Genomic DNA, 142,769 nt, shown 5'->3' with positions numbered 1-142,769 from the left:
TGGTAGAATTGTAAAGGATGTTTATAAAAGAATTTTGGGAAAATTGGTATTATAATTGATTAGTAGTATTAAATTTTAAGTTGGAAATTGATTATTTAATTTAATTGTGTGTTAGGACTAAATTGGAAATTTATTTTGGAATAAGGATTGAAAGTATAATGTTATTTTTATGGGGTTTTAATGGAAATTTGTGAGCTTGGTATTTTTGTAAATAAATATGTCGGTCAGGGGTATTTGTGTAATTGTGTATTTTCAATAATTCTAATTTGGCCCAAATTAAATAGTTAGGGGCTTAATTGAAAGGCTAAAAAGGAAAGTTTAGGGGTTAAATTGGAATTCTGCAGGATGAAATTGTAAGTAATTAAGGAAGTTGAGGGACCAAATTGTAATAAGGAAAAGTTCGGGGGCCTAATGTCGATATTGAAAGGAAAGAAAATCGGGGAAGAAGAGAGAGGGAGAGAGAGTGGGCGTCGTGCGTGAAGAAGAAGGAGGAGGGTCTTTGCGTCGGCCCGATCCGGGCGATGGCAGATGAGGTGGCGAATCGCGAAAGAGTGAGGCAAGAGGTTCCAGTGTCGCTCCGTACCGATCTTGGTGGCGATCGGCTCCCCTCGAAGAGAGCTTTCTTTTGGCAGTAGCGGCAACGCCTGTGGTGGCCGGAGACGGAAGATCCGGTGGAGAAAGAAAGTAGGGGGCAGCTGCATTTTTCAGCTTTTCCGGCGAGCTCCTCAGCTCAAGCTATGGAAGATCGGAGGACATATCCCGACGCTCTCACCAAGCTCGAAATGGCACCGGTTTGCGAATCGACGGCCGAGATCGTCCGTAAATCTCTCTGGACGATCGGGTGTCAGATCGAAAAATCGGAAGCGGGGATCATCGTCAGCGCGTCGTTGTGAGTCTGATGGTTTGTCCGGATCGTCGATCGAACTCCGGCGGCCGGAGGCGAGTCGACCGAGCGATCGAGTGTCTCGGTAATTATCTCTAGCCCGTTAATTTTAGAAATTCTTTGATTTAATTTGTGTGTCTATTGATTGTGTTGAGTATTTGATGATATTTGTGAGTCATAAATAATTGTCAGTTTGCCTACCATAGTCGTGTTTTTGTGCTGTGTGGCGGAGTCGGGAAATAGTGAAGTTTGGGGACCCGACTCCCGTTGTTTAAATTGTTGGATATTTGCAGTGTTTTTCTGGCAGGTCCTGGACCCGTTTTTACGGGGGGGTAATGTCCATGTTGTAGGGGAGGTTTTGCCGGATTTTCGGTAGAATTCTCCTGAGTCGAGATTCTTAGACAGTCAGTCCTAGGAGTCTAGACCTAGGATTAATGATCGATTGTTTCAGCGTTTTGATAAATTATTTTCCGTGATTAGATTGTCCGTTTGTTCGGCTTGCTCCAACTGAGGCACCAGAGCAGAGCTAGGAGGTCGCCCAATTCTGTGAGTTAAAGTCATTTAATCATTGCACTATTGCTAAGTCTGATTTTAATATGCTATTTTGGAAGTTTATGCTTAATATGGTTATTAGTATCGCAACGTAAATAATTTTACTGGATTATTAATTATTGAAGATAATATAAGTATTATTATAGTAATGTTATAATAATACCAAATATAATCAGTTTTCCATATGAGTTGCCTGATGTCTTACTCTTAATTGTTAATCGTTATTTTGATATGGTTGAATGATTTCATTATACAATGATATTTATTAAATGGATGATTGCGTTTTGGGAGATGTGGCTTTCGTAGAACATGCCACCTGGTGGGTTGCATCAGGACCACGTGCGCACCGGTAATGATCAAAGACAGGTAATAAGGTTATTATGGATTTGTTTGCCCTGATCGAGCATTGCACTCTAGGCTGAGTTCAGTTGATTGCCGGAGTTAAGGTCCCTGATCGAGCAACGCTCTCTGGGCGCCGGCTTATTTGGAATTCAAGTGTTCAGGCTGGAGGTAAGGACCCTGATCGAGCTTGCTCTCTGGGCGCCAGACCTGTTGGATTAAGAGAGCCGAAAGGCTACTAGAATTTGGGGTTAGGGTTCTACTGAGCCACTCGTCCCGTAAAAGTAAATATATATTTTTATTTATTTATTTATTATGGTATTTGATTATAATGTGATTTGTATTTACGTGCATGGTTTGATATACTGATTTGAATAATCTATATTTTCTGAGAAGAATGCAATAGTCCCCAAATTATTTGATTTTAACTCACTCTCGAGACTGACAGTCTCATTTTTACTGTTTTTCAGATTCGTGACTGTTAGTCCTCTCGCGACTCTTATTCAGTAACCCGACTCCTTCATCATCGGGTGATGTATTTGATTTGGTATGTAAATTGGTAAATCTTAGATTCTCCGTAGTAGTAATTAGTAGATGTATCAGTTATAAATTTTATGAGTTTCGGGTCTCGCCTAATTTTTCTGGCAGACCGAAGTATTTATGTAGAATGTAGCTATTAAGATAATTTGTGGCTTTAATAATATAAATTTGAGATGAGATTTGTTTAAGTCAGTGAATGTCAGGCTTACTACGGGTTTCGGTGGCCTTACGCCTACCCATTCCCTAGTGCCGGTCACGGGCCCACGGGTGGGGTCGTGACATTTATGGTCCTCATAAAAAAAAAGTGTTGACACTGAAATCTGTTTTAACTCACTCTCGAGACTGACAGTCTCATTTTTACTGTTTTTCAGATTCGTGACTGTTAGTCCTTTCGCGACTCTTATTCAGTAACCCGACTCCTTCGTCATCGGGTGATGTATTTGATTTGGTATGTAAATTGGTAAATCTTAGATTCTCCGTAGTAGTAATTAGTAGATGTATCAGTTGTAAATTTTATGAGTTTCGGGTCTCGCCTAATTTTTCTGGCAGACCGAAGTATTTATGTAGAATGTAGCTATTAAGATAATTTATGGCTTTAATAATATAAATTTGAGATGAGATTTGTTTAAGTCAGTGAATATCAGGCTTACTACGGGTTTCGGTGGCCTTACGCCTACCCATTCCCTAGTGCCGGTCACGGGCCCACGGGTGGGGTCGTGACATTTATGGTCCTCATAAAAAAAAGTGTTGACACTGAGCACAATAAACAAGCATGTGAAATCTGTCTTATGGACCACAAAAGCACCATCTGTCCTAAAAGCAAAAAACAAAAGTTCCTACATATAAACAAGTTCCTAATGTATTAAACAATCATAATGCCTAGCTAAGGCTTGTTGTTGTCTCCAAGACCAGCAGGCATCCAAGGCTTCTTCTTCTTTGAGGTTGCAGTCTTAACATTTTCTTTCCTCCGAGTCTTCTTAGTTGTTGCTTGCACCTTATCTTTCCCCTTTCCGAAACTTTCATATGGAGTAGGATTAGATCCATAAGCTTTCTTTGATGCTGTTGAAAGATATGCGGATCTAGGAGCCAGAAATGGCTTGTTGCCCTTGTTCTTCACTGTCTTGCCCTTGTTCTTCATTGTCTTGCCCTTGCCATTCTTCTTACTCGGCTGGGAGTCTTCATTCACTCCACTTGATTGAGTTGGAATATCACTTAGCAACTCATTGATGCTTTTTGTATTTTGATGAGGTCTTTGTGTTCCTGCAACAGTTTGGGACAAACTTGTCCAATGAAGATTAAAATCATCTAGATCTACTAGATGAACAGGTATGTCAAACTCAGTTTGGATTGACAGTGAAGGAGTTACATTTTGCACCTGCATAAGTTAAAGTAAATATACATTAGGTTATTACAAATATATTTAGTTAAGTAAATGAACTTATTACCTGTGCGGTCCCAATTGGATTATTTTCTAAGTACTGGGCATTGGGGAGTTAGTCAGTAGGGTCTATCTGGTTTGCTCTTCTTTGTACGTAGTAAAATAAAAAAAAATAAAAATTTCATTATATTTTAAAGAAACCTAATATACAAAAGCTTGAATTGAAATTGCGCTTACTTGTAATTTTTTCATCTTAGGCTGTTTTAATGTAGATTTGGCATGACCATGGTATCTCTTATTGTGGCCTTTAGCTCTATAAATGGTCCAAGTCATCACTGAGCCTTTTTTGGTTACTTTGCCCTTCTGTAGTATAGCAGTCATCTCATCTTCTTCTAATCTCCTCTTTGTAACAGATATGCCTCTCTGTTTTGGTTGAACTGGAGCAGGAGGTAGCACAGGTGGTGCTGTGGCTCTTGGCCAAAATTCATAGCTAGTAGTAGGGTTTAGCAAGTGGCTGTATGTTTTTAAATAAGTACTGACCTTGTAATAATCATCTAGATAATTCTTAGGATTATCATGCTTATACCATATTGCACACACTGCATGGCAGCATGGTATGCCAGTTAAATCAGATCTCCTACAAGTACATGTTTTATCCTTAATGTCAACCACAAACTGCCCCCCTGGACCAACCACCTGAAACCTATCCCCCCCTGACCACTCAGTTCTGAACATCCAGCAGAATTCTTTAGACTTCTCTAACTTAGCTATAATCTTAGGACAATATTGACTGACAGTTCTTTTCATAGCATCTCTCTTTTTGTGAATTCTTTTCATTAACTTTGTCCTAATGATCTCATTCATTATTATAACTCCCTTAGTCCTTGACTCTAGAATGAAGCTATTAAAACATTCACAAAGATTGTTTAATAACAAGTCACATTTAGGGGTTGTCCTAAAATGTGACCTAGACCAATGGTGAGGGGGTATATTGTTCATGTAGTTATGGCAATCTGTACAAATTTCTGCAATTTTATCCATGATTTTCTGGAACATTGGCACATAACTAGCCCTAGCAGCCCCCCAAACTAACTCTTTTAGTCCTAATGTATTAAAATTTTTCTTCAAATTATTGTGGACATGTCTAACACAAAATCTGTGTTCTGCATTGGAAAACATCTCTTCAATTGCAGGAATTAAACCCTAATTAAGTATAAAAAAAAATAAATCGTAATTAAAAAATTAGTTCACATATATACTAAAAAAATATTAAAATAAAAGGATTAGAAGCTTGTACCTTCTGTCTGTCACTCACAAAGGTCCAGTGGTGACTGTTGTTGAGTTCCAAGTCAGCTGCTAGTAGGTCTAGGAACCATTTCCAGTTATCCTTGTTCTCATTTTGAACAACTGCCCAAGCAACTGGATATATACAGTCGTTGGCATCAATCGCCACGTTAGTAGTCACCACCATAAATCCCTTCAACCAAAGAACCATCAATTGATATTAAAGGTCCGCAAAACTTGAATCCATCTTTTAGGGCAAAGAAATGTATATATAAACCCTTGAACACTTGTTCCTCCAAATGTAGCACAATTGTGGACCCAGGATTACTCCTTAGCAACTCAAGTTTGTAATCATGCAGTCTACCCAATTGCTCTCTTTCATTACCATCAATGAACTTCAGAGCAATGTTCCTAGCTCTCCAAGCCTTTAGCCTAGAGACATCAACTGCCATATCCTCCTTAACAGTTTGAATAATACATTGAATTGCCCAACTTGGATCAGCCCTAAACCTTTCCACATACTTCATGGCAATGTACGTAGCATTAACATGTCTGTTATTGTGCTATTTAGTGCAACTATGATCAAACTTTGCAGACTTGATTTGCACAGTGTTCTTATCATCTATCTTCAAGTAAGCCCAAATAAAAAATCCACATCCCTTTTTGCACTTTGCTTTACATTTTATTTTTGTATTTGGACCAAAAATTACTTGATTCCTGCTCCTTATTGAGTAGTTCTTTACTGCATCTTTAAACTGCCTAAAAGTACTAAACAACATGCCTATCTTCAAATTAGGGTGGGCCATATCTATCTCCTCATTAAAAATTGGTCATTTTGTCTTCCTCGAATCAATATCATTTTCATCATATGAAGAGCATGACCTAAGCTCATCACTTGGTGCATAAACAGTCTCATCTGAACCCTCACCTCCAATTATTTCTTCATTAACCCTTGTTCTATCGCTTTCTAACTCCATATCAACAAATTTTTCAAATAAATCATCATCATCTTCATCATGCAAGTCATAGTCAGAATCAACAAATTCAGGGTCCTCCTCATCAGCCTCACTGTCAAACTCCTCACTATCATCATTCCCATGACCATCTTGTTCAATTTGAACCTCTTCTAAGCTAGTGCCATCACTACTTAGCATTCTCACTTCCTCATATGATTCAATATTATCAGCATGCACAACATTCTCAGTTGGTTCTAAATTATCTTGTTGCATATTTACCTTATCCCTAGCATAAACATGAATCACTCTTGACTCATCAACACTTAAAGACATGTCAATACTATCACTGTCATTATCTAACTTTCTCAAACCATCTGTGTCACTTTTCTTTGGATGCTTCCAAAACATAGAAAATGATGCAGGTATCAGACCCAATTCTCTGGCCATTGCATCTATCTCTAATCTTGACATCATATCAGCAAAACAAAAATCTATGCTCCCAACATCTCTAATTTCTGGCCTACCCCTACCATCCACTCTAAAACAATGCCATTCTATACTGAAATACTCTGTATCAGGCACTGCATATGGTAAAATGGATAAAACAAATCAATGTCATTCTTTATATTACAATCACTCAATACAATGAAAATCAATAAGGAAAAGGGTTTCAAATCACCAAACACCAACCACCATAATAAAACACATAACAGAAGATCATCCTTTGCAATTTACCAAAAACCAAGCACAACCATTACATACAGAGCACAAGTTACAAAATGCAAGTTATATGACTTACAGTACACGGGCTGCCTTTCGCTTTCTTCTCTTCGCCTCCATTCAAGAGACATTGTGCGACGGGAACAATGCTGTAAAACACACACTCTATAATGTGAAAATATTGTGACAGTTGGGGTAACAATGCTGTAAAACGCACAGTGGGGGCGGGGAAGAAGAGAGGGAACCGTGGAAGAAGAGAGGGAAGCGGGGAAGAAGAGGGGAGAGGGAAATAGAATTAGAGATTTTGGGAAGCGGGAAAGAAGAGGGGAGAGGGAAATTCTTTTTGTGGGTGAGAAAGTAGTCGGCCGAAACGAGTGACAGTATGGGCATGAGAAAGCTCAACACCGACCGTGTTCCCAACACGGCCATAAACACGGCCGTGTTGGATGCATCAAACATCAACGAAAAAAAGCTTTTAGGGAGCACGTCCACAGAGAGTAACACGGGCATGAACACAAGCCCGTGTTGGGAACACAGCCATCAACACGGCCGTGTTGGGAACACAGGCATAACACGGCCGTGTTGGGGGCAAAACACCCGAAAAATTCCTACTCAGCATGCCACGTCAGCTCCGGACGTCGGAATTTGACTGTTGGTACTAAATTGATATATTTTTACGTACGTTTGTTATCAAATCGATTCAAATTAAAGTCTTGGTACCAAATTGATATATAGTGCCTAGTATTGGTACCAGCTGGGATAATTACCCTATTTTGGTCTGAAAAAAAAAATAGAACATGAAATAAATAAATAAAAAAATTAATTGATTTTATATCAAATGGAAACATAGAGTATAAATTTAGTACTAATGGGACTATCTAACCTCTACTCTTTTTCTTCTGCACCAAGGGCAATCCCCAAGTGTAAAGTATAAGGCACAAGAAGTTTGGACATTTTACATTTTTTGAAGAGTAGAAAGAAGACATATAGAATCTTGACCATTGTCGGATCTAATGACATTGACTTCAGAATAAAATTGAGTTTCGAGAACGGTAGAAAAGTTTTGGGTTAATTATCTGGCGTCGGTTTTGGTTTTCATATAATGTACCTCTACTATAATCATCCACAGTTGTGAGGAAGTAACAATAACTATGTAGGCATGGAGTGGAAATAATACCCAGATATCTATGTGTAAGAAATCAAAATATGCAGCAGGGATTGTAACACTAATTGGAAAAGACAATGTCATCCCTTCTGTAAAGTGAAAATTGTAACAAGTTACATTAGGTCTATCAATACTAGAGTCTCTATAATTTCAAAGTTTCATTCTTGAAACAGAAACATGACGTAGTCTATAATGCCATAATTCCGGAAAACTACTTATAGAGATAACCGAAACATTTGCTGAGGAATGGCAGAACGTATTGCAATGGAGATGCAAAGATGCATGTGAAAAATATCGTTCGGTCAGTTGATATAAGCCATTTTGATCTTTAGTTAAACCAGTCAGCTTCTAGGTGTGAAGATCCTTAATGAAGCAAGATTCAAATTTGAATGTCCAATCGGCAGGAGGTTTTGGTTTATGTGGTGACTGAAATGATGTCAAAGAGAAATAAGGAATAAGTAAGCATTTTTTCAGCATAGAAGTGGATGAAAATCTAACATCACCAACCTGAGTAACATAGATTTAATTATTAGGTATTTTTACAAATTTGTCTTTGGCAGGCTTGTAAGATTCAAAGGATTGAGCTAAGCATATGATATGGTTAGTAGCACCATTGTCAAGAATCCGAAAGGTGCAGAGTACTCACAAACAGAATGGCAATATGAAAGGTATGGAAAAGAAAAGACACCTTGCTGGTCTGGAGTTGGTGTAAAATGAGAAGGTTAAAGCATTGAACTGAGTGTTGGTATTGAGACTGTTGTGTGCAGGTACATTTCATGATGACTGTAAGAGTGATAGCACCTTGGAGCATTGATCCTGAGTGAATGGGAAAACCAGTGTTCTATAACAGGCAGAGAAGAATTTCCAGATTTTGATGTATGCTTAAAACATGGACTAGCACAAATTATCAGCTCCAATGAAGTTTTCATTTTCTTCATTTGAGAAGTAGGAACTTTCAATTTGATTAGCAAACACTTATTACCAAGTTTACAACCAAGTGGATAGGCATACTCTTTATAGCATCTGTCAATAGTATGACCAAAAAAGCCATAACATGAGCATACAGATTGTCTTGCAATAAAATAAGTTAAACTATAATTATTCCCATTATAACCATTGGATTTATTACATCTGCCATAGTTAGGTTCAGGCGTGGCGTTGTTATTACCATAGTAATTGTTGTGATTGCCACTGGAACTAGCATTAGGACAGTAGTCAGAATTATACTTCCTTTGTGGATTTCTTGAAATAAACTTTTGCCATAGAAGGCATTGCTCACTACAGATTGTTGAGCACAAACGATATTCAACTGTCTCCCATGTTATGAAATTTTTTCATCAAGTCCTCTAAGAAACCTCGACACTTAAATCATACTGTTGATATGACTTAGCAGTTGAAAGTGCTTCACAAGAACATTGTGGTTGGCAAGTCAGTGGCCTGAGATTCATTAATTCATCCCAAAGAATCTCAAACTAAGTAAAATAATCAGATCCTTGCATAAAAGAGTGTATGTCGTCTAAAATAAAATTAAAAATTCTATCAGAGTCAGTCCTCTTGCAAGAAAACGGTCATGCAGATCATTCCATACATCTACAGATTATCAATGCAAAATTATACTCTGTTTAGTGTAAGCAGTAATATTTTGAAAGATCCATGATAATACCATTATGCTACATCATTCCCAAGCAGCAAAAAGAGGATTGTCATTGCCAGGTAAAGGTATCGATCTATCAGCAAACTTCAACTTGTTCCTTATCTGAAGTGCCATCTTCATTGACCTTGACCAGGAATAGTATTTAGTTCCTCATAAAGTTGGAATAACTAGAATCAAAGAGGGATGCTCACTTGGATGTAATGGACTGCAAAGATGATCTTGTCTAAGAAGCCCATTAACATTCACAGTTTCCCGTCTGACAGGTGCATTATCATTTACAGGAATTTCCATGGCTAGCAAACAGGATGAGAAAAGAAATTAAAATTAATATGAGATTGTGGAAAGAAAAGAATGAGACTAGATTCATGATTGCAACAACAAGATGATTCTGACTATGTAATTTCTTATTGTAAATGATAACAGAATATAACGGGCATTCTTATTTTAGCAAGCTAGAAACATGATAAAAGAGCATTCAAAAACCGCTCTGATACTATAAGCTAATATATTCATTATCAGATTAGCTTGTGGTCAAGTCTTGATCATCGTGATCTTATACCAAAACCTGGACTTTCACTCTGCATTACCCTCTATTAACAATTACAGAAAGAAAACTTGAGTAACATAGATTTCATACCATCTGCGAGTTTAAGAAACCAAAAGAGCGGATCACAGTGCCCTTTGCCCTTTTGAAAGGAAAATAAAAAATAATCTAACTGAAATTTAAATCTGAGATGTTAAGGCTAAAGTGGTAATTTACCTCCTAGGCTTTCAAGTAAGGTCCAAATCACTCAAAAATTAGCTCTCTGCCCATTCTACCAATTTCTTCTTTTTGTGTTTATAGCTAATTTCTCCCTCAAGCTCTCGCTTCTTATAAAATTAGCTGGTCTCATATTCCCCGTTAGTCAAAAAATTAAACTGATAATTTAATATTATAGTTTAATTTTTAAATTTATTTTCAAATATTAAATTCGTCTAAAACTGATTTTATTATTAAATGATAGTAAAATTTTATTTTTAGCGCAAATTAGTTTTAGTGTCTAATTAAAAAAATAAATTTAATATTCTTTTACTTGTTTAAATTTTTTATTTTTTTAGCATAATTTAATCATAGAAAAATTTAAAAATATTAAAAACACTTATTTTTTATTTAATATTATTAATTACTATATAGTTTAATTTTAAGTTTTTAAATATAATAAATAGTTAAAAGTTATTATTTTAGACACTAAAATTAAACTATATTAGAAATAAAAATTTCACTCATATTAATCTCATTTGAATGGTTGATAAAAAGCTTCATTTTAACATACAAGATTATTATGATCTTCTTCATTGATAGGACTTGTCAACTTTAACATTTTTTCTATGAAACTAATTAGTGTCTAAATTATTTTGCTAGATTAAGATATGATTATTTAATTTAATCTTTACTTTCAATATACATAGTTTAACTATAATGTATAATAAAAACAACAATAGAATGATATCTTCTAAATAGAAATATTTATTTTATATTAATACCTAAAATTAAATTATATAATAATTTAATAATTTTATTTGTAAATATAAATAATTTTAAAATGTTATAAAAAAATTTAAATTAAATTTTATTAAAAATAAAAAAAATTAAAGCAAGAAAGAAATATTAATTAATTATTTTAACATACGATATGTCTAGTGGTACGAGGTAGCTTGTTGTGACTTAACTCTACCTTTTGAATAACTATTAGATCTAAGGAATAGTCCTCCCAATTTATCTTCTAATAACAAAACAACATTAAAATCTCTTTTAAGATTCTTTTTTGGGAAAAGCAATTAGACTAATTTTTATAAATTCATGGAAAGATGGTTTCATCCAGAAATGAAGGTGTACGTACATATAAAGAGGTTGATTATGACCTTTACTTACCACATCAAGCCTTTTAACCGGGAGGCACTAGATACTAAAATTAACTTAAGTTTAAAATATAATTTTATTCTAAATTAATAATAGAATTATTTTTAAACGAGTTTAATACTTAATAATGAATTTAAAGATTAAATTATAATATTAAATTATTAATTTAGTTCTTTAACTGACACTAAAAGAATAATAGTTAGTTTCATTTATGTAAATAATGTATAAAATAAATATTTTATTTTCTATCAAGCGAGTTTATTTCACCCATGATAGCTGGAGGACAAATTAGTTATAAATAAAAAATTTAGGGTAAAATAGCTAGAAAGCTAGTTTTGAGATGATTTGAACCTTACCTTTTTTTTTTTTGGACAAAGATTTGAACCTTACTTGAAAGTATGGGAGGTGAATTGCCTTATTTCCAAGCATAACAATGGTTAGATGCTTACATGAGCTTATCTCAAGTGAAGTTTAACTAGTCATATTAACAAATTTTAGAGAACATAAAAATTAAAGAGAAAAAGAAATGAAAGAAAAATGGAATGCTTGTATTATTAAACACAACTTATTTCCACATATAATATTGCAAAATTAACTATATAGGTATCCCAGAAACTACCCTTCATGATATAGTCACAGAGACTTTCTAACTTCCCTTCCAATAATTGATGGATGTTTGTAATTTAGTAAATTGTTGGGTTTTTTTTTTCTTTCTTTGTTTTTTTTGACCCATGAGGAAAGCCCAACCATTGAGCATATTAAAGTCTTATTTAGACTTTCTATTTTGGGAGCATATTATTATAAAAACGTCTAGGGCTAGGGTTTTTTTTACCAAGACTTCATATATTAAAAGAAAAGAGAGAGGTGAAGAGAGGAGAATACACAGCAGTAGAAAAGTTCTGTTTCCCGTAGATTGAACCGTTGGATCGTCGTGATTTTTGGACAGCAGCTACACAGAATCTGGGCCAATATTTTGGACGGTGGAGATCGGTTTTTGAGGTCCGGATGTCGGGTTTCGTTGGTCTGGACAGTAGCTAATTTTCTGGTGATATATTTCTTATCTTGGCTCTATTTTGATTCCATACACCTTGATGTGCTTACTTCCAAGGATATGATGATTTTGTATGCCTCTAGTATTATCTAGAGAAGACTTTGTATTGCTCCTTTGATGATGATAGTGGATTTAAGCGGCCAAAATGGTCCCGTGATTTTTCCCTAGTTTATAGGTTTTCACGCTAAAATTTGGTGTCTTTGTGTTGTTGTGTGCTTACTCGCTTTAGCTCAATATCTTGGTGCATAGCAGTGATATTGTGTGTGTTCTAATTGCATTAAGAACATCCTATTTGTTTGCATCCTCGGGGTTCATTCAAGTTGGGAAAGTTTAGACAAACAGAGATTAATTCCGCATTTATTTGTTTACCGTTTGTGGTTGTTTTTCCCATCAAATTGGTATCAGAGCCTGGTTCTTCTATATTGGGTTAAACTTGTTTGAATGATGGAAGCTAACACAAGTAGGATGATTAATTTGAATGGTTCTAATTATCATATTTGGAAAGGCAAGATGGAAGACCTACTTTATGTGAAGGATTATTATTTGCCTGTGTTTAATACTGATAAACCTGAGAGTAAAACAGATGCAGAGTGGAATATTTTGCATAGATAGATTTGTGGGTATATTCGTCAATGGGTTGATGATAATGTTTTGAACCATATCAGCGGAGAGACTCATGCTCGCACTTTGTGGAACAAGCTTGAACAGTTGTATGCTAGAAAGACCGGAAACAATAAATTGTTCTTAATAAAACAGGATGATGAGCTTGAAATACCATGATGGAACTCCACATCGATCATTTGAATTCTTTTCAGGGAATCATAAATCAACTTGCAGGAATGGGTATCAAGTTTGAAGATGAGATACAAGGCTTGTGGCTCCTGGGCACTTTACCGGACTCATGGGAAACTTTTAGGACATCATTGTCCAACTCTGCAGCAGATGGTATTATCACCATGGAATTAGCTAAAGGCAGTGTTTTAAATGAAGAGATGAGAAGAAAGTCACAAGGTTCCTCTTCACATTCTGATGTCTTAGTTCTGAAAGCGGGGGAGAAGTCGGAGTAGAGGTCCGGTAACAAAGGGAAGCATCAAGTAAATCCAAAGGAAAGTTTGCTGATTTTGAATGCTATCATTGTGGTAGAAAAGGGCACACAATACTTGCCTGCGAGCAATTGAAAAGGAGAAGAAGAAGAGCGATTACAGCAATCAAAAGAACCATAAGAAAGATGAGGATGGTAATGGCAATGCTGAAGTTAACATTACTACCGATGAGTTCCTTATTTGTTCTGATCTTGATATGATCAATATTGCACATGATGATTCGAAATTTGGGTTGTTGATAGTGGTGCTACATGTCATGTAACATCACAGAGGGATTTTATTCATCTTATACTCCGGTAACTTTGGTAATGTTAGGATGGGTAATAATGGACTATCAAAGATTGCAGGCATCGGAGATATTTGTTTGAAGTTTGACATCAGGATAGAGTTGGTTTTACATAATGTAAAACATGTTCCGGATATGAGACTTAATTTGATCTCCGCGGGCCTACTTGATGACGATGGTTACAGCAACAACTTTAGTAATGGAATATGGAAACTCACTTGTGGTTCTTTGATCGTGGCTAGAGGTAAAAGATGCTCAAAGATGTACATGACACATCCGAAGATCTTCAAGGATAGGGTCAATCTTGTGGTGAATCGACATGACTGATTTATGGCATAAGAGACTTGGTCACATGAGTGAAAAGGGATGTCTCTTTTGTTGAAGAGAAATGTGTTACCGGGTGTGCATGATATTCATCTAAAGAAGTGTTCTCACTGTTTGGCGGGTAAATGTAAGGGGTTTCCTTTAAGAGCCATCCTCCTTCCAGGAAGGAGAGTATACTTGATCCGGTGCACTCGATGTTTGTGGTCCTATGAAGACTAGGACACTTGGTGGTTGCTCCTACTTTGTCACATTCATTGATGATCACTCCGGAAAGGTATGGGTTTATACCTTGAAATCTAAAGATCAAGTATTTGAAGTGTTTAAGCGTTTCATGCCTCGGTTGAGAGGTGGAAAGAAGCTTAAGTGTATTCGGACGGATAATGGAGGTGAATACATTGGCCTATTTGATGCTTATTGTAGAGATCATGGTATTCGACATCAAAAGAGTCCTCCCAAGACACCACAGTTGAACGGATTAGCAGAGCGGATGAACAGAACTTTGATGGAGCGTGTCAGATGTTTGTTGTCACATGCAGGGCTGCCAAGTTCATTCTGGGGAGAAGCTTTGAATCTGATGACATGTTATTAATCTAACTCCTTGTGTTCCTTTGTCTTTTGATGTACCTGACAGGGTTTGGAGTGGCAAAGATGTTTCTTACGGTCACTTAAGGGTCTTTGTGTAACACCCGGAATTTTTATATATTTAATAATGAGTTTTTATTTAAGTTAATTTTAGCCTCATTATTATTGGGTTTAATTTAAAATGATTATATTTTGGTTATTCAAATTTTTCCAAATGCATATTTATATAAGTAAAATTATATATTGGAAAATTATGGTAGAATTGTAAAGGATGTGTTTATAAAAGAATTTTGGAAAAATTGATTATTTAATTTAATTGTGTGTTAGGACTAAATTGGAAATTTATTTTGGAATAAGGATTGAAAGTATAATTTTATTTTTATGGGGTTTTAATGGAAATTTGTGAGTTTGGTATTTTCGTAAATAAATATGTCGGTCAGGGGTATTTTTGTAATTGTGTATTTTCAGTAATTCTAATTTGGCCCAAATTAAATAGTTAAGGGCTTAATTGATAGGCTAAAAAGAAGTTTGGGGGTCAAATTTAAATTCTGCAGGATGAAATTGTAAGTAATTAAGGAAGTTGAGGGACCAAATTGTAATAAGGAAAAGTTCGGGGGCCTAATGTCGATATTGAAAGGAAAGAAGTCGGGGAAGAAGAAAGGAGGAGAGAGAGAGAGAGTGCGGCGTCGGGAAGAGAGAGAAGGGGAAGTTGCAGGCGTCGGCGGCGACCGTCGAAGGCGTGGAGCGTTGGCCGACGGAGCGGCGTGCGCTGGCGAGCGCAGCGGCGATGGCAGCAGCAGCTCCAGCGGCGGCGGGAATCGCGCGTGTGGCAGCAGCTTCCAGGCGTGTTTCCGGCGTTGTTGGCGGCCGAGTTGGGTGGCGATCGGCTCCTCTCGACGAGAGCTTTCTTTTGGTAGCAGCGGCGACGCCAGTGGTGGCCGAAAACGGAAGATCCGGTGGAGAGAGAAAATGGTGGCAGCCGGCGTTTTTCAGCTTTTCCGGCGAGATCCGGCGGAGGAGGGACGATCGGAGGATGTATCCCGACTCTCCTCAGCTCAAGCTTCGCGATGGCACCGGTTTCGTGGCGATCGGGCTTCGTTTGTGAATCGACGGTCGAGATCGTCCGCAAATTTCTCCGGATGGTCGGGTGTCAGATCGGAAAATCGAAAGCGGGGATCGTCATCAGCGCGTCGTTGTGAGTCCGATGGTGTGTTCGGATCGTCGATCGGACTCCGGCGGCTGGAGGCGAGTCGACCGAGCGACCGAGCGTCTTGGTAATTTTCTTTAGCCCGTCATTTTTTAGAAATTCTTAGTTTAATTGTGTCTTTTGGTTTATATTGTGTATTTGATGGTATTTGTGGGTCAAAATAATTGTCCGCTGCCTTGTGTTTTGTCTTTGTGTGAGGTCGGAAATAGTGAAGTTTGGGGACCCGACTCCGTTGTTTTAATTGTAAGTATTTGGAGTGTTTTTCCGGCAGTCCTGGACCCGTTTTTACGGGGGGTAATGTTCGTGTTGTAGGGGAGGTTCTGAATTTTCGGTAGTTCAGTCGAGATTCTTAGACAGTCCTAGGAATCTAGACCTAGGATCTATTGTAATTGTTTCATCGTTTTGATAAATTGTTTTCCGTGATTAGATGATCTGTCTGTTCGGCTCGCTCCTACCGAGACACCTAAGCTGAGCTAGGAGGTCGCCCTAATTCGCGAGTTAAAGTCATATATCGTTTACGCGTGTCATGCATAAAATTTGATTTGCTACTGAGAATATTTATTTGCAATTTCAATTTTTCATTCAATTATTATTATTATCATTTGCATGATGCTTTTAGTTACTATTTAAATATGTTTTTCCTTTATTACCAATTTTAATATTGCATGATGACTCAGGATGGGACGGCAGTAGAACATAGGAGTTGGATGAGTGTCCAATATAATATGAGAGAGATAAGAAAAAGGTAAAGAGGTAAAAATTTTGAGAAAGAAAGATTAGGACCTGCCCTTGTCGAGCATCGCTCTCTGGGCTTAGTAGAGTGTGGTTGCCGGAGTAAAGGTCCCTGGTCGAGCATTGCTCTCGGGGCGCCGGCTTATTTGGATATTTAAGTGACCAGACTGGAGGTAAGGTCCCTGGTCGAGCTTTGCTCTCGGGGCGCCAGTCTTATTAGATTAAGAGAGTCGAATGGCTATTAGATTTCTTATTTGGATACTTAAGTGACCAGACTAGAGGTAAGGTCCCCGGTCGAGCTTTGCTCTCGGGGGCCAGTCTTATTGGATAAGAGAGCCAAAAGGCTAAGAGTTAAGTGACCGGAGGTAAGGTCCCTGGTCGAGCTTTGCTCTCTGGCCAGTCCTATTGGAATGAGAGGTTTGAGATGATAGAGTTGAGGTTAGTTGAGACATAAGTGTTGAAATAATCGAGATTTTAGAGTTGGGATTAGAGTTCACCAAGTAATCATCCCGTTGCATGTGGAATAAATTTTGTTTAAGCATGGCATGACACATATGTTTTAACATGACACGTATGGTTCGCGTGATTTATTAATTATTTTAAAATTAAATGAATGTGACATTGAGATATTTGAAACTGTTTTAGATGTATGATTTTAACTCACTCTAGACTCCATTTATTGTTTTCGGATTCGTGATCATAGTTCTCTCGCGACTCTTATTCAAACTCCTTCATCATCGGGTGAAGTATTTGATTTGGTATGTAAAATGGTAAATCTTAGATTCTCCGCAGTAGTAATTAGTATATGTATCAGTTGTAAATTTTCTGAGCTTCGGGTCTCGCCTAGTATTTTCTGGTAGACCGAAGTAATTTTGTAAAGTGTAACTATTAAGATAATTTATGGTTTTAATAATATAAATTTGAGTTGAGATTTGTTTAAATCAGTGAGTGTCAGGCTTACTACGGGTTTCGGTGGCCTTAAGCCTACCCATTCCCTAGTGCCGGTCACGGGCCCACGGGTGGGGTCGTGACAAAGTTGGTATCAGAGCTTAGGTTTAGATTTCCTTCGACCTAAGTTAAGATTTTTCCTGGTACTGCGGAGTTAGGATCAAGTTTGTCTTGTTGTTTCGATAGTGGGCACCGCAGTCTGTTTTAGTATAGAGCGTGGTTGCAGTCATGTCATGAGCTGCCTCGTCATCGCATCAGGCATCGTCTTATTGAGTAGCGCCGAAAGTAGTGCACGGGAAGTCGAGTAGATGTCAGAGCTCTATGGTTGAGTTTTGGTGATTGTAAGAAGCTTAAGAAAGGTGGCAGCAGTATTTTCGGACGCTCAGAATCCAGAGAAACTTAAGCGAACATTATTTATTTTTCTAAGTAGAACAAGTGTTTTAAAATACAATATTCGCCCGGTAAGAATGCATTATGGCATTTCAACGTTAGGCATGCATAAATTCATTTTAGGACATGCATCATACATTGTGCATTGCAACCCTTGGTGATAGGGGCATCATCACCTGGCAGCGATATTGTAGAATTTTATATAAAGAAAAATGGCTAGAGATTTTACGATTTTGTAAAAGTATTTTCAAGATAATAAAGTTTTTATCGTTGATGATTATAAAGTAAATAAATAAGTAAATTTTTCAAAGTAAATAGTGTTAGCTTGAGAATTCTCCTGGATGACGAGCTGAGTTGCCGTGAGAGTAAGTTTGTGGAGCTGTAGGCCCCATGTTAGATAATAAAGGACGCTTTTGGATTTCAGTCAAGGAGGAATCTTGTGTCAGGATGGCATGGTTGTGTCGGTTGATGCGATCAGATGGATGTTATGTCGAGGATGATGTGATGTAGATGTTAAGGATTTTCCACGCGTGCGGGGGCGCGTCATTAGGAAGGAAACTTGGTGAGTGGATTTTTGGCAGGATCAGAATTGGCCCTTCTTGTGTGGAGACCCTTGGTTTTGTCGGCAGGTTGGTGAGGTGGCATGTAAGTTGGACTTGCCGCCAAGTATTAGTAATGTTCTCTGAGGTTAAATCCAGTTGTTTGTAAGTTTGAGCTGAGGAAGTGTATTTTCGATCTTTGCTCGTGTTGGACCCTTAGTGTGTGGAAGCAAGTGAAGATTTGGTTTCCGAGGAGTAGTAAGTGAGGATCGCGGATTTTCAGGTTCGCCAGTTTTGTTTAAGGGTTTTGTCGATGAGTCTTGTGGTTTAGTTAGTTTCTGCCGAGGGAAAAGTTTCCGAGAAGCCGGGTTGGAGATGAGAGGTTCCTAATTAGTTTCAGTCTTAGAGTGTAGCCCCTTTTCTTTTAAAATTCGAGGTCGAATTTTTTTTTAAGGGGGAGAATGTAACACCCTTGAATTTTTATATATTTAATAATGAGTTTTTATTTAAGTTAATTTTAGCCTCATTATTACTGGGTTTAATTTAAAATGATTATATTTTGGTTATTCAAATTTTCCAAATGCATATTTATATAAGTAAAATTATATATTGGAAAATTATGGTAGAATTGTAAAGGATGTGTTTATAAAAGAATTTTGGAAAAATTGATTATTTAATTTAATTGTGTGTTAGGACTAAATTGGAAATTTATTTTGGAATAAGGATTGAAAGTATAATTTTATTTTTATGGGGTTTTAATGGAAATTTGTGAGTTTGGTATTTCGTAAATAAATATGTGGGGTATTTTTGTAATTGTGTATTTTCAGAATTCTAATTTGGCCCAAATTAAATAGTTAAGGGCTTAATTGATAGGCTAAAAAGAAGTTTGGGGGTCAAATTTAAATTCGCAGGATGAAATTGTAAGTAATTAAGGAAGTTGAGGGACCAAATTGTAATAAGGAAAAGTTCGGGGGCCTAATGTCGAGTATTGAAAGAAAAGAAGTCGGGGAAGAAGAAAGGAGGAGAGAGAGAGTGCGGCGTCGGGAAGAGAGAGAAGGGAAGTTGCGGTGACGGCGTGCAATGGCGATGGCAGCCTGGCGGGAATCGCCGCAGCCTTCCGGCGTTGTTGGCGGCCGAGTTGGGTGGCGATCGGCTCCTCTCGACGAGAGCTTTCTTTTAGTAGCGAAGCGACGCGTTGGTGGCCGAAAACGGAAGATCCGGTGGAGAGAGAAAATGGTGGCGGCCGTTTTTCAGCTTTTCCGAGATCCGGCCGGAGGAGGGACGATCGGAGGATGTATCCCGACTCTCCTCGGCTCAAGCTTCGCGATGGCACCGGTTTCGTGGGCGATCGGGCTTCGTTTGTGAATCGACGGTCGAGATCGTCCGTAAATTTCTCCCGGATGGTCGGGTGTCGGATCGGAAAATCGAAAGCGGGGATCGCCATCGGTAGCTGAGTCCGATGGTGTGTTCGGATCGTCGATCGGACTCGCCACGGAGGCGAGTCGGCCGAGCGTCTTGGTAATTTTCTTTAGCCCGTCATTTTTTAGAAATTCTTAGTTTAATTGTGTCTTTTGGTTTATATTGTGTATTTGATGGTATTTGTGGGTCAAAAATAATTGTCTGTCAGTTGCCTGCCTTGTGTTTTGAGTCGGGAAATAGTGAAGTTTGGGGACCCGACTCCCGTTGTTTTAATTGTAAGTATTTGGAGTGTTTTTTTGGCAGGTCCTGGACCCGTTTTTACGGGGGGTAATGTTCGTGTTGTAGGGGAGGTTCGAATTTTCAGTTCCCGAGTCGAGATTCTTAGACAGTCGATCCTAGGAATCTAGACCTAGGATCTATTGTAATTGTTTCATCGTTTTGATAAATTGTTTTCCGTGATTAGATGATCTCGCCCGGCTCGCTCCTACCGAGACACCTAAGCCGAGCTAGGAGGTCGCCCTAATTCCTGTGAGTTAAAGTCATATATCGTTTACGCACGTGTCATGCATAAAATTTGATTTGCTCGAGAATATTTATTTGCAATTTCAATTTTTCATTCAATTATTATTATTATCATTTGCATGATGCTTTTAGTTACTATTTAAATATGTTTTTCCTTTATTACCAATTTTAATATTGCATGATGACTCGGGATGGGACGGACGTTAGAACATAGGAGTTGGATGAGTGTCCAATATAATATGAGAGAGATAAGAAAAAGGTAAAGAGGTAAAAATTTTGAGAAAGAAAGATTAGGACTGCCTGGTCGAGCATCGCCTCTCGGGCTTAGTAGAGTGTGGTTGCCGGAGTAAAGGTCCCCGGTCGAGCATTGCTCTGGGCGGCTTATTTGGATATTTAAGTGACCGGAGGTAAGGTCCCCGGTCGAGCTTTGCTCTCGGCCACTTATTAGATTAAGAGAGTCGAATGGCTATTAGATTTCTTATTTGGATACTTAAGTGACTGACCAGAGGTAAGGTCCCTGGTCGAGCTTTGCTCTCAAGGCCTTATTGGATAAGAGAGCCAAAAGGCTAAGGCTGAGAGTTAAGTGACCGGACTGGAGGTAAGGTCCCTGGTCGAGCTTTGCTCTCTGGGCGCCAGTCCTATTGGAATGAGAGGTTTGAGATGATAGAGTTGAGGTTAGTTGAGACATAAGTGTTGAAATAATCGAGATTTTAGAGTTGGGATTAGAGTTCTACTGAAGTAATCTGTCCCGTTGCATGTGGAATAAATTTTGTTTAAGCATGGCATGACACATATGTTTTAACATGACACGTATGGTTCGCGTGATTTATTAATTATTTTAAAATTAAATGAATGTGACATTGAGATATTTGAAACTGTTTTAGATGTATGATTTTAACTCACTCTCGAGACTGACAGTCTCCATTTATTGTTTTTCAGATTCGTGACTGTTAGTTCTCTCGCGACTCTTATTCAGTAACCCGACTCCTTCATCATCGGGTGAAGTATTTGATTTGGTATGTAAAATGGTAAATCTTAGATTCTCCGCAGTAGTAATTAGTATATGTATCAGTTGTAAATTTTCTGAGCTTCGGGTCTCGCCTAGTATTTTCTGGTAGACCGAAGTAATTTTGTAAAGTGTAACTATTAAGATAATTTATGGTTTTAATAATATAAATTTGAGTTGAGATTTGTTTAAATCAGTGAGTGTCAGGCTTACTACGGGTTTCGGTGGCCTTAAGCCTACCCATTCCCTAGTGCCGGTCACGGGCCCACGGGTGGGGTCGTGACACTTTGGATGCAAAGCTTTTGTGCACATTCCTAAAGATGAAAGATCAAAGCTTGATGTGAAGTCAAAACCATGTATTTTCTTGGGTTATGGCCAAGATGAGTTTGGTTATGATTATATGATCCCTGTCCACAAGAAACTTATTCGGCCGAGATGTTGTGTTTGTCAAGATCGGACCTTGAAAGATGTTGAGAAGAAAGAGACAGTTCTCAACATAATGATGATATTACCGATTTGGATCCAGTGCCTCCTCAAAGCATGTAGAACCACCTCTTGACGATGATGTTCGGAATGATGAACAACATAATACCGATGATATTGATGCTCCGTAATGCAGAGGTGGATGAAGAATTTCATTCGGAGATACCGGTAGACGTGCCACCATTTGTCCCACTTAGGCGGTCTACAAGAGATCGTCATCCTTCCACTCGTTTTTCTAATGAGTATGTCTTACTCAACGATGGGGGAGAGCCCCGAGTGTTATGCAGAGGCCATGGAAGATGAGCACAAAAGAGAGTGGGTTGAAGCCATGCAAGATGAGATGAATTCCTTACATGAGAATAATACTTTGAGTTGGTGAAGTTGCCTAAAGGCAAGAGAGCTTTGAAGAACAAGTGGGTCTACAAAGTGAAGATCAAGAGCACACCGCACAACCTAGGTACAAGGCTAGATTGGTGGTCAAAGGGTTCGGTCAGGAGAAAGGGTATTGACTTTGATGAGATTTTCTCTCCCGGTCGTGAAGATGGGATCTATTCGTGTTGTTCTTGGTTTGGCGGCCACCTTGATCTCGAGGTTGAACAGATGGATGTCAAAGCGACTTTTCTTCATGGTGACTTGGATAAAGAAATCTACATGGAGCAACCTGAAGGTTTTCGAGTTAAGGGAAAAGAAGGCTATGTGTGTAGACTTGAAAAGAGTCTTTATGGGTTGAAGCAAGCACCAAGACAAAGGTACAAGAAGTTCGAGTCGGCCATGGGGAGCAAAATTACCGAAAGACTACTTTAGACCATTTGTGTTTTCTTCCAGAGGTTCGTGATGATGATTTCATCATTTTATTGTTATATGTTGATGACATGTTAATTGTTGGCAAGAATGCGGAAAGAATTACTCACCGAAGATACAATTGAGCAAGTCTTTTGCTATGAAAGACTTGGGGCCAGCAAAACATATTCTTGGCATTCGGGTCACTCGAGATAGAGCTTTGAAAAAGCTACACATGTCACAGGAGCAATACATCGAGAAGGTGCTTCGCAGATTCAACATGGATAAAGCTAAAGAGGTTAGTTCTCCTCTTACTACTAACTTCAGTTGACAGATAAAGATTATCCATCTTCTGAGAAGAAGATTGAAGAGATGGATAGAGTCCCTTATGCCTCAACTGTAGGGAGCTTGATGTATGCTATGGTGTGCACACGACCTGATATTGCTCATGCAGTAGGTGTCGTTAGTCGCTTTCCACAAATCCGTAAGAAGCATTGGGAAGCGTTGAAGTGGATTCTCGATATTCACGTGGTACTTCCAAATTAGGTATAACATTTGGAAATGGAAAGCCGATACTTGTTGGTTATACCGATTCCGATATGGCAGGAAATAAGGACAACATGAAACCCACTTGGATATTTGATGACTTTTGCGGGGGAGTCATGTCATGGCAATCGAGATCGCAAAAGTGTGTGGTTTTATCCACCACCGAGGCCGAGTACGTACGGGGAAGCGTGTAAGGAGCTATTATGGCTCAAAAGATTTATGCAAGAGATTGGCTTTGTGCAACAACGCTACGTGGTTTTTGTGATAATCAAAGTACTATTCACCTTGCTAAAAATTCTATGTTTCACAAACGAACCAAGCATATTGATGTGAGGTATCATTGGATTAGAGATGCACTTGAAGATAAACTATTTGAACTTGATAAAGTTCATACCGATGATAATGGTGCCGATATGTTGACAAAGGTTCTAGCAAGGGAAAAGTTGAAGGTATGTTGCTCCATCGCCGGTATGGCGAACTCTTCCCTCATAAGTCAAAAAGGGGGAGATTTGTTGGGTTTTTTTTCTTTCTTTGTTTTTTTTGACCCATGAGGAAAGCCCAACCATTGAGCATATTAAAGTCTTATTTAGACTTTCTATTTTGGGAGCATATTATTATAAAAACGTCTAGGGCTAGGGTTTTTTTACCAAGACTTCATATATTAAAAGAAAAGAGAGAGGTGAAGAGAGGAGAATACACAGCAGGAAAAGTTCCGTTTCCCGTAGATTGAACCGTTGGATCGTCGTGATTTTTGGACAGCAGCTACACACATCCGGGCCAATATTTTGGACGGTGGAGATCGGTTTTGAGGTCCGGAGGTCGGGTTTCGTTGGTCCTGGACAGTAGCTAATTTTCCGGTGATATATTTCTTATCTTGGCTCTATTTTGATTCCATACACCTTGATGTGCTTACTTCCAAGGATATGATGATTTTGTATGCCTCTAGTATTATCTAGAGAAGACTTTGTATTGCTCCTTTGATGATGATAGTGGATTTAAGCGGCCAAAATGGTCTCGTGGTTTTTCCCTAGTTTATAGGTTTTCCACGCTAAAATTTCGGTGTCTTTGTGTTGTTGTGTGCTTTAGCTCAATATCTTGGTGCATAGCAGTGATATTGTGTGTGTTCTAATTGCATTAAGAACATCCTATTTGTTTGCATCCTCGGGGTTCATTCAAGTTGGGAAAGTTTAGACAAACAGAGATTAATTCCGCATTTATTTGTTTACCGTTTGTGGTTGTTTTTCCCATCATAAATATCAGATGGCTGCAGAAAGCATATAACAGCAGTAACTAACAACTGCAAATTTAAAATGATCAGCTAATGCGGCGGCACAGAGTAATCCCATCACCAATAGGTAGCTGGCAAATCTCGACCCTTGGATCAGCAGCTATGGCCTTGTTGAACTCCATCACATAATCCCTATAGAACCTGACATATTTCCTCATTGGCGCATCAGGTGGTGCCGCAACAGAACCATTCCATAGGGTGTTATCGTAGCCGATGACTCCTCCGACCTTAACAAGCTCAATTGTCCGCTTGTGATAATTCAGGTAATTGTCTTTGTCAGCATCAACAAAGATAAAATCAAATGTCCCATGGTGTTTTCCCTGCAAATATTTTTAATTTTAGTTACTGTTGAATGAAGTGAGTTTTCCTTTTTTTTTTTTCCATTGTTAATATAGATGGAACATATATGTATATATTGAAGAGAAGACTTACATCCTGAATCAATTGATCAAGAACAGGAAGTGCAGGTCCTTCTCTGAAGTCAATCTTGTGAGCAACACCAGCTTTTTTAATGACTGGAAGACCCAATTCATAGTTTTCACGATTAATGTCCATGGCCAATATCTGAAACATTCAACGACATATATATATATATTATTATCCATAAATTGCACACGTCATACAACAAATAATCAGAATTTTCAACTCATGATCATGCATGGCACGTAATGTCATCTTTATGTTATGATTAAATTATTTTTTAAGCTTGTTTTTATTTGTGCACTCTATTAAATTTATTCTTTAATCCGATTAAAGGGAATTCTCATCAATTTCAGATGTATGGATTATGAGATGCGGCCAATCAATTCATGCAGGCTAATTGTTCTTATTTGTAGGTGACCTGACACCAAATTAGCTCTGATTTCTATTTCTATGTGACTTGTTAGTGAAGAATTGTTTTAGCATAATCATGTCCTTTCCCCCTGATTTTCTGTTATAATAATTACCTTGCCATCTTCAGGAAGAGCAAGAGCAGTGGCAAGAAGAGAGTAACCAGTGTAAACACCAATTTCCATAGTGTTTTTGGCATTGATAAGCTTAAGCAGCATGCTCAAGAATTGCCCTTCATCAGCTGAAGTTGTCATGATATTCCTATTCATTTATTGAAGATCAATAACCATATGGCACCAGAATAGAAAAGAGAAGTATATGTAAATGGAGAGAGATTAGACTACCATTTATGAGTTGCTGTCAGTTCCCGTAGTTCTTTCATTGGTTCAGGCTCCCCAGGATAAACACTAGTTTGAAGTATATACTGCAAAATTATAGAACCAAAAAGGCAGAGTTTTAGACTTAATAATTTCAGAAGTGTATGCAATATGAGTTTTATTGTAATTAGTTGGCTAATTAAGAAATAGGCAATTCTTGCCTGAAAAAGAGCATCACTCTGTAAAAGACTCTTGTGTCCAATTTCTTGATGTCTACCAACTTGGTTTTCTTGCTCTTGTGCTGGTTCAGGCTCCTTAGTTTCAAGTATATCCTGCAAGAAATGAAAGAAGTGCAGGATGTTAGACTAAAGCTAAAACAACCAATATAGTTACTTAAAGCTAAAAACGGAATATTGGAAAATATGTAATATATGCTTGCCTTGTAAATAGCAAGACTCTGTGTAATATTTGTATGGCCACCTTCCTGGTTTTGCTTCTCCTCCAATCCTGGAGCCATCTTTTGCTAATTGCTGAATGATAAGTCTTACTTTTCTGATTTATTCTTTTGTGTTGCGCTGTGCTGTGGGCATTAATATTAGAGTATCTAGATTTATAGATGGTGTACATAGCCGGTGCTGAGCAGGTGCAAGTCATCTATTAAAGAAATAAGGAAAATAAAAAGTAAAAGGTGAAGTTTGAAAAAGAAAAAGAAAAGCAAGTAAAGAAGATATCAAATCTCAACCACTAAGGGGACACAGTTTGGTGGCCGTCTTTGCCTCTGATGTTATGATACAAAAGAACTTGAAACCTGAAAGGGACGCGCAACTATTTGACCAACTCCCTAAATTTTTTTTTAACAGAACCTAATCTACCAGACTTTTAGTAGCTGCAAGCTGTGATTACAAGAAATTAACATTATTATCTTTGTCTGTTTTAACCACCATGGTCCCAGTAAGCAATCATTAAGCCAATTCACAGTAAATTATCTACTCTTAAGAAACAACTACTTTACTTCATCACAAATATCTACTTGGAAGTTTCCCAGTGCAATAATGGTTTAGAATCTCAATCCAGAAACTGTAAACTAAAGTTTACTGAAACTAGAGTATGATATGAAACAACAGGAAGATCCTCTTAGACTGTTGCAACTTAATCTGATGAGAACCTTAGAGAAAATATGTCCTAGCATACTTTTTGTATTACTTAACTCTGACTTAAGTTCAAATTCAAGATATCACAGCTTTAAAAATAATTTTGGTATCTATTAAGTGTAAATTTCAGTATCAATTGAGTTATATCTAACTTAAGTTATATCTGACTTAAGTATCATCTTATTACTTGTAGCCATAGAAAGCACCAGAAGAAGGCTTAAGTTCAATCTAACTTCTCTCATGTTACATTTGGTTAAAACTTGCTTTCAGACCTATATTACTGTAGTAATGTCTAGAATTCATTTTATTTGTTATATTAATCAAAATCATTAATGAAAATCAATAGGATAGGATCATAAAGCACGTGTCAAATCTCGACTTTTAACTTAAATGAGAGATTAGGATTGCGTCTCGTCTTGGTTCTGAGGTCTCCTAGACCATATATTGTAACTTTTCTAACCACTACTCTCTTTAGTCAGGGATATTACTTTTATCTTTCAAGATGAGGTTTTACTGTTTATATTACATTATTCTGCTAAAATTATTTCAGATCACTGGTTTAATCATTTGAAGCCAGCGTTCATTGGCTCTTTTTTGATATTATCTTTTCTTTTTTGTAATTAACAGAACCTGGGAACAATTAGATTAAAACTGACTTCGCAGGGGACCATCAGAAATTAAGAGAACCAACATGCCACTTGGTTAAATTCAGTCACACTTTTCTTGGCTAATTGTAATTTAATCTGGCTGAAAGGGCTCCTTTCACCAACTACTGACATTGACAAATAAATCTAATCCTAAATCTTAATCTTCTATGACACAGTTTCAATCTCAAAATGTCATAAACAGCCTAAGAAAAAACAACATTCTTCAAGGGAAGACTCGGCCAATTGCAATATATGTATGTATTTTAATGAAAATAACCATCTTGACCTACACTTGGTCAATGCACTATATATATATTTAAATACCAATCTATAGTGTAGATCATAACGTCCGAGCTTATGGCTTCACATTTTTTATATATAAATAAATAAATAAAAAGAACTTTTACGATTTATGTAATTCATTATCTCTTAATTTCCATAATTCACTTATAAAATTCATTTTAGATAATAAGAAATTTGGAAATGTTTCTTCTATGATACAAAAGGTAAATACTTATAATTATGGGTACCCATTTTGATGTATAACGGAAATATAAAATAAGAGCGAATGAGTAAGTAGGATTGTAATTATGTGAGCTTTTGGAACTTGAAAGCCTATTGATTTTATTCAACGAAACATATTTAATAAATAAGTCGAGCTCAGATTAATGAAAATTTGACTGATCATGCTCATAAATCAGCTTATTTATAGACCATTAAGCTAGCTCGTAAATTAAAATACTAATGACTTGAATTTACTTATTTATACTCATAGTAGTTATAGAAATACCTAATTAAACTTATTTATTAAATAATTATTAAAGACTCAATTTAAGCTCGATTAAGCTCATGAGACATAGAAAAAAAGAAAAAAGAGTATGTATTAACAAAGGAGCTCATATCAATAACAAACCAGCACCAAATTAAATCTAAGCTAGCCAAAGTGTAGGTTGACACGATTCGATTGTAGCCATCCAAATAAGTAGTCCCCCACAAAAATAAGTAGGGCATGAACCAATCGTACTAATAACTTGTGGTAAGAATGCTACTCCAGGCTTTTCTGGTATTCAAAGTAAGAGATTCTACTGCCTATAATAGAAAATTATTTGGTGGGCATTGTATTCAACATTTTAGAAATAATTAAGTTTATTAATAGTCAAAATCATGGATAATTTTCTGCAACTTAATAAATCAACTAGTCAAGGATTATAAACAAATCAGACGCAGATGTCTCTCTGAGTAAGCAAAGTATAATAGTGGAACTATCCTATGAAACAGTGATTACATTCTGTAACTACTCCATTATGACAATTCAAACCCTATTCTCCCAAGTCAATTGTGTCAACAAAGGCTGCCTATAGCAAGTGACATAATTAACAAACGAGTAAAAGATCTTCAATGTGTATATGACAATATTCAAGTAGAAGAAAACGGCGATTGATGGTAAAATCTAGAAGCGACCATATGCAAGTAAAATGGCAAAGTACTATGCAAGTTTCAAATAATTGGCAGCACATTTAACAAAGATTCAACTGAGATGTTGATTTCCCCCCGCTACAATGACAAAGACTCTTGTGGAATCTCTAGAAGTGATAGCATTAGCTAAAAGGCCAGAAACAAAAAAATGGCATCTTCTATTCTTTTTTCCTTTTTTTCTACTTGCAATTGATACTTTGTTTATATTTTTACTAGATGTCAAATAAAATGGCCTGATTGTCAAATTAATGGGTCCTTAGGACAATATCGTCTATGAAATCAACTACTCAACCCAGAATTGGTGAAATCAAAAAGTAGAAGGGATAAAGTCCAATATCACGGACACCTTTATTGCTCGAGCTTAATAGTCTTTATTTTTTAAATTTATAAATATTTTAATTTTAATTGTTATATATTTAACTTAAATTAATTTTATTCTTTTATACAAATGAAATGATGAATTAACATTTAAATAAATCACAATTAAAAATAAATATTATTCAGTATTTCTACTGTTAGAAAAATTTGTCCTAGCCATTATTTTTCCTAACGATGATAAAAAGTATGGTTACAGCTGTGGTAGTGCCAAGGCCTTGGCGCAAATAATAGCAATAATGCTTGGTTATATTAATAATACTAACATTATAAAATAATTTTTAAATATTTTATAAATTTTTAATTATTTTTTATTTTAAAATAATTGATTCTTACAATCTCTTTTTTAAAAATAAATATTAATTTAAATAAAATATATTAAAACCTAAATTAAAAATTTATAAATGTAAAAAATGATTAAATTGAATCCAAGTCCAAAGGACAAAATCAGTGGTTAGTGGAGCTTTATTCCAAAGTAAAACGTGTGGCAACTAGATGTTCAACTGCAGGTAGGGTAGGGATACAGGTTACAGGGCACCCGGAACCTCGATTCAAATAAGCACAGCAATTTAGCGACTATGCGCAAATTCCCAAAAAGAAAAGAAGTGCACCGTGAACCCAGGTGCTCATGTCCTGACAATAATCCTCTACATGACACACAGCAGAACGCAGTTCATTTCACACGAAGGGCAACTTAAATATTAAGAGCATCTGAGTTCACCCTATACCACTAAGGGTACTCCTATAAGTTACATCCTACAGTATGAAGGAACGTGCACTGATTAAAAAATACATTAGAACTAGAAACTGATCAGTCAAGAAGAACCAAACTAGTGTATTTTACGAAACATGTTCTTCATCCATTTACAAGGAATAATAAGCAAGAGGACATTAAAGATGTGCTACAAGCATTATGCAACAACAAAGTAAAATTAAAATGACAGCGTTCTTTTATCACCTAATGCCATTGATGAACTGCAACACGAGTACCAAGAGCAGAGCAGAAAGACACTGTTTTGTGTCTCTAGGTGGGTCTTCCAATTTTAAAAGCATTTTATTTGAGAAAAAGTAAAATGGAAATGATAAAATCAGAAAAACTATTTAAATGTTATGGAATACTTTGACAAACTAATTTAAAATTCATTTGAAAATTCTACCTATTTTGGTAGAATTTAATTTAGTGATAATCAATTCCACACAAATTTTAATATTTAGAATTCTAAATTAACTTTTACTTCATCTAACAGAAATTTAAGATTTACAAATGAATTCCATAAATTTTATGAATTTTAACGAATCACAATGTTAGAATTAAATGAAAAGCCTGCTTATCTAATCATATGAAATCATGAATATGACTAGATTATGTGTTCAAGTAGAAACATGAGGGTTGAATACATATTCATGTGATGTGATGCCTAAGGAAAAACCAAAGCATGTGAAAGAGATATAAGCACACCTACGTAGGCAATAAAAGGCAATAAAAGATCTTCCATCAAGAAGAATGTGACTTCATAAAAGGATGATGAAAAGTTATTTATCAAGCAAAGAGTGATTTCATCAAAGGTAGTGAAAAATCATTCCTCAAGCAGAGTGCTCAGGAATTATGACACAAAGATGTGTAGACAATTGTACAAGATTGGATGAAGAAAAAGAGAAGTCTAGAATTTATTAGCTTTAGAACCTCCACAACATGTACCCTAAACTGAGCTAAATGGAGGAAGAGGATTCACAGACTTAGTTAAGTTTGTTTATATGCTCTAAACAATCAAATTTGAAATGTTATACAACCAGAAAGAAATTATCCCAGCTGACAGTTTAATTTATTAAACTTCCCCCAGATACATAACATAACAGCTTGCGTAGGTACCATCAAGTACTCAATACTGATTCAACAATTGTTCTCCTATTTGGAATAATCAATAGTAGTTAATAGAGACAAACCAAATATTATGATCTATAAAGCCAAAATAAAAGAAATGACTTGATCTCAACATGACAATTCAACAAACACAACCAAGAGATCAAATCTAAGAGCATACATCCAGTAACAACCAATTTCACAACTCATCAAATTGCTTTAAGTAAACAAAAAGCATATAGCATAAACCTTGATACAGTAATCAAATCTTCTCTGCAAATCCAAATCAAATAATCAACCAATTGAATACGCAATTATTTTATATTATGGAACAGATTATTCGTAAACCATAGAAAAGATTCGAGCTTTTCACATATTATACTAATAAATTCATCAATCATCTCAACAACTTACATAACATCCATAAACCTTCGATAAACAAGAAATTACACCTAAGCCAATCCATGTTGATTCGACAAGTAGGCAACGATCCAAAAGAGAAAACGCAAACCACGATGTGGGTAGTAACCAAATTGATGAGATCATACAGGAGTTAGAAGCTGATAGAGTTGTGGCTTAGGTTCAGAATTCATGCCGATAATGACAACAAGAGGAATGAATCCATAATGAGTGATCACTTTAGCTTTCTTCAAAGTCCAAGTGCTCCATTCTTTCAAACACTGTATTGTTGATTTCTCCTCCATAGCTTTTGATCCTTTGGCACCGCCGCTGCTTTTTCCTTTGCTTTTTAGTGAAACCCTAGACGCCATTGATTTAGTCTCTGAGCGAGAAAAAAAAAAACTACAGGTGGAGATCTATAAAAACCTTAAACCCTAATTAGTAAATCCTTTTGATTGAATGGGGTTAACACTACTGAAAGGTTGAGTCAAATGACAAGGCCCAAATTGAGTAAGGCTAAGGTCCACAATCAAATTTCTGTCCTAGCTTTCACGAATACACTTAGCTCTCTATGGTTAGTGAATTACAAAATTATTATGGGAAATTTTATGCTTATATTATTTTAAAATAAAGTTACTGTACTCTATTTTAAATAAGTAATAGAATAATGAAAAATAATTTTTTATATAATTTTTAAAATATTAATTATCTGTAATTGCAGGTTATTACTTGCAATAAAATTACGTAAGATAGTTTTAAGTGTGCATGAATTATACTAATTAAGGGTGCATGAATTAGTATAATTAATGAAAAATATAAATAATATTATTATTTTTGTAATTAAGTAATAAATTTCACAATTATAAAAAAATCTAACTTTTTTCATATATTTGTCAAATTTTTTCATAAATTATTAAATTTTACAAAAATATCATTTTTCGTAATACCGTTTATTTTTTTGAAATTAGTTACACTTGCGAAAAATTAATATAATCTTTAAAATATTTAAAAAATATTTTCATTTTTATGACTTAGCAATAAATTTTGTAATTACGAGCAAAATTAGTATTTTTTATAAAGCATTAAATTTTGTAAAAGTAATCATTTTCTCATAATATCATTCATTTTTTCACAACTAGTAGCACTTACAAAAAATTAGTATAATTTGTGAAAAAATAAAAAGATTATCATTTTTCATAATTTAATAAAAAATTTACAATTGCCAAAAGGTTATTATTTTTTTCAAATCTTTAAATTTCGCAAAAATAATCATTTTTTCGTAATTTTATTTATTTATTTATTTATAATTAATAACACTTACGAAAAAGTAGCATAATTTTTTAAAAAATATGAAGCAGATTGTCATTTTTTGTAATTTAGTAATATATTTCACTACTATGAGAAAATTTTATATTTTTCATAGATCATTAAACTGTAGTGGTTTAGTAAAATTAAAATTATGGAAGAATTCAGCAGATTGCCAATTACATTACTATAAAATTTAATGGACAAGATTTATTATAACTATAGATTTATGGTGTTTAAAAAAATTATTTTATTTTATTTTAAATAAAATAACCATAAAAGTCACCGGTGATTAAATATTATAAGCAGTAAAAATTTAAAAAAATAAAAAAATTATAAATTAGTAGAGACTAATACAATCAAAGAAATTATGTATAAATTTCATAAATTACTATATAAAACTATTATTAAAATACTAGTCAAATGTTTAATTGACCAATAAAAGATTGTTAGTAAGAAAAAGAATATTTTAAAATAACTCCACAACAAATACACTTCTTATAAGGATAATTTTGATTACAAATAATGTAGAAAGTGATAGAAATGAGGCTATTAATTTGGTTAATAGTCAAAACTCAATCTTTCATTGTTAATAATATCTATTGTCTTGCTACGGAAGTTGGTCTGATTAGTTTTCGATTAGTTAGCAAATTTGGTATTTCTTATCTTATTAAATTCTGTGTAATTATCTCTTAAATATATGCTTATTGGATTTTACCATATTTTGATTGCATTATTTTTTTTCTTTGTATAGTTTTATCCCACGGAGTTTTCTTCTCAATTTTTTTTATACGAGATAATATTATAGTAAAAATTATAACCATTTATTTTTCTAATAAAATCATTTTTCTCTAAAAAAGAAAAGACATTTCTATAATTTCAAAGAAAGACTTTGAACAATATTTATTGTACTATGTTGAGGCAATCCAAATTCAAAAAATTCTAAAATATATATGATTAACTTAAAATTTATATTTTTATAATCACGTTCAAAATGAGAATATATATTAATAGATATCTTTTCTATTCAGATTGAGATTAATTGAAAAATTCGCAAACTAAACTTGAATTAGAAGTGAAGATCTTAAATTTGGTTAGAAAATGGTCCAGCCTAAAATATAATCATGTCTAATTACACATAAAGAATAGACATCTTAATTATTTGTGAAACATAGTGATAAAGTGTAAACGTTCAATTTTAAATTTTCCTTTTTATAATACAAATGGAAACCAAAAGTTTTTATTTTTATTTTTATTTTTTAATAGAAAAAGCAATGTAAGTCTAAAAATGGGATGTTATCTATTAACTTTTCCATTTCAAGGTATTTGAATTGGATTATTTTGGATTTTCTCTCTTTAGTTGGTATTTACTTAAGAATTACTTGGCAATAATATGTATGAACAATAATTATATATTATTTAGCAAATAACATGTACAACGAACATGGAAACAATGTCTAAGAATTGTCACATTATCATGAAAATATTGGGTAGACATAGTTCAGACTCACACAACATTATAGACTTAGGTCATTTTATATATGGAGCTTTGTTTGGTTGTTTTTATAATTGTATATAATTTCTTTTTTTTAATATAGTCTATTGGATAGTAAAATAGTCGTGTTACAAATTAGTTAATTTTAAAGTTTAGAATATGATATTTATATTTGATATTTGGTAAATTAATAATTTTATTAAATATTAAATTTTAAACATAATTTTATTTTTTATTAAATATTAATTATTTTCTTATTTAAAATTTTATTAATAGTTACTCCCTTAATTCCATACTAATTAGTAGTTTTTTAGTATTTTATTTAAATTAAAAAAATATTTAATAATCTTAATTACAAGGAACAAATAGCTAATTGAGACTAAATGAATCTTCTATCTTAATATGTATACTATATTAAATGAATTTCAATTGTACATTTGATATACTTGTAGTTTATAGAAAAAGAACTTGTTATCTTTTAATCTATAAATACTAATTTGTTTTATGTACGGGCAGTATATTCGTTGTTTATAAAGTGTATATTCATTTATTACTAGTGTCAAGTTCATTAAATATGACAAAATATACATTCATTTGTTACTAGTGTAAAATTAATTAAACATAAACTTTTGGTTCATTTCTTAACATGTGAATTTGTTATTTATTAATTATAAAATATATATTTATTTAGTGTCAAGTTCATTAAACATAAACTTTATATTCATTACTTATATATTGTATATTCAAATATATTTAGTGCTAGGTCTATTAAATAAATTTTAGATTTATTACTTATAAATTGTATATTTATCTATTATTAGTGTAACATTCATTAAATATATTTATTAGTTTTTATCGGTAAACTTGTTCTTAACATATGAATCTATTTTTTAATTTATGATTTTTTAGACTATAACTTATAAATCTTGGGTATACATGTGATAAATCTCAATTTACAACATGTGAACCTACAGTGCATTTTATAAAATTTAAACTATAATTATGATATTTGAAGAAGAAAAATTTTAAAATTATTTTTATTATTTTAAAAATATAAAATTATTTTTTATGTTTACTAGTTAATTATGTTGATTAAAACTTTTATAATATATAGTATATTAATATATTCTTAAAAAATAAATTTAGTGTTGTAGTAAAAAAGACATATAAAATAGAATAAATAATAAAAATTCAAATAAAAATATAGTACTTTTTTTTAATAATAATATAATATAAAATTAAGGGATGAGATATAATAAAAAAATTATAGTATATTGATTTATCTACTTTGTAATAGATTTACATTTGTAGTCTTGATTTATTTTTATTTTTTAATCTATTAGTCATTTAATGACGTAAAATATTAATTAATGTCTAACCAAACAAACTAGGACTTCATAATTTATTAAATCACACACCTATTACTCCAAAAACTAGCTACTAACTAATTCAGAATGCTTTGTGGTCACTTGTTCAACATATTAAAAATTACTCCATCATTCAATAATGTAGCATACATAATATACATAACGAAAATCATGCCTTTGGTTGTTAAGAATATCACCGCCTTCATTTTTAACTTATAATCGGACGAATGATGAAATAATTAAGAAAATACAAAGCATATTACAATCAATTATGTTATATATTATGTAAATCAAATGAATGCGCCTTCTCAAGTACATTGTACTACGTTGGTCCAATTAAAGAAAAATTCTCCGCTCAATATTTTATCAGAATGTAGAAAAAAAAATAGTTATCCCAATTTAGATATTCAAGTGCTCTCAACGTTTTTAATATGCGTAAATTGTAAATCATGATAATTTAATTTGCCGTGATTAAAATAAAAATATTTTCTAATGCAATATAAAAAGATAAAAAAAATTTACTAATTACTATTCACAAAATTTCATATATATTAAAAAATAAATAAAAGTCATATTGTAACAAAATTTTAAAATAAACTCGAGTATATGTCAGAAAAACTGCTCATAGTTAGTAATAAAATCTACAACTTTAGATAGCACACTATTAAATATTTCATCAACAATTCAATATACTTAAAGAAACAATTAATGAAATAACGACAATTTAACAGCTGAATAATGAATCAATAAAATAACGAACAATTTAACAACTGGATAACAAATAACGAACGACGAATAATTAGTAACTGAAATAACGGACAACCGCCGCTAAATATATAACTACCAAAGATAGATACATGAATAAATCTTCTCATAGATTTTCCACACTTTACAGACTAACCAGAATTATACATACCAAATGATCAAATTATCTTAAAATAGAAAAGTGAAATCCTCAATGAGTCAATAATATGTGATATAATAAATAACTTAAGAATAAAAAAGAAGAAGCAATAAATACATAATCTAAGAAAAAACTAAAATAAGGAAAGTTTGAATGTACAGATACAGTGAGAGGAGGGAAACAAAAAGAAGGAGAGAAAGACAAAAGGCCAACAAAAGAAATGGTTGTCTTTCAAAAATGAGTAAGTCTGTTTCCATAAAAAACCTGATACAGAGAGAGAGTGAGAAAGAAACAAAAGGTAGAGAAACTGAAAGTTTTGAAATGTTGGTTTTAGAGAGAGAAAGAGTCATGCAAAGAGGGGTGACACGAGGCTATCAGAGTGAGGTGGTGTGAACAAGTTACAATCCAATTGGTCAGCAGCCAACTATGACACCTTACTACCATACTTGTCTCTTCTTATTCTTATTATTCTATAATTTATGTCTCCCTTTTCTTTCTAACATTGGAAATTTCGCTCTTTCTTTAAACAAAGTTTTTAATCTTTCACTAGATTTATTTCACTTATATATACATATACCCATTTGCACACTCATACAGTCACTTGATATAGAATTAGATTTTGAGAGAGAAGTTTTGTTTGTGGCAGTAAACCACTCCATTTTCAGTGCTTTATCTGTTCTTGGCCATTGGGTGTAATCCTCTTACCTCTTTTAATATTTTGTTTAAGTACTGTTTGTTTGTGCTATCAATTGATCATGTGCAATTTTGTATCTTTTGTTGATAACTTAATTTGTGTGAAGTTGTTTGCTTTGAATTTTGGTTTGATAGCATGAAAATTTACCTTTAAATTCATTAGTGAGGACTGTTTCAAATGTTTCTTTGATTTTTTTTTGAGCGATTTTACTTACTTTGCTAATAGCTTTAACACTGAATGATTTTGTTGTGGCCATTTTTTTTCTCATTGATATTTCTTCTTTTTGTTATTTTAGAAAATCCTTTATGTTTAATGGTTTTGATTGATAGGCATAATTTAATTTTCTGATGATTTGTGGGTTTGCTTTTGCATTTCATATGATCGGAAGTATTTTTTTTCTTATGATTTGTGGGTTTACTTTTGCATTTTATGTGATCAGAAGTATTTTTTGTTCCTTTCTTGGTTGATGGTTTTTAAAACGTAAAATAAAATGATAAATTGATTGATGAAAATCTGAACGGTCAATATGTAAAGTTGAAAATGGATTTCAATTCCATTACCTTGGTGGTTTTTAGCCCTTATAATTTCATCAAGCATTTTGATTCTTGCAAAGACTTGATCTTTCTTAGATTTAGCTCTGAATTTCTGAGCGATTTAGGGTAATTCTTTATAACTAATTGTATGATGTCTTTTCCTTAAAGAGTTATAAAATAATATGGTCTAGGGGATTTTTTTTTTTTTTGTGTTCCTTTATTTTTGCATAAATTATATAATGAAAATGCATTATCAATTTTACATGTAAATAGAAAATTGTTCCCTGATTTTATGTACATCGACGAGGTATATTCCACTAGTAAAATTGAACGGTTTGGTTTCAATAATTCTTTTTTTTTTTTTTTTTTTAAGATCGATGGTTCAGGGCTTCTTACTTTGTAGCTAATCATTTGGTAGCTTTTAGTTTAATGGTTTAGGGATTCGTTTTACATTTTTGCATGTATATGTGTGTGTCTGTCTGTCGTGGGGATTCATGATCCATCATTATATGCTTCGTTAATTTTATATGTCAATTGCAAATTGTTCTCTAATCCTGAATTTTAATAATTTATAGTCTATTTAAACATATTAATAATTTGTTTCAATTTTCTTGTGATTAAATATTTGATGATTTAAATTGTCATGTCATAACTAATCGCTTGAATTTTCATCGCATTTCCATTTCATTGTCTTGTCTCATTTTTCTGTTTAATTCTTGTAGGGTGTGTTTGTAAATTATGATATTTATAAATAATTGCAAATAATTTCTTTTTTCTTTTTTTCTTTTCAGAGAAGCTCTATTTCCAAGGGGACTTCTTTGGGTAATCGACATCCAACGAAAATCTTTTTCTCCATGATGCAAGGTCAAGATGAAAATGCCTTCCCGAGAACCTTTTATTTGGACTATGGGTCCAATGGGATCAATCTTCGAAGGGAACAGAACACTGTAGTGCCACTGCCAGCTGATGCTTTACTTCATGATGGCCATCCTGTTATGGACTGGATGGGTCAATCTAGTTTGAGTGTGAACAGCCAAGCTCCTGTTCAATTTCAGGAATTATTAGTTGAAGATGGGTTGCTATATAACAGGGTTCCTACTTCTAGTATGAACACCCAAAGTCCAGTTCGATTTCAGGATTTATTAGCTGAAGATGGCGTACTTTCTATTCCTGTTACTGGTGCTGTAATTGATCAAAGCTTGGTAGAAAGGCCTTCTGAGCCAGTAGTTGCTCCTTCTCAGCCTAGTGCTAACATGGGCTTTGGAAATGGTAATTTTACAAATAGACCATTGTCTTTGCAGCAGGACAGTTCTAGCGCTTTTCCTCAAAATATAGACTTAAATGCAGTATGTGAGAGTCCTGGCATTGATGCATATGTGGGTACTGGGACAGCTTTGCATCTAAATCCATTTAAACCAGGAATACCAGATGCTGATCAAAATCCAATTGTCATCAATTCTTCAAATTCTGATCCACTGGTTATCTCTTCCGGAATTGCGGGGTATGTGGTGGAAGAAAATGACAATAGAGAAGGTCGCTCTTCAGATGATAGGCGTCTGTCCTGTAAAAGAAGGACACCTGAAGATGGTCTCAGACATTTTTCATTAGGTGAAAGCTCAAGATCCAGTCACCTAGCTGTTATTCAAGAAAATGATAGTAGAAGATCGAATCCATCAGCTCCTATAAATAATCACTCACATGAGCAATATTCAGCGCAACTGGGTACTGGATATGTGGCTGGATTAGGGACAACTCCAGCCGTACATCAACCTTCAAGTGCTGTAATAAATGGACTTGGAATTGGTGCTGAAGGAAGCTCTGATGTCCGTCAAATACTAAGGGTAGCAGGAGAATTCGAAAACTCCCAAAGAAATATCCGTATGAGAAGAACCGTGAATCACCAAGACTTTACGCCAGCTGACTTGGCTCTGTGGACCACAAGAAATTCCTATTCACAATTACCGGGTCAACCAGCTGTCCTTTTTCCACTTGATTGTGTTCCAAACACAAGCTCAGTGACAGGAATAGTTCCCTCAACTCCTGCGGTGCAGTCTGGCCGTGCTCCTAATTCCTTTGAAGTTTTGCAGCCTTTCCAGTGGAATGCAGTCACCAGGTCAAGAAATAGTCTGCGATCGACTACTTATGCTTTAAACGGAGGAGAGGCTTTACTTCTAGACGAGAACCCAAGCCATAATGCAAGTTATGACGTGCTTCCTCTTGAAATTCAAAGGCGAAATTTGGAACGCATGTTAACAAATATAAACTTTGTTCCCGGAACAAACTATCCTGGAAATATTCCTTCCAGTTCTCGAACTAGCTCTACTCCATGTACTCATCCAACATTAGCTCCCGTTTGGTTTCCCCAGGGAAACATGGCTCTGCAGTATGTCCAGAGAATCTCAGACATTGGCAGTAGCACCGAGTCTCAAGGGCAACGTAGATACTGCCCATTACACTCGGGTGTCTCTTTTGCTCCAAGAGAGAGGGAATTATTAGCAAGAGGTGGTAATGCAAGGCCTACTCAAATGCCTTCTAGGTCAAGATTGATAGCACGAGCTGAGAGACAACCTGCTGCTTATCCTGAAGTGGCACTGCGCTCTTTGACTGCTGCTCAGAGAAGAAGCAGGCTAGTATCTGAGGTACGTGTTCTTAAGCTTTACTAAATTTCTACTTTGTTGTTTTAAGGCTGGAAAAGTTTGTATTTTGACGAGACTGGCCAGGCTAAGTACATCTTTTATTTTTCAAATTTCTGATAAATATAATTTGATACTCTCACGAGTCATCTAGAGTTTGATATGAAAGCAACTTATTTATAGGAAAATCTCTCATTACAACCATTAATTTGCGTCCTATATTGTAAGTTACTTTGTGAGATTATGTGGAACGGTGCCAAAGAGCTCAAAGTCAAAGAAATATCGTGAACATGCAATGCAATAACTTAGATTTATGAGCCGAATTTCGATAGGTTTAGCCAGGTTAGTTATTTTGACCAAAGAGGCCTTACCCATAAATATTTCAATATTTTTTTGATAACTTTTTAAAAATATTCTAAAATCAATAAAAATATTATAAAATTAATAAAAATATTATTTTTACTGTATAACTTTTTTTAAAAGATACTGTTTTCTAAAAATACGTTGTTGTTATTTTTTAATTTTTTATTGTCTTTTGAATTTTATTGTTTTATCAAAAAAATTAAAGAAAAACAAAAAAAAATTAAAACAGTATTTTAAAAAAAATTAAGAAATTGTATTTTTAATATTTTCATACAGTAAAAATAAAAAAATATCATACTATATTTTTAATAAAAAACAAAAAAAAATATATGAATATTTTAATTATTTTTCCTATTTCTTTCCGTTTTATTTAAAACGGAAAAGTGGGAACTTTTGGAATAAGTTGGGTCTAACTAAATTTGAACAGGTGAAGGGGAAAATTCTTGACCCAAGGACTAACCTTGTTACAATCAACATGCATTTGGTATTAATTCTGTTTTATTTATCTATATATTGTTCTTGCCTTGTTATTTAGTCCATACAGTTTTTGGTTTTAACCTCAAATGTGCAAGTTTTAACCTCAATGGCTCATTTTTTGTCATTTCACTTTCTTCATTAATACTAGTAAATTTCTATTCTTTTATGGTTTGCTTGTTGACATTGTCAGGTTCGCAATGCTCTGGCACTTGTTCGTAGAGGGGGCTCCTTACAGTTTGAGGTAAGGTCTAGGTCTATTCATGCTTGTTTTTATCTCAACCATCTGTCAACTAAAGTTGTTACGTAATTACTTTTTCGTTTTCAAAAGAAAGCAAATCATTGGTGACAACAAGTGGATAAATATGATGACCAAAATCTTCAAATTCCATTTCGTTAGTTAGCAGCGTATCTTGCTTAAATAGCATGAGCAACTTTGATTCTTAAAATGGTTCAAATGTTTTTATATTGATTCCAATCAAAAATAATGATGCTCAGTTTTCTTGGAATTGATTTACAGTCAATTATTCTTCAATGCATTGTTGTTATACCAGGATGTGATGGTGATTGATCGTTCAATGTTGTATGGTGTGCCTGAAGAGCCTGATTTACATGAAGAGATGCGCCTTGATGTGGATAATATGTCCTATGAGGTAACACCGTAACAATAAGAAGCTTCATGGCTGTCATTATTTGTGTTTTCTTTTAAAAGCTAAATTTTGTGTAACTCTAATAATTCTGCTATTTAGGAACTACTGGCCCTAGAGGATCACATTGGAAATGTTTGCACTGGAATAAGTGAGGAAGCCATTCAGACACGTATGAAGAGGCAAAAGTATCGAGCAATTAAAAGTGGGTCTACCCAGGAAGATGAACCGTGCTGCATCTGTCAGGTAAGCAAGCAGCTTAATTCTTGTTCCTTCTGAGTAATGTTATGGAGATCAATTACCAGTGCCATTTGGGTGCTGGTCTTTTTTTGGTTACACCCAACGGGATACTGTTTTATTAGTTTTCATACCCAACCATTTGCAGGAAGAATATGCCGATGGCCAAGATCTTGGAAAGCTGGACTGTGGGCATTACTTTCACTTCAACTGCATTAAACAGTGGCTCGTCCAGAAGAATAACTGCCCTATCTGCAAAACGACAGCGTTGCAAGTTTGAGATTTCCCAAACTAGAGATATAACAGTGGCAAGTGTGGAGTTTCTTGTCTGCCCATGTATCATTGGTACTGGCATCTTTTCTAAGAATTGAATAATTAATAATTATGGTGGACAAAAGACCTATCAGATGCCTTAATGCATCATGCGCTTGCTACTATTCTTAGTTTCTTCTGTACTGTAGGACTGGCATCCTACAGTTTGAGGGTGCTCTTATGTGGAAAGACTTTCCAATTCTATTCCGTCTTTAATATCCTGTTTTTTCTTTTTCCTTCTTTTGATAATGCAACCCCTAACGTCATAGTCCGATATGGATTAGATTGACAAGCCGACATATGATTGTAGAGTCTCTATGTCTCTCACATATGAAAGTTGCCTGTCTGTCTGTACCCTCTCTCTCGCCTGGAGAGCTTTTTTACTGTTTTCATCTTGCCTAAACATCACCAACAGCAAACCAACTACTGAATAACTGAAACCCCTTCCTTTTTAGCATCTATAACTACCATCACGTATCTACCTTTATAGGAGTTCCCTCATCTTTTGCACCCATATCCTATTTTTTATCCCTAGTGTCTTTACATCAATTCATGCATATATTATATTAACCTTGCATTGCCAACTACCTATATATATTTATCTACCCTTTTCAGCCATCATGGAACCCACACTGGAAGCCATAAATGAGATTATAGTTATAACCATGCAGCTCAAACTGCATAGAATACTAACTAGAGCTAAATGCTAGTCCAGAACAAGGCCAGATGCTATTAAGAAACAAACTTGCAGGTAAAAGTTTGTATGAATAAAAGCTAGTCAATTGGCCATGTTGAGATCTGAGGGAGTCAAGGGACACAACCATGATAAACATTAGATAAACTACTGATTTTAACACTTCTAGTTCAAGTTCAGTAATTCGTTTTAAATAATGGAAATATCATGGGTAATAGGGATAATTGACTAAATTCAAGTCAACTTCCATAGCATGAAAGTTTGCAAAGATTTACAAAAGTCAAAGGCAATTTTGAGGTATTTTATGTATATTAAGTGATGTTCAATTATAGTTGGTTAAGAATAATTATTTATGGATGGATGTAAATTCACACTTTATTATAAACAATAATTATAACAATAAGTTTATAATATTTTAATACTAATTTTCAAAAAACATTGGGCTTGGGCCTTGTTACACCATCTTCTATCCTATATGAACACACTGCTGCTGTAACTAACTAATGCATGACCAATAATATTTTATTGGAAATTCTAGTTATGGAAATTCTTTAATATCTTTATGCATTTATGTTATAAAGTTTTATATTAATTTATATAAAAAATATTTTCTGTAAATTTGACTAAATTATATAAGTTTTTTAGTTAAATATATATAAAGTATTATAAGTTATTCTAGAATTCATCTATTTTATATAATATACATATTTCCTATTTTTACGTCTCTTTCTATCTACTTCTTTCAATACTGTATCTATAAACAGTCCTTTCAGCTTCGTTTATTTTCCTCCAAATAAAATCCAGTGTTGAATCGGTGCATTAATTGAATTTTGTTGAAGTCTTAACTTTGGTGCTGCAAATTGCAGAGTCATAATATTGGACCTTACATGATTCAATCTATGCACTAATATCAATTATTATATCTTAGGCTTCAAAAAAGTCTAGCTTGGTGATCATCAAGATCATGCATGTATCTTGTTCTTGCGTTAAGAAAATGTATTCAGCATGCCATATCATTACATTAAACTTTTTCATTTTGGTAAATAACTGAGTCATATAATTATTATTATTTTAAATGCAAATTCTTGTATGTTTACCAATCGAATTGCTGAAGCAAGAATTGATTTACCAGTCCAGAGGAAAATGAGAAAGTAAAATTTAGCCACATTTCTACATTTTGAATATCTTGGATTAATGGACAAATTAGTAGAAGACGCACAATATATATTAGCAATTCACAGTTATCTCTGTCGTGCAATGACATAATTGTTCGATGGGATGCCTTGTTAGATTGAGTCATTAATAATCACTGACAACATTTCTTCATAGTAAATATATATTCAATTAAAAATATTAAGAAACAAAATCAAAAATGAAAATGGCACTAAATTGAAATTATAAAGCCTCCCATAAGTAAGAAGGGGAGGTCAATTCTTTAGTTTACATATCGTATAAATCCATTTGTAAGTCTTTAATAATAAGATTGAATTTGTATTCTAAATTTTATTTTACAATGAAAGTGTTAATGTCTATTTATATACATATTTTTAGCTAATATCATCATCTCCCTTCAAACTCAAGATGAATGAGAATCAAAAAGCTTGAGTTTGAAAATAAGATCACGAAACAAGCTCAAACAGTCGTCCAACTTTACGCCTATCCCAAGAACCTTCTCCTTTTGTGTATCCTGGAGTAATAGACAAGATAAGAGAAGTTGAAATACTAGAGTTAGGCTAAAGTTGTTGTAGCAAACCTTGTATCTCCTTTAAAGAGTAACGAAAAGAAATATCCTCAAAAGAAGAACTCTCGGTTACAGCAGCAGTGACAAAAGTATGAAATGACTTGGAGGTGTGAGATTTAACTAAAGTCCCTTGACCAGAATTCTTACGTTTGGACAAGCATAAATATGATGCCCAGATAATTTGCAGTATTTGCAAGATCCCTTTTTGGATGATTTATCTGAGATAGCAAGAACAATATCTGTGGAAAGGATAGATTGTTCAGCACGAATGGTATTAATTCGAGTTTCTTCAGAAAGTACCTCTCGAATGACTGTATCAAGTTTTGGGAGTGGACTCCGATATAGAAAAAAGGCAGAAACAGACTCAAACTTAATACGAAAAGTCATAAGAAAATGCCATACACGTTGACGATCACGAAGAGCATCATAAATCGCTGCAGAAGCTATATCGGGCCAAACATGATCGCAAGCTGCCAATTGATCCCATACAATCTGTAACTGTGAATAGTCTGACCAGGTTGTCGGTGCATCCGATGAAGACGACGATAAAGCTGGAATTGATGAACATCATCAGGAATCGCATAGCGATTTCTTAAAAAATCCCAAACATCTTTAGCACTATCAAAATGATGAAATTCCAATTTAATACCAGGCTGACAAGTATTACGAAACCAAGTGAGAATTTGATGGTTTTTGCTTTCCAATTGGTCTAATCTCTCAATAAATTTGGTGTTAGTTTCATCAACCTATTTAGTAGGTTTGACATTATCACCAGTGATGATACGCCAAAGGAGGCGTCCCTTTAAAAAGCTACACATTTCTTGAGCCCATAAATCATAATTAGAACCATAAGAAATCACAGTTGTAACACCCAGAATTTTTATATATTTAATAAATGAGTTATTTTATATACCCAATTAGTTTGAAATTTTAAAAAATTATTCAAGTAAATTATTTAAGGAATAAATTATATTTTTTATTTTTTATTTTGGTTATTCAAATTTTCCCAAGAGCATATTTATATAAGTAAAATTATATATCGGAAAATTTTGGAAGAAATTATAAAGGATGTTTTAATAAAAGAATTTTGAAAAAATTGGTATTATAATTGATTAGTAGCATTAAATTTTAAGTTGGAAATTGATTATTTAATTTAATTATGTGTTAGGACTAAATTGGAAATTTATTTTGGAATAAGGATTGAAAGTATAATGTTATTTTTATGGGGTTTTAATGGAAATTTGTGAGCTTGGTATTTTTGTAAATAAATATGTCGGTCAGGGGTATTTTTGTAATTGTGTATTTTCAATAATTCGGATTTGGCCCAAATTAAATAGTTAGGGGCTTAATTGAAAGGCTAAAAAGAAGTTTGGGGGTCAAATTGGAATTCTGCAGGATGAAATTGTAAGTAATTAAGAAAGTTGAGGGACCAAATTGTAGTAAGGAAAAGTTCGGGGGCCTAATGTCGATATTGAAAGAAATGGAATCGGGGAGAGAGGAAGTAGAGAGAGAGAGGAAGAGAGATGTCGGGGAGAGAGAGAGGCAGCGGAGGAAGGAGGTCGGGCCGTCTGTCCGGCGCTGGTCCGGCGGCGCGGCGGCAGGCAAGGCACCACGGCGACAGCGAGGAGGAAGATGGCCAAGCTTCCTCGTCAGCGCTTCCAGACGGTGGTCACGATCTGTGCCGATCGACTCCTCTCGCCTTGGCTTTGTTTTGGCGGTGTCGACAGTGGTGGCCGGGAGACGGAAGATCCGGTGGAGAGAGATAATGGTGGCGGTACCGGAGTTTTTGGGCTTTTCCCGTGAGCTCCGGTGGAGGATGGATGATCGGAGGACATATCCCGACTCTCCTCACCAAGCTTCGCGATGGCACTGGTTTCGTGGCGATCGGGCTTCGTTTGCGAATCGACGGTCTAGATCGTCCGTAAATTTCTCCCGGACGATCGGGTGTCGGGATCGGAAAATCGGAAGCGGGGATCGCCATCGGCCGTCATGAGTCCGATGGTGTGTTCGGATCGTCGATCGGACTCCTAGAGGTAGTCGACCGAGCGACCGAGCGCCCTAATTATCTTTAGCCCGTTAATTTTAGAAATTCTTGGATTATATTGAGTATTTGATGATATTTGTGAGTCATAAATAATTGTCCGGTTGCCTCGTATTTTGTGTAGGAGTCGGAAATAGTGAAGTTCGGGGACCCGACTCCCGTTGTTTAAATTGTTGGATATTTGGAGTGTTTTTCCGGCAGTCCTGGACCCGTTTTTACGGGGGGTAATGTTCGTGTTGTAGGGAGGTTCGCACGGATTTTCGTGAGAATTCTCCCGAGTCGAGATTCTTAGACAGTCAGTCCTAGGAGTCTAGACCTAGGATTAATGATTGATTGTTCCATCGTTTTGATAAATTATTTTTCCGTGACTAGATGATCTGTCTGTTCGGCTCGCTCCTACCGAGGCACCGGAGCAGAGCTAGGAGGTCGCCAAACCTGTGAGTTAAAGACATATATCGCTTATGCACGTGTCATGCATAAAATTTGATTTGCTATTGTGATTATTCATTTGCAATTTTAATTTTTCGTTTAATTATTATCATTATTTTCTTGATGCTTTTAATTATTATTTAAATATGTTTTTCCTTTATCACCAATTTTAATATTGCATGATGACTCAGGATGGGACGGCAGTAGAACATAGAAGTTGGATAAGTGTTCCAATATAATATGAGAGAGATAGAAAAAGGGTAAAGAGGTAAAAATTTTGAGAAAGAAAGATTAGGACCTGCCCTGGTCGAGCATCGCTCTCTGGGCTTAGTAGAGTGTGGTTGCCGGAGTAAAGGTCCCTAGTCGAGCATTGCTCTCTGGGCGCCGACTTATTTGGAAATTTAAGTGACCAGACTGGAGGTAAGGTCCCTGGTCGAGCTATGCTCTCTGGGCGCCAGTCTTATTGGGTAAGAGAGCCGAAAGGCTAAGGCTGAGAGTTAAGTGACCGGACTGGAGGTAAGGTCCCTAGTCGAGCTTTGCTCTCTGGGCGCCAGTCCTGTTGGAATGAGAGGTTTGAGATGTTAGAGTTGAGGTTAGTTGAGGTTAGTTGAGACATAAGTGTTGAAATAATCGAGATTTTAGAGTTGGGATTAGAGTTATACTGAAGTACTCCGTCCCGTTGCATGTGGAATAAATTTTGTTTAAGCATGGCATGACACATATGTTTTAACATGACACGTATGGTTCGCGTGATTTATTAATTATTTTTAAAATTAAATGAATGTGATATTGAAATGTTGGAAACTGTTTCAGATATATGATTTTAACTCACTCTAGACCGATACCTCATTTTTACTGCTTTTGATTTGTGATCGTTAGTTCTCCCGCTGACTCTTATTCAAGAATCCGACTCCTTCATCATCGGGTGATGTATTTGATTTGGTATGTAAATTGGTAAATCTTAGATTCTCCGCAGTAGTAATAGTAAATGTATCAGTTGTAAATTTTCTGAGCTTCGGGTCTCGCCTAGTTTTTCTGGTAGACCGAAGTAATTTTGTAAAGTGTAACTATTAAGATAATTTGTGGTTTTAATAATATTAATTTGAGATGAGATTTGTTTAAATCAGTGAGTGTCAGGCTTACTACAGGTTTCGGTGGCCTTAAGCCTACCCATTCCCTAGTGCCGGTCACGGGCCCACGGGTGGGGTCGTGACAACAGTAATATGATGAGTAATAGAACTTAAATTATCTGAAGTAACCATTGTAATAAATCAAAGAAAATATGCAGAAATAATGTGATTTGAACTAAACCGAAGATAGATAGTCTGATTTTGATAAAACAGACCTCAAAAAAGGATTTAGAAGGGTCAAAAACCTTAAGAAATGTTCCGAGTTAAAAAAATGACCAGAAAATGGATGAACCGGACTGACCAAAGTGAACTGGTTCGGTTAACTGGTTTGATTGAACCGAGCAGCTACAAACCAGGAATCAAAAACTACAGGCAGCTGAATAAATGGCAGAGTGAATATTGAGCAGTCAAAACGACTTGTCATTTTGATTGTCTTCAACCTCCAAGCTATGTAACGTTTTGAATTGTGGCAGAAACTTCTGATAGACCGTAACAGAGTGTTTGATGTCCGTTTGGACTGATTTTTGCAGCATTGAATTTGTCAGAGAGAGAAGAATCTTCCAGTGGTGATGGAAGTTAAATTCGATGACAAAATATTAAAAAACAGCACAAGAAATAGAAATTGTGTTATTTGCACAAAATCAAAAGAAAATAATACGCAGAAAATATAACCACACTTAAAGGGAGGCACTAATACCATGTAGAAGAAAATAATAAGATTGAATTTGTATTCTAAATTGTATTTTACAATGAGAGTGCTAATGTCTATTTATATACATATCTTTAGCTAAAATAGGAACACTAAATTAGTGTCTAATTAGACAATAGAAGAATATACTAGAGTATATGAGAATATACTAGAATATACATATCATCACCTATAAAGCGTAATGTCTACATTGTATCATATATGTCTAACATGTATTTTAAATTTTATAACTAATTTATATATGTTATTGGATCAGTAAGAATTTTCATATATTAATTTCTAACTTATATAAACTGTGAAGAAATCACCTATGGAAAAGTCAGATTACTAGCAGAAGCTATGTTAGTTTTATTAAAGCATAGAATGTAATAGAATGTTATAAATAAACTATATTTTCTCATTTATGTAGAATAGAATGTTTGAATTCAAATTTGAGTATCATCTAATGTTTTAATTTAATATTTCCATAAATATATACTTTTATTAGATCTTATAGATTCAACAAGCTCTATCTCAAATTCAGCTAATTTATGAAGTTCATTAGCAGAATCGAACTAGATATTTTGAAATTGACTAGGAGCTCGATTGTTCTTACCAAGTTTAAGTTCATGTTTTCTTCTTCAAAAAAAGAGTTCATGTTTTCTTTCTTCAACACTATTATTTCATAAGTCGATTGAATTTATTATGAAATTTAAAATTTAGTTAGAGCCAATTACATATCAGCTTTGGCTCAACCATACTTTCTATCTTTAATATATAAGGAAAGCGCGTTAATTTTTATTTATAGTCCCCAATTTTAAGAATATTTCATATTATAGCCCTATATATTAAATTATATCACAAAACTTCTTATATTTTGATATTAGCAATTTAAACTTTTATTTTACCTCTGTTCAGAATAATCTACTAAAATATGATGCTTTCTAGTTAATTATATTTGATTATTTAAAAAAAAAAAATTAAAATCAATCAGTCAGATATCCCTTAAATATCTTTTTAAAGAAAATTTACTAACTTTATTATTTCAATATAAATAAAATAATAAATTCTGATCATTTTCTCATGATAAAATAATACAATACATGAATTTCAGATCAGCTCAAGGAAATAAAAATCAGGTTAATCTTTCCATCAAAAATATCATGTCAAATCTTTTGAAAAAGACGGTGGGGAAAAAAAAAATGGTAACTCGTTAATATATGTTCTCCCATGAAAATGTAGAAAGTTGGTACTTTGTTACAGATTATTGGAAATCAGAAATCACAGCACGCACTTGGTACTTACATCCATCTAACAACAGCACGAGGTGTACAATCCTCTGCGCTCAAAGTACGATTCCCTTAATTAACTGACAGTGTTGATTACATCCATCAGTCAGCAATTAGCCACCAACCACAATGCGACACGTACCTAACAAACATTGGGAACATACCCTTTTTCCTCAACATCTCTTCAAACCCCGTAGCCAATCAGAAGTAACAGTAATACAAAAGTCAAATTTTGACAGCCCATTGAACGTCCACCGTCCGATCTTCCAATTCCACCTCCCAAGACAACTCGACCGCGTTATCCATTTGACACGTCTACATCTGCGGCAACAACCCATTTAACTTGCCGTGTGCGGGTGATGAATGATGATGAAGATGATGGTCCTTTTGTTGATAGTGACACGGATACTGTGGTGGTCCAGTCCGTAGAGTAGACAGCTGAGGTGCTTTGGATACTTAAAGATCTACTGAACCAATGGAGGAAGGACACGTAATTGATACATTAAGTTTGATAAGAATTTTGATAATTATTAAACAAATTTGGTGTCTGATTAAGGTGACGTTGGGTCAGACAAGACAGTGTGACAAGGATAGATAGATAGACGGATAATGAGATGTCTAATTCTCTGACCCAAACATGATAACTGATTATGATTAACCACTTTTAATTGTATTCGGTCCCTTAGCAACTTGACTTATTTTATTACATATCATTGAAACTTAAAAAATTGAAAAATTATATATTAGTTTAAATTTATATACTTTAAATCAAATAAAAATTAATTTATAATTTATATAATTAAAATTTACGTAGAATTAATTATAACTAAATTAAATTTCAATAAATAAAAAAATTATCAAATAAATTTTATATTATTTTATCTATATATTTTATAACACTAAAATATCTCTTTCATTTTTATTATTTTATTTTTTTTTATTTTTATTTTTTAAACCAAATAAACTTTTTTAAGCATTAACATAGGAACAAATAAAAAATAAGATTGGATAATGTTTAACATGTTATTTTTTTTTAAAACAAGTAAAAATATGTAATTAAAACTATAATTAAAAAAATTATTATTGAAAATAGTAATTCGTAAGAATTCAATCATATTTAATATGATCAATCATCATTATTATATTTTTCACATTTAATAATATGAATTTAGAGTTTAATAACTTAAAATGTTGTTGTTTGTTCATCAAATCGATTTTATCGAATCAATGACTTTTTAAATCCGATTTACTAGTCAATATAATTATGAGTTGTTAAACTTTAAACTCATACTATCTGATACGAATAATATGGTAACGATCACTGATTATAGTGAAGATGGTTGGATCATTATAAATTAAGATTTTTTAATAGTATGATATTTTTTTTATCATAAATTGTAATTATAAATTTCTCTTTATCCGAAAAGATAATACATATTAAAATTATAACACAGTAAAATTGCAGAAGAATTCTTTATACTTATCCTTTTCTTAATATTATGGTTGTTAATTTATGTCATATTCTTTTAAAAGCGTGCATCCGCATCTAATTGCCATTAGGTCTAATAAAAACTCAGGCAGAATTGGATGGTCGGGCTTGAAATCAAATTAAGATTAAGTAATCTAATTACAAAAACATAAAATGTAAAATAGTTAATTAATTAAGAACCTAACGATAAATGAAAACGAGCAAGGGCACATACCTCCAATTATATCTTTTATTGAATTACTGCTATATGTATTCGTTTTTATTAATTAAATCTTATATAAAAATATTTCTTAAAATAGAAAATTTAATTTATATTTTTAAATTAATAAATTTATAATTTAAAAAATAATCATAAAATATACAAATAAATTACTAATATATGTTAATAATTGAAAACTTAATGAAGAGGAAAATTCATATCAGATGTCTAGTTTTCTTTATTTTTAAGAATGATTTAATTGGAATCTAATAAGCTCAACTTTTATTGAAAGATTTGTTTATCTTTCTTCTGACTTTCATTTCTTTTGTTAAAAGCATTATAAAATGTCAGTCATTTTAATTTAATTTATTTTTTTGTTTTGGTCAAAGTAACTAGTTTTAATATATGAATGCAATTTGCTGTTCCTGCATTTTAGGATTAATATTGATTATTTAAGTGAAAAGTTTTCAATTTCAATTATATTTGAAGAAGAATATGAACACATTATATATTAAATAAAATATAAAATGTTAAAGTAATAATTAGTAGTAAAAATCAACTGAATAAATACAAATTCTAATTATTGTGATAATAATTTGGCTTCAACTAATAAACCAAATTCTTATTTCCATGAGTTACTCCTCCTTTCAAGAATTTAATATATCTTTATATCTTTGGGGTGGCAGTTAAAGGAGCCTGAACATGCATGAATTGTCCTCATTCAGACAAGAATCAAATAGAGAACTGATAGAAGTGATATATATATATATATAGCCAGTCAAATGACTATACAATAGCAAACCCTTTCTGTGCCAATTCAAAGGTATCAGAGACACAAATTGGCTTTAAGGAATGAAGTGGGTTGTCCAATACCTCTCGTACACGGTTTGCTGCAAGATTACTCTCCTGTACATGCAGCATTCTGTTCTTTTTAAGAGGGCTTGCTTTTCTTTCTGTTTTCCCCTTTTTCTTTTTTCTTTTTTTTTCTTTCTCTCGGGACTGATTCTTTTGCCGAGTTAAAGGGTGAAAAGCAGAAACTGAAATCATTAAGATCCTTGCAACTTGACCTCGGTTTTGTCAACAATAGGTACACTATGATACCCTGGAAAGAAGGAAAATGGAAAAGAATAACAGGAAATTGTTTTTGAAGTAAAATATTTGAGAAAGAAAGATAAGAATTAAACATTAATTTTAGTTTTGTATTTTTTTTTCACATAAAGATTAGAAAAAAAAAATTAAAAAAAAGATGTAAAAATAAAAAATAAAAAACAGATTCTATCTTCATTTTCTGTATAAAATCTCAAATATAGCGCAAGTGGTATTTACATCTATTTAATTTTAGAATTAATGTAGTTAATTTTTATATTTCTGTGATATAATGAAAATCTATTTAAATAACATGCTGCTAAAATTTAAATCTCTTGATTTCATGAGATAATTACACAAATAAAGAATCATAGGACAACAATAATAAAAATAATAAACTAACTTGGCAAATCATTTTAGTAATGCTTATTGAATAATATGTAGAAGGGTTGATATTGGTATTGGGCTGTGAATAATGAAGTGGTATACTAATACAACAACCGACAGAAATTGTTAAAAGGATCTAAAATTGTCATGCCATCAGCCATGCATTCAAGGAAAGTTGATGTTAATGAATGACAAGTTGCATTATCACACGCATGTGCGGTATGGTCAAATATCAGAAAAAATAAATAAATAAAAATCATAGCGTTATGCCAGAGATGCACCATCAACAAATGTGTCAAATCCTTTGTTCTTTGCCAAACAAATGCCATGCATTGCATTCATTAGATTACAAATTCAAGGGCCTTCTGCAATTGTCTACCATCACAAATATAACACTTAGTATGTGTTAAAGACTAACTAAATATTTATTCACTATGACGGAGGTAATTTAAAGAGAGAGGAAAAGAATTAGTTTTTTAATAAGGAGAAGAGAATTGAAGGGAAATGGTTCTCCTCCGTTCTTTTTGCATAAAATTAAATTTAATTACATCCCAATTTGAGGTCTAAAATGTTTTAAAATTTTAAAATATAATCAATTATTTTTTATTTCTATGATTATAATAATAAAATTTAAAATTAATTAATTTTCCCCCATTAACCTTGAATGAGAATTTTTATATAACTAAACACAAATAGATATATATTTTATATTTTTTTCTTTTCAACTCATAGTAATGTAATTGAGCCAAGCAGAATTGAGTTTTTAAATGCATAAGTTTGACTTATTTAAACTAAATTGTTAGAATTTAATTATTTTAAATTTAAACTTGGTTTATGATTGACTTGTAAATTATAAATTGAAATTCAAATTAAACTCCAACTTATTATATATGTGGTTATAAGTTTTTTAGTTAAAAATAACTTATATATTCAAAGATAAATAATAATAAGAAAATCTTGAAATAAACGTCAGTTAGAAAAATATAAAATAAACAATGAAAAAATAATAAATGGCAGTATCCAATAAATTCTATAGCTTCTAATATTTATATACTTAACGTAAATTTTATATTGAAATTTGAATATTTGTAACAAAAACTTTACTAATTTATCAATTATATATTCATTAACATTAAATTAAAACCATTTATATTAACAATTATATGATATATTAAAAATAATCAAAATATATTATTAAGCTATAAGCAAATTTATAGTAAAATTTTTAAATTTTTAAATATATTAATTTATAGATATATTTTTTAGCTCAACCGGATTCAAACTCGACCCATTTACAGATAAAACTCATAAATCAAGCTAGTTTAGTTTAATAAATTAGTATGAACAAAACTTTTGTTAAGTTATATTTTAAATAATTTGTTAACAGATTGGCTCATTTTATACCACTATAATATAATTTCAAAATTAATATACAACATAATCATGAAAGTTGGGCTGCCCGCCAAGACTTTACCGGCGAGCATCGTGACTTAGAGAATGATATCTGCTTAATCCTTAAATGAAAATAACTTTCTTTTTCTTTTTCCATTTTAAAAAAAAATTAGTAGTATTTAAATAATAACGTCTATTTTTAGTCTTACTGATTTAAATATCCGGTTTAAGTAAAAAATAAAACAAAATCAATTAAAATGTAGTTTAACAAAATTTTAGAGAAAAAGAAAATTCGTTGCAACTGCCATGTTGGAACTTGAAATTAAGTAGGACCATTTAGTTCAAATCAAACTAGAGAGACAGAGAAAAAGACAGACATCCTTTTAAGTACAGATCCAATTATGTTGAGCATTTATAAACAAATGACAAAAACTAGCACGTAATTAATAATCTATTAGTACTCAATAAACAGATTAAAAAGGTCTTAAGTGTGCCTCACGTGCGTGTGATAGTGGGACAGACACACGCATATATGATATATCACCTGACACTATAGCTTAGCTTTTACCATTACCCAGATGGGTCAAATTAGCAAATTGACAGACCAATCATTAAAGGGCTTGACGATTCTCTCCCATTAGCAAAATGCTAATCTCCAACTTCAAGATCCTGATACTGATGCTCCCACCCATCTTTTTATTTAAATTCCACTCGCATTATGAGCGCGTAAAAGTATTTTCTTGCAAGCTTTCCATTTAAACTCCGCCATCAATATCCTGAAAAAGAAAAAAGAAAAGCTTCAGGTTGGTTTACTATAACCAAGATTCAAGAAACAAGAAACAGCACAAAGCCAAAGTATTTTTTTTTTTTAAAGAAAAAAGAGAAGAAGAAGCTCATCATCAAGAACTATAAGAACGAGAAAACAAGAAAAGAAATGGGAGATATTAATCCTATGTATAATAGGTGTTCATCAATATATTCAACAGGAGTGGTTCATGATCATGATCATCATCACCGTTCATCAGATGATTTCTCAGTTTTTCTTAATCAGATTCTTCTCCGTTCTTCTTCTACTTCGCTATCTTCGACGATGACGACGACAACGACGTTGTCGTTTGCAGCAGCAGCGCCGGTTTCTATGCAGCTGCAAGAGAGTTGTTATCCTCATCATCACCGTTCATGCGTATCAACTGTACAGTTTGGTGATGGAGTGAACGTTGGCTATTTCTCTGGAAATGTGAGAGGCAGTAGTAGTACTGCGGCAAATGCATCGTCTTTGTCCATTGGAGGAGGAGGAGCTAGTGAGAACGAGACTGATCATGAGTGTGACTGTGAAAGTGAGGTACCGATTGTTGTTGTTGACTCGTTCTACATGTGTTGTTTTTTCAAAAAATTTTCTGTTAAGCTCTTACTTAAATTCTCTTTTTTTTTTTTAGGAAATATGGTGAGAAATGTAAAAGCGGAAGTTTAAATATTTATATTTCTTTTGTTAATTTGCTCCGGCTGGGGTTTGAGTTTTGAGAACTCAGGTCCCTTAGATGACTCTACTATCAGTTAGTTCATCTGTTTTTTTTTTTCTTCTAATGTGTGAACTTTTGATGCAGGAGGGTCTTGAAGCTTTGATAGAAGAGGTACAGACAAAGGCAGCTCCTCCACGCAGTTCATCCAAGAGAAGTAGGGCTGCAGAAGTTCACAATTTGTCTGAAAAGGTATTAGCTTTTTTAATAATTTCATTGCTTGAAGGACTCTTGTTTATTCAATTTTTTACTTGGTCTGTTCATAATGGTTTCTGTTTATGGGGTTTTATTCTTGGGGCAGAGGAGGAGAAGTAGAATAAATGAGAAAATGAAAGCGCTGCAGAACCTAATTCCGAATTCTAACAAGGTACTTGATCGCACTTATTGTTTTGAGGTTAAATTTAGTATGTGGAAGATTTGTATTTTTCTTTTTTGGTAGTAAATTTATTCAATTAATTCTTATACAATTGCAGACTGATAAGGCTTCAATGCTTGATGAAGCCATTGAATATCTCAAGCAGCTTCAGCTCCAAGTACAGGTTTGTTTGTGTATTGCCCCTCAGCTTAGTCTTTAATTAGTATCATTAAAGGTTCTCTTAATGTTGCTCCTTCTATAAATGTTGTCCTGCTTGTAGGATTATTTTCCTATAATTTTGGCTTTTATGGTGGTCTGCCAATGTGTTAAGTTCAAAATGAAAAACTTTGGTGTTATAAGTGTGGTTAGTAGGTATTCAAACTTAAAGATGGAATCCAAAACGTTGCAAAATTTTGCATTTGCAGGCATTTGTAACCCTTCAAAGATGATAACTACGTGTTCATTCAAATGCAAGTTTCCTGAGATATAATATGTGCCAAACACATACAGGAAATCCATGTTGAAAAGTAGAGGAGGGTAGATTTATCAAGCATGGAAAAGCCTTTTTCTTTCTTTTTAAACATGCATGATTAGGAAACTCAAGAATGGATCTCTGTAACTAGTTAGGGTGAGTAATTACTAATTAGCAATGGTTTAAATATGGGATTGTTTATCCTCTTTTTTTCAATCATTAGCTATAGTTTGTATTTTCATGTCGAGAGTTGTTTTGAATCTCTGTTCAGCGAGGTTAAGAGTCACAAGAATGTCTGAAGACTCCTCTATTGCAAGTCCTGCCATATATTGTTACTTGTCCGAAGTTCAAAATAAATGTTCATATTTTGTGATTCATTCTCCAGCGAAACAATTTATCAGGCTCAACCGGAATAAATGCTGTGGAATATGTTAGATTACAAGGTAGTGAAATCCGAAGAGCAAAATCATGATCAATCCTCAATCAACTTAAGAATATCAACTTTACATGGATTTAAAATCTTAATTTTGAGTCTCAGCAAGGAAACTTCTATAATAAGTAGGCCGATCAGAATTCAAACTTGAAGCTATGAGAGAGAACAAGTAGTTTGTTCTACTTTCTAACTTGCAAATAATATGATACACATTTCAGATGTTATCATTGAGAAATGGAATAGGTTTGCATCCAATGTGCTTGCCTGGAGTGCTGCAACCAACCCAGTTCTCTCAATTCAGCATGGGATTTGCTGAGGAAAATGGATCTCAGCATACTAATGTAGCAGGCAGTCTTCCTCTAAACCAAGAAAAACCAGAACAAACCGTCTTTGATATTCCAAGCCAATGTGGTGTCTCAAACCAGCTATCAGTACCCAACATGTCAAATGTAATACATTCACAAACCTCATTTGGTATGGAGTCATCTGTCCGGGCTCACTTTGGGCCCTTCCCGCTGCAAACATCTTCTGAGGTAAGTTTGAATATGATTCTTATGCGTATCTTCATGTGGAGGCAGATGAAGTATGGCCATCTCACATGCTTTCAGTTGAAGGAAATTTGCAGGGAAGATGTCTTGCCACACCAACAGCTTAACGCAGAACATTCAGAAAGGATTCCCTTGGGTGATTATGCTATGTCCCATTGTTTCTGTTACATGTGTGCTTATAAATCATACTTCATAGTATTGGATTAGTTAATTTATTGATCGCAGTAGTTGTCTGATGCCTCTTCTGTAGCATACCCCCTGCTCTTTCATCTGACTAGTCTTTTTGTGTTGCAAGCATTTGAAATGCCAGCAACAGCTACTGCATCACATCCCTTTGGAAAACTAGCATCTAATTTAAAAGACAGCAACTCCTTCGGAGCATGCATAATTGGAAGGGATCAAAATGAATGCTTATTCTTAAAGAACATAGAACATAATCTTGTAATTTTCTCAAACTTACAAGGGTAAATGTAGTTTAGTTTCACATGTTTCTTCTTTTCTCATTTTGCTTTCGTTAATGTGTAAATTCAGCTTGGCTTATGCATTTCAATTACCAGGATGCAAACAGGACGAAGTGCTCCGGATGATGACGAAATTAAGATAGAAAGACAGGAGATCCTGGACTGATATGTTACTAAGCTATCTGTGTGTATTTTTCTAGCTACGATACAATGGCCTCAATCTTGAAAGAAATTATTATATGTTTTGTACATGCATCCAGCTGTGGTTGAGCAGAACTTTTGTCTTCAATGCTTAAGCATCAATGGTAGGAAACAAGACCAGTTAGGAACATCTTCTCATCGTGTAATTAAGTAACTTCAGTATCCAATTTGTTAGCTTGATTAAACACTATATAATATGTGAGTTTCTGACAAGGGCTGGGAAAACTATGTTCCTGTCTTCCAAGTTCAAAGATTCCAGTTATTTTCCCCTTGTTTATTTATCACCAAGTCTTGGCAGGGAGAAGTTTGAATATATTGAAGGAGCATTGGAATTAACTGGTCGTCTCCGTTCCAACGAGATTATTCCCTATTTGTCTGACAGATTCTCCTGCCACTTTGATTGTCTATTTTATATGGGTCCTTTTCTTCCAGGTCATTGTTGAATGTCAGTAGTCAAATTAGGTGCGTTTCAACTGTCAAAAAGTTCTGGTAATTACCAAAGAATTCCATGTTCTTTACTCCAGTCTTTACTCTCCTTATCCTTCAAACAAGGCATCCGATTCTGGAGTGACCGGAAATAAAAGAAAATTCCCATTTCACGACTCCGACCAACTAAAATATTTGGCGTGAACTTTCTGATAGTTGATCATTGTAGAAATGAGATTTGAACTTGAATTTTCGTTTAAATAAAACATATTAGTCATAACAATTTTTTTCTAATAAAATTAATTATTTGGAGGAAAAATCTAAATAAAAAGATTGTGTTTTGTGAACCAAACAAAGGTTTGGGATGAGTCAGTGAATTGTGGATTCTTCGAAAATTTCCTACACACAATTTGCATATGTTTCTGTCAGCTTTTCTGTATCAAATATTAATTACGAAATTTTTGTCAAATTCTGCAATTCAAACCTGCAGAAATTGTTATGCGAATTCAAACAAATAGAAAAGAATAGTGAAGACAATGATCATCAGAGGAGTATAACCAAGCATCTTATGACGCCCTGAAATAAAATTAACAAAAGCAAACAATGCCTTGATCATCAGAGGAATATAACTACGCATCTAATGAAACCTGAAAATAAATTAATAGGAAGCAACAATGCTTCTGTGTCGTGACATGTGTTGTCCCATTGCACATGTCTACTTGGCCTATTCTCTTCTTCATCAGTTATATATTAATTAATCAGGGTTTGTCTGCAAATGACTACTAGTAAAGTCTCCGAGTTGGTCGCTGGGAGAGATATATTTAAAGTAAATGAAATTAAAATAATTTTATCTTCTTTCTTTCTTTCCATTCCGTTTATTTCAGTCCATCCAAACAGATTATTAGCATTGTAACTCTTAGGTTAACTTTTTTCTTTTTATTGGGAGTTCAACGGGTCACGGAGCAAATAATAAAAAAAAGTATTCATTATTAGTATTTTATCATTTAATTTTTAATAATTTTTTTTTCAATCAATGCTAATTTATATATATCATAATACTTTTTATATATTTTACGGGTTAAGATAATAATATAACTCATTTTTGTCTGTTTTTTCTTCTCTCTTACTTATTTTTTTAATTTTTATTTCTATTTTCTATTAAAGCTTTTTTAGCACTAAATGAAATATTGTCTTATATGTTTTACAGGTTAAGATAATAATGTAACTTATTTTTGTCTATTTTTTCTTTTCTCTTTTATTTATTTATATACTTTTTATTTCTATTTTCTATTAATGCTTTCTTAGCACTAAATAAAATGTTGGATTAATTTTATAAAATTTTAATTTTTATTCATTTGTTGTTTTAAAAAAATATATTTGTTATCTTTTTATTTCTAATAATATTTTTTTAAAGAATATTTATTAACTTCCTTTCTTCTCTTATTGTTTTGAGGTGAAAGAATATACTCCATTTTTATTTTTTGAAGTGAATGTAAGAAAATAAAATCTTTTAACTGTTATTTGAATACATGAGAAACAAAAAAAATAAAAATATTATTTTTCTTTTAATTTTTTGAGAAACATACAAATCTTTTAAAAAAATAGTGCGGAGAAATGGATAGAAAAATAGAAGAAAAAAATTATATTATTTTAAAAGATAAGTACAAAAAAATATCATGTAGTTTCACTATTTTATAATTTTCAGAATGTGATTTCTTTTAGACAAAAAGAAATACATGGTTATAAATCATGATAAAAAAAATATATATCTAAGACTGAAAACATGATAACGATGGCTGATCAGAGTAAGGATGGCTAAATCCTTACCGACCAATATTCTTTAATAGTGAAATATCTTTTTGTAACTATTTTTAACCACATGTATCTTTTTATATGAAAAAAGACTATATACTGAAAATTGTCAAATAGTAAAATTATAAAATATCCATTCGTATTTATTCCTTATTTTAAATGAAGGTACTTAAGTCAATTTACTATTTAAAATAAGTTACATAAACACTTTAACATGTAAAACTGGTTAAAGACACTTTATTGAGTATTTTTGACATATTTAAACACTTAATTAAATAAAAAATAGTTTAAACATCAAAATTAAAAAATCAAAATAATAAATTTGTAATTTTTCCCTTTTTATTATTCTGATAATAAATTTCTATGAATGTTATTGAATAATGGATGGAGAAATGTCTATCAATATTTATAAAGAAATTATTTTTTTGCGAGGAAAATAAAATATGAAAAGTGGCTGAAATTTACTGTATCTTCACTTGTGCATTTTAGAATCTAAGTGAAATAATTTTAATGACCCAATTGATTTTTTCTTACAAATTAAATTAACTTATTTATCCCTAAAATGTGAGGGAATATTGATGAGGGCTATGCTTGAATGTAGATACTTGATGAGGCCTATGCTTGTATGGATATTGATGAGTCCTAAGTCTAAAAATACACGTGCACACTTAATTAAATGAATGCATGATTTTGTGGCCCATTGGCTTTTTGCATCTCATTTTAAAAATTTCTTGCATTTGTTTTACAATCGTATAATGCCGTATATAATTATTTATTGATATTCAATGGACCAACCACTCATAGAAAAAAAAAAAAAAAAAGGAAAGTTTGATTCTCTATTTTCATTAAAGAATTTAATTATTAGATTTTGGATAGTAACAAAATATTATCCAGACCGCATTGTAAAAGCATTTTTAATGGTGCTTTTTATTTTAAAGAGTATTTTTTATTTAATAAAGAGCATTTTTACTTATAAAGAGTATAAATAATTTTTTGAGTCCAATACTCTCATTGTTTTTATCTTTATTTTACTTTATTTAATAAGTATTAATATTTTAATTTATTTATTTTTTTCTTAAAAAAATTTACTTTTGAAGTAAAAAGCTAAAAGATAGTAAACAGTAGATACTAATTAATAAAATATAATAAAATATATAGGAACTTGTAATTTATTAATTACAATAAGAATAAATAGTGAATTAGTTCTCTAAATGTAGATAGTCAAATTAACTATCTACTTTATATTTTAAAAATAGAGAGTATGTTGGAGTTTTATTTTATTGAATAACTCTTCGTAATAAAAAACTTAGCTTATATAAAAAGTCTTCTGGAGATGTCTTATTTTTTTCTAAATTTTAACAATTTTTTTTTAAAGTGACGAGTCTTGTAAAATTATTTAATTATTGTTTTAAGTCTTAAACATAATTATTTTATTAATTACAATAAAAATTATAAAATTTTATAAAAATTATTGAATTCTAAATGACGAAACTCAAATTTAATATTTATTTAATGAGAAACCAACAAAATATAATCTAATATCCTTGTAAGAATTTTTATGAATTACATAAAAATAGCTATCTTCAATAATTTATAAAAATAAAAATTTATTTAATTAAATGGCAGGTCTAATAATTTTAATACTAATTAGATTTAAATTCAAATCCATTAACAAGATACTCCGCTCATTTATTCATTTAACTTCTATAATAAAATTAATTCAATTTCTAATAAACTATATCACGTTAAGGAAAAAATGAATTGGATCGAATGTTGTTATTCTTATTTTTTTGAAATATATACGGCTACGGTGAGGCCAGAGGGAAGAAAGAGAGAGGGAGAGAGAGAGAGAGAGAGAGAGAGAGAGTGTATAAGGGAGCAGAAAATAGTTATTAACGGCCAAACAAAGCGGTTCTGTGTCTCCACTTTGTTCTTCGTCACGCCCACGTTTATTCAGACACACACACACACACACACACACACACATATATATATGCATATGCATGTTTAGCTTATCAATTCAGCGAATCAAATATACTACGCGACCAATTCATTTGGCAACTACAATTGCCCCAACTGTTATTTAATAAAAGAAACAACCAAAAAAGAAAGAAGAAAATGGAGGCGAAAGCTAATGGTCCGGTTAGATACCGGTCGGAGTCTTCGGGTCGGGTTGATCCTACGACTAACCCGATGATAACGCCTCTATTAACGGATCTCTATCAGTTTACCATGGCTTATGCTTACTGGAAAGCCGGAAAACATCAAGAGCGAGCTGTGTTAGCATTCCTTTACTCGTTGCTTTATTTACTGTTTGGTTGTTTCTTTATCAATCATTATTCTGCAAATTTCTTAACTACCAAATATAAGAAGAGAAAAACGGTTAGCAGTCACTAATGTTTTGTTTTTTCTTTTTCTTTTAATTGAATGTTGTGATGGTTCAGGTTTGATTTATATTTTAGGAAGAATCCATTCGGTGGTGAGTATACAGTATTTGCTGGATTAGACGAATGCATTAGGTTTGTTGCTAATTTCAAGTTCACCGAAGATGAGATTTCATTTCTACGCCAAACTTTGCCTTCTTGCGAGGTAAAAAGAAAAATTGAAATTACTGTAAATTCATCTTACTATAATTGTTATTATTTTCATACATATTTTTTATCTCTAGAATGATTATGTGTCACTTTTGGCTGGACTTCTGAAATTAATGATGCAATGTTTTAGAAACAGAAAATAGAAAAAGCAGCTGTTATTACTGTTTTCATCAGTTTGATTTGGTAGCTGCATTTTTTCTTAAAAATCTGAAATTCTTAGGTTAAGTATGCCAAGACTGGTGTATCTTCTATATTTTCTTAACATATACTTGTATCTCAATTATTACTATTTATTTAGTTATTATTGGGACAAATATTGATACTCTCTACCTGATCATTTGTACTTATGTACTTACATTTTGTATCAGTTGATGTGTTATAGTTTGCATTGCGGATTTGGTCTTAGTTAAGGTTTTTCATATGCTTTACAATAATCTGAATTGCAGTAATTTAGAAAAAAAATTTTTAGTTGCCAGTTTTTGTTTTCTCTTTAGTGATGGTCCTGAACTGTTTGTTGTGATATTGCACTGTATATGGTTATCTGAGCAGTGTTTACTGCTGATTATAGGATGGCTTCTGCGATTATCTTAGAGGACTTGACTGCTCTGAAGTTGAACTGTATGCTGTTTCAGAGGGCTCAGTTGTCTTTCCAAAGGTTCCTCTACTAAGAATTGAAGGCCCAATTGCTGTGAGTTTCAAAATTCTTTGTTTTCTTCTTTACAATTCTTTTTTAATGTTGTAGTGTATACCTTAGTTCTGTTTCGTTTCGATGATTTATCTCTTATGCTAGACCATTCATACACTGAACAGAAATAGATCTTAATGCCTCTATTTCTTGTGTTAGGTGGTTCAATTGCTGGAAACTCCATTACTCAATCTTGTTAATTTTGCATCACTAGTGGCAACAAATGCAGCGAGGCATCGATCTGTTGCTGGAAAATCAAAATTACTACTAGAGTTTGGGCTTCGGCGGGCTCAGGTTTCCATTTGTTAATTCATTTTCTTTTACCTATTATTCATGAGTTGCTCTACTAACTTCTGTTATGGGAAAAAAAATCTATCTATTCCACATACAGGGACCTGATGGTGGAATAAGTGCATCAAAGTACAGCTATCTTGGAGGATTTGATGCAACAAGGTAACTCCTGTTGAAAAATCCTTGCATCATGCATTGATGTTTACTTTTTCTTTAACCACAGGTTGCATTCATCTGAAAAACTTTTTGTGCTTTGACAGCAATGTTGCAGCTGGGAGGTTATTTGGGATACCTCTACGTGGAACACATTCCCATGCTTTTGTTAGTTCATACATGGTAATGCTCACAACAAACTCAAGATATGATGAGTAATTTTTAAATTGAATTGGTGAACAGTTACTTAGACGTTTCTGAAGTAGCATTTTAGTTTATGATGCATTTCCAAAAAATATGCTTAAAGTAACATGGCAGTTTGTTTCTGGAGTTATATAACTCCTTGCTATAAGAAATAACTTTGCATGTATGCCTCTCAAATGGCCAATTGTGCTGTTGCACTTTCTTCTTGTGTGGTTGTTAATCTTATTTTCTTTCACATGAAGCCTTTAGCTGAGCTTCGAATTGACTCCATATTCCTGCTCATACTGCAATTTCTTTATGCAATTGTTACCTGATATCTAACAAATTCCTTTATCCCTAATTTTGTGATTTAAGTTTATATGCAAATAAATACTGTTATTTTACTATTTATTTTTTTGCTTGATTTATCCCATTCTTGCAGGGCCTTGATGAGATTGTAGACAAAACACTCCAGAGCTCTGATGGCTCCAGTAGCTGTGAGGATTTTGTCAGTCTGGTCCAGACATGGTTGAGCAAAATTCAGGTGTCATATGTTGGCCTTTTAGATAAGTATTATTAGTGTGCAGCATTCCATCTTATCTTTATTTGTAGCTAGAGATAACTGAGTATGCTCACTACTTTGGTTTAAAAATATTAGCATATTCATGCTATAAGGATCCTCTATTTACTCTCTATTTGATGGAAAAAAAAAGTGGGTATTCACATCCTGTGTTTGTGGTTAGAATGTGTCTTGGTTCTGATTCCTTAGTCCTTATAATCGCATGCAGCAAGCAATATAACTCTTGGTGTAATACATGGTATGGCATATGCAAATTACTTGGCTTGGAATTCTTTTAAACATAATTTACAAGTTTGTCTTAGGTATTAAGACATTGTGATGGCAGTGGGACTTGTTAACTATTTCAAGCATAGCACATATCAAGCTTGGTTGTGTGTAAAGACAACAAAATGCAGTCAAGGGTGGTCAAGTTTTGATTGTATTTCAAGAAACAGAATTCTCCCCTCAATTTTTTCTACTAGAAACTATATGTATACCCTGTATTAGCTTATGTTAAAGCAGCTTATTCTACTTTTCTTGTGATCGATAGAGGCAGATGTTTATATATTTTTATTGCCAGCTAATGCTACAAATAATGGTTTGGCCATCAAAGTACAAAGGCTATGAATTGTTTGTCATTTTTCTTTCTGTTTATTATTTTTCTTCATGCCCTATTTTTCTGTTTGTAAATGTCATATCTAACATGCAGTGGTCAAAATCATTGCGTGGTGTTTTTGGTGAGACCAATCAAAGTGAGCTCTCAGCTTTCACCTCATACGCCCTGGCCTTCCCCAACAATTTTCTGGCCCTTGTAGACACATACGATGTGAGTAATTATATTTTTTGCATATTAGCTGTTTTCATCTTTCTTATATGGACGGGTTCGGTCTATCTTAACTTTCTATCTGTTTCCTAGATTAGATGGCTTTTTTTGTCCTTTGGCGTCATGAAGCACAATTTTGTTAACACGTAGATCATGACATGATTCTTTTTCGGTTTGGGATATATTGCTGAAGATTACAGCTGATATTACAAATTTAACTTGATTAAATTCTCTCTCTTTTCTATGCCACAAGCATTGGGGAGCTAACTATTACATCGTTGAATAATTTTATTTCTGATACATTTAGCTGTAATAACTCAAAGGAATGAAGGGAAAACTGAAAGGGAATTTAATCTGTAAAGGTAGCATTCGTTATGAAGTTGATACTTTCTCATCTTGTAGTTCAATATCTGGTATTGACAAACCATAATTGATTCACGTTAACAAGGTTGATGCAATGGAAGTGTCCATGAGTCAATCTTTATGTAGCATATGTGCAAAGTTTGGTTATATGCTGCTGTCCATTCTCTCCGACTCTCTGTATATATGTGGGTCTGCTGCTTGTTACAGGTTGTCTTGTTAGTTAGGGCATTGTTACTTCTTATTAAGCATGGTTTTATAGCTATTAACTATGGCAGTTACCTCACTCTATCAACATCTATTTACCAGGTCATGCGGAGCGGAATCCCCAACTTTTGTGCTGTTGCCCTAGCACTCAATGATCTGGGGTAAGTCTTTTTTTTTACTAGTGCTTTTGTTTCTGTTTTCTTTTCATTTTTCTATCTAGCAGTTTCTTTTTTCTACAGCCATTCTTAAACTTGTTAATATTCACTCGGGTCACTTGTTTCTATTTTGATATTGTTGGCCTAATAGCTTTATGTAATACATGTTTTTTTGTGAGGCCAAATTGAAACATGATAAGATGATGGTAATCCAAATCATATTTGTGATAAAAGAAAAAAGAAAATTAAGTCAAACAATCCATTAATAAGATAAGGTGCAGTCTGCGTGGCCCTTTCAAGGGTTTGATGCTTAACTGAAGTGGTCAATTTATTGGTATGTAAAGCTTCTGTTACATTGACTTGCATCTTTCGAGCCTGTGATGCTGTTTCTTCCTTTTGTTAAATCTTCCATCTTGAAAGTCTTACCTGTTTTTCTGCTTCACATATTCCATCTTTCCTTTAATTTTCATCTTTGCCTAGTTTGAGATTCAAGTGTATCATTTTTCTTCATAGCATTCCAACAACTTGCAAAATTAGTGGTCTTGTCTATATTTTTAAGCATTTCTGAGGTTTCATTAGGGAGTTTAAACAGTGTGTTTTTGCAGCTACAAAGCAGTAGGCATTAGACTGGACTCTGGTGACCTAGCATATTTATCATCTGAGGTCCGGAAGTTCTTTTGTGCCATTGAGAAGGAATTTGGAGTGCCTGGTTTTGGAAAGACAAGTATTACTGCTAGCAATGATCTCAATGAGGAAACTTTAGATGCTTTAAACAAGCAGGTAATCATTTGAACCCCAGAGATGTTTTAAATAAATTACATGAACATGCTGCTTTGGGACTTATTAAATTTTCAAGGTATCTATGATCTATGAGAGAAATATTTGAATGGTTTCACTCTTAAAATTTCTATATTATTGTGCTTACTCATGCATGTTGTGCGTGCTGCTTAGCAATAAGGATAAGTGATAGTTTCTGTAGTCCTTCCTACTGGTTCTAATGAGCTAAGATCCAGTTGCTATTGACTATAGTTAGAACTAACAGGTTAATTATCTAAGTGTCTTTTAAATTGTAATATATGCTTTCCAACCAACTGGGCAACACCATCCGTCTATAAATATGATGTGCAAAGTGTATTCAAACTAATACTTTTGTTGTTTCCATCAAAATTTGTTAATCTCACCAAGAAAGAGAAGGATAGCATGCTTTGTTGAATTTAAATACCTTAATTGAATTGATTTTATTCACTACACAGGGTCATGAAGTGGATGCATTTGGAATAGGCACCTATCTTGTCACTTGCTATGCTCAAGCTGCTTTGGGCTGCGTCTTCAAGCTTGTTGAGATCAACAATCAGCCTCGTATCAAACTTTCAGAAGATGTTTCGAAGGTTGATCACTGTGGCAAGAAACTTTAGCAACTCCCTCTCTCTCTCTCCCCCCCCCCCCCCCCCCCCCTCTTTCATACACACTTATAAGCATTTTGTGATGTTCTTCCTTGTTTTCTATACTAGGTCTCTATACCATGTAAAAAGCGCTGTTACAGATTATATGGCAGAGAGGGATACCCTCTGGTGGACATCATGACGGGGGAAAATGAACCATCCCCGAAGGTAAGTTGTAAGCTAATTGAATTTTTTTATCTGTTCCAGTCCTCTGCTTCATTGGTATATCAACTTGTTTTGGTATTGTGTGAACCATACTTAAGAATATGCTATTTAAGGATGTCACTTCATTTTACTTATAGGTGAAGAATTTTCTACTGAAAGCTAAAATATCAACTTTCAGAGCAGCTTTCATTGTCTGTCTCTTCTTATCCTGACTAGATTGAAGTTGTGTTTATTCATGTCTGCAATTTCAGGTGGGAGAACGGATACTCTGTCGTCATCCTTTTAATGAATCTAAGAGAGCATATGTGGTTCCACAGAAGGTTGAGGAGCTTTTGAAGTGTTATTGGCCTAGGAACACAGGTGGGATTTCTGTGATATGTAAAAGTCTTTGGGCATGACCACTTGAACCAAAGGTTCAGAACATTTGCATCTTTTGGACAACAATAGAACATGTGCATAGGTTGACGTTACAATTTTCTAGATCAGTTTACAGTGTTTAAAATAAGTATTGTGATTCTTAAAGGTAAAGCAAGAGAAGATTTGCCTCCTCTTAAGGACATCAGAGAGCGTTGTATCAAGCAGCTCGAGCAAATGCGGCCTGATCATATGAGGAGGCTGAACCCAACACCTTATAAAGTATTGCATCTTTCTTATCCTAACAGTATCCTTTCCTATTTTTCATGGTTGCAACTAAATATAAATTTCTTCATGCCAAACAGGTGAGTGTTAGTGCAAAACTGTACGACTTCATCCATTTTCTATGGCTCAATGAGGCGCCTGTTGGGGAGTTGCAATAAGGATCAGAAGAAGTATTGCTTGAAGCAGTGTACAAAATGCAGGTCAGGTAATGATTCCAAAAAAATTGGAGGAGCTTCTTCAAATAGTCAGCACTCACTCAGCGCATATATAAGTTTCTATACATAAAGTTTACCACATTTTGGGTTTTGAGGAACTATTTATTACCTTAATAATTAATAAAAATAAGTGGCTGTTCTTCCTTTTGTTCCAAACATTCAGTTTAGTTTTGCGTATGTAAAGAAAGCAGCAGAGTTAAAAGTAAATGCTCAATATAATCTTTTGCACGCTGTGTCTTAAAGAAAAGTAAAAATTCTTGGGCAATCCTGTAGGACAAACTATCGAAGGCCAATTCTTTCTCAAATTCTGAACCATTTTCACTGGCATTCAATTAGAGATGACAGATTGGTTCAGTTCTGAGTTGGGTCATTCGGGTCTTGTGCTATTTCGGATTCCGGTAATTTCCATATTAGATTGTTTTGATTTTGGATCATTTCTTGTAGGTTATTTCAAGTTTGAATTTCTTCAGTGTCGGTCATTTTGATTTTGGTTTGATGCAGGTTAGGTTTTGGTTTTATCATTCAAAACCCTTTAATTTTCTCCCTTTATAAATGATAACATCTGATGTTATAAACTATAACAACGGTTAATTTCATTGACATTATTTAGCTTCTCATTATAAATTATAACAGCTACTGATTTGGTGCGTGTAAAATGATTGGCAGAAAAAGTAAAGAGAGAAGATGAGAAGCTAATAATTAATTCATCCAATACCCAATACATGACACACTTAACTAACTCAATAATAGTCACGTGCAACAACCTTTTAACAGAATTTAACTAACCTTCCCAATGAATACAAGCCATACCATCAAGGAATCGAGGTGATAATTCTTCCACACATCAATACCTCTCCCTCAAGCAACCTTGTCCACAAGGTTGAGGTTAAAGGAACATCTATTTCAAATCTTACAAGAATTCCCATGTAGTCTCTGCCAATAGTAACCCTGACCACCGCACAAGAATCTTGGTGGCAGCATGATTACTCTTTTTCACTGTCTTCCTATCCATAATTGCTATAGGAGCCAAGGAAGGCGAATCCAATGCTGGGACCTCTATAGATACTTGTGTTGCAGCTGGGAGAGATATCTTAAGTTGTGAAAAATGAAAGACATGATGCATAGAAGATCCAGGAGGCAACTCGAGCTAGCATGCTACTGCTCCTACCTTATCAATTACCAGATAAGGACCATAAAAGAGTCTTGATAGTTTGCAACCTTTCTTTGTACCAAAGTGTGTTGTCTATAGGATTGTGACTTCAGATAAATCCAGTCCCCACTCTGGAATTCCCTTTCAGACCCATGCTTGTCTGCCAATTGCTTTATTATGTGTTGAGCTTTCTACAAGTGATGCTTAATGACTTGCAACCCCAATTCTCTATCTTGTAATGCTTGATCAACTGCTGCAATGGAAGAGTCCCCATGATATTATGGAATTTGTAAGGGTGGAGGTGTTCCATAAATAATTTCGAAGGGAATGGTATGAATAGAGGAGTGGTAATTGGTGTTATACCACCATTCTGTCAAGGCTAACCACTTGAACTAATCAGAGGGGTTTGATCTAGTCATACATCTCATATAAGCTTCCAACACCTATTAACCACCTCTATTTGACCATCAATTTGGGGGTGGTAAGAGGTGGATTTGCATAAAGAAACTCCTTGCAGCTTTAAAAGTTCATCCCAAAAAGAGCTATTGGATCCCTATCATTGACTACAGATCCCGCAATCCATGGAGTTTAAATATGTTTTAAAAACAATTAAGCTACTCTAGATGCGTAATAAAGAGGTTTTAAGCCTATAAAGTGTGCATAGTTGCTAAATCGGTCTACCACCACCAAGATTACATCATTGCCATCAGATTTAGGTAGGCCTTCAATAAAATCCAGATTGATGTCAGTCCATATTCCCTTAAGTATTGGTAGTGGTTGTAACTTCCCAGGAGTCTGCACATTCTCAGGCTTGTATTGCTGGCATATACTACAAGCTCTGATGTAGTTTCTAATGTCCTTAAGTCCCTTCCAATAAAACAACATTTGTACCCTCTTGGTGGTAGCCAACACCCTAGAATGCCCTTTAAGTGAAGAATCATGCATCAATTGAATGATTTTATACCTTAAGCTATTGTCATTTCCCACCACTAATCTTCCTTTCCTTTTTAATAACCCGTCAGCCCATGTATAAGGCCCATATATAGTTTTGTTCTGCTGTAGAGCAGTGATAATAGTTCGCACATACTGATCACCTTGGCAACTGGCCTCTATCTCTGGTAGCAAGCTAAAGCTAGTAGTAAAGATTGTTAAAGCTGCTAACTCTGAGTGTTGTGTCCTTGAAAGAGCATCAGCTGCAATATTTTCTCTTCTCTTCTTGTAGGTTATTTCAAAATCATAGCCAAAAAATTTGGCTATTTATTTCTATTGATGTGCATTGGTGATCCTTTGCTCCAACAGAAATTTCAAGCTTAGGTGGTCAGTTCTAATGAGAAAGTGTTAAGAGCTAAGATAGTGATCCCGCTTCCTAACATCATACACCACAGTTAAGAGCTCCTTATCATAAACACACACACACACACAGATGTCTAGGGCCTAAAGCTTTACTTATGAAAGTTATAAAATGCGAGTCCTGCATAAGAATTGCCCTAATCCCCACATCACATGCATACATTTCCACTATAAACTGCTTAGGAGGGTAGAGTTGGTAATGGGCAGTGGTTAAGGTCTCTTTAAGCTTATCAAAAGCTTCCTAAGCCTTAGCAGACCAAGCAAATGCATCCTTCTTTAATAAGTCTGTCAGAGGCATACTAATGAATCCATACCCTCTAATGAACCTTTTATAATATCTTGAGAGTCCAAGGAAGCCCCTCAGTTGCTTAATATTAGATGGAGTTAGCCATTTGATGACTGCCTCAATTTTCTTTGGGTCAGTAGATACTCTTGCAGTTGAAATATGATGCCCTAGAAATTCCACAGAATGTTCCCCAAATGAGCACTTGCTTTTCTTGGCAAACAACTTGTGCCCACATAACTTATAAAAAACCAATTATAGATGTTGCACATGTTTCTAAAATCCCTTGCTATAGACTAAAGTATCATAAAAAAACATAAGTACAAACCTCGTGAGAATTGGCCTAATAACATAGTTAGCTCTAAAATGTAGAAGGTGCATTGGTAAATCCAAATGCCATGACCCCAAACTCATAGTGGCCATCATGTGATCTAAATGCAGTTTTATAAATATCAGCTAAATGCATCCTTATTTGGTGGTAACCTGACCTCAGGTCAATATTAAAAAGAATTGTAACTCCATGTAGCTCATCTGAGAGTTCCTCAATGACATGAATTAAGAACCTGTCCTTCACAGTGTTCTTGTTAAGTTTTCTACAATCAATGCACATACGCCAGTTGTTGTCCTTCTTTTTCACCAATACAATGGATGAAGAGAAAGGGTTGACACTTGGCCGTATTACTCCACTGGCCAATAACACTTGAATCATATGTTCCACCACTATTTTCTGGGGAGTTGACTGTTTATAAGGTCTAATGTTGACTAGTTTAGCTTCATAATGAGAGGAATTCTATGGTTGTGGGTTCTATGGGGAGGGAGTTCTTTTGATTCATCAAAGATGGTAGTATAATTTTCCAGCAACTAAGAAAGGGTGCCAGGTAGTGTTTGGGAAGGTGGTCTACTGTTGCTGAAGTTAGAGGTGCGCTGGACTTGTATAACATAGGCTGTTTGAGAAGAATGAGAGTGCAACAAAATTTGGCTTATAGTTTCTCTAGGAATTTGTAGAAATTTGGTGGTTGTCAAACCTTGTGATTGATGTCTAACCCCTTGTATAGTAAACTTCGTCTTAAGGGTTTTAAAATTCCAAGCTATGTCTCCAAATTCACTAGCCATTGTATGCCCAGAACCTTTTCACATCCCTAAAGGCATCATAAAGAAATTAGAGTGAATTCAATTCCCTGAACCTTCTAAGGAAATGAGGTGCACTTGTATGCACAAGAGACATGGTTGCCATCAGCTACTGTTATATCCACAGGATCCATTTCTGTCAACTTGCACCCTAATCCCTTAGCCACTTAGAGATCCAGGAAATTGTGAGTGCGTCCAAAATCTATAAGGATATATATGGTCCTCTTCTTTATAATTCCCTTAATCTCATAGTCTTGTAGGGATGTTTCATCAAATCCCCTATAGCATACAAAGATAGTTGGGGAATTTCACCTGCAATTTCCTCCACTCCGTTGCAAGTTTTCCAGTTTATCTAAGGTAGCTAATTTATCATGACAGTCTTGCACCATAATCATGTGGAGCTGTTTCTTTTTGTACTGATGACCTAGTGAAATTTCTCATCGCACTAAAAATAAAGGTTTTTGGCTCTCTTTTTATTCAACTCTTCAGGTGTGAGTCTTCTAATTCTTGGATAGTTGGTTTTAGTGGTGTTCAAGTTTTGAGAAGGTTTAGTGTTTGGTTGGTAGGAATTTGTTTTAGGATGTTGAGTATTTTGGAGTGGGTAGTAGGGGAGGCTTAATGTTATAAGTTCTGTAACCCTTGGATACATTCAAATAGGAATCCTGCATCCTAGCAAGTGCATAAGCCTGTTGAAGGTTGTTGGGGTTTAACATTTTCACAGGTATTTTAATTTCATCTTTCAATCCACTCAAAAAGCAACTAAGGGAGTATTCTTCAGAAAGAGTGACTCTATTGGAGAGTATCAAATTCCTCAAAAAAAGAATGTAATGTACCTGCTTGAGTTAAACCTTTAAAATCTATCGTTGGATCTTCATACGCCATATCTCCAAATCTGGCCTTCAAATCTCCCACGTAAACTTCCCATTGTGGATCTTCATTCTTACTACAGTTTTTGATGAATGATTGATGTCATTGGAGTGCTCTTCCCTCCAAATGAATAGAGGTCAGCTTAACTTTAGATTCTATAGGAGTACTCTCCGTAGAAAAGAACCGATCACATTTGAATAACCAGCTCTTCAAATCATCACCATAAATCTGGAAAACTCAATCTTGGTGAATTTGGTGAACTAATGGTTGCTTTTCTGAGTTTCATATTCAGTTCTTCCTATGAGATCAACAATAGGAATACTATGAGAATCTACAGCTTGTTTATTAGTAGAAGAGGCAACCTGCCTCGTTTGTATAGAACTCATGAGAGTTTGTAATTCCTCCCTTAGTATTTCCCTCATTGTTTGCTCATGTTGTTTGTTATTCTCCAGTATAATTCCTCTGCAAATAGCTCTAATGGATTCCTCCATTTTTTTCTGTTTCCAAGCTTTAGTATTTTCAATATGGTGGATATTGGATCAGAACTGCTTTGATACTAAATGATGCGTGTAAAATTATTGGCAAAAAAAGTGAAAGAGAAGAGAGAATATTGAGAGAAAAGAGGAGAGGCTAATGATTAATTCATCCAATACTTAATGCATGACACGCTCATGAGCAACTGCCAATATTAATAGAGAATGACAGCTCAACAAAAGGAATATTGTAACTAACTATAGCTAAACGACAAAGAGTAAATGAAAGGCAAATAACAGTCAACTTCCCCAATGAATACAAGCCACGTCATTAAGGAATCGAGCTGGTAATTCTTCCACGCATTGTGATTCTTAATTGGAATAATTACATTTTTAATATTTCAACTTCTTAAAAAATGATAATTGAGTAGTTAAATTTTTAAAACTAACGATTATAAAAAAATTAATAAAATAATATTTTTAATAGATAATTTTTAAGTTTTTTTTTTAAATTTTATAGATATAGATGATAAAATTAAAATTATTAAACACGCCAAAAATTATAGTAGATAAATTAGTGATATAGTCTTAAAATAAATTTATCTTATATAACTATCTTTCTCTAACCTCTATTAATTTTTAATTTAATAATCTTAATTCTTAATCTTTAATTCATGAATTTTAATATTTATTGCCCTATAAAATTCTAATGACTTGATAAAAATATGTTTATATATAAAGGACGAGGTTATCACTTTATTATTTTACAACACATTTTTACTACATGTCTTTTATTTTTCATTTTATTTAACATTAAAAAAGAATTCACATTAGTATTTATAATGTAACTTGCTAAGAATACTATTTTGTTATTTTTTTATAGGCCGCAACACTTAATTGTTAATTTTAAAAGTTCAACCATTTGATTTTTATTTTTTAATAAGTTTTAGACATCAAAAATATAATTATTCCTTCTTAATTATTGACTATAATCTATAAAGAAGAAGTTAGATAGTATTAAGTTTAAAATGACTAATAATTAAATGTGTATAAATGAAATGGTAAGAATCTTTTTTGGCTTAACCAAAATTTCGAATTCAAACTTTAAATATACAATTATATAAAAACTTTAAAGAATATTTTACTATTCATAAGGATCATACTCAACACACTCTAAACTAAATCTATTATTAGATACTAATAGTCATGAGACGTAATCGTACACAAAATACAAGATAATCTGTCCGTCCTTAGAAATTCCTTGAGACTCTATCAGTGGCCGAATATAATTTTAAAATCATGTTTTTTCCTTTTTAGACAATGTGCCTCTAAATAAAAACGAACAATTAAGAAGTCTTTTTGACATTAATTTTCGCACCCACACTCCAACAAAAGAAGAAAAAGAAAATTTAATTTAAGAGCTCTCGAGGATGCTTTTAATGCAAGTAAAAGAGGTGACTGGTAACATGAGAACAAAGAATGAAGCTCAAAACATTATGCGGGGCAAAACAATGCAACTAAAACACGACTGATTGTAGACGTGGAATTATTTTCGAGTATGCTAGGAACAAATTTGATATCGATACACATGCAAGAAATCGAAAAATAATCAGTTTTATATATATGCACAATTTTGCTAAGTTACGAAAATAATCTCACTTGGCTTTAGGCTGATATTTACATCATTTAGCTCAAACTGTGACACTTAAGTCGCTCAACTGTACCCATCCATAAGCACACCGATCCCTGATCTTCTGCACTGTTGATACTGCCAAATCAACCATCGGCCGTATCTTGGTAATCTTCTTCTCTAGTGATATTCTAGTGCCGGCATCCATCTGCACATAATAATCACCAAATTAATTTATAGTGCGCAAATTGAATCAATCTTAAACTCTGCCCCGATGATATAATACTTTTTATATATATCAAACTCTTTATTTTAAAAAATTATATCATAAAATAAAATTCTAATTCACTTTTTATTCATTAAATATAAAATAGAAAGTCAATTTAACTCGGAGTGCCAAACTTCAATCTCTACTTTATATTTAATAAATGTACTATAAATTATTATGCATTTAATTTAATTAATATTTGTAATTTTTATTTTTTTATTAGTAAAAATTAAAAAAAATTAAAAAATTAAAATTATTAATACTTATTAAAATAAAAACAAAATATAAAATTAAAAAATAAAAACCTATTGAATTTAAATAAAATGTTCTATTCTTTATATATAAATATTTCTTAAAATACTTTTTATTATAAAAATTATATTTTTTAAAGTATAGAGCACCGTAGGAAATGTTATAATCAGCATATATATGAATGAAAAATAACCTTTTCCATGCAACGGACTGTATCCAATAGATAGCAGTAAAATGAAAGCTGCTTGTAGAGTTCTGCTTCAGTGTACTGTAAAGACCACATTTCGTAGCAGAATTTCTTAGTAACCCAAAATAATGCAAAAGATATATATATATATACATATATGCTACAGGTTTAGGGTACAGGACGGAAACCTTTCTCACAAGACGGCCATTGCAGCGAGGATAGTTTGGACAAACTGTTCCTCTTTCTGAATCGCCTATTAGCCGTAGATTAAGGCTGCGGGTAATATGCTTACAAGTTTCATCATCACACTGGAACCAAAAGAAACTGATTATGAGATAACAGTACCAACAAGTCCGTTAATGTGCTCAATAACAGAGAAGCTATTAGTGATTACCGTCATTAAGCCTTTATAGTACATAGAAACGAACCCCTCCGCTTGCCTTTTTACCTGAAATAGACATCATTCATATAACTCAAAAAAGAATTGGGAGTCCAAAACAAAAGCACAGCATCAGCCCCAGGCACACAATAAAAGGTAACGAGATTATAGGTAACATTATCTATCTTAGCTTGATAATCAAATATCTAATTTCATTATTCCTTCACTTGAAGGTAATCCAAAAATTATGAGCAAGCGCCTTGGAATCAGATCATACAACTACAATTTCTTTTTTCTTTTTGCTTTTTGTACACTGTTGAGAAGTCTATAGAATCTGATGAGAAGTCTACAAAAATAATGCAGAAACCCAGTCTATTACCTGGTTTGCTAACATTGCAGGAGATATTCTGCCGGTATCACCTTCTTCTGGGCATTTAGGGCAACGCATCCTGCACCAGAAATTAGACACAGATTCCTCTACCTGCAGTTTTGTTGGGTTCGCACTGATTGACGTACAAATGGAACCGAAGACAGCGGGACATTCAAAAGTACCAGAGCAACTGGGACATGACAAGAGCAATGGCTCACAGCTCCTATATCTGCCATTCAATTCAAGAAAAATCAAACTGACAAAATGGAAGTTACAAAGATACATACTTCTTTTGTAGTTTCAGACGTGAATATAATATGCCAATTGCCGTGTCTCAAATTTATTACCAATTTCTTTAAGAACTTGTTAACAACCTTACACTCTTGAATGGAATTTAAGCACAAAAGATACTAACAGCATTGGATAATGATTGCCTTATAGAAACAAAAGAAAAAAGAAAAGATTACCTTTCCTCATCGTTGACAGCAAACAAAAGTGAGCTAGCAGGATCGTTGTTTATGGCTTCACTTGATTTAATTTGAAACTGAAAAACCATTGAAACAGTGCAGGGTCATGCTTACAAAAGGGAATATCAGATCCACCCGAGGACTTATCCAGATGATGCATTTACCTTGGATGAGTCAAGGCCCAGACAATCAGCCAAACGTTCCGGGCTTGTTCCTTGAATTGAAGCACACAGACGTGATACCACAGGATGGATTTGCTGTGACAGGTAGTAATCTATGTCAATCATCCATTTCCCATCATCTTTTTTCAATTCATCAGGATGTCTAGCCCGTTGAGCAATTCCTGACGAACTTCCAGGAGTAGCACCCTGTTCAGGAAAGGGGGTGAATATAAAGAACGTATATCTTCAAATTTCAAAACTATAAAAACCTCATTTCTTCTGGGTATATTGACTCAATATTTTACAGAAATCAGAAAATCCTGTACCTGCTCACAGCAAATAATATATGGTACTGTATCACCAACAGAGCAACCAGTAGTATAGCCACTCTGCTTCAATCTTAGTGCTACCTAGAAAATAGCAACACAGAACTAGCAGCTTAAGCAATTACTTGGACAAACGGTAGAATAAATCATAAAATTATGAGCAGAGATAACAATAAATTTTTAATCTCATTTTCCACTCACCATAACATGAGGTTGATTTTTGGCATCAGGGTAGGCTTCAGGTGGTTTAGTTAATGTCTTTGTAATAATGTACTTCTCAAGTGCTACTTGTCCATTCCTCATTTCCTCCTGTACCTGTTAAATACGTCCAACTATTAATAATTAGTTAAGCTCTTCAAAGAAGAAAGTGAGCAAATGTAAAATCTGAAAAGCATAAATACACTAAATTACTATAAAAGAAGGAAGAGGTCACCATTTAGCTAAATGTATCACATATTTCAACGCAATCTAAGAAGGAACCTTTATATCTCAAAGAAGTTGTTAATAAAAATACCAGAGCAGAGGCCATCCCTTTTAAAAACTCAGAAATGTCCTCCCTAGTTGGTCAGCAATAATCAAATGAAAATTGAACCCATATAAGCTCAGAAAAATTTCTTCATATCATGCATCACTTCTCCAACATAAGAACAAGGATACCAACAATTAAATAATTTAATAATAACGATGATTTTATTACCTTCATAAGGGAGTTATGTATTGATTCAACTACATCCTCACATGATCTGTGACAACAAGAGCCAAAGACATCACAAAAGCACTCCAAAATGTTTTTTCATGATTTTGCATAGATGCAAAGTCAAAATGGCTATAGATATTGGTGGAAGCACAACATACCCCCCAGACAAGATTTGAGCAAGGCAGAAATCTCCTAATTCCTTTGATAGCAAGCTCCAGTCACGGCGAACCATGTCAAGACCTTTACGTTCAATGACCTGCACCAACAAAGTTACTCCACTAACTTTCTCAAAATTAAGATAGCCAAAATTTGACAACTTTCCTACTAGTACCTCATATGGTGTACCATCTTTGAACTGAAGTTTGACAGCTGCATATTTTTTCTTCTTCAGAAGCAACATTCTCTTGTACAAGCCATCAAGATCAATTTCCAAACACCTGTACTTCTTGTTAACCTGGATACAGACACAGGAAGTTGCATATAATACAAAGAAAATTACATAATAAACTTTTCCTAATGCAAAGACAATTCATTGCATTATACTGATTGATATTTCCACCAACATCCAATAGATCATTCCATGGATATGATGCAAACTTACCTCCTGGATGACTTTCCCTGCAATAGCTTTTGCTTTTGTGATATCTTCTAAACCACTATAAATCATGATTGAATCTGTATCGCCATATATGACCTGCATATTGTGTTCTTCATGAACTAAATACAAATTTACATACAGACATAAATTGCTGAGTGATAGACAGACTGTAACATGAGCTGAGTAACAGACTGAAATTGTAAGACATCTATACCTATTATTTCGTCAAAGGACTTACCTCCAAGTTCAAATTATTTTGAACAAGATCCACAGTACTCTGCAGAATCTCCCGCCCCTGCACAACAATCATACAACTTGCTGAGTGCTTCTAAGATATTTGGTATTGTAGCCAGTTCCTTCATACTCAGTGAGCAAGTAATTCTCCAGAATTTCAGCAAAAGCAGCACATATTTTACCTGTAGAGTAATAAGCTCTGCAAGAGGCTTTGCATAAAATCTTGAATTTGAAAATCCAAGGCATCCATACATACTATACCACAATTTCAGAATGCACCATGTAAGAAAGCATGACTATCTACAGACAAACAACAATCCTTGTAAATGAGAAGTTAAGAAATTTAATGGGACAAGACACAAACCTATTTGCAGTGAGCTTTAATGCCTGTTGCTGAATGTCAAGCTGCTGGACCTTGAGACCAGATGCATTCTTCATCCATGATTTGACCATTCTCCTCCTCTCGACCAGATTTTTCAGCAACTATCAAATAATAATAAAACAAATTAGCTACAACTAATATTTGCTAAAGGGAACAAATAATCAGTCTAAACAACTTTATGTGTCAAATATTTCTTGTGGGTGAAATTTTTTAATTTTTGTTGGGGAGTAGGGGAAAAGATACAGATTATGAACTCAAAAAATCTTTCTGATAATTAAAATTTCCAGTATGCAAAAATAAATAGCAAACAGTAAAATATCATTATGAATTTATAATGACCTCTGGTAGAACTCCAGTTGTTTTGATAGAAGGTAAACGAGGGACCAATCCATCTGTAGATTTTTCAACTGTTGTGAAGCAAATATTATACTCCTGTCAAAGCAGTTCAGCGTTAATACTCATGTAGATGCGAAAATCAGCAGTTTAAAACAAGTGAAAAAGAAAGGAGGAGAGTGTTATCACCTGAATAATAGAAGGATAAAGACTATTGAAGTCCAGAAGCAATACATATTTGTCATATAGACCCTTTTTGGGCTCCAAAACTAGACCGCCTACATAAGCAGGGCCTTTTTTCCCTTTTCCACGGTCATTCTCTGGACTGTCATTATCAAAATTGGCATGATCAGTATCCAACTCTTCAGCATTTTTTTCTTCAACGCCATTATGTATTCTCCGCTTTGTCATTTTTGTCTCCTTTTTTAGATGAAAGGAATTCTTGTCAGGTACAATATACTTCTTTGCATGAAATGCATGCAGTAGAAGATACTCCACTCTCTGTGCCCTAGCACCCTGAAAATCATATTTGATTGCAATAAACTTGTTAATGTAGGTAAATTTTGGATAATTTGTGTAGGGGAAGGAAAATGTATGACAAGAACTCACTTGGAGAGTTTTTCCCCAGAGATTACCACTAATATTAGTCAGCTGACGTGTGAGAGGAAGAACACTCAAATGAAACATGAGTTCCATAGATAACCATGCATCTGTCTCTCCAAATTCAATCTGAGTGTATCATAAGCACCATCACCATGAGAACCATAACACGTCAAGGATATAAAGGACAGCTATAATTTTCATCACTTTTTTTTTTTGGTCAATTGAATTAATCAAACTGAATATATTAAAATAGTGGCTAAGCCAGAAAACAACAAAAAAGAAAATCAAATAATTTTCATATCTTAAATAGAGCTGACATGTGGATTATGAGGTAAATTGCAGAAATATGAAATGCCAGCCACAACACATTGACAATGGAGCAAGATGGACCCTTCATAATTTTTAACCCAGTATAGTTGGGGTATCATTATCGGATCCACCTATTGTAACCCTGTTTTAGCTTGGCCCGACTAGCAGATCCCAAACAAGGTTAAATAATAGGAGATTGGTAGCATCTTAACAGATACTCAGACCATATAGTAATTCATATAACCCAATAATTTTCAAATGAAAAATTGTAAGATATTCAAACAATACTCCTTGTAGATAATCACCAAATATTACAATTAAAACAAGTAACTGCAATTGACATCAGAACCTACCAATTCAATAAGCGATTTCGATGACTGGAACATTCTGGGAATATCATGTGGTGTAACCTCCTTCCGATCTTTGTTTAGGCGAGTTCTTGCTAGTTCTGTCAGAGAATAACTAACCTGGAAAAACCGCAGTGACATACTACTTACATATGCTAAACATCATCTTAGCAGCATTACAAAGTACCTTCTATGGCACAATATACAGACACAGCTTTATACCTCTTTTAACAAGTCCCGGGAGCACAAATATGTATCACATAAGAGGCGACCAGCAATGCAAGACATGATCCCTGGACTTGCTCCAGATCCAAACATAGTATTTCCTTTTGTAAGCTTAGGCATTATAGAACGCTTAAGACGACCAATTTTGGACCACATGCTGCTTGGCACACGACAAGCCTACATTAAAGTAATATAAAGGCATTTCAGGGACAAGGACAGCACATAAAATGCACATCTATGGGCAAAGCAGCATAAAATTGCATGTTGAAGAATAAAAAGATGGGCAAATACACATAGCAGAGTTGAAAGTGCCAGTGGCATCTGAGAGAATGACAAAGAGCACCTACCAAATTCTAAAACATGAAAATGAGCCCGATAGAAAAAAATTTAAGAAAATATTAATGACAATGTAGACTCATCCTTTAATTAAGAGCAAGTCAAAGTCATACATTTTACATACACTAGATTATTAATGAATCAATAGGAACTCATTGCAAATTATAAGTTTAGTTTCATGTGTGTTCTCTTAAGATGCAAATACAAGAGCACGTTAACAAATTATTAAAATGACAAATAGCCTGCAAGGATTAACCCACCTGGGATCTGTGGAGTAGAACATCCAGGTCAAAGCCAGATATATTATGCCCAACAAGAACATCACTATCCAATTTGTTTAATGCAATCATCAGACGATTCAACAAAGCTCTTTCACTGCAGCACAATGTTGAAAAATACTTAAAACATTAGGAACTAAGCGTATCAAGGAGAATGTAACTAAGCATAAAAAAATTAAAAAAGAAAAACTTACCTGCTTTCAATGCCTAGAACATTTGATCCTGCCTGTGTATTCCTTTCAGTCACCTCTTTGGAGAACCCCATTGGGAATATTCCCCCATCAAGCTTTCGGACAACAGTAAAATGGCTCAGCATACCAGGTTTTTTCCATTCTGAGGCCAACATTGGTGTGTCAATCTGAAAAGTAAAGCAGCACAAGAAACTTATCTCAGGACAATAAAACATTTTATCAGCTTATTTTATAAATACTTTCAAGTTTAGCAGCAGTAACAGGCTAATAGCATTAACTCACTCTGAAGACTAATACTGTCAAAGAACTCTAACACAAAAGATATGACTCAGAATAAAGTTAAACAATTGTACAGATGAAGAACCCCCATATGATATCATATTTCTTTCAAAAGTATGGTGTCATTTAAAGTGCATGAACAACCTTATAATACTTACCCAGCCAGGCACATGATACCACCCAAGGCCAAAAGAAGCAATTGTCTGTTTGTGTGTTTATTTTCTAGAAGACATAGATATATCTAAATCAACAATTAACTAAACCAGTTTTTGTTCTCAATGTTTGTGTGCTTTTGGATGAAGGGCATGGATTTCAAACCCATGATTCCTACCGGAAATTACCCCTAAATTTTGCTAACCATGCCAACTTAGCTCCATAAATCAAGAACGAATCCTCATAACATTCTACCCGATGAAATATTGTCCAATAATTATTTAGCACGAAAGTTACATGCATAAGTGCAAACGAAAACTTAAGAAGTCTCTTAACAAGAATGCCCTGTAATCAAACCAAAAGCAGCAAGACTAACAAAGGCTGCAAGCAAACCTTAGCCTTGTGACAACAAATGAGGGATGCAGAGACTATTTCATTCACATTCTGCTTTTCGTTTATGATGGTCTTCAAATTTATTGCTGTAACAACCACTGGAGGAATCTCTATTGTGTTCTTTGAGGAAGACGAAACTCGTATGTCTTTTGGTGAGTCAGCAGTGATCTCAAACTTGCACCAGCTCACCTGCACAATGACAGTTAAAGTTGGAACCTTACAAAGATGTTAACCAGAATGACAAAAAGGTGCTAAGATGAAAATCTCACTCTCTGTGAAGCTGGACATGTTGAGAACTTAGAAACTGAGAGCCATGATGGTCCCTTCACTTTCCTTTTGACAAGAAAAAGCTCTAAAGCACTGCACACAACAATAATGGTTATTGCAACTCTTTCTCCCAGACAAGGAAATCAATTGGTTACAATGTCCATAAGCATATTAAGAAGTTAGCAAAAACCAACATCAAAGAAAAAACTAGAAGTTTATGGGTTTGATTTTAGCATTCTTAGTGGACATGAAGGCAATTCTAACAACTAATACAGTACTGAAACACTTATCTTCTCAAGAACTTTTTGAACTAGGATATTAGCTAGACTAATTTTTCCAGATAAAACCGTCACTATTTAGTTTCTGACAATGGGCAATAGAGAAGGCTAGGCCAAGAAAAACCAGGCAGCAGATAAATGGCAAAAACCCAACACTCCGTAGTACATTTTGACAAGGTAACATCCATGCAAAAATAATGAATGCTCATCCTCAAGTTCCCCAAAGCAATATTAGGCATTTCTGTAATATCCACTTTTCACAGGCGTGACTAAGTTAGTCAAAGACTGAAAATAGTGTATAGTTGGAATAAAAAATGCACCCATGTGCCTGAATCTTGGCAATTAACTCCAACTGCATACCTGCAATGAGTTCCAAGCAGTGCAGAGAAGGTTTCCCCTTTCAGATCTGCTGGAAGTGGAGGCTCCTGTGGAGATAGAAACCAACTGACTAATTCATATAAAATGAAATATGATATTTCTTGATAGCAAAAAAAAATGCATAATGTGGCTAAATGGATTCAAGAAGCTTCAAGGATAGGAATTGATGAAACGCAATGGTCTATAATGTTGGCATCTAAAAAACTGAACTCGGAATTTGATACTGGTTTACTGTTTTTAACAAACTTGTCAGCGTACCTTGAATGAGTAGTTGATCTTAAGTGCATAATTCTCCCCAACAGGTATGTCTTGTCGCTCAAATGCATATTTCCTCTGTAGGATAATTTATATAATGAAACAAGTAAACCAAAATGATATGGGACAAAAAAATAAATGTATAAAAGATATACAACCATATATGTCTTTAATATGCACTTTCTGAGACAAACGAATGACTGAATTTGCAAACCTTAACAGGAGTCATGCTAAAACTTGAAACATTGAGAGATAAGAATTGGTTTGCTATTTCATTTTTTAGCTCGTATGCCACATCCTGAAAAAGAAAAAGGCAAATTATCATTAGCAACAGCTGGAGAATGAAAACAGAAAATAGGAGCACTGCCAGAAGAAGAAGAAGAAGAAGAAGAAGAAGGGATTTCGCATTAATAAGAAATAAATACGTGTGTATATGTTTATGTACTTGCAGCTTTTTACGGAACTCAGCAGGCGAAATCCGTGACTCTTCAACATCTTTTTCCAGCCTGATCATGTCCTCCGTATGAAAAATGGAACCATTTGGAATAGCATAAACACATCTCTGCATGTTCTTTACAACCATACAGCAACTGTGATATGTATTTCCTGCTTTCACCTAAATGCAACATCAGATATCAACAGGGTTACTACTTATAATAATAGCAAGTTCAGTAAGTAGATCAACTTTATCAATGGCAATGGCACAATATAATTTACCACCAATCGCAATGCATTACCTTCCCAAAGAGATAGAGGGTACCCATATTAGCACCAAAAATCTCTTCGTGAGCATCAATTATATAAAAAGGCAACGAACCATCAGCCTCAAGCTCAAACTCAGATTGCTCGTCACAAACGACCCCGCTCTTAACCTCCTCAGTAACACCCGCAACACTTCCATTTCCACCACTTCTCACTGCTTGCCAATCAGCCATTGCACTAAAAGCAGGATCCTTCTCCTCAATACTAATCTTTGCATTAAGCACACGCCCCCTCTCACTCTCAGTCTCCTCCTTCACCACCACCGCCGTTTCTTTAACTTCAGCTAAAATCTCCCTCTTCTCATCATAATCCACTCCTTTTTCCACCTCTTTAGCTTCCATAACCATCCCTTCTCTCTCATCAACACTACAATTTTGTCCTAATTTAACCACGTTATCACAATCATTCATGACACCCCTGCCTAAACCGCCATTAACCGTCAAATTGACAACATCACCCTCAATCTTAACAGGTAATTGAACTCTCCTGCGCCTTTCTCTGTCGTTTTCGTCAGGAGCAAACTCTGCAATAACGTCATCAACAATATTCTCACAATCTAAATTCTTATCTCTATTTTTAAACACTGTCGATGTAAACATCGACGATATCCTTTGTTTTCCCATAAGCGCAGCAGCCGCCGCTGATAGCGAACTGTTAACTTTCTTTATTACTTTACTTTTGCCTTTCTCTTTCTTTTCCGTCTTTTTTCTTTTAGATCTGTTCTTATTATTTGTCTCTCCTCCGTCAGATTCATCTGAAGATGGAGGTAACCCAGCCTGAGACCAGTCCTCTTCTTCGCCTTCATCGCCGTAACCTAGACCGTCATCGTCGACAATGAAGCCTTGAGCCTCCAAACGACGTTGTGCAACGAGTTTATCGTAATCGTCCTCGGAGACTGTGTCGAAGATTGGAGTTTCCATTTTGATGTCATATCCAGCACCATTTTCTGATCTCCGGCCTCCTTGACGTAGCGCTTTGAGTCGTTCTAAGGCTGATGCTCGTGCTGTTGCTTCTGGCCCTCTGGTACGGCGTCTAGCTGCCGTAACTGGCTCATCGTTCTCCATTTTTGCTCTCTCTGATTCTGAATTGAGTGATTAGGGTTTTGCAGTGATTTTTTTTTTTCTTTACTTTTTTGGATGTTGGAACTGGCGGGAAGATTTAGAAAATGACAGGATTTAGGCGCCAACGGGTCTCTATGGACTGTGAGGCCTGGCTTGACTCAGCGTGGTCGCTAAACTTCCGGGGTGGAAAAGTTTCTTTTCTTTTCATCAGTGAGGCTCAAGCCCAGTTGATGCAGGGCCAATTTGTTAAGACTAATTTCAGTTCAAAAAATTTTAGAAAAAATAATAAAAATATTATTAATTTTTATTTTTATCAAATTTACAGTATTTTTTATTTTTTTATTTTTACCATATTTAAATATCAAAAATACTATTTTTAAAATTACAGTTTTTGTTACTTTTTTATTTTTTTAGTTATATTTTAATAAATAATCAAAAAAAACTAAACAACAGTCGGAATAACAACAACAAAAAAAAAAATTGAAGACACAATCACACTGAACAGAAAAAGTTTACATAATAAAAAAGATATTTATGAGAAATTCATAAAAAAATTTATAAGAAAACTCTAAATATATAAAATATTATAATAATATGTTGTTATCAATATTTTTAAGAAAATATGCTACATCCGCAAAAATAATATATTATAAAATACGTTGGTTTATATTTATTTATGTTGATTTATATTTTATTTTGTTTCAGTAAAGTTTCTTTTGAATTATTTTAGATTATATTAAGTTTGTGTTGGTTTGATAGTGGTTTCTATTTTGTTTCAATAAAATTTATGTTTAGGTTTTATTTTTATTTAGTAAGATTTATGTTTGATTTCTACTAAATTTATTTCCATTAAATTTTTTCTTTAATTTATGTTGAGTTGAAATTCTATTTAAGTTTTATGAGTTTATGTTTAATTACTGTTAAGTTTATCTTAATTTAAATTGAATTTGTGTTTTAATTATATTTCAATATTTGTTTCTATATTTAAAAATTTTGATATATCATATCACTTCTTTTTCTTTCAAAAATAGATGTAAGATTATGTTCAGTTCATCACAATAAAGAATGAAATTAAAGTTCAACTTATATTAACTAGGCTTAATAACTAATTAATTTTTAATTGTTCGAACTTTTAACAAATTTATTTAATTATTTCTTGCAAAATTATATCATTTCTTTCAATTTTTTTAATAAAAATACTTTTTGGTGATATTTTTTAAATTTTTACGACGCTTGCGCGGCACTCTGATTGTGTTTCTTTTATTAAAGAAAAAATAAGTCAACAAAAAAACTTAATGACTCACCCATTTAATAAAAACATTGTGTTTTATTTACAAAATTAAGACAAAATCAATTTCAAATATATGATCCATCTTATATTCTTCTAGAAGTTCTTCATCTTTTTAATTTTAATTTTAGAGTTTTGAAAAAAAAAAGTTCAAAGTTTAGGAGATCTAATAATTGAAACTTGAAGATCATTAGATGTTGATAGGAAGCATCCTTCCTTCTTTTCCGCAATTATATTAGACCATTTTTTCTTCATTTTCTGTCACCATCCTCACCTTCATTTCTGTGAAATCTACTATCATTTTATGCCATTCAATGTTTACAAGTTACAATCCCATCTAACTTCATTCCAAAATCTTTCCACAATATTCGTTTCTACTTAGGATTTGATCTATTTTATAGCATAAGGCCTGAGATTGCATATAATATATATGTTTTTTGCATTATTTGGGTGGGTATAGGTCTTTGAACGATAAATTTAGACAAGTATGACATTGTTGTTTTGAATCGAACAGAATGGTAGTTCTTTGTATCTAGAATAGAGGCCATGGCTTGAAAGCATGACGATCCACTTCAGTATGTTGGGGAAGAAGATTTTCATGCCGCCAAAGATGTTAAAGCACGTGGCCAAAAAAAAAAAGATTAGAACAAGCTTTATATCTGGAAATGCCCATTTTTTTAGCTTAATTGAGTAGAGATCCGAGAGAGAAATTGAAGTAATCATAGAGATAATTGTATTATTTCTTGATTACAAAAGCAGGAAGACTAAATGGATAAGTAGTTTTTTTGCAATTGCTGGTAAGTCAAGAGTGAGAATAGAGCAAGTTGAAACAATACTTATTTCCCAATCCACTCGATCAGTATTAAAATAACACTTAGTATTTGAGTCAAGTGTGTTTTCTGCTTTATGGATCAAAAGGGCATACAAGTATTAGTAATAATTTGTTTTTTAGTTATTTGCAATAAAAACTAAAAATTTAAAGAAAGAGATAGATGGATCCATGTCAAAATACTTTCATGCCTTTTTTTTTGTTACTAAATACACTATTTCACTAAAACTAATTGGATGAGTCGGTAATCACTATGTTGACTCAATTTTTTTAAGATTTACAGTCAACATATCTCATCCCGATGTCATTGCAGTGAAAATTCAAATAATCTCATTGAAAAGTATTTTTAGTTAAAAAATTAAAAAATGATATGACTTTTACAAATTTTAAATGAATTTCATAATTTTGTTAAAAACACAAAAGCTCATAATTTATTTGGTAATTAAATCTATTAACTATGAAGTAATTGGTTTAATGCTTTTAAAGAATATAATCAAAATACATGCAGAAATCTATTTAAAAAAGTGATATAATAAATAATGATTTAAACAAAAACACAATAATGAAATTTTTTATTATTTTAAACTCAAATTTAAATTTAGAACATTATATGATTATATATATATATTTTGGTTTATGTTTGATTCGTATTTTAAAAATAAAAAAGTAATTAATGAAGAATAAAAATATAAAATTGTGAATATAAATAGAATAGGGTAAGAATGCAAGAAAGAAATAGGTAAAAATGCAAAAAGAAAAAAATTGGTGATATATTTTTGTAAAAATTTGGAGAAAAACGGCCTATAGATTGCAATTTCCTCATAAAATTTTGGATTCTTATCCATTTGATATTCAAGTTTTATTTATTTATGTTATTTTCTTTTGTCACTAAAAGCTGAAAGACTTAACTGATAGTAGTTTAATTATTGAGAGTAATCATTCTCATTCTCTTATAAATATCTCGGTAATATACTAACGTAAAAAATAAAAATTGGAATAAACATTTTCAGTATTTGTTGAATTTTATTTTATATTATGTAAATTAATTTAGATGAAAACAACAATTGCTATAATATATGGATTTGTATCTTCATTATTACAATTTGGAGTTTTTTTTGGGATTGCTACATATTTTGGTTTTACTTTTTATTTCGTATTAAAACATCTAATTTTGTATTTAAACAACAACTAGATGCCGAATCAAAAATTTATATTTAAAATACTAATTTTATTTTTAAAGTGGAGGACTAAAATATAATATAAGGAATATAGTATTTGTTTCTTCAAAAATTGAAAAACGACTTCATTTAATTTTCAGATAAGAGGAATAAAAGTGTAATTGAAATCAAAACTAACAATGCATATTTATAAAATTCGTAATTATTCAACCTACCACGGCGGCCGAGTATCTATAAGTAAGGGATTAGTAGTATTATCTAGTGTCATTAAAATGTCATAAGATGCCAATTTAATGTCCAAATGCATTGTGGGGATGATGGCGGTGGGTTGGCTTGAAGAAAACCAAATCTAATTTTCACATAAACTACAATTATGTGGTGATTTGGTTGGCTCCAATGATTCAGTGCACATTAAAGCCAATAACATAGAATCCAAAGAAATTAAAGTGGGCAGAGAAAAGGGTTCAAACAGAATATATGACACTTCACTTTAACGTGGTACACTCACAAAGCAAACAATAGTTTGGTGTGCCCAGTCACCGTTATATATATGAAAGAAAGAAAAGGCAATCTCATAAAATTTGGCAAACAACTTTAGTTTATCAAATAATATAAAGATTAGTATCAAATAAGCTAAAGGAATACCGTCAAGGTCACTATAAACTTTAAACCATCCTTCAGACCACAAATCTAGTGGCCCATCTCTGTAAAAGGCAGACTGAACTAGGGTTCAAATGTCACCTTCTGTTCTGTCCTTATTATACCGATCAGATTTTTTTTTTTTTTTTTTTTTTTACTAAGAGGCACATATGAAGAAAAAAGGACCAATAAATAGTGAACCATATAATAAGACAGGGAGCTCTTTAAATTCGATATAAAAGTAAGAATTCAATTAGTACAACAAAAAAAGACTCGAATTTTAGATTACTACTCTACTGTTGACTCTCAAAAAAAGAATAATTAAACATAATTCATATATTACATTAAGTGCAGACTGCATATTAATTTAATAATTTTTCCATACAATAGAATAATACTTAATTCTTCAAGGTTAAAATAAAAATAATTATATTCAATAATTATCATAAAATCTGAAATGTTTTCCAGATACGTATTTATTTATCCAATTTTCTAACATGATTTTTTTTTCCTTTTTAATGATAGAGACCTAATTGGATATGGTTATATAATAGGAGATACCCTCACCATATATTTAAATCTCGAGTATTTATAGTATGACATATTTAATTTGTTTACAACTCTTATTCATCAATAAATTTTTAAAATGCATTGCTATAAAAATTATAAAATTAAATCAAAATTAAATTTTTTTAATATTATATAGTCTAAACGCAGAGAAAATATATAATAGAATTTAGAAAATAGAGAAAGCCACATCATTTTAGGCACAATTATGTGATGGGATGTGTAACAAATAAATTAAAGTTAGAGAAGCCAAATGGACTCCAAAATCTAACTATCAGAAGTTTGTAGACAAAAGTGTTCGACATTGGCTAAGCATATGACATTTTGAGATATGTTTTTTTTGGCAGGAATAATTGGTGTAAATCCATAGAAAACACAAAGAAGCTTGTCGGCTATAAAAAGAGAGAAACAGCCTCAATTATTGTATTATTAGATCTCATGAATCTCATACTTTTTACATAATTCTTACCCTATGAAAAATTAACTTCAAATTCAGGCCATTCGTGTAAATATTCATGAGAAGTTGTGTTTGGTAATATAGATGTTTTGAAATCTAATATGCCTTATGAGCAAAATTTAGAAACCCACTAATAGCTAATTAGACAAACCTCACTTGTAGAGGTAGAAGTTGATGTTGAATAACAGTTGCATGTGAAAGTATCTCTATTTGCAGTGCTATTTCGGCAAGTTTCTATATGGTTTTAAATTAATAGTTTTGGCATGACAAAGACATCAGGATGACTTTAATAATTTAAAAATAGTAAAGATATCATTTATTATTTTAAAATATAAATAAAAATATATACTCAAATTAGGTAATAAATTTTGTATTATATAATTAATTAATCTAATTCATCATTAATCAGAAGCTAAGCGAAACTCGATAAAACTAAAGAGATTCGAGGTTGGAGCTAGATTCCATGAACAACCATATTTATTATTCCACTCTACCACCAGACCTAGATCAACTCATGAAGCTGTAGCTTGAACAATAAGTAAGAGAGTCAAAGCTTAATGCCTGGTTTTCCGCCCTATTACAAGCACAATAAAAGCATCTCTTGACTAAAAAGTTTCAACAAAATCCACAAAGGAAAAACACAACTTGCATTTGCATATAAACTTTCAAGCATTCCATTTTCCTCAATTTCTTTCCAATTGTAAATAAGCGCTAAGGTAATCATAGTGTTTCACTTACCCATTGAGAAAGAAGAAAAAAAAGAGAAGAAAAAAAGAAAAAGGTGAAAAAAAAACAAAAAAAAGTCATTAGTAGCAGCACTAACAATCATAACCTAAAATAGTGCTCAAGTTTGACACTGTAGTCACCTTCAATAAAATATAGAAATGGAACTTTCAACATTCTCCTCCTAGTAAAAACAACAAATCCTGAAAGCCATTGGTAACCAGGGATTAAAAGTCCCATCATGCCAGCTGCAGTTGCCACACCACTATACTCTCTGTCTCTCTCTCTCTCTCTCTCTTTATTTCTTTCATTAGCAATCTTTATAACTGTAAATTCTGTTTCTATGCTGTAGAATCAAGAATCCTCTGCTTTCTCTGCTTTGTTAGCAAAACAGAATCAAATGTCTGATCAGAAAACAGGGTTAATGAATGACCAATTATCAAAACCAACTTCGGTTTTTGGTTTAAGAGTATGGGTAGTTCTTGGTGTTTGTGTAGGTGCAGCATTTGTTCTTGTTCTTTTCTTGATCACTGTCTGGCTAGCTTCAAAACGTTCCAAGAAAGATAATAAAAATAGCAAACCAAAAATTCCAGTTGTATCCAAAGAGATCCAAGAAATCAGAGTTGAACCCGTTAAACCAAACCGAGCTCAAATCCAAACCCACCCGTTTCCTGACCCAGAAATTGCCGCTGGAAATGAAAGACAAGCTTTATTGCTTATGCCACCGGAGGAGGAAAGTCCAATGGGGTATCATCATGGTACTGGTAATATTCAAATTGAGATCGGTAAAGGTCATTTGATTTCTTATCCCGTGTCTTCTGGAGAAGCGCCACGTGGCGGTGGCGATCAGCTGGCTATGGTGGTGGGTCCTGATGTATCACATTTAGGTTGGGGACATTGGTATACTTTGAGAGAGTTAGAGGCATCAACTAATGGTTTTGCTGATGAGAATGTGATTGGCCAAGGAGGGTATGGGATTGTTTATTATGGTGTTTTAGTGGATAACACTCAGGTTGCTGTCAAGAACTTGCTCAATAATAGGTACTCAGTCTTTTATCTAATTTCAGTATATGGCTGTTTTTTTTTTTTTTCATTAACTTATTTATTTTAAAGTTTTGAATTGACTGAATATGTCACTTATCTTTTGGTGTATTGTTTTGGCTATTATTTGGTTGTTTTGTTGATGACTTGGTGTATTTATGTAGGGGACAAGCTGAGAAGGAATTCAAAGTTGAAGTGGAAGCAATTGGAAGAGTTAGGCATAAGAATTTAGTGAGACTGCTTGGTTATTGTGCTGAAGGATCTCATAGGTACTCTGTCTCCTCTGCATTGCAGCCTGAAATTTTTATCACGAGAATGACCTGACCTGCAATGCATTAACAAGATTTACTAATAATGGCTTGTATTGGTTTGCTAATTTGTTGCAGGATGCTGGTTTATGAGTATGTGAACAATGGAAACTTAGAACAATGGCTTCATGGAGATGTAGGATCTTGCAGTCCTCTTACTTGGGAAATAAGAATGAACATCATCTTGGGTACGGCAAAAGGGTAATAAACTAATCCTCCAAATCAAATTAATGTCTCTAATTGTATGTGTTCTTTTATAGAATTGATCCAGCATCCTTAGCACTCTTTTCACATTCTAAAACATTGATGTAGGCTAACCTATCTTCACGAGGGACTTGAACCGAAAGTTGTTCACCGTGACATAAAATCAAGCAACATTCTGCTTGACAAACTATGGAATGCCAAAGTTTCAGACTTTGGCCTTGCCAAGCTTCTTTACCCAGAGAGCAGCTATATTACAACTCGTGTAATGGGGACATTTGGGTAAGTACACTTTCTCTTTCTTTCTGTCTTTCTAGGTGAATGCGTATGCAGAATTGATAATTTATTCTTTTGCAGCTATGTAGCTCCTGAGTATGCGAGTACAGGCATGGTAAATGAAAGGAGTGATGTGTTTGGCTTTGGAATTCTTATTATGGAAATTATTTCTGGAAGGAATCCAGTTGATTATAGCCGGCCCCCGGATGAGGTTCGGATTAGTTATCCATTATCATTTTGCTGGTTATTCAATGAGCTTCCCTTTTCTCTTTTTCTTATGCAATGTTCCTAATTATTGGTAAAATTGTTTTTAGGTGAATTTAGTTGAATGGCTTAAGAGGATGGTTACTAACAGGAATCCTGAGGGAGTGCTGGATCCCAAGCTACCCGAGAGGCCTTCTTCAAGAGCATTGAAGCGAGTTCTTCTTGTCGCTTTACGTTGTGTAGACCCAAATGCGCAGAAGCGACCAAAAATGGGACATGTTGTACATATGCTTGAAGCGGATGAGTTCCCCTTCAGAGATGTACGTATCAGTCCTGTTAAAAGTTAATTTTGTTTACATTTCAAAGTTTGCTAGTTAGAATTGTTAACTTGATCAAGGGTCCGGTTGACAGTGCTTAAGCAATTAGAGATTATCCAGACACTCAATTAACTACTTTGGCAGCAGCAACGTTGCTGCGTATGAATCTCTCAACCACTAGCTTCAATTCTTTACTCATCAAAATATGATCATGTGATTGTAGGATCGCAGAGGAGGAAAAGACCCAAGAGGCACACAGTGCGACAATAATAAGGATGCGTTGATGGAGAACTCAATGACAGAATCAGGTGATAGAAGTGGGGTGCAAGATGGTGACGTGATCAAGAATACCAGGGAGAAAAGCAATCAGTGAGCTTGTTCAGAGTGGGATTGCAAATACGTAAGTTACTGCCTGCTGCTGCTCTGCTCCTTGTAGATAAGATACTGGCCTACCAAAATGAAAGCAACTCTGTAACCATCTCTTATTTTCCCCTATACTATTTGTTTGTATCTTGTACACCTGCGGAAAATATACCAGCCATCATAGGAAGATAGAAATCAAACGTCACAATCAAGGACTCTCTTTTTGTTGGAAAAGCTTTGAGCATAAGGTCTGTCATGTAATTCGCAGTTGCAATGTAATAAATAAGGTATATAACTTCTCTACTAAGTAGGTGTGGGGTTAGATGGCAATCATTATATCAAATTATTAGTAAGGGTCCCCTGAGTAACATGGCTTGCTAGTACTACATCCATACATACAGCAGGAACTCTTTTAAGTTTGTGACACAGAAAAAAACTGGGCAACTAGAGATGTAATGCAGCACTATATTTGTTATCTTTGGTCCCCTAACTTTTGATGCTTTGCTGGCCCTACCTTTTTACAAAGTCATGAGGAGGGTTTCGATCATTTGGGGTTCTTTTGATTGTTTTCCTTAAGATCAAAACAAGCATGCACCCCTTGCCAAAAAATCATTGCTGTTCTTTACTTGATCGATGTTGCTTGAGGAAAGTGTCATGTCTAACATCCCTTAAACTGAGTTTGGATTCTAGCTAGTTCTGACTCAGATTCATTTGACATAACCACTTTATCTTAAATTGAATGAAGAGTGGACTATAATGTTTTATATGAAGAAGGAAGATCATCAATCAGATCGTTGACTCCCTGACCAGTATCATTACTCCTCACATGGTGATAGACAAAAGGACTGTGCCTGCAAAATGAGTTAGGGCCTGCATATACTATTAGATTAGGAACTACAGGAAGGTCCTACATTTGGATGACATGGAGAAGAATATGATAGAAGTTACTCTGTAGACAGCCCATATGCTTAGAAGCACTGAAATTCTCCAGAGTTGGGGCATATGCACATGACCTTTCAATTCTCTTCCTGTTTATTGTTACAGAATCAGACAATGCTGCTACAGAATAAATTCATCTTTTTAATCTTCATTTTTCTGGAAGTGTTTAATAAAAAAAAAAAAATTCTTAAACCTTTTCTCCACTGTAATTTTGAGCGAATGAATAATTTCTTTTCTGTCATCCGTCACGTATAGCAAATGTAGCAAATGGGGTTCAGCATGGTTGTACTGTATACAAGACTAAAGTTAACAAGGTTTTCAAACCCATGAAACCAAAAAAAGAAAAAAAAAATTGCATATGTAATGGCGATCCACAAATCAGAGAACATGAATACAAATCATTCTCCTATGTACCAAATTCCTCAAGTGAGGACATGAACAAGCCGCAATTCATCTCTAGAATATTATGACGTGACTCTGATATAAAGGGTAAACAGGCTTATGGCCATAATCACATCCATAATAACAGCACTGCGGTCAAAACTGTCCCCGATAACAATTGTACCGGTCTGGTATCGATATAAGCGGCATTGGCAGGAGTAGAAGTAGGAGGAGAGGGAGCTTGTGAGTTTCCAGTGGCAGCAGCAGGTGGAGGAGGGGCAATTGCCGGCTTGTCGCATGTACCGAGTGTGGCATTTGCCTGGCCATGAGTAAGAAAATGAAAGCCAGAAGTGATTTTAGACAAATATTCAGGTTGTATATTTGTGGTTTGGAATTGAGAGAAGTGCAACTGAGGTGTTATCAAGATTATAGCATGCACATCGACATTTCTACAACCTTAAAATGTAATAACTTCATGAACCTAAAATCTGAAATTTTAGATGCAAAAGCATAAAAGTAAAAATGACAAGTTGAAAAGAAAAATGAATTCACATTTAGTCCTGTTGTCACATACCTTGCAATAGGCAATATTATCACATCCACAAGTTAGGTGACCATTCACTATATCTAGAGCTTCTGGTGCACCTCCACCATCACTCATCTGCAATAACAAATTGGAAAAGAATATATTACAAAGAGAACTTCTTCTTTCACCAATTAAGATTTGCAATGGCATATACAGTAAACGCATATCAAGCAAATACCTGATAAAAATCAACAGCAATGAAATTTGGCCATCGTTTGCCAGCTGCTATATAGCAAGAGTTGGTCATGCTAATCAATGGAGCTGAATTGTCCAAGCAAACTTTTGTTAAATTGGGATTAGTTGGAAAGTAGTTCTGAAGAATCAATGATCTTGTTGCTGTGTCCATGGGAGATGATTCAGCCCTACTTGGGCAAGAACCTGCTTTCATTCCATTATCCCCATCTGCAAATTCATGCCAAAAGATGAAAACTGACTCTTACTTTCTTGCATTTCTAACTAGATATCCTTAACAGAGAAACTCACATTGATTTTCTACAACATATTTCCAATTATAAGCAATTCCCTCAGTGGCCTCTTTATCTGACTTGGAGGTGAATACCACCAATCTCTCATTCTGCTGGACCATGGTATCCACTGTTGGCCAATCTTCACCACTCTTTGGCATCTTCGATACAGGGAACCAGTATTTGTTGAGCCCAGATGCATTAAAAACCTTGTTCAGGCCTTGGGGTGATGTCACATAATCCTCGATAAAAATGGTGACAATCTCTGATGGGTTTTTAGCCAAAAAGGACTCAATCTCTTTTAACACATTGATGGCAGGTTGCTAGAGGAGATTAAAACTTGGTGTGTTGTTAAAATTTAAAAGAGAAGCATTACACAATTATTGTGGAATGGAAACTAAGAAATGGACTTACAAATGCTGTGTAGTTGTAACATTTGCCACCAAAAGAGTGACATAGCCAGATGTCATTCTCAAAGTCATACATATCTAACATAAGCCCTCGAACCCCATTCTATAAAGATAATACAGTTTCCAGTTAGCAGACTAATTTTAATTAGCAGGCTATTTTCTTCTTATCTAGTTTTCAGCAATGAAAAGTAATAGGATCAAAACAAATTTTTGCTTAAAAGGGACGGAAAAAGAAAACTCTAGGTCAACCATTCACATTTTCTTTTCCTGCTGAGCAAAAAATCAAAGAAGATGCTTTTTCCATTCACAATTTCACATGAATCAGAGCTGTTTGAGTGTGAATTTTATAAGTTCATACAAGGGATATGACTATAATAGGGGGAGCAACATTGCTAAGAAATCTATGTTTCCTTTTGAACCATTGGACTCGCCTAATAATTAAAGATCTGGAGCAGTAGAAATATATAGGAAATCCAACAGCATGTCATGGAGTTCTTTAATTAAAGAAACAAAGGCTAATGCAGGTGGCATTAGCTGGAATTGTAATTATCTTTTTAAGTCCAATATGCAATCAAATCTTAATTGCTTACTTTTTCAACGAACGATAACCATAAGACAACTTGTCAATACAATGCAGCAATTGCTTACCACTATTAAAAGATGAAAACTTCTCTTTCTCTTAAGAGATAGTCATATTCTCTCTTTCTTAGAGAACCTTTTTTTTTTTTTTTTTCTTCTATTTTTGATTAACTGATTCCATCTAGAATCAAGATGACTCGAACCAATTCAGCTGCACCCAATTCGCTTTTAAACAATTTTTTAATGCTCTTTCTTTAGACTTACCACTTTATCAAAACATTGCGCCCATTCAATTAGAATTATAAACTTGGCTAATATATGATCAATGTAGCAAAATGGAATAACCAAATAGTAAAAAACATATTAACAAGAAAGTCATACAAGAACAAGAAAAGTTTTTGAAATAGTAAAAGAACTAGGTGCGGATAGCAAAGGAGACATAGTCTTAAATATCTTACGTTAAGTTGACTGGTAATAGAATCCTCCTGATTTTTAGGAGATAGAATAACTGAACCCGTCTCTGATTTAGCGTTCATGATAGCAAAAGAATTGTGGGTTGTTAGCCATGAATATTTGTTGAAAGCCAGACCATTAACCTAACCATTAACCAAACTAACTGCAATTATTATCAAGCACCAAATAAAGTAGCAAGCAAACAAACATTAAACAGGTAAGGAACATATATCAACAACAACCAACCAAACCTTTGATGTTGGGGGCAAAGGCTGGATCCGGGTGCATCTGGGTCGGGTATTTCCATTGAAAGAACAAGTTTCACATTTCAATCCGGCGTCGCAGTCATTATTATTTAGCGAACAGGTCTCTCCCAACTGTTTGATTCATTCAAAGAACAAAAAAGAAAAATCAAGAACATCATTGCTGACTGGGTTGTTAAAAGAAATAATAATAAGATTGAATTAAGAACATGAATCTTGACATTGGTTATAAAAAAAAAAATCATCAAGAATGAATTAAAGAACCTTGAGACTGGAACAACCGGCAAAGAATATACAAAAGGAAATGAAGAGAAGTTGGCCATGGTTATTAATGAAAGTATTTAATCCCTGCAAAAGGAATATTCAAGTATTTATGGATTAGTTTCTTGTTTGAAAAAGGAAAAAGACATTATAAATGAATGAAGAACTGATTAAGCAAGTGCGAACATACCTTCATTTCCAGAGTTGCGTGCATAGGAAAGAGATAGAGAGGAACGCAGAGAAGGCGAGAGGCTGTTAATAAAAGCAGAAGGAGCTGAATTTAAAGGAGGGTGGTTTTGAATATTTTAGCTATGTGAACTGGACGGGGCAGGGCAGGTAAAACAGAGGCAAGGTGGCAACTGCCGATGTCAAGAAAGAGAGGGGAAAAGAAAGATATGCGGCTTTTGTTCTGTTCGTTAGGTGTTACTCTTTTGTCCTGTAGCCGTTTTTTCCTTTTTTGTTTTTTTTTTATACATATATATATATATATATATTCTATTTATTAATTGGATTTTTTTAACACTGTTTTTTATTAATTTATTTTTATTATTAGCTGTTGGGAAATTTATATTAAACTATGACGAATACAGTTTGATTAATTCGAACTTTAGGATATTTATCACAATGCTCTCATATTATGATAATATAATAGATTACGTTATGTCATTAACTATTAATTCAAAATTTAATAAATATTTAATAATAATTAATTATCTTTTTGGATTTTAAATTTAATAAAATCTTAATTACCAATTTAAAATAAAAATAAAAATATAAAATATAATACGTCATTTTCAAATTAATAATGAGATCTAAATCTAAAATAAATTTATTAGTGGGTTTTAGTTTTAATTTTTGTAATGGAAAATTAATAACCGAACCCATTAATTTGGTTAATTATAGAAAAGAGTTTCAAAAAAAAATAAAATTAAGATCCAAATATGAAAAAAATAAATATAATTAGAGTTGGAGAATCTTTTCAATATAGAAACCAAATTAATTAAAAATCAAGACAACTCAATTTAGTATATTATTTTTTCATTTTGATTATGATAAGTTTTCAAAATTTATTTGCTCACCCTTAAAATATTTTTAATTTCTTTTTTCTCATTGCATGATTATATATTTTATAGTTTTTTTTATCCTTATAAATTTAGTAAAAACTCTTAAATTTTAGTAACATTTTATCTATTACAATCATATACATATAGATATAATGCTTTTTAACTAAAATCCTCGTGTTGGATTTTTCAATAGAAATTTTAAATTTGAAGCATTCAATAATTATAATTTATTGTTGTGTGTTGTGTTGTTGTTGTTATTTTTTTTTATTTTTTTTTTGATGGTTTATATAAAAATGGAATTTTGACTTTTGGAATACAAATGTTTAAGATTTGTGGATTCTAGAAAGATAAGAACTTCAAAATTAGCTCATGGGAATGGTCAAAATGTGCATATATATATATATATATATATATTTGATCCAGCCAATTCATTATAAGAAGAGAAGGACGTGTTAAAGAGGGAAAAGGAAAATCCCAAGAATTTCTAAACCAATTTCGTCATAACTCTATAAATAAAATAAATATATTGCTTTTTATTTTTCTTTCAACTTCAATACACTTTCTGTTTTAAAATAGTAGTTTATTTTTAATTTACAAACTGATTAAATAATGTAAACTTTTTCAGTTAATGTACCTATTATTATTATGCTATCTTCTTCATATGAAGACTTATAAATTTTTATTTATTAAAGTATTAAATTCTTTTATAATGCTAAATTATTATTTTCTCGAAAATAAAAGTTTAAAAGAGATTTTTATAGACTTAATTTGTAAATTTATAAAGTCTCTTAATATAAATTGAGGGTTAATAAAAAGAAATTTTTTCTTATTATATGTATAATTTTATTTGTTATAATTAATTTTTTTTTTTATCTCTTATGACTAAAATGCATTATTTATTTTCTTGAATGAAATATTTATTTTTAAAAGGTATTAAATAGTATAATGATATTCCTCAATTACCAGTTAGGTATTCTGATAATAGTAAATACATATTTGAACTTCAACATAGATGGATGTCCTTTTTGCTGGCCTTAATTGCATAAATTTTTTGAAATAAAAGGAATCTTTTATTTAAAAATGTTAGAGAAATATGTTCTAATTAATAGGTTAAGATTCTAGGCGAGTCAAAATGCTGCTTTGAATTTTATTGTTATATTTGTCTAGAAATCTTATTCTTTTTCACCTCTCTCTCTTTTAATTCTCTTTCTTTTTTTCTTATATCTCTTTTATTTTCTATTAAATTATAAATTTTGCCGTAATCACTTGATTAACATACAAAATATAAGGATTGTATTATATATTTGGATATCTATTATTTAAAAGAATCTTCAAGAAATCCAAGTTCAAATCAGATTATGCTCATATCATATGACCAAAGTTCGTCATAAGTTTGGGAATACAATAAAGACTAGAGAGCACATAAGGTTGAAGCCCAAATATATTGTGAAGCCCAATAAAAACACGTGGCTCAATCTGGGAAATTTATTTATTTATTTATTGTCCGCTATCGTTAGATTCTTGAAAAATACTTTCAGCTCAGCTGCTTAGTTCTATTCTTATGAAGCCAACTGCATGAAGCGCACACACATACTCGCAAGCAATTTTATGTCAAAGAATTTAATTTTAATAATTTATTAATCTAATTAAATATTAGATATTATTAGAGATTTTAATTTTTAATATTTACAAGTGTTACTACTCTTAATGGAGAAATACTAAAAGGGATTAGTCATAATGAAGAAATGAGTTCCAGATTAGTGCAAGTGTTGCATGCATATTGAAGAGATGAGGTGTTTATTCTAGTAATGTAAAAGGACAAGGAGAAAGGAAAAGTCCTGTCTCTCACATGACTCATTCTTTTAGTAAAGCGGAAAGTATAACCATAAAAATTTGAATATCAAACTGTTCCTGTAGTTCCACATACATTCATCTCTATACTTTAAGGGCCCCTAGAACAGTAATGAAATATTTTCTTTATGTTCTGGTCTCTTGTTTACATGACAACTTCTTAAGAAAAGTTATGAAAAGGAGTTTCTGTATTTAAACAAAGAATATGTGCATAGAAGGGCATTGTTCAATCATGGCTTCTCTAATCATCAAGGCGGTGTTAGCATATCTATTTCTGCTCGAAGTCTCATTTCTTAACTCTGTTTTGGCAAAATCTGATACATATATTATTCACATGGACTTATCAGCCATGCCTAAAGCATTTTCTGATCACCATAACTGGTATCTAGCCACTATTTCTGCTGTATCAGATACTTCAAAGGCAGCTGTAACCCCCGCCTCTAAGCACATTTATACTTACACAAGTTCTGTCCATGGTTTTAGTGCTAGTCTCACCAATTCTGAACTTGAGTCTCTCAAGAAATACCCTGGTTATATTTCTTCTACCCGAGATCGTCCTCTCAAAGTCCACACAACCCACACATCCCAGTTTCTTGGCCTAAGTTCTGTTTCTGGTGCTTGGCCGGCTACGAGTTATGGTGAAGATGTCATCATCGGATTGGTTGACACTGGAATTTGGCCAGAAAGTCAGAGCTTTAGTGATGTAGGAATGAGTTCAATTCCCTCCAGATGGAGAGGGAAATGTTCTTCAGGTACCCATTTTAATTCTTCCTTGTGCAATAAGAAACTCATCGGTGCTCACTTTTTCAACAAGGGTCTACTTGCAAACAATCCAAAGTTGAAAATCTCAGTGAACTCTCCTAGAGATACAAATGGACATGGAACGCATACTGCATCAATTGCTGCAGGAAACTATGTGAAAGGAGCTTCTTATTTTGGTTATGCCAATGGTGACGCTAGAGGTACGGCTCCACGGGCTAGGATAGCCATGTATAAAGCACTTTGGAGATATGGGGTTTATGAATCTGATGTTCTTGCCGCAATAGACCAAGCAATTCAAGATGGGGTGGATGTATTGTCCTTATCTTTGGCCATAGCCACAGATAATGTATTTATGGAAGATGATCCAATTGCAATAGCAACTTTTGCAGCTATGAAAAAGGGCATTTTTGTAGCAGCATCAGCTGGAAATGATGGCCCTGCGTATTGGACATTAGTCAATGGAGCTCCATGGCTTCTAACAGTTGGTGCAGGTACTATAGACCGTGAATTTAAAGGAATTTTAACTTTAGGTGATGGGAAGAGGATCAGCTTCAACACGTTGTATCCAGGAAAATCTTCTTTAAGCGAAATACCTCTTGTTTTTCTGAATGGATGTGAGAATATGCAGGAAATGGAGAAATATAAGAACAGGATTGTTGTGTGCAAGGACAATCTGAGTATCAGTGATCAAGTTCAAAATGCAGCTAAAGCGAGGGTTTCAGGTGCTATTTTCATTACCGACATTACCCTATCAGAGTACTACACTCGAAGCTCATATCCAGCAGCATTTATCGGTCTAAAAGATGGCCAAAGTGTAGTAGAATATATACGAAGCAGCAATAATCCCATAGGAAATTTGCAATTTCAAAAGACGGTTCTTGGCACAAAACCAGCACCAAAGGTGGATAGCTACAGCTCAAGAGGGCCATTTACAAGCTGCCAATATGTTCTAAAGCCAGACATTCTGGCCCCTGGCTCATTAGTCCTGGCGTCATGGTCTCCTATGAGTTCAGTAACCGAAGTTCGATCGCATCCAATATTTAGCAAATTCAACCTTTTATCAGGCACATCAATGGCAACCCCTCATGTTGCAGGTATTGCTGCACTTATTAAAAAGGCACACCCTGATTGGAGCCCTGCAGCCATTAGGTCCGCCCTTATGACCACATCAAATTCACTAGACAACACTCGAACCCCTATTAAAGATGCTTCAAATCATGATTTACCAGCCAATCCTCTAGACATAGGAGCAGGTCATGTTGATCCTAACAAGTCACTTGATCCAGGGCTTATTTATGATGCAACAGCAGATGACTACATGAAGCTTCTTTGTGCAATGAATTACACAAAGAAACAAATACAAATCATAACAAGATCCAACCCCAACTGTGTAAACAAGTCTTTGGATCTTAATTATCCATCTTTCATTGCTTATTTTAATAACGATGACTCGGATTTGAATGAGAAAGTGGTACGCGAATTTCGAAGAACTTTAACTAATGTTGGAATGGGAATGTCAAGCTATAGTGCAAAGGTGACACCAATGTATGGGGTAAGGGCGACTGTGGAACCAAAAGAATTGGTATTCAGGAACAAGTATGAGAAGCTGAGCTACAAACTTACTTTGGAGGGTCCAAAAATATTGGAAGAAATGGTGGTCCATGGATCATTGAGCTGGGTTCACGATGAAGGTAAATATGTCGTTACAAGCCCTATAGTAGCTACAAGCCTAGTCCCAGATTCCTCTTGACTATAGAAATGTGTAGCCAGTTGTGATTGTATTGCTATTTACTAAGTGCAATCATGTGCATCTAATTATTATATTCTTCCTTTCAATTTCCCATTCTTTTACTTATTTTCTCTTCACTGTTACTGTTTACTGTTCTTGATTCTTTTAGTTTCTCTGTGCTAATCTTCTTTGCTAAGGCAATTCTACAGTCCCAAACCTCAATAACCAGTGGAAAACTCATCATGTGTGATAAAAAGTTTCAGCAGCTACCACATTGTATTCTAATGCTTAAGATTTTTTTTTTTTTTGAAATTTTTTTATATAGAATTGATGCATATTCTATAATTAATAAGAAAGTGATGCGTATTTACAATTTGGTATTGAATGATTGATAAATATTTTATTATTTATAATTATTAAATATATATATTAATTATCTATCGATTTGGTATACAGATGAAAACATTCACCAAGCTTAGACAAATTTTTTTATTTTATTTTATTTCTTATTTTTAAATATCATCTACACTCACAATTCAGTCAAGTTTTATCTTCACACATCAATTTCTCAATGTCAATCAAATAACATATTCTTTTGTGTTAAAAAAAAAAAGACAAAAAAAGGTCTAAAGTTAAATGATATGTGTACTTCTAAACAACAAATAATTCAAATTAATAACCATCAGCCCCCATATTGTCCGGAAGTAATATAAGTTTTTTTAAATTTAATTAAAAAAAAATATAATTAGAAGTATTTAAACCTATCTTATAATTATTTGATAATAAATTTATATTCATATCAATCATATAAGAGACTATGAATTTTAAAATAAAAATATATAAATTAATAATAGATAGTTTGACGAACATTTTTTAAAAAATTAAAACAATTCTTTTGAAGGTGATCTTTGGAAGTATTTATTACTAACCTGAATTTAAAATCCTTTTTCACCTATGCTGGAAAAGAGGTACGCTTCTGTGAATTTGCTAGCAATCTCATCCCTTACATCTTTGTTTTGGACTTTGGTCTAGAGTAAGTAGTTTTGGACAGACCTTCTACATTGTCCTATCAAACGACAGGAAAGCTGTTGTTTGTAAAGCACAGGAAAAACCTTTCAGAAACTATGATTTTGTTGACCTGAAAACTCTGATCTGCAAGCTAATTTAAGGAATTCTTTAATCTGTTACTACAGATAAAACTCAGGATAACCTGATTTTGTAATTCCATTTTTTTTTTTTTAGAAACTTCTGACGGGACTGTTACTTAATCAATTACAGCTGTCCGACAATGCAAGGAAAAACTGTCGCCAATATCAATAATATTAGAAATAAATCAGCACATATTTTTGGATATTTTTCCCTGGAAGATATTTCTGTTAAAGAACCTATGCAGGTTCTTCTTCTTCTTCACCTTATTCTTGAAAACTGAGATATGCTTTTATGAATTGGGATTCTTATCTACGTGTTTTTCCTTGTTTAGCAAATTCAACTCGTTTCAGGTACTTAGCTGCAACCCCTCATGCAGCAGCTGCAGCTGCATTTGTTACAAAGATACACCCTGATTGGGGCCCTGCGACCATCAGGTCTGCCCTTACGACCACAGTAAATCATCAGACAACAAGAAAAGCCCCATTGAAAATGCTGGAAATGCTAATTTTCCAGTCAATCCTATAGAAATGGGATTCTCTTCCACATAGATCCCTACATGTCCCTTAATTCAGGATGTATCTATGATGCTACAGCAGATGACTACATAAAGCTTCTTCGTGCGATGAACTACAAGAAGAAACAAATGCAGATCATCACAAGACCCAATCACAACTATGTAAACAAGTCTTTGGATCTTAATTACCCATCTTCCTTTGCTTATTTTACTGCCAATTACTCAGATAAAGGCAAAATTATGCATGAATTTTAGCACTTTAACTACATGTTGCAGAGGGAATGTCCAGTTAGACTCCGAAGCTGACCCCAATATCTGGGACAAAGCTGAAGCCCAATTACACTACAAGTCTCTGGATCTTAACTATCCATCCTTCATTTTTTTTAATAGTGGTGACCAAAATCGGAGAACTTTAACTAATGTTAAAGGGGATTTTATGACACCAATGGATGGGATAAAGGTGAGTGCATGTTATGGTAAATTAGTATTCAAGAACAAGTATGAGAAGTTGAGTCATAAACTTTGGAGTCAAAATTATTGGATGAATTGATATTCCATGGTTCAATGAGCTGGGTTCATGATGCAGGTAATATCTTGTAACAAGGCCTACAATGGCCACAAGCCTAGTCGCAGATTCCTCCTGAGCTTGAAGGGCATAAGAAATATTAACTTAAAATTAATGATCTCTGGCTAGTTATCATTGTATTACTAAGTGCAAGGATGTGCATCTTTGCTTCCATACTCTTTTCATTTTTCTCTTCTTATCTCTTCACTTTTTACTGTTTTCTGTTCTTGTTCTTCTAGTTTGTCCTGTCTTTGCCGAGGCAAAATAACAGCGACAAACCTGACTAACCAATTTAAGAAATAATGTGCAACAAAAATGTTCTAAATGAAGTGAAGTGGCAAATTGAAACTGTTGTTGTGTATGAATTAAAACTGACATGATATATAGATAGAGATGACATTTAACAACATATCTTGCAGTTACTTTCATTAAGATTAAATAGAAAAATGTACTTAGTTATAATATACTGCTTAAGGGCTTGGTAGTGCAAGAAATTTAATAATTAAAAAAAAAAAAAACCTTTCCAAATAATTTTTGAATATCATCTACATCTCCAATTCCAGCAGAAGACACACTACTGCCGTCCATGCATGCTAAAGGTGAATTAGTGCATGTGGTCCATCCATGCTAAAGGGAAATGATTTTTTCCAATAATGTGAAGGAAAAAGACGAATCAAGCGCACTACGCTGCAGTTGGGACACACTACTGTGAAAAATGGAGAATAAAATATTTGAAATTTGAGCACGTTCATCAAATGGATATACATTGATCACTACTCTCTCAAAATGGATATATTATCTTGATGCTTTTTGGCCTCTTCTTTTGCATAGCAGCTACAAAGAAAACTGCTAAATAACCAAAGATTCTATCAATCGAATAGCATAGTTCAGTGTACACCCATGGCTCCTCCAATTAAGGTGCCCCTGCAGTATGCACTTCTGCTCACAATCTCCTTCCTGACCTCTGTTTCACCAAATTCTGATATATATATAATTCACATGGACCAGTCAGCCATGCCTAGTGCATTCTCTGACCACTATAACTGGTATCTAGCTACCCTTGCTTCTATATCAGATACTTCTAAAGAAGCTAGCACCCCTACCTCTAGGCACATCTATTCTTACATGAATTCTGTCCATGGGTTTAGCGCCCGCCTCACTGATTCTGAACTTGAATCCCTCAAGAAATACCCTGGCTATATTTCTTCTACCCGAGATCGTCCTCTTAAACTCCACACAATCCACACGTCCCAATTTCTCGGCCTAAGTTCTTCTTCTGGTGCTTGGCCAGCTACCAATTATGGTGAAGATGTGATAAGTCACAAATAATTATATTTATCGTGTTGAATTTCCTTGCAATTTGGTTGAATAATGTACTTAATTATGAAAATTATGTTTATTCTGACTTAGGTGATGCAATATCAAGGATGGAGCAAAATCCAGCCTAAAGACATGTTTTAAGTCATCATTTATCAAAAACCAAGTCTTTTGGAGGAAGTGCAGAAATCTGCACAGAAGATCACTGTCGACAAGGCGTGACCACGACTTACAGCCCATAAGCTCCGTAAAAATCATGCGGAAGACTCCCACGCCTTGCACCCCACGAAAATGCTAAAAGATGCTAAGGAGAGCTTGAAATTTCGGAGTTTTCATTGTGGTGGACCTATCCCTAGTTAATCTCCTCTATTTTTGGAAGTGTTGGATTAATAGAACTTTCTTCCATGTATTTAGGGTTTTAATTTATTTAGATCACTTTTAATCTTATCCTTTCTTGTAGGGATAAGATTAAATAAGAAGCTTATTTCTTTTTTATAAGGATTCTATTAGGGTTTAGGGTTTTACTTCCTATATAAGGACGGCTAGATACTTTGAGCAGAGGCATTCAGATTCAGATTCAAATTCAAATTCATATTCATATTCTTATTCTTCTTCCACTCTCTACAATTCTTGTGAATTCTTACTCCACCATGAGTGGCTAAGTTTTTAGTTTCTAATTCAAGAGTGAATAAATTTCAATTGTGATTTTGTGAGGCTTTGAGCTGTAATTCTTCTTTAATTCAAGTATTCTTTATTTCTTGTTCTTATTATTTATGAATTATTGATATTGATTGAACTGACGACTCAACTTTGATATTGATTTTTCTATTGCTAAACTTTGAGTTTGTGATCCGTAATTGTCATGAACGATTGACACAAGTAGCAAGGAGCTGGCTCATGTGTGTGTGATTACGGCTTATTCGAATTACATAGCTTGCATGATAGGCTCTAGGGAAATAAAGGAACAAAGTTATTTCAATTGCAGTTATCTCAATTAAATTAATGTTGGTTTAGTCATTCTCATTATTCTTAATGCTATCATTAAGTTGATATGGAACGCTATCGTCTCAGTTGACTAATGGTAAGTTTTGATTTGGATGTTAGGTTCGAGTCAATTATATTAGTAGAATTACACTTGTTGCGGCTTTTTCGAATAAGTAGACTAAGTACTTGAATAGAAGAATTAATATTTTAGCCTATGATCATGATTACAATTGGATAGAATTAGCATTCTTGAATTGAAAATTTGTTAAGATTGATTTTTATTTACTATTCAGCCTTCATTATTTTCTGCTTATTTATAATTTTGATTCAAACATTCAAAAATCCCCCCTTTTATTTTACTTTGAGAAGCTATCCACATTGGTTCCCTTGGGATTCGACCTGGTTTCACTATTTCTATAAGTTAGTTTAGGAAAATCAGTAATTTATTTTGAAGGGCTTGACAACCCATTCAAATTTGGCCGTTCTTTGGGGAACCTATTTTAGTTTCTCATTGATTAATTTATTTGTTTATGACTCGTTCTTCTCAAGATATTGATTTGCAGTTTAATCCACGAAATTGGGAAGGCGCCAATTAAGAAAGGAGACTAAGCAAAGAAAAAAATTGTCTCATAGAGGAAATAGATATAGCTATTGGCGACGCATCTATTTTTCAAGAAGTTATAGAAAACATGGCGAACAGAACTCTCAAAGAGCTAGCTGCACCGGATTTAAATCAACAACCTTTATGCATTACATTTCCTAATATTGCAGTTGATTTTGAATTAAAATCTGGTTTAATTCACTTACTCCCTTCTTTTCGTGGATGTGCAGGTGAAGATCCTCATTAACACTTGAAAGAATTCCATATTGTATGCTCCGGAATGAAACCACATGGTGTGATCGAAGAGCAAATAAATCTTAGAGCTTTCCCCTTTTCTTTGAAGGATAAAGCAAAGGATTGACTCTATTATCTATCTTCCGGTTCAATAACAATATGGAACGAGATGAAAAGATTGTTCCTCGACAAGTTTTTCCCTGCAACAAGAGCTGCCAACATCATAGAAGAAATTTGTGGCATAACACAGTTCACTGGAGAAACGTTGTATGAATATTGGGAAAGGTTCAAGCAACTGTGTGCTAATGCCCAAATCATCAAATCTCTCTGCAACTCCTAATCCAATATTTCTATGAAGGATTATTGCCAATGGATAGGAGTATGATTGATGCAGCAAGTGGTGGAGCTTTGGTAGATAAAACGCCTGAAGAAGCCAAGCAATTAATTTCAAACATGGCCGAAAATTCTCAGTAATTTGGTACAAGGGCTGATGGAGCTACAAGGCGAGTTAATGAGGTAAGTACTAAAAATCTTGAAAATCAAATTTCTGATTTAACTGCTTTGGTTCGTCGAATGGCTGTAGGGCAATTGCAAATGGCGAAAGTCTGTGGAATATGTTCACTGCAAGGACATCTCACCGATATGTGTCCAACATTGCAACAAGACTCCATGCAAAAAGCTAATGCTCTAGGCGGATTTGCTGGTCAACCTCAAAGGAAGTATGACCCCTTTTCCAATCATTACAATCCTGGATGGAGAGATCACCCAAATTTGAGCTATGGGAATCAAGGAGGACAACAGAAATATCCTCCACAGAATTTCAATAGACAACCCGTTCAACCAAATTCAGGTATGTCTTTAGAAGATATTGTTAAAAATTTTGCTAACAATAATCTTCAATTTCAACAAGAAACAAGGTCAAGCATTCAAAATTTAGGCAATCAAATAACTCAATTGGCTACGTCAGTTAGTAAATTGGAAGCCCAAAATTCTGGAAAACTACCTTCGCAACCAGAAATAAATTCAAAAGAGAACGTTAGTGCAATTTCTCTAAAAAGTGGAAAAGAGATTCCTTCAGGCTCGATTCCACCTAAAGAAAGTGAACTAAGCAAGGAAAATGAAGAAGAAGTTTCCTCTAAGGCATCACGTAGGGTAAGATTTGATCCTCCCCTATCTCTTTCATCTCACACTCCATTGCCTCCTTTTCCTAGCAGGTTAGCAAACTCGATTCCACCTAAAGAAAGTGAACTAAGCAAGGAAAATGAAGAAGAAGTTTCCTCTAAGGCATCACGTAGGGTAAGATTTGATCCTCCCCTATCTCTTTCATCTCACACTCCATTGCCTCCTTTTCCTAGCAGGTTAGTAAAACCAAAAGAAGATGAGCAAGAAAAGGAGATCTTAGACACATTTAGAAAGGTGGAGATAAATATCCCATTATTAGATGCTATCAAACAAATTCTTAAATATGCAAAGTTCTTGAAGGAATTGTGCACCAACAAAAGAAGAATGAAGGAAAAGGAGAAAGTAGTGGTAAGTAGAAACGTATCGGCAATATTGCAAAAGAATATACTAGAGAAATGCAAAGATCCAGGTATGTTTTCCTTACCTTGTGTAATTGGTAATACGAAAATTGAGCGTGCCATGTTAGATTTGGGAGCTTCCATTAATGTCATGCCATTTTCTATTTATCAAGATTTAAAACTAAATGACTTGCAAAAAACTGGTGTAGTGATTCAATTAGCTGATCGTTCTTTCATTTATCCCCTTGGAGTTGTTGAAGATATTTTGGTGCAGGTTAATGAGCTCATATTTCCTGTCGACTTCTACATTTTGGAAATGGATGGTAATTCTTCATCAAAATCAGTTTCGATTTTGTTAGGACGACCATTTATGAAAACTGCTAAGACAAAGATTAATGTAGATGAGGGCACTCTCTCCGTAGAGTTTGATGGAGAGATTGTAAAATTTAATATTTTTGATGCAATTAAATACCCCAATGACGTACATTCTCTTTGTCATATTGATGTAATTGACCCAATTGTGTAGGAGGTTTTTGCAGAAGAAAGTGTTGGTCACGAACAGGGATTAGATGAAAATCCCAACTTTGAAGAAAATGATTATGAGATTGGTGTAAAAGAACTATTCTCAGCAACAATATATGAACCCACAAATCTCAATGCTGAAATCTCTAATACTAATGACAAGATGTTACCTTCTATTGTGCAAGCACCAAAATTAGAGCTGAAAACCTTACCGGATCACTTAAAATACGTGTATTTAGGCGACAAGGAAACATTACCTGTTATCATCTTAAAAGAACTAACAATGAAACAAGAAAGAAGATTAATTGAAGCTTTGAAGGAATACAAGGTTGCAATCGGTTGGACGTTGGCTGACATAAAAGGCATTAGCCCATCAATTTGCATGCTAAACCATCAAGGGAACCACAAAAGAGACTAAACCCAGCCATGAAAGAAGTTGTTATGAAAGAGATACTCAAGCTATTAGATGCAGGTATAATCTACCCAATCTCAGATAGTAGATGGGTAAGTCCAATTCATGTTGTCCCTAAGAAAACTGGAATGACCGTGGTAAGGAATTCAGACAATGAACTTGTACCAATGCGTATGCAAAATGGTTAGAGAATCTGTATAGATTTCAGGTAGTTTAATCAAGTAACTAGAAAAGATCATTTTCCCCTACCTTTCATTGATCAAATGTTAGAACGATTAGCGGGAAAATCTTTCTTCTGTTTTCTTGATGGTTTTTCAGGATTCTATCAAATTCCTATCGCACAGAAAGATCAAGAAAAAACAACATTCACTTGTCCTTTCGGAACCTATGCTTATAGGCGAATGCCTTTTGGTCTCTGTAATGCTCCAGGTACGTTTCAAAGATGCATGATGAGTATTTTTTCTGAATATATTGAGAAATGCATCGAAGTGTTTATGGATGACTTCATTGTGTATGGGGATTCATTTGATGAATGCTTAGAAAATTTAACGAAAGTTTTAAGAAGATGTATAGAAACAAACTTGGTTTTAAATTATGAGAAATGTCATTTTATGGTCACCCAAGGCATTGTATTAGGGCATGTGGTCTCCTCTAAGGGGATAGAAGTTGATAAGGCAAAAATAGACATAATTGCAAACTTAGCATACCCTACCAATGTTAGGGAAATGCGTTCTTTTCTAGGGCATGCAGGATTTTATCGCAGATTTATCAAGGATTTTTCCAAGGTCGCTTTGCCATTGAAAAATTTACTGCAAAAAGAAGTTCAATTCGAGTTTGGGAAAAAATGCAGAGAGGCATTCGTAAAACTCAAAGATTTGTTAACAAGCACGCCTATTATTCAACCACCTAGATGGGATTTGCCTTTTGAAATCATGTGCGACGCAAGCAATTATGCAGTGGGAGCAGTTCTAGGGCAGCGGATTGAGAAGAAAAGTCATGTCATCTATTATGCTTCCAGGACGTTAAATTCCGCACAATGCAACTACTCCACGACAGAAAAGGAGCTTTTATCAATTGTCTTTGCTTTAGATAAATTCTGATCTTATGTGCTTGGTTCTAAAGTTATTGTGTATTCTGATCATGCAGCTTTGAAGTATCTTTTAGCAAAGAAAGAATCAAAACCAAGGCTAATTCGGTGGATTTTGCTTCTTCAAGAATTTCACTTAAACATCAAAGATAGAAAAGGAGTGGAAAATTCTGTTGCAGACCATTTGAGTAGGTTGATAAGGGAAGAAGATGACCTACCCTTCAATGACAATTTTCCTGATGAACATTTATTCCAACTCAAAGGTATGATTCCTTGGTACGCAGACATGGTAAATTACTTAGTCACAAGAAATCTACCTCATTGTCTTAGTAAGTCTAGGAAGGCAAAGATAAAAAGTGAATCTAAGTATTATGTTTGGGATGAACCCTTCTTATGGAAATTTTGTTCCGATCAAGTGATTAGGAGATGTGTGCCTGAAAATGAATTCCAATCTATTTTAACCTTTAACCATGATTATGCATGTGGCAGACACTTTGGACCTAGATGGACTGCGAGAAAAATCTTAGATTGTGGTTTATATTGGGAAACTTTGTTTAAAGATGCATATCAATTTTGCAAAAGTTGTAAGAAATGTCAAAAAGTAGGAGCACTAACTCGAAAGAATGAAATGCCTCAAGTTCCGATTCTCATATGTGAAATATTTGATGTGTGGGGGATCGATTTTATAGGTCCTCTACCCTCTTCTTGTGGTTTTTCATATATACTTTTGGCAGTAGATTATGTATCAAAATGGGTGGAAGCTAAAGCCACCAGAACTGATGATTCTCAAACTGTTGTAGGTTTTATCAAGGCTAACATCTTTAACAGGTTTGGAATTCCAAGAGCTATCGTCAGTGACCAGGGAACTCATTTTTGCAATAGATCGGTTGCATCTTTAATGAAGAAGTATGGAGTAAATCATAGGACAGCCACCGCATATCATCCTCAAACCAATGGACAAGTCGAAGTTTCCAATATAGAAGTCAAATCCATCTTGGAAAAAACGGTGAATCCAGGAAGAAAGGACTAGAGCCTTCGGTTAGATGATGCTCTTTAGGCATACCGCATAGCTTATAAAACTCCCACAGGAATGTCTTCTTATCGGTTAGTCTTCGGAAAAGCATGTCACTTACCGGTAGAAATTGAGCATAAGGCCTATTGGGTAGTTCGGCAATGCAACATGAATGTAACACCCGGAATTTTTATATATTTAATAATGAGTTTTTATTTAAGTTAATTTTAGTCTCATTATTATTGGGTTTAATTTAAAATGATTATATTTTGGTTATTCAAATTTTTCCAAATGCATATTTATATAAGTAAAATTATATATTGGAAAATTATGGTAGAATTGTAAAGGATGTGTTTATAAAAGAATTTTGGAAAAATTGATTATTTAATTTAATTGTGTGTTAGGACTAAATTGGAAATTTATTTTGGAATAAGGATTGAAAGTATAATTTTATTTTTATGGGGTTTTAATGGAAATTTATGAGTTTGGTATTTTCGTAAATAAATATGTCGGTCAGGGGTATTTTTGTAATTGTGTATTTTCAGTAATTCTAATTTGGCCCAAAATTAAATAGTTAAGGGCTTAATTGTAAGTAATTAAGGAAGTTGAGGGACCAAATTGTAATAAGGAAAAGTTCGGGGGCCTAATGTCGATATTGAAAGAAAAAGAAGTTGGGGAAGAAGAAAGGAGGAGAGAGAGAGTGCGAGCGTCGGGAAGAGAGAGAAGGGGGCGTTGCGAGCGTCGGCGGCCGTCGGGCGTGGGCGTTGGCCGGAGCGGCGTCTTGTTGGCCAGCGGCGGCAGCGGCGTGGGCGGATTCGCGTGTGGCGGCGGCTTTGAAGCCGTTCGGCCGTTTCGGCCGATCTTGGTGGCGATCGGCTCCCCTTGGAGAGAGCTTCCTTTTGGGCGGTAGCGGCCGGTTTTGGTGGCCGGGAGGAGAGAGTTCCGTGAAGTGGAGGCAGCCGCATTTTTGGGCTTTTCCGGCCGAGCTCTGGCGGAGGATGGACAATCGGAGGACATATCCCGACTCTCCTCATCTCAAGCTTCGCGATGCCACCGGTTTCGTGGCGATCGGGCTTCGTTTGTGAATCGACGGTCGAGATCGTCCACAAATTTCTCCGGATGGTCGGGTGTCAGATCGGAAAATCGAAAGCGGGGATCGTCATCGGTAGCGTCGTTGTGAGTCCGATGGTGTGTTCGGATCGTCGATCGGACTCCGTGAGGCGAGTCGGCCGGCGGCCGGCGTCTTGGTAATTTTCTTTAGCCCGTTATTTTTTTAGAAATTCTTAGTTTAATTGTGTCTTTTGGTTTATATTGTGTATTTGATGGTATTTGTGGGTCAAAATAATTGTCCTCGGTTACTGCCTTGTGTTTTGTCTTTGTGTGGCGGAGTCGGAAATAGTGAAGTTTGGGGACCCGACTCCGTTGTTTTAATTGTAAGTATTTGGAGTGTTTTTCTGGCAGGTCCTGGACCCGTTTTTACGGGGGGTAATGTTCGTGTTGTAGGGGAGGTTCTGCCGAATTTTCGGTAGTTCCCGAGTCGAGATTCTTAGACAGTCAGTCCTAGGAATCTAGACCTAGGATCTATTGTAATTGTTTCATCGTTTTGATAAATTGTTTTCCGTGATTAGATGATCATACATTCGGCTCGCTCCTACCGAGACACCTAAGATGAGCTAGGAGGTCGCCTAATTCTGTGAGTTAAAGTCATATATCGTTTACGCACGTGTCATGCATAAAATTTGATTTGCTACTGTGAATATTTATTTGCAATTTCAATTTTTCATTCAATTATTATTATTATCATTTGCATGATGCTTTTAGTTACTATTTAAATATGTTTTTCCTTTATTACCAATTTTAATATTGCATGATGACTCGGGATGGGACGGCAGTAGAACATAGGAGTTGGATGAGTGTCTCAATATAATCCGAGAGAGATAGGAAAAGGGTAAAGAGGTAAAAAAATTTTAAGAAAGAAAGATTAGGACCTGCCCTGGTCGAGCATCGCTCTCTGGGCTTAGTAGAGTGTGGTTGCCGGAGTAAAGGTCCCTGGTCGAGCATTGCTCTCGGGGCGCCGGCTTATTTGGATATTTAAGTGACCAGACTGGAGGTAAGGTCCCTGGTCGAGCTTTGCTCTCGGGGCGCCAGTCTTATTGGATTAAGAGAGCCGAATGGCTACTAGATTTCTTATTTGGATATTTAAGTGACCAGACTGGAGGTAAGGTCCCTGGTCGAGCTTTGCTCTCGGGGGCGCCGATCTTATTGGATAAGAGAGCCAAAAGGCTAAAATTTGAGAGTTAAGTGGCCGATTTGGATGTAAGGTCCCTGGTCGAGCTTTGCTCTCTGGGCGCCAGTCTTGTTGGAATGAGAGGTTTGAGATGTTAGAGTTGAGGTTAGTTGAGACATAAGTGTTGAAATAATCGAGATTTTAGAGTTGGGATTAGAGTTCTACTGAAGTACTCCGTCCCGTTGCATGTGGAATAAATTTTATTTAAGCATGGCATGACACATATGTTTTAACATGACACGTATGGTTCGCGTGATTTATTAATTATTTTAAAATTAAATGAATGTGACATTGAGATATTTGAAACTGTTTTAGATGTATGATTTTAACTCACTCTCGAGGCCGAGTCTCCATTTATTGTTTTCGGATTCGTATTTAGTTCTCTCGCGACTCTTATTCAAACTAGACTCCTTCATCATCGGGTGAAGTATTTGATTTGGTATGTAAAATGGTAAATCTTAGATTCTCCGCAGTAGTAATTAGTATATGTATCAGTTGTAAATTTTCTGAGCTTCGGGTCTCGCCTAGTATTTTCTGGTAGACCGAAGTAATTTTGTAAAGTGTAACTATTAAGATAATTTATGGTTTTAATAATATAAATTTGAGTTGAGATTTGTTTAAATCAGTGAGTGTCAGGCTTACTACGGGTTTCGGTGGCCTTAAGCCTACCCATTCCCTAGTGCCGGTCACGGGCCCACGGGTGGGGTCGTGACAATGAACATGGATAAAGCAGGAATGTCAAGGCTACTACAATTGCAAGAATTAGAGGAGTTGCGATTAGATGCATATGAGAATTCGAGAATTTACAAAGAGAAGTCCAAATTACTCCACGACAATACTCTTATAAGGAAACAATTTAAGATTGGTCAAAAAGTATTATTATATAATTCTCGATTAAAGCTTATGCCTGGTAAGTTTCGTTCTCGATGGCTCGGTCCATTTGTTGTTACTAATGTATTTTCCTATGGTGCAGTGGAAATTAGAAGCTTGGATTTGAACAAAATTTTCCAAGTAAATGGTCATAGATTGAAAATATTCCAAGATGGCGAAATAGTTCCATATCTCGATAATTTTCCCCTAGATTACCCCACTTACCCAAACGACTAAGACATTCCATTACTCCGTCAAGCAAAAAGACGTTAAACAATTGCGCTATTGGGAGGCAACCCAAATACTTGCTTTATTTTTTTTTTATTTTTTTTCTTTCACTTAGTTTATTTTGTTTTTAGTTTTTAGTTTTTAATTTCTTTTATAAAATAAAATTTTAATTAATTTTTCTTTTTTCTTTTTTCTGGCACGAGACTAATTTCTATAAGGCGTGACCACGCTTGTTCCCAAACATCTCCTGTTCTCTAAAAAAAATAATAAAAATAATAATAAAATACAGAAGCTCGGTTCTTACAAGGCGTGACCACGCCTTGTTCCAAGCTGTCTTTTGTTTTGTTTTGCAAAACTGCACAAAAAAATTACAGAAGCTCGGTTCCTACAAAGCGTGACCACCCCTTGTTCGAAGCTGTCTTCTGCCTTGTTTTAATAAAAAAAAACAGTGCGAAGAGTCCCCAACAAGTTGTATTGCTTCCCTTTATTTTCTTTTCTTCTTTTGTGCAGCAAAACAACGACTACCCACAAACCGATCATGGTACGCCTGAAGACCACCGCCCGAAAGAGAACCTCCACTCACCGACGAAGTAAAGCGACTTCCGGCGACACGACTGCAGCTCCTCAAACAAAACATAGCGCAGCAGACCAGCCTTTAGACGCGACCGCCGTTCCTCAACCAAATCGCGACAACGCAGATCCACCTACGGAGCGATACCGAGAGCCTAATGACTCGTGAAACCACAGTCCACCCAAAACAACGGTAGAAAAATCTCATTTAGGCGAACTCGCTTAGGGAAAGGGAAAGTTGTCCTACCACCATCGGAAGACGAACTGACTGGATTTTTGAAATTCACTACTAAAGCGAGAAAGGACAGGTACGCCGATGTACGAACGCGAGTGATTTACCCAGGTAAGTATGTCGACACCCATTCTCTTGAGACACTGGATATTAAACAGGATTTTGATACATTGATAGCTAGTATGTGGTGGAAAGACTTGGTGACTGTTAGATACCCCACATTTGTTGAATTGATTAGAGAATTTTACACAACCTTTCAGTTCGAGACAACAGAGAATTTCACATTTGATACTCCTGGGGTTGTGCGATATAGACTCCTAGGCAAAGAATTTAAACAATCCATTACTGAATTCAATTTGGCCCTAGGATTTATTGACACTGCATTCTCTCTAACCAGTCAATACAAGAGCTCTGCCATAGATTTTGTTGATAATTTTGATCAGTCAAAACTTTGGAAGACGATGTCTTCTGACCCAATGCATTACGATCCTAGCAACTCCAAAGGCGGGTATCTTAATAAACCTGAATGGGTTTACATGCAACGATTTTTAGCATTCAGCTTCTCTGGTAGAAAAGACACAGCCAATATATGTACAAAAGCTGAACTTTATTTTATTTGGTCCATGTTGCATAATCACGCAATCAATTTGGATTTTTGGTTGGTTTCACAGTTCAAATTTGTGCTAACTCGTAAAAAGCATTTATGCTTAGGATTTTTAATTACTCATTTGGCTGTTCACCTTCAATTGCTTGATCTAGATAATACTAACTTACATATTGCTTGCGAGATGGAACCATTGGACATCGCCTGCTTACTAAAGATGCATGTGCTTGTGGAGCATAATGGGGCGTACTCTTTCCAATGGCCTTCTTCGCACGGTCAAGGCGATCCTCCAAAATCTAGAAAACGATCTTGCCAAATCAGTAAAATCAGTAATTTATTTTGAAGGGCTTCGACAACCCGTTCAAGATGTCATTATTGGTTTGGTTGATACTGAAATTTGGCCGGAGAGCGAGAGCTTTAATGATGCAGGGATGACTCAGGTTCCCCAGAGATGGAAAGGGAAATGTGTCTCAGATACTCAATTCAATTCTTCCTTGTGCAACAAAATACTCATTGGTGCTCGCTTCTACAACAAGGGTCTATATGCAAAACATCCAGAAATATCGAACCTTACAATCAATTCTACGAGAGATACGGATGGACACGGAACTCATACCGCCTCAACTGCTGCTGGTAGTTTTGCGGAGGGAGCATCATATTTCGGTTATGAAAATGGTACTGCTAGTGGTATGGCACCCCAAGCTAGAATCGCCATTTATAAAGCATCTTGGAGATATGGGACCACTGAATCTGATGTTCTTGCTGCCATAGACCAAGCAATCCAAGATGGGGTGGATATATTGTCCCTGTCCTTGGCGTTCCACATGGATGACATCTTTTTGGAAGATGATACAATTGCAATAGCCACTTTTGCAGCTATGAGAAAGGGTATATTTGTAGCAGCATCAGCTGGAAATGATGGACCTCTATATTGGACATTGGTCAATGGCGCTCCATGGCTAGTAACAGTTGGAGCAGGTACTGTAGATCGCGAATTCGGGGCACTTTTAACTTTAGGCAGCGGAGATCAGATAAAGCACTCTCTACATTGTATCCAGGAAACTATTCTCAAAGCCAAAGGCCTCTTGTTTTCTTGTATGGATGTGAAAGTGTAAAGGAAATGAAGAAAGTCAGGAACAAGATCATTGTGTGCAAGGACAATCTAAGCCTCAGTGATCAAGTCGAAAATGCCGCATCGGCACGCGTGTCAGGAGCTATTTTCATTACCGATTTCTCTGTGTCAGAATTCTACACTCAAAGCTCTTTTCCAGCGGCATTTGTCGGTCTGAAAGATGGCCAAAGGATAGTGGACTACATAAAGAGGAACAATAATCCCAAAGCGAAATTGGAATTTCAGAAGACATTTATTGGTACAAAGCCAGCACCGATGGTGGATAGCTACAGTTCCAGAGGGCCATATGCGAGGTGCCAGTATGTCTTAAAACCAGACCTTCTAGCTCCTGGCACATTAGTCCTAGCGTCATGGTCTCCTATTAGTTCAGTAACTGAAGTTGCATCAGTTGAACTGTTCAGCAAATTCAATTTGGATTCAGGCACGTCAATGGCAACGCCTCATGTTGCAGGTGTGGCTGCGCTTGTTAAGAAAGCAAACCCTGATTGGAGTCCTGCGGCAATTAGGTCTGCCCTTATGACCACAGCAAATCCACTTGACAACACTCAAAGTCCCATTAAAGATGTTTCGAATAAAGATCTGGCACCAGGCAGTCCTATAGACGTAGGATCTGGCCACATAGATCCCAACAAGTCACTTGATCCAGGACTTATCTATGACGCTTCAGTAGAGGACTACATAGAACTCCTTTGTGCGATGAACTATACAGAAAAACAAATAAGAAACATCACAAAATCCACTCACAGCTGTCTAAACAAGTCTTTGGATCTTAACTATCCATCTTTTATTGCTTATTTTATAGGCAATGACTCTGATTCGGGCAAAACTGTGCACGAATTTCAGAGGACCGTAACTAATGTTGGAGAAGCAATATCCAGTTACACTGCAAAGCTGACACCCATGAAGGGAATAAAAGTAAGTGTGGTGCCAAAGAAATTGGTTTTTAGGAAGAAGTATGAGAAGCTGAGCTACAAACTTACTCTGGAGGGTCCAAAATCAATGAAAGAGGATGTTGTCCATGGGTCTTTGAGCTGGGTGCATGATGAAGGCAAATATGTTGTTAGAAGTCCTATAGTGGCAACAGATCTCGTCGTAGACATTATTGACGATTGAATGTTACTATTTTCTGGCCTTTCATTATTGTATTGCCAAGTGGAATAAAGTGCATCTATGTTCCTATCCACCTTTATTATTCTTTTCTTGACATGTTCCATTTTTCTGTTTCTTGTCTTCTAGCTTTTTCGTCTACTCCACACCTTTTTGCCAAGGCAAATTTACGATCACACTAACTGTAACCATTTAGACATACTTTCTTCTAGTTCATATTCTTTGATAGAGTTAATGCACCAGAATGTGTGTTTGGGATATTAAAATTAAAAATGCTCAACAGCAATCCCAAACACACCTTTATATATATGTCTAATCTTGAAGCTCAAGCTACCAACCATAAATGTAACATAAGTTTCTTCATCACTTTCATCTTTCATTGTAGAATTTGGATGATAGTTGAATCACAAGTTGTCTAAATACAAAACTAGATTTTACAGGTTTCAGTGATACATTCTTTAAGTGGTGTAAGCAGACTTTGGTGTGAACACTAGAGAAAGAGCACTCTCAGCTTGTGCGGCTCGCCAGCTTTTTCATGTTTTCACAGCCTAATTATTATTTCGGCTTGACTCGAAAATTATAAAAATAAAATATAATAATATTTTTTTATAATTCTGGGCTTGATAAAAAATTTAGGCCCGCATAGTCAGATCGAACTGGACCTGGACTTGAAAACTTCAAGCCCGACCAAATTTGATTGAATCCGCCCGGCTCGAAATTTAAACAAGTCTAAACAGCTCTATATATGAGATATGGGTTATGCCTGGGCATCAGCATGTGATATTTAGGGTCAGTGGTGTTTGGGCCTAAATTCAAATCCCTTCAAACGAAAGAGAAATTTTTCTTTCCCGTTCGCAGACGAGCAGAAAAGATTCCGTCGCGCTTCAAGATAAACAAGCAGTATATCAGTAAAGTCAGTTGGCTATTTGGTTGGGCATCACCCTAATATTAGGCTTTCACTTTTTGTTTTGGGCAAAGGCAAAAGCTTCGTTAGCTAAGAGAAGAGTCAATAACTACAATAGAGGAAACCTCAGGGGGAGGGGAAGTAAACCAAGCAAAAGGGAGAGACTCCCTAACAAAATCTCTGAAGCCAACCATCTAGCTGGCTTGTTAACATACTTATGAATTAACCAAAAGTAAACTCTTCCAAGGGACAGGAGTCTCTCCCTTGCTTGATCAATGTGAATGTCTTTGATGGGCATTTTTCGTTCTTGCTTTCTGATTTCTTTTTTCTATTCATAAAACACGCTTATAATTAACACTATTTTCATTTTATGTGTTCCAGTTTGATGCGTGTATAGCTTTGATCTTTGAGCTAATTGGGAAATGGGTTTATCGTTTTTTTCCTTTTCTGTTTTAAGTATTGAAGAAAGGCTAGTTGATGCGTTTTACTTTAGCGGCATGCGTAATAAACAAATCTTTAGAGGCCCAGGTGATGAACAGATACAAAGTAGGGTTACTGCATCAGCCAGAAATGAGACCTGAATCAATGCATGTGTACGTGCATGTTATGGTGAATGGTAATTTTCAATCCAATAGTGTAAAGGACAAAACAGAAAGCAAGAGAGCATTATATTAAAACTTGGGAATATATTATTGTGGAGAAGGAGAATAAACAAGTTTGAAATTTGAGCACGTTAATCAAATGCATGGACATCATTGTTAGGTTCATTCATGGATATATTTTCTTTAGGAATATATTACTGTTTTTGGTGAAGCTGATGGATAACTCAGAACGGACATACATATTATCTTTATTTGGCGCATAGCAGCTATAAAGAAACCGCTATATGATGCGTGTGTAGCTTTGATTTTTAAGCTAATTCAAAAATGGGTTTGTTTTTTCATTATTATTATTATTGTATTATTTAACTTCTAATTTTACAATTGTTTCCAATGCTACTCAACATACATAGAGATTTTTTTGGATAGACTCAATTTATCACATTATTATAGACAACAAATTAAATTAAATATTTATATGTGGCTTTATTTGTTAAGTATTACATTTATGTTAGTTGGTTTATTTATATTACCATTAATCATTCATGATTATAAACCAATTAATATAAATACAACAATTAATAAATAAGAAAAAGTATAAAATTTGATCCTATTTGACACAAAAAAATCATGTGATATCTATTTTTTTATGATATTTTAGAACTTTGAGAGTTAAACCGTTAGTTATTTATATTCAAATTCAGCTAATATTTTTAATTCAATAGTTATAGCCTATTCATTTGGTGTCACTTGCTTATAATTTCACCACCATTCTATTTCTTATTAATATTACTTTCATTTAAGACTAGTTATGTTAAATTTTATAGAGTTTAGAAAGAAAAAACAAAGAATAAGAAAATAGTCTTACAATTTAATTTCTTTTAATTGCAGTCAATTTTAAAGAGTTTTAAATGATCTTATAAGACTAGATAATTTTATATTTCATCATCTATTGGATAAGACTGATTTTACAGCGAATAGATACAAATTATTAATAATGCTAATAAAATTAGATACAAATTACTAACGGTTTAACTCTTTGAATACTTAAGTGTCATAAAAAAAAATAAAAAAATATGTATCAAAAGATTAAATTGCAGGATCAAATTTTGTACTTGAGAATATATTATTATGGAGAAGGAGAATAAAAGAATTTGAACTTTGAGCACGTTAATCAAATGCATAGACATCATTGTTAGTTTCATGGATATGTTTTCTTTATGAATATATTACTGATTTGATGAAGAAGATGGATAACTCAAAAGGGATATATTTATTATTTTGAAAAATCTTTGTTTAAATTTAGTATATGTCCCACCTAAATATGTGTTTTAGCATTGTCTTCGCATAGCTGCTATAAAGAAACCACTATATGACGCGTGTGCAGCTCTGATTTTTAAGCTAATTGAAAAATGGGTGTATTTTTTCTTTATTACTTATTCTAGAATTCCTTTTTTAAAAGAATAAATAAATTCTGATTGTATTATTTGACTTCTAACAGTACAATTGTTTTCAATGCTAATACAAAAAAAAATTTAAAAAATAGTCACTCCTATAATAAATTAAATTAAATATAGATATATGGTATTATTTATAAAGTGTTGCATTTACTTTAATTGATTTATTTATTATTGTTAGTAATTCATGATTAAAAACCAACTAATACAAATACAATAATTAATAAATAGAAAATAATATAAAAATTTATCATATTGTTTAACTTTTTGACATAAAAGATTCTTTTGTGATATTTTAGAACCTTAAAAGGTAAACCGTTAATAATTTATATTCAAATTTACTAACACTGTTAATTTAATAATTGACCCATTCATTTGGTGTTAATTGCATATAATTCCACCACCATTCACTCTCTATTAATGTTGCTTTCATTTAAGACTAGCTATATTAACTTTTATAGAGTTCAGAAAGAAAAATCGAAGAGAAAGAAAATAGTTTTATACTTTAATTTTTCTTTAATTACAGTCACTTTTAAAGAATTTTAAATAATTTTACAAGAATAGAAAACTCTATATTTTGTTATTTATTAGATAAGACTGATTTTGCAGCAATCGGATTTTATTTAAAATTTAAAGGTTAAAATTATTAATGGTACTAATAAATTTGGATGTAAATCGCTAACGGTAGAGTACTAAAATATCGACAAATAAAAAACCATAAAATTCTTTATGTCAAAAGATTAAATCACATATTTTATACGTTTTTCTAATAAATAATATCATATATCATTATATAATTGATTTTGTACATTTATGGGTATCCCTACATGAGAAGCAACTTTTGTACCAAAAGCAACGTATGAATTCTTCATCTATACTTGAAATCCGACTATGGATACTAACCTGAATTACTAGTGCGTTGTATATTTTTTTGGGTCAATCACCAAAAACTGAGACAATTATAACCACAACAAATAAAACTCTCATAAAATCCACTCGATTCACCTTCTTCCTTGAGCTTGCTAAACTGACCGTTAACTATTTACTGCGTCCAACAATAATTTAAACTTAAAACGTACTTACGTACAAAACCTTCCTTTTCTAATAATATATTGACTTTGGGGTAAGATAGAGGCAACTCAAATCGAGCTAAAACTGAAACTCAAATTCAATTAATTAGTCTTAATTTTTAAAATTTTAAATAAATTCAATTTGTTTTGATTTTGCTTTTAAATTTTGTGAATTTTATTCTTTTACAGTAAAGTGTTTATATAAAATTCATATTAAGAGAAGTAAATTCATATTCATCGATTTTTATTTAAAATACTAGTATTCTGTTAATATATATATATATATATAATATTGATCTTGTTTGATTCAATTTGATATAAAATATTTAATCCTTTTTAATCGGATCAGTACGACTAAGATCTCGACAAAAGGTGCCCCTCAGTTCTACTTAATATGTTCTTAAAGACAATAATTTCTTGGGTTTAGAAAAGGCCTCAAAGGGGTTCGAAATATGAGAAACTATGTTTTGGGGCCTTTTCTTGAAATGCCAGAACATTTCCCTTTCTGACAAAAAAAAAAAAACTTAAGATCCATAAAAAAGCCACAAAAAGAGTCCAGAATATTTTTTTGGCTTTAATTATTAAAACAAATTGATCTCTCTTTTTTATTTTTCTTCTTCTTCTTCTTCCTTTTTTTTTTTTTTTTTTTTTTCTAAATGGCGATCACTGAAAGAGACCTGATTAATGCAAGTGTACATGCATGTTAAAGGTGAATGGCATTTTCCAATCCAACAATGTAAAGGAGAGACGAAAAAAGAGCATTACGTTCAACTTAGGATTATATTATTGTGGAAAACCATAATAAAATAATTGAAATTTGAGCACCTTAATCAAACGTATGTACATTAATGTTATCATTAAAATGGATATATTATTTTGATGCTTTTTGGCCTCTTCTTCTGCATAGCATCTACAAAGAAAACTGCTATATAACCAAAGATTCTATCAATCGAATAGCATAGTTCAGTGTACACCCATGGCTCCTCCAATTAAGGTGCCCCTGCAGTATGCACTTCTGCTCACAATCTCCTTCCTGACCTCTGTTTCACCAAATTCTGATATATATATAATTCACATGGACCAGTCAGCCATGCCTAGTGCATTCTCTGACCACTATAACTGGTATCTAGCTACCCTTGCTTCTATATCAGATACTTCTAAAGAAGCTAGCACCCCTACCTCTAGGCACATCTATTCTTACATGAATTCTGTCCATGGGTTTAGCGCCCGCCTCACTGATTCTGAACTTGAATCCCTCAAGAAATACCCTGGCTATATTTCTTCTACCCGAGATCGTCCTCTTAAACTCCACACAACCCACACGTCCCAGTTTCTCGGCCTAAGTTCTTCTTCTGGTGCTTGGCCAGCTACCAATTATGGTGAAGATGTCATTATTGGTTTGGTTGATACTGGAATTTGGCCGGAGAGCGAGAGCTTTAATGATGCAGGGATGACTCAGGTTCCCAGAGATGGAAAGGGAAATGTGTCTCAGATACTCAATTCAATTCTTCCTTGTGCAACAAAAAACTCATTGGTGCTCGCTTCTACAACAAGGGTCTATATGCAAAACATCCAGAAATATCGAACCTTACAATCAACTCTACGAGAGATACGGATGGACACGGAACTCATACCGCCTCAACTGCTGCTGGTAATTTTGTGGAGGGAGCATCATATTTCGGTTATGCAAATGGTACTGCTAGTGGTATGGCACCCCGAGCTAGAATCGCCATTTATAAAGCATCTTGGAGATATGGGACCACTGAATCTGATGTTCTTGCTGCCATAGACCAAGCAATCCAAGATGGGGTGGATATATTGTCCCTGTCCTTGGCGTTCCATATGGATGACATCTTTTTGGAAGATGATACAATTGCAATAGCCACTTTTGCAGCTATGAGAAAGGGTATATTTGTAGCAGCATCAGCTGGAAATGATGGACCTCTGTATTGGACACTGGTCAATGGCGCTCCATGGCTAGTAACAGTTGGAGCAGGTACTGTAGATCGCGAATTCGGGGCACTTTTAACTTTAGGCAATGGGAATCAGATAAAGCACTCTACACTGTATCCAGGAAATTATTCTCTAAGCCAAAGACGTCTTGTTTTCTTGGATGGATGTGAAAGTATAAAGGAAATGGAGAAAATCAAGGAACAGATTATTGTGTGCAAGGACAATCTAAGCCTCAGCGATCAAGTTGAAAATGCCGCATCTGCAGGCGTTTCAGGAGCTATTTTCATTACAGATTTCCCTGTGTCAGACTACTACACTCGAAGCTCATTTCCAGCGGCATTTGTCGATCTGAAAGATGGCCAAAAGATAGTGGACTACATACAGAGTAGCAATGATCCCAAAGCAAAATTGGAATTTCATAAGACAATTATTGGCACAAAGCCAGCCCCGATGGTGGATAGCTACAGTTCCAGAGGGCCATATGCGAGGTGCCAGTATGTCCTAAAACCAGACCTTCTAGCTCCTGGCACAATAGTCCTAGCGTCATGGTCTCCTATTAGTTCAGTAGCTGAGGTTGGATCAGTTGAATTGTTCAGCAAATTCAATTTGGATTCAGGCACGTCAATGGCAACGCCTCATGTTGCAGGTGTGGCTGCGCTTGTTAAAAAAGCACACCCTGATTGGAGTCCTGCGGCAATTAGGTCTGCCCTTATGACCACAGCAAATCCACTGGACAACACTCAAAGTCCCATTAAAGATGTCTCGAATATAGATTTGGGACCAGGCAGTCCTATAGACATTGGATCCGGACACATAGATCCCAACAAGTCACTTGATCCAGGACTTATTTATGATGCTGCAGCAGAGGACTACGTAAAACTTCTTTGTGCAATGAACTACACGGAAAAACAAATACAAATCATCACAAATTCCACTTACAACTGTGCAAACCAGTCTTTGGATCTTAACTATCCATCTTTTATTGCTTATTTCTTGGGCGGTGACTCTGATTCGGAGAAAATTGTGCACGAATTTCAGAGGACTGTTACTAATGTTGGAGAGGCAGTGTCAAGCTACACTGCAAAGTTGACACCCATGAATGGGATAAACGTAACTGTTGAGCCAAAGAAATTGGTGTTCAACAAGCAGTATGAGAAGCTGAGCTACAAACTTACTCTGGAGGGTCCAAAATCAATGAAAGAGGATGTTGTCCATGGGTCTTTGAGCTGGGTGCATGATGAAGGCAAATATGTTGTTAGAAGTCCTATAGTGGCAACAAATCTCGTTGTAGAGATTGATGACGCCTGAGTATTGGCATTTTCTGGCCTTTCATCTTTGTACTATCAAGTGAAATAATGCGCATCTAAGTTCCTATATCCATCCCTTCTTTTCTTTTCTTTTTTTCAGTTTTCCATTGTAATTCTTTAGATCTTTGAGTTCGCTCGGGCAGATTAGACTCCATATAACCTTAACAGAAAAAGAAAACACAGTGGCATATGGACTGAGAGAATTCATGGATCATTAGACAAATTCCAGATGAGTGCAACTCATTGGCCATGTAAGAAATAGTAAGAGTTAAAACTTTTAGTAGACAGGAAATTAGCCCGGATCCCAGGTGGGTATTTCTTGGCATGTGAGAAGGTCCTCAAGGATGCATCCAGCGCCCACAAATTGAATCATCAACTACTTGTTGCAATATTTCTTCGCTTTTTTCCTTAAATTAAGTTAGATCTTCAAAATATTTGATGGATTTTGCTTCAGTATTTTCAGATACCGACATATTCCATGTTTTACCATTCCCTCCCATTACAATTTTCTTGACTTTCCTGACCCCTTAATGGAGCTACTTACATACGATATTACTATACTAAAAATTTACACCAATGGGTCCGGGGAAATGATGAAGAAAGCTAAACTGAAATGAACCAGTTGGAGATTTGACGACCTACTAGTAACTTGATTGATCTAATTAGAGGAAGAAAGCTAGCTTGCGCTTGAAGAAAGCTTATAAGTAAAACATGCCTCACTAAATTACTAGGGTGTAAATGAGTGGTAGGATTTGGAACTGTAAGTTATACACCAAGTGACTAAGGCACATTGGGAGTGAATTATAAGAAAGCTGAGGGTTAAATTACTCTCATCGTCCTTAGTCTTTAGAGCAATGGTATTGAACCATAATTCTTGGAGCAATGATATCTTTCATTGACTTTGGTAGTTGATCTAATTCAACTCAATGTTTCTTAATGCCAAAGGTTCATTGACACAATTTCTTTGGGCCACTTAAAGGCTTCCTTTCTGGGTTTCTGCTATAGGTTTTCTTTCTTCCTTTTGTATTTTTTTTACTTTTTTCTGTTTGGAACTCTTTGTTAATGAGATGGTTTTCTTATTTTCCTGGAATGCTTTTCTGTTCTAACTATCCGTGAGGATCATTTCCTTTTTGTTTTTGTTTTTGTTTTTTTTTTTTTCCTATTCCTAACTATTCTCAAATTATTCTTTTCAAATTTATGTACTTCAATTGCTCTATATCTGAATTTCTTTTCCTTTTTTGATTCTAGTTGCTGATCCTTTTGATACCTACATATTAACCATCTTATATTATGGCACTTCCCTAATTGCTGTGCTTTATTCTTTGATTTTGGCCGACCCTTTTTCCTTATTTGCTGTTCATTTAGTTGCTGTTGCTGGTTTCTGAATATATTTAGTCTTCAGCTTGAGGTCTGGAAGCCCTTGTTCATATGCTAAATTTTGAGATTTTCCTTTAATGTTCGGTGAGGAAGAATTCTTATCTAAAAATTTAATGTATGTTTCTATTTATATATTAAATCGACGATAGTGTATGTGTTAATTATTCAATACTAAAATATAAAATATTCATATATACATATTATTTTTCTATTAATTATAGTGTATATATCAAGTCTAAATAATAAAAAAATGAGAGAACGAAGGAAATTTTCTTTTAATTATTGTAATGAGAAAATGAAGAAAAACTAGTTTATTTATATTTGACTAGTGAAAAGTTGCATTTTAGTCTAATTTTGGTAGTCTAACTAAAATTTACAAGTTGAGTAAATAAATTAGCAGAATCTTCTTTTATTTATATCATAAGTGATCAATGATGTATTAATTTCTTGTGTCTCCTAATGCAATCTTTCTCTAATTCATTTTGTTAAAAGAAATTCAAATTTTAAACATTTTAAGATCTTCTTATAATTTTAATTAGGTAAATGAACATTTTATAGTTTTAAGTTATTGAGTTTTTATATTTTTATGTTTATTTTGATTAATAATCCAAAATTCATTAATTAAAGTAAAAATTAAAGTATAAAGACTCAATAAATTAAAAAAATTTCTTATATAATATCTATAAGAAGTCTTTAATATAAATAAAAATAAAAATTTAAGGGCTCAATAGGACAAAATAAAAATCTAAAAATTCAAAAGAATAAGAATAAAAAGTTCAATGACTTAATAAACTCAGGTATTGTAATATATAATTTTTCATCCTGAATTGTTCTAGTTATTCAAGTGGTTCGATATAGAGATTCATATCTAATAGAATAGTTTGATATAGAATGAGACAATAAAGATTCAAAAGAATTATTTTTATATAATAAAAATAATATTTTTGAACTTAAACCATTTACAATTAACTTAAATATATGAAAAATAAAATTAATTAAAATTACATATTATATATTGTATATTTGCTTTAAAACTACATAGTAAAAGAATATAGTCCTTGTTTCAAAAAAAAAGTAAAAGAATATAATCCTAATTACTAATTAAATCCTAAATTTTAAACTCTAAAATAATTTTATTCAGTTGTTTTAAAATTTTAAAAAATAAATATCAGATAATCTTAATTTATTTTCAATAACATCCTAAGAGACAATTTTAACAATCATGGTAAAAGAATGTGTTTAGTAAAAAAGAAAAATTAAAAATTAATAAAAAATTTATCCTAAATTTAACAGTGTAAGATCAAAAGTCTTATAACACTCTTGCATTTAATTGTATCAAACTTTTTGCTGATTTATAATTTTTTTTTTTTTTAGTCAATCTACAACATCATCATTCTTGTTCTAAAAATGTAAAGATCATCACCGAAAAGTGTTATTAAAAATAAAATAAAAGTACGAAACTCAATTTTAGATTCATAAACAGTTAGATAATTTTTCAATAAAATATAATTAGATAAAATTATCAAAACATATAAAATTTAAAATATAATTGGTAATAAGACTAAGAATACATTGTTTGCTTAATTCTGACAGAGGTGAGTATTATGAAATAATAATTTTATATTTATTATATTTGGGTGAACGAATTTATAATTTTATTAGACTAAAATTCTTTAATTTATTAATTATTTATATTTAATTTATAATTTGGTTAGATTTAGTTTATTATATTTGATGTTTTGAATTGTATTAGATAATTAATGAGATTCAGAAATATATTAAAAAATAATTTCGATCCAGTCCACAAATATTGACAATACCTTTAAATATTCTATATATTTTGGGTTGGAATTTTAAGCGCAGGATCTCCAAATTCACAGTCAGCCCCGGGCAGTAAAAGTACAACCACCGAAACCAATGCTTACAAAATATTAAAGTTGACAATAGAGATGTACAATTAAATTGGAAAAAAGAAAATAAAAATAAAACAAAATAGAAAAATCCCAGCTTGTTAGTCCACATTACCACAGAATTATGACTTCGATATTATTAAACAAACGATATAACAACGTGCCCCTCCATAACGTACGTTCTTGAGATCCTACATTAAGAATACCCACAATAAAACAATCCACCCAATCTAACACTTCACCATTTTCGGTCGTCTTCTACTTATTCAGTCTTCTCTACTTCCTCATATCCTCTGCAAGAAACAAGTACTCGGCTAGATCAAAACAACAATGTCATCAACTCATCTCTCCAAAACAGACTCAGAAGTTAGCAGTCTAACCCCATCATCTCCTGCAAGGTCATCATCACCACCACCTCGCCGCCCTGTCTACTACGTGCAGAGCCCGTCAAGAGACTCTCACGATGGCGAAAAAACAACTAACTCATTTCACTCCACTCCTGTTCTTAGCCCAATGGGTTCTCCTCCTCATTCCCACTCCAACTCCTCCTTAGGCCCTCATTCTCGCGAGTCCTCCTCCACTCGCTTCTCTGGCTCCCTCAAGCCACAGCACCACCACCGCAAGACCGACGGATCTAACCGTAAAGGCGCCCGGAAGCCCTGGAAGGAGTTTGATGCCATTGAAGAAGAATGCCTTCTTGATGGGGATGTTCCTCCGCATGTCCTTACTCGTCGTTACTATTTTCTTGCTTTTGTTGGAGGCTTTATCGTTCTTTTCACTATGTTTTCCTTGATTCTTTGGGGTGCAAGTCGGCCTCAAAAACCCATCATAACCGTGAAGGTAATAATTAAATTATAATTACAATAATTTAGATCATATATATTTTCTTTTATCAAAATAAAGTTAATCTATACTATCTTAATTTCTCTTCTGATGCGTTATATTTTCATTCATAATCACTCGAAGGAGTTACAGTTTCATTATATGATGTGAATCATTAGCCCGCAACATGAGGTATCGGATGAGAAAATGAGTGGGTACGATCTTTGTTGGATCTCAAAAACTACTCAATGATCTTGTTCATTGGGAAGTATGTATGTATTATACATTGCTAGAAAAGCTTGATTATTGAAAAAGGTTATTGATTCTTTTTTTCTTTTTTCTGGTTGAGTTTGTAGAGTATCGCATTTGATCAATTTGTAGTGCAAGCTGGTGCGGATTTCTCAGGAGTAGCGACAGAGATGGTGTCCATGAACTGCACAGTGAAGCTTACATTTCGCAACACTGCTACGTTCTTTGGCGTCCATGTAACTGCGACACCTGTTCATCTTTCCTACTCTCAACTCACTGTCGCTACTGGAACCGTAAGTATTTCTAAACTTATTATTCAACATCTAATTAACTAGCTAATTTGTTGTGGATTTCTGTTATTGGTTTAATGCTGCTATAAATTATAGACAAATTTTAGGAGATATTTATATTTAAAACTGTTTATAATCTGAAACAAATGTGGAATGATGAAGGAGATATTCTTTTCATTGCAAGTTCTGAATCTAACTAAATGGTTTTATATTTGACCAAACTAGAAAATATGAAAATGGTACAACTCCGGATTGTCCTTATTCACAGCTAAACAGCACATATGAATAAATAAACAATTACAGTGTGATTAAATTATTATCAATTAGATACATCTCAATCGGTATTAAAATTGTCTTTAATAAAAAAAAGTTATAGTAAAAATAGGTATCAGAGTTTAAACTTTGTTTCTAATTGTCATTGCTAATTAAATTATCTATCTGAAGTTTTTGTTTGTAGGAGACATTATGATATTAGATTAAATGGGTTTTGCAGGTACAGAAGTTCTATCAATCAAGAAAAAGTCAAAGATCATTAACGGTGATGGTGAAGGGAAACAGCACTCCATTATATGGTGGAGGGTCAAGCTTGGGGAGTTTAAATGGTGCACCAACTCAACCGGTACCATTGGCACTCAACTTCACTGTTCGATCAAGAGCTTATGTTTTAGGCAAGCTAGTGAAGCCCAAATTCTACAAGAGAGTGGAGTGCTGGGTGGTCATGGACTCTCATAAAATGAATGTGCCAATCTCTCTCAAGAACAAGTGCACTTATCAGTAAAGAAAAAAAAAATTTATATAGAATATTCTTTACTTATTACCTCCTTATTATTTATGTATTAATTGGAAGCAAACAAAAAAGGAGGTGTATATGGGTTGTTCTTAATGTATCTTTTTGGAAATTTTGATGATTCAAATCTAATTAATTTGAACTAAAGAATGCAAGAGATAATAATAATAATAATAATAATAATAATAATAATAATAATTATTATTATTATTATAATTATAATTATTATTATTATTAAAGAAACAAATGTTTAAGGCAAGCTGGTCTAGCCTAAATTGTACAAGAGGGTGGAGTGCTTGGTGGGCATGGACCCTCATAAAATGAATGTGGCTATCTCTCTCAAGAACAATTGCACTTATTGGTAAAAATTAAATAAATTAGATCTAAAAAATGGATTAAATTATAGAGATTTCCTTTTCACTTAAGCAATTCTGATGAGGAATTTGTAACCTCGTACTATAAGATGATATTACTAAATATTAATTACTTATTCTCTATAATTCATGTAATAATTATAAGTAAATAAAATTAATAGTGTGCGATTCAATTGACGTCGGAATCATTTATAAATTTGTAAATTCAAATTCAAACTTAGGTTGCAACTAAATTAACATAAAAAAAAAAACGAAAATAAAAAAAGAAAAAGAAAGAAAAGTTGTAAGCAAACGAATAAGAAGATAGAATAGTAGTTGTTGATAATGTATCTTTCGCTATGTATTTATTTTGGGAAATATTTAAAGAATCAAATCTAAATTCAGTTCAATAAAAGGAGACAGGAGATTTAGTGGGGAGTGTAGGTGAAGGGAGGAAAGGAACCTTCCAGGAAGAAGCATATAAATGGCAACGCAATTCTGGGCCTTCTGGGTTATGGTCAGGACTTGTTGCCTGGACCCATTTAAATCACCGAATCAACAAATCTTGATTTGTCGGTGGGTTTTGAGATTTTACTTCCATCTTGTCCCTCATCAAATATTTATATTTACACTTTAAAAATGAATGATTATTACGATTTTCTGGCTTTTGTTTCAGTTCATAATAAAATTAATAATTTGTAAGAAAAAAAAAAACTAATCTGTAATTTTATTTTAATGATTGTAAATGTGTAAGAAAAAAAAGAAGAAAAAGAGTCTGAAAATTGTTGTTATGTGGATCTTATGATCTGCACCAGACCGACAATGTTTTGAAGGGACTCCAGTGTATAGTCTTAGAAGTCACATGGACATATTATATAGGTTTGATTTGAAGACCTTAATTAATGATTCAATTTATTAGCTTAGTAGATAGTGTTTCTCCGTTGGCCTATGAAACTAATGAGTAACATAAACATGTGTTTTTCATTTTATTATTTTTCCTCATTATTCCATTGTGGCGAGGTGACACTAACACCATTTTCTATGTACATCCAATATGTTAATACCCAGAAGTTCATAGTAGAAGTGTTACTGACTCGACTCAAGTTTTTTTTATAAATAAACGAGTTCGAGTTTGAATTTAATTTAAATTAACAAGCTTGAGTTTATCAAATTGTGTTTAAATAATAAATTTATTGTTCTATTTTTAGTATTTAAATTATTTAAGTATTATAATTAAATTTTTTGACAATAAGTATTATATTTAAATTAGTTACATAATTTTGTAATTATGAATATGCATATATTATTATTATTATTATTTATGTAAAATCATATATTTCTTTAAAGTCTATTATACAAACAATAGTGGTCATTATTTTATAAAATGTAAATAAAATATTTTTATTAATTATATATTTACAATTTTATATTAAAATTAAAATTAAATAACTCAATGCACGATAGCTCTATAGTAATAATTAATTAGATTATTATCCTTAGATAGTATTTATTCATATTTTTATTTTATAAAAATTTAATGAAGTAGTATAAAACTATTTATATAATGAATTATATACACCAATAATTGTTTATCGTATAATAGTATATACTAAAAATATTTTAGATACACATATGGCATATGATATTATTTATTAAAATACATCTATAATGTTTTGATTATTTATTACGGGGAATTATCTATAACTGAAATCGACTAATATAAATATTACATCTAATAAAATATTTTTAGTCTACATAACACTTTTGAGGGTTAGGAACGCAAGAGGCCAAAAAGGTGAGAAATTCAAGTAGTAAGTAGGAGTTTCGTTCTCTTTTCTTTTCTTTTTTTTTATTGTTTTATAAAGTTCCTTGAAGTACAAATATAAATGGGACAAATTCTGTGTAAAATGGAAAATCCGGGATCAAACAAACACATGATCAGTTGGGAAAATGATCCAAGAACAACCAGCCAAAAGAAAACCGATCTTATCTACCATAGATTGCAAAATCTTTGACGTGAACTCTGCTAATTAAGTTGGCTTAATGATCTAAAAAAGTGTGTTTTCCTACCAATATGGTGGGGCTCCTTGTGATTACAAACAAAATCTAAAGAAAACCAATGTGAAAGCTACCCTTCTTTTTAACATGGATGCTGGAAATGTATACATTTGTTTTTCTTTTTCTTACAAACTTTTAGATCACATGTTTTATAATTTTATGCCCTTTCTCACATTGTTTATCAGTTTCAGTAATCTTCTCTTACATTTTATATTATAATACAAAGTCATCATCACACGAGTTCCTTTTCTGTCCCTAAATTGTGTTCCTATTTTGTGGCTAAATGTAATCACATGCATTATGTACTTAGAACCCTTTCTCACTGCTCATAGATCACATGTTTATCAGTAACACAGAAATAGCACTGTTCTCACAATATGATAATACATATACAGCATGAGAATCACCTGTCACTGGATATCAATTACCCACAATTCATTTCCATACCTTTTGAAGATTTTCTTTATAACCTTATAGCCTTGCTTGTTATAATATTGATTTGAAAGATCAACGATTTAATATTATGTTATACTGATAGATTAAGATTGACATTACGTACTAATATATTATTATGTATATCAGAAACAAAAGTTTTGAGATCTTCAATTAGACGTTAGAGGGTTTGCTCTTGTTTATTTTACTATGCGATACCAACCTTTAGGTAGATATTATCAAGTGAGATGCTTAAGAAACATGTGATGCAATTACAAAATGTTCAAATTCATTGATAAGAACAAATAGGGGCTAGATGGGCTTAATCGACAAAAGAGCACACATATCTCTCAACCAACTGCAAAAATCAGCACGTTTTTGGTAGCCATTGTACCAAATTCTGAAGAATAACAGTTGAGGCTGCCTAATAAGGAATCTTAAAGAATAATTTCCAGGATGCTTCCCTACTTTTTCAGGTTCAGATCCCTTTAAGTTGGTCTTTGCAAATAATTACAACCAAAATATAAAAATAAAAATAAATAAAACAAAAATGGAAGTTAGAGCCTAATTCCTTTCTGGCATAAGAAGAAAGAAAAGAAAAACCCCTTTTTCCCTTCTCATTCAAGCACAGAACAACAAGACATTTACCCAAGTAACAAGAATCTACCTTCAAATAAAAAATTATACTAAAACAAAGACAGGATTTTGTACCTTAATTTTAACATAATAAAGCATAAGATCATGTCGTGCTTGCACTCTGTTATATGCCTTTTAAGGGAAAGATTAACAAATCGTTTTAGAAGAAAGATTCACATACAGAAACAGCTGCCAAAAATGACCTTTCTTGATAAAAGTAATAATGTACTCTGTCATTTCAATTGAAGAAACAAAAAAAAAAATGTATTTCTTCTATACACTCAGCCACCAGCAGTGACCAATCAGGACTACTGAATTACCTATAGTCAGTCTGCTAATTACAGTCTCTATGTCTGTCTCCTACCCATTTACAATAACCAAAATTTCAGATTTTTAATGGAATCTGAATTGTTAAATGTCACCTCAAAAAAAATAAAAAATCTTCTAAATTGCTTGCTTCTCTGCTTCACCTTACAGTGATCCAGCTATCAGAAAAGGCCCAATTGCAACCTTGATGATCACTTGTCAGTTGCTGGATTCTATCTACTGGAGAAGATGATGGTGTACTAGACAAAGAGGACCAGTCAATTCTTGATTCCAATTCCCTGTGAGACCATACTTCAGAATTTGGGGAAGAAGATGGAATTGAAATCCATTCTTGAAACTCAAAAGGACATCTTGGTGATGATGATGGTACTTCTTTTTTGTTCTTGAATGTAACAGTAGTAGTGGAATTGAATTCATCATCATAATGATCAGCAACAAAAGAATGATCCAATAGCATATCAGCAGTCCATCTTCTTTGAGGATCTTTAACAAAACACTTTGACAAAAAATCCTTCCCTTCGTTAGACAATTCTTGAGGAATTTCAGGCAATTCATCACTTACTCCAATTTTAATTAACAAAGCTGCAATATTAGCATCAGCCCTACAATTCCATGCTGGCTTTCCTGTAATCATCTCAACCACAGCGCACCCAAGAGCCCAAATATCACACGGCGAGTCATACTCGTTTTCATTTACCGATTCAGGAGCCATACACAAAGGAGTCCCTCGAACCTGTACCCCCTCTAGTTTCTGCCCAACTTTCTTTGCCAACCCAAAATCTGCAATTTTTAATTCACCATCCTCGAACAACAACAAATTCTGAAGCTTTAAATCGCAATGAGCAAACCCTTTTGCGTGAATATAACTCAAACCCTTTAATACCGACCTTGTGTAGTGTCTAACATCAGACTCTCGTAAACATCCACCATTGTTTTTAACCCAGTGAGCTAAACTACCACCAGCAGCATATTCCAACAACAAATTAGACAATCTGTGCCCGTTTTCGACGCTCTCTTCGCTGCCGAAACAGCGAATAATATGCTCACAGTCCCCGAGTTGATCCAACACATCTTTCTCATTCTCAAGAAAAACAGAGTCAAAAACATCACAAGATTTCACAGCCATTAAAGAAGCACCACTGTCGTTTCTCGGTATAGCCAAATTAACAGTGGAGAAGCTACCGTGACCGATCGAATTGCCGCGAACCCAATCCATGGAATCGATCATAATATTGAAAACTGAAGGGATTTTGGGATGGGTGGGTGCTTTTGATGATGTTTCTTTGAGAGAAAGGAATAAGAGAGAAACAGAGGTCACAAGTCACAACTAACGAGTGGCGCAAGAAAGGCCGTTTTATGTGTGTGCATATATATAGTATAAGAGGATGTGTTTGTAGTAATGTTTAATTGTTCAAGTGCTTTGAATATTAATTGTCGGTATAATAAATGCACGTGATTGGCAAGGATATTTCGGCAAAATGGAAAAAAGAAAAAAAGAGATTTCTTTTTATTTAATATATTTTCCTAATTTTTGAGGGGTAAAGAATTGGAAAATTCTGAAGATATGGCCGAATTTTTAGCTTACAAGGTTGATTCGGTGGATATTTCCTTCTATTTTATCTTTTCACCTCTCTTACGCGGTGTCCATCGGAACGCACACTTGAAGATTTTAATTCTTTTTGTTTTTAATTCATGAAGACCTTTTTAAGCTGGACACTATATAATATTAAGTAATTATTCTTTTTAACTTGTATAAGTATTACTAACTAAAAGTTTTTAATTTTTTACTTATTAAAATATCAAGCAGGGATTGACCCATAATTTATTTTAATTATATTATATAATACAACTTCTTTTTATAGTTACGGTTATTGTTTTTTTTTTGTTTTATTAAATTGATGTTCATTTATTAAAATCAGATTCGAACACGCTTAAAGATTTCTTCTTAAATTGCTAACTCGGCTTTTACTTGTGTGAAATCTTGTTTTTTTCCTAAATCAAACAATAATTTCCTATAAAGTCCTATTTGAATTAGTCAAATATATTATATGATACGACTCCTTTATAACTTTTATTACCATTTTAATAAGGTATTATATATCTTGCTTTTATACTATTTATTTACTGCAAAATCCTTAATTTTTCTAGCACAATGCTACTCATACAACATGTATAAAATAATTAAATTAGAGAAAGTTTTTTTTAAATACATTAAATTGGAAACTTTCTCAATTCAAATTATCTCATCAGTCAATTTAATAATTGGTCAATGGTTAAGTTCTTTCTTTAAGGACGGAGGGATTTAGAGTACAAATCATTTGAGAAATCTGTTTTCTTTTATTTTGGGTGGCTTGTTGAAATGCGTGAATGATAAAATAAAATAAAATAAAAAAGCAAAATCAAATGATAGAAGAACGGAAAAATTAGATTCTCTTGTGTTGCCTATCGTCTCAATTCTTTTTTTATTTATAGAAAGGTCAATGGGCCGTGGGCTATACAATATGGATAGTCATTTCTTTACACTATCTATTGCAGATGTGAGAGTTTGAACTCAAAACCTCTATATTCGAAAAGCAAAAAAAAGAAATAATTATAATTTTTTAAAGTGCAAGTTTTATAATCTTTGCTTATGCAAAAGAAAGAAAATAGTTATAAATGGTACTTATTTTTTTTAAAGGGGAAAAGCTAATTATAACTATTTTTTATGCTAACACAATATGGAAGCAATTCCGACAAATAAGAGGGTCGAGAATTCAATGTATCAAAATGAAAAACATTCACTAGCTAGCACATTTTTCTTATTGAAATGAAAAGGAAATGTGTGATTACTGAAAGAACAAGAAAACGTTAAGCAAAGGATATAATCCAAACGATGATCCAGTTTTTTTATTTGTTATGGAATGAGTCATGAGTTATAAAAATACTAGAAATTGGAGATATTTCTAATTCTCACAAGTAATTAACCGAAATAACTTATTAAACAACAATATGAGCATCTGGGCAAATCGTTGCCAGTAATGTTCTATTTATATCCTATCCATAATCTTTATTTTTACTTGATATGCTTGGCTTGTTGCTTGGAAGATTCTTCAATTATTTGAACAACTTGGCATATGCAATTTTCTTAGAGCTCTACAAATCTGAAAAGTAAGTGAATAAATCCAAACCAATCACTCTACCTTAACACACAGCAATTGTGGAAACCCTCTTTTTCTCTTTAAAATGGTGGGCATACTTTTCTTGTATTTATTTTTGTAGTTAGGAGGAAAAGATTAAGAAATAATGTTGCCAAAGTAAGAGTCATATTTAGAATAGGAACCTTTTATATACATAGATGCTTACTTGATTAGTCTCTTATGAAAGCATATGCTGACAAATGTAGCTGTCTTTGGACGCAAACCCTCAAGGCCTGTCTAATGGTGAAGTTGGCATTGGCATTGGCATATTAATTTTCTTATACCCTGCCTCATTTCATGTTCTTCTTAAATGTCAATTCATTCCAAAGGGTACCCTAATTAAACATTTGACTGTATTTTCTCTTATAAATAATTAATTTAAAGCATCCAAAATGTATTTATTAAGTATTTTTTAATTTTTTAATTTTCATCATTTTTATTTATATCGCGATTTTTATAATTGGTCATTCCGT

General features: G+C 33.8%; 14 protein-coding genes, 1 long non-coding RNA gene and 1 pseudogene across 29 annotated transcripts; 11 read left to right on the top strand and 5 right to left on the bottom strand.

Moving 5' to 3' along the window:
- Positions 1–24,475: 24,475 nt before the first annotated feature.
- Positions 24,476–26,344, bottom strand: LOC8289464 (caffeoyl-CoA O-methyltransferase). Its single transcript, XM_015722020.3, has 6 exons — positions 26,165–26,344; positions 25,947–26,057; positions 25,753–25,832; positions 25,525–25,669; positions 25,010–25,141; positions 24,476–24,897 (listed from the first exon to the last, which is right to left on the bottom strand). The coding sequence occupies exons 1-6, from the start codon at positions 26,240–26,242 to the stop codon at positions 24,604–24,606; spliced, it is 840 nt and encodes a 279-aa protein (XP_015577506.1). The 5' UTR covers positions 26,243–26,344; the 3' UTR covers positions 24,476–24,603.
- A 5,182-nt stretch (positions 26,345–31,526) lies between these two features.
- On the bottom strand, positions 31,527–32,079 carry LOC8289463 (mitochondrial import receptor subunit TOM7-1). The gene has a single exon (XM_015722004.2). It carries the CDS (start codon positions 32,003–32,005, stop codon positions 31,778–31,780), a length of 228 nt encoding a protein of 75 aa, XP_015577490.1. The 5' UTR covers positions 32,006–32,079; the 3' UTR covers positions 31,527–31,777.
- A 4,889-nt stretch (positions 32,080–36,968) lies between these two features.
- Positions 36,969–42,816, top strand: LOC8289461 (probable E3 ubiquitin-protein ligase HIP1). Of its 2 annotated transcripts, none has more exons than XM_015722031.2 (6): positions 36,969–37,117; positions 38,724–40,571; positions 41,596–41,646; positions 41,957–42,055; positions 42,152–42,295; positions 42,435–42,816. In XM_015722031.2, exons 2-6 carry the CDS (start codon positions 38,787–38,789, stop codon positions 42,564–42,566), a joined length of 2,211 nt encoding a protein of 736 aa, XP_015577517.1. In that variant the 5' UTR covers positions 36,969–37,117; positions 38,724–38,786; the 3' UTR covers positions 42,567–42,816. The 2 variants fall into 2 exon arrangements, with proteins under 2 accessions (XP_015577517.1, XP_015577516.1); XM_015722030.2 differs by lacking the exon at positions 36,969–37,117 and adding an exon at positions 37,185–37,397.
- Positions 42,817–55,820: 13,004 nt separating this feature from the next.
- On the top strand, positions 55,821–59,412 carry LOC8289459 (transcription factor SPATULA). 14 transcript variants are annotated; one of them, XM_015722009.3, is made up of 8 exons: positions 55,823–56,505; positions 56,768–56,872; positions 56,982–57,047; positions 57,154–57,219; positions 58,159–58,473; positions 58,555–58,624; positions 58,784–58,929; positions 59,020–59,412. In XM_015722009.3, the coding sequence occupies exons 1-8, from the start codon at positions 56,098–56,100 to the stop codon at positions 59,113–59,115; spliced, it is 1,272 nt and encodes a 423-aa protein (XP_015577495.1). In that variant the 5' UTR covers positions 55,823–56,097; the 3' UTR covers positions 59,116–59,412. The 14 variants fall into 14 exon arrangements, with proteins under 14 accessions (XP_015577491.1, XP_015577492.1, XP_015577495.1 ...); XM_015722008.3 differs by having other exon boundaries at positions 55,825–56,505; positions 58,549–58,624; XM_015722005.3 differs by having other exon boundaries at positions 55,821–56,505; positions 58,159–58,624.
- A 3,788-nt stretch (positions 59,413–63,200) lies between these two features.
- LOC8289458 (nicotinate phosphoribosyltransferase 1) lies at positions 63,201–70,015 on the top strand. Its single transcript, XM_002523566.4, has 15 exons — positions 63,201–63,667; positions 63,833–63,977; positions 64,551–64,670; positions 64,827–64,961; positions 65,059–65,120; positions 65,219–65,294; positions 65,737–65,838; positions 66,563–66,679; positions 67,346–67,404; positions 68,004–68,178; positions 68,652–68,786; positions 68,910–69,008; positions 69,257–69,365; positions 69,529–69,641; positions 69,725–70,015. The coding sequence occupies exons 1-15, from the start codon at positions 63,507–63,509 to the stop codon at positions 69,800–69,802; spliced, it is 1,686 nt and encodes a 561-aa protein (XP_002523612.1). The 5' UTR covers positions 63,201–63,506; the 3' UTR covers positions 69,803–70,015.
- Positions 70,016–76,705: 6,690 nt separating this feature from the next.
- LOC8289455 (DNA polymerase alpha catalytic subunit) lies at positions 76,706–87,839 on the bottom strand. Its single transcript, XM_002523563.3, has 30 exons — positions 86,424–87,839; positions 86,132–86,302; positions 85,901–85,984; positions 85,690–85,764; positions 85,414–85,478; positions 84,778–84,868; positions 84,509–84,697; positions 83,687–83,850; positions 83,475–83,589; positions 82,876–83,055; positions 82,660–82,773; positions 82,004–82,123; positions 81,584–81,910; positions 81,401–81,493; positions 81,044–81,162; positions 80,862–80,934; positions 80,684–80,740; positions 80,449–80,541; positions 80,179–80,301; positions 80,006–80,103; positions 79,848–79,893; positions 79,352–79,465; positions 79,151–79,234; positions 78,828–79,031; positions 78,664–78,740; positions 78,206–78,425; positions 77,842–77,895; positions 77,636–77,755; positions 77,454–77,528; positions 76,706–76,948 (listed from the first exon to the last, which is right to left on the bottom strand). The coding sequence occupies exons 1-30, from the start codon at positions 87,510–87,512 to the stop codon at positions 76,802–76,804; spliced, it is 4,581 nt and encodes a 1,526-aa protein (XP_002523609.1). The 5' UTR covers positions 87,513–87,839; the 3' UTR covers positions 76,706–76,801.
- On the top strand, positions 77,750–78,627 carry LOC125370742. The gene is made up of 2 exons (XR_007216838.1): positions 77,750–77,982; positions 78,060–78,627. It is a non-coding gene; the product is annotated as an uncharacterized LOC125370742 (long non-coding RNA).
- A 5,275-nt stretch (positions 87,840–93,114) lies between the features above and the next one.
- Positions 93,115–96,207, top strand: LOC8289454 (probable serine/threonine-protein kinase At1g01540). The gene is made up of 7 exons (XM_002523562.4): positions 93,115–94,231; positions 94,396–94,500; positions 94,618–94,740; positions 94,852–95,022; positions 95,098–95,227; positions 95,331–95,540; positions 95,761–96,207. Exons 1-7 carry the CDS (start codon positions 93,591–93,593, stop codon positions 95,908–95,910), a joined length of 1,530 nt encoding a protein of 509 aa, XP_002523608.1. The 5' UTR covers positions 93,115–93,590; the 3' UTR covers positions 95,911–96,207.
- An 893-nt stretch (positions 96,208–97,100) lies between these two features.
- LOC8289453 (PI-PLC X domain-containing protein At5g67130) lies at positions 97,101–100,799 on the bottom strand. Its single transcript, XM_048377435.1, has 9 exons — positions 100,427–100,799; positions 100,240–100,323; positions 99,964–100,089; positions 99,718–99,855; positions 98,685–98,783; positions 98,290–98,593; positions 97,985–98,208; positions 97,795–97,881; positions 97,101–97,539 (listed from the first exon to the last, which is right to left on the bottom strand). The coding sequence occupies exons 1-9, from the start codon at positions 100,448–100,450 to the stop codon at positions 97,351–97,353; spliced, it is 1,275 nt and encodes a 424-aa protein (XP_048233392.1). The 5' UTR covers positions 100,451–100,799; the 3' UTR covers positions 97,101–97,350.
- A 2,515-nt stretch (positions 100,800–103,314) lies between these two features.
- LOC8289452 (subtilisin-like protease SBT1.9) lies at positions 103,315–105,768 on the top strand. The gene has a single exon (XM_002523560.4). It carries the CDS (start codon positions 103,357–103,359, stop codon positions 105,661–105,663), a length of 2,307 nt encoding a protein of 768 aa, XP_002523606.3. The 5' UTR covers positions 103,315–103,356; the 3' UTR covers positions 105,664–105,768.
- A 906-nt stretch (positions 105,769–106,674) lies between these two features.
- LOC125370741 (subtilisin-like protease SBT1.9) lies at positions 106,675–109,436 on the top strand. The gene is made up of 2 exons (XM_048377436.1): positions 106,675–109,173; positions 109,281–109,436. The coding sequence occupies exons 1-2, from the start codon at positions 108,771–108,773 to the stop codon at positions 109,316–109,318; spliced, it is 441 nt and encodes a 146-aa protein (XP_048233393.1). The 5' UTR covers positions 106,675–108,770; the 3' UTR covers positions 109,319–109,436.
- A 9,130-nt stretch (positions 109,437–118,566) lies between these two features.
- LOC125370592 lies at positions 118,567–118,953 on the top strand. The gene has a single exon (XM_048376568.1). It carries the CDS (start codon positions 118,567–118,569, stop codon positions 118,951–118,953), a length of 387 nt encoding a protein of 128 aa, XP_048232525.1.
- A 2,517-nt stretch (positions 118,954–121,470) lies between these two features.
- On the top strand, positions 121,471–122,595 carry LOC112535547 (subtilisin-like protease SBT3). The gene has a single exon (XM_025158151.2). It carries the CDS (start codon positions 121,471–121,473, stop codon positions 122,593–122,595), a length of 1,125 nt encoding a protein of 374 aa, XP_025013919.2.
- A 4,358-nt stretch (positions 122,596–126,953) lies between these two features.
- On the top strand, positions 126,954–129,948 carry LOC8270746 (annotated as a pseudogene).
- Positions 129,949–132,986: 3,038 nt separating this feature from the next.
- Positions 132,987–135,435, top strand: LOC8270745. The gene is made up of 3 exons (XM_002523555.4): positions 132,987–134,006; positions 134,345–134,530; positions 135,021–135,435. The coding sequence occupies exons 1-3, from the start codon at positions 133,497–133,499 to the stop codon at positions 135,303–135,305; spliced, it is 981 nt and encodes a 326-aa protein (XP_002523601.1). The 5' UTR covers positions 132,987–133,496; the 3' UTR covers positions 135,306–135,435.
- Positions 135,436–138,983: 3,548 nt separating this feature from the next.
- LOC8270744 (mitogen-activated protein kinase kinase kinase 20) lies at positions 138,984–140,486 on the bottom strand. The gene has a single exon (XM_002523554.4). It carries the CDS (start codon positions 140,346–140,348, stop codon positions 139,260–139,262), a length of 1,089 nt encoding a protein of 362 aa, XP_002523600.2. The 5' UTR covers positions 140,349–140,486; the 3' UTR covers positions 138,984–139,259.
- Positions 140,487–142,769: the final 2,283 nt, after the last annotated feature.

Source organism: Ricinus communis, chromosome 7 (assembly GCF_019578655.1).
Source record: "Ricinus communis isolate WT05 ecotype wild-type chromosome 7, ASM1957865v1, whole genome shotgun sequence".
Lineage (NCBI taxonomy): Eukaryota > Viridiplantae > Streptophyta > Magnoliopsida > Malpighiales > Euphorbiaceae > Ricinus > Ricinus communis.
The sequence above is the reverse complement of the archived record's forward strand: the minus strand, read 5'-3'. Positions and strand labels throughout refer to the sequence as shown.

What these genes read in the sequence shown, in the direction of transcription:
- LOC125370592 (XM_048376568.1), top strand. Translation starts at nt 118,567, where the DNA reads ATGGATAAAGCAGGAATGTCAAGGCTACTACAATTGCAAGAATTAGAG.
- LOC8289463 (XM_015722004.2), bottom strand. Translation starts at nt 32,005, where the DNA reads ATGGCGTCTAGGGTTTCACTAAAAAGCAAAGGAAAAAGCAGCGGCGGT.
- LOC8289461 (XM_015722031.2), top strand. Translation starts at nt 38,787, where the DNA reads ATGATGCAAGGTCAAGATGAAAATGCCTTCCCGAGAACCTTTTATTTG. An exon ending in GAAGCAGGCTAGTATCTGAG is followed by an intron (nt 40,572 to 41,595) that starts GTACGTGTTCTT and finishes TGACATTGTCAG; the next exon opens with GTTCGCAATGCTCTGGCACT. An exon ending in TGGATAATATGTCCTATGAG is followed by an intron (nt 42,056 to 42,151) that starts GTAACACCGTAA and finishes TCTGCTATTTAG; the next exon opens with GAACTACTGGCCCTAGAGGA.
- LOC8289464 (XM_015722020.3), bottom strand. Translation starts at nt 26,242, where the DNA reads ATGGCTCCAGGATTGGAGGAGAAGCAAAACCAGGAAGGTGGCCATACA. An exon ending in AGAGTGATGCTCTTTTTCAG is followed by an intron (nt 25,833 to 25,946) that starts GCAAGAATTGCC and finishes ATAATTTTGCAG; the next exon opens with TATATACTTCAAACTAGTGT. An exon ending in CTGACAGCAACTCATAAATG is followed by an intron (nt 25,670 to 25,752) that starts GTAGTCTAATCT and finishes ATAAATGAATAG; the next exon opens with GAATATCATGACAACTTCAG.
- LOC8289454 (XM_002523562.4), top strand. Translation starts at nt 93,591, where the DNA reads ATGTCTGATCAGAAAACAGGGTTAATGAATGACCAATTATCAAAACCA. An exon ending in AAGAACTTGCTCAATAATAG is followed by an intron (nt 94,232 to 94,395) that starts GTACTCAGTCTT and finishes GTATTTATGTAG; the next exon opens with GGGACAAGCTGAGAAGGAAT. An exon ending in ATCTTGGGTACGGCAAAAGG is followed by an intron (nt 94,741 to 94,851) that starts GTAATAAACTAA and finishes ACATTGATGTAG; the next exon opens with GCTAACCTATCTTCACGAGG.
- LOC8289458 (XM_002523566.4), top strand. Translation starts at nt 63,507, where the DNA reads ATGGAGGCGAAAGCTAATGGTCCGGTTAGATACCGGTCGGAGTCTTCG. An exon ending in CATGGTTGAGCAAAATTCAG is followed by an intron (nt 65,839 to 66,562) that starts GTGTCATATGTT and finishes TCTAACATGCAG; the next exon opens with TGGTCAAAATCATTGCGTGG. An exon ending in TTATTGGCCTAGGAACACAG is followed by an intron (nt 69,366 to 69,528) that starts GTGGGATTTCTG and finishes TGATTCTTAAAG; the next exon opens with GTAAAGCAAGAGAAGATTTG.
- LOC112535547 (XM_025158151.2), top strand. Translation starts at nt 121,471, where the DNA reads ATGAAGAAAGTCAGGAACAAGATCATTGTGTGCAAGGACAATCTAAGC.
- LOC8289452 (XM_002523560.4), top strand. Translation starts at nt 103,357, where the DNA reads ATGTGCATAGAAGGGCATTGTTCAATCATGGCTTCTCTAATCATCAAG.
- LOC8270744 (XM_002523554.4), bottom strand. Translation starts at nt 140,348, where the DNA reads ATGATCGATTCCATGGATTGGGTTCGCGGCAATTCGATCGGTCACGGT.
- LOC8289459 (XM_015722005.3), top strand. Translation starts at nt 56,098, where the DNA reads ATGGGAGATATTAATCCTATGTATAATAGGTGTTCATCAATATATTCA. An exon ending in TAATTCCGAATTCTAACAAG is followed by an intron (nt 57,048 to 57,153) that starts GTACTTGATCGC and finishes ATACAATTGCAG; the next exon opens with ACTGATAAGGCTTCAATGCT. An exon ending in TTCAGAAAGGATTCCCTTGG is followed by an intron (nt 58,625 to 58,783) that starts GTGATTATGCTA and finishes TTGTGTTGCAAG; the next exon opens with CATTTGAAATGCCAGCAACA.
- LOC8289455 (XM_002523563.3), bottom strand. Translation starts at nt 87,512, where the DNA reads ATGGAGAACGATGAGCCAGTTACGGCAGCTAGACGCCGTACCAGAGGG. An exon ending in GTTCTAGGCATTGAAAGCAG is followed by an intron (nt 83,590 to 83,686) that starts GTAAGTTTTTCT and finishes ATTGTGCTGCAG; the next exon opens with TGAAAGAGCTTTGTTGAATC. An exon ending in CCCGGGACTTGTTAAAAGAG is followed by an intron (nt 82,774 to 82,875) that starts GTATAAAGCTGT and finishes CGGTTTTTCCAG; the next exon opens with GTTAGTTATTCTCTGACAGA.
- LOC8289453 (XM_048377435.1), bottom strand. Translation starts at nt 100,450, where the DNA reads ATGCACGCAACTCTGGAAATGAAG. An exon ending in ACGCAACTCTGGAAATGAAG is followed by an intron (nt 100,324 to 100,426) that starts GTATGTTCGCAC and finishes TTCCTTTTGCAG; the next exon opens with GGATTAAATACTTTCATTAA. An exon ending in CTTTGCCCCCAACATCAAAG is followed by an intron (nt 99,856 to 99,963) that starts GTTTGGTTGGTT and finishes GTTAATGGTTAG; the next exon opens with GTTAATGGTCTGGCTTTCAA.
- LOC125370741 (XM_048377436.1), top strand. Translation starts at nt 108,771, where the DNA reads ATGGCTCCTCCAATTAAGGTGCCCCTGCAGTATGCACTTCTGCTCACA. An exon ending in TTGGCCAGCTACCAATTATG is followed by an intron (nt 109,174 to 109,280) that starts GTGAAGATGTGA and finishes ATTCTGACTTAG; the next exon opens with GTGATGCAATATCAAGGATG.
- LOC8270745 (XM_002523555.4), top strand. Translation starts at nt 133,497, where the DNA reads ATGTCATCAACTCATCTCTCCAAAACAGACTCAGAAGTTAGCAGTCTA. An exon ending in AACCCATCATAACCGTGAAG is followed by an intron (nt 134,007 to 134,344) that starts GTAATAATTAAA and finishes TTGAGTTTGTAG; the next exon opens with AGTATCGCATTTGATCAATT. An exon ending in TCACTGTCGCTACTGGAACC is followed by an intron (nt 134,531 to 135,020) that starts GTAAGTATTTCT and finishes TGGGTTTTGCAG; the next exon opens with GTACAGAAGTTCTATCAATC.